This window comes from Vigna umbellata, chromosome 7 (genome assembly GCF_029865625.1).
Source record: "Vigna umbellata cultivar VRB3 chromosome 7, Vumbellata_1.0, whole genome shotgun sequence".
In the NCBI taxonomy this organism is placed as follows: domain Eukaryota; kingdom Viridiplantae; phylum Streptophyta; class Magnoliopsida; order Fabales; family Fabaceae; genus Vigna; species Vigna umbellata.
Window position 1 is genome coordinate 26,852,472 of NC_142171.1, and position 104,169 is coordinate 26,956,640.

Here is a 104,169-nt window from a genome sequence, read left to right on the forward strand (position 1 = left end):
TTCTCAAACTCAGGTGGTTGCCTTACATATACCTCTTCCTCTAAAGGACCATTTAGAAATACTGATTTCACATCCAGCTGTTTAATTTTCCAGTTATTAAAGATAGCTACTGCTATCACAAGTCTCACAGTCTCAAGCCTTGCAACTGGTGCAAAGACATCCGTGTAATCAACTCCTGGTTTCTGCAAAAACCCTTTGTACTTGGTTATGAAAACCCATTTTACCTCAATTGCCTATTTGTGTTGAGGTAGCTCTACCATTTCCCAAGTTATGTTCTTTTCAATAGCCTTCAGCTCTTCAATCATGGCTTCTTTCCACTCCTTTACATCAATAGCTTGTCTCCAAGTGATAGGTTCTGCATCATCCAGAAACACAAGATGAGCCAAATCTCCCGATCTGCTATATCACTATCTGCAAACACCTCGTGACCTGACAGCCTTGTGGAGGGAAACCTCACTCTTTGAGATCTTCTATTGTTGCCTTCACTATTAACAGAAACGTGTTTCACAGGAGTACTTCTATCTTCTAACAAACCAGGAATAGATACTGGTTTATCATCTGCCTTCTCCCAATCAAATGCAGCCCCTTCATCCACTATCACATCTTTATTGATGATCACCTATTTCTTCTTTGGATTGTAGAGTCTATACGCTCCTGTTGAGTGATACCCCCACGAGGATGAAGGTTTCACTTGTATCATCTAGCTTCTTTCTTCTTTCATTTGGAATGTGCTTGTAGCACACAGACCCAAAGATCCAGAGGTTATTAGCAGCTGGCTTGATTCCTGACCAAGCTTCTTTAGGAGTGCAATTTGGTAAGGATATGGTCGGGCTTATATTAAGCATATAGGCTGTAGTGGAAACGACTTCTCCCCATAAGTAGTGTGGCATCTTCTTGGCTTTGATCATGCACCTAGTCATGTCAAGAAGCATCATGTTCCTCTTTTCATCCAGACCATTGTGATGGGGTGTATATGGAGATACCACCTCATGCACAATTCCTTTATCAACACATAACTTGTTCATCTCGTGTGAGTTGAAATCTCCTCCATCGTCAGTCCTGAAGGTCTTGACCAGCAAACCGGATTGTCTCTCCACCATAGCACAAAATTTCACAAAGCATGAGTATACATCCTTCTTTTCTTTAATTAAGTAGATCCAAATCTTTCTAGTCCACTCATCTACAAAGAGTAAGAAATATTTGTTACCTCCAATCGAATTCACATCAAAAGGTCCGCACACATCTGAATAGACAACTTCAAGAGATTGTTTTGCTCTCTTGTATGCGTTTTTCTTAAATTCAGTTCTGGTTTGCTTCCCAACAACACAGCCTTCACACACTCTGTCAGGAATTTGTATCATTGGAACCCCTTTCACAAGGTCTTTGCTTCTCAACAGACTCAGACTTCTAAAATTAAGATGACCGAAACGATAGTGCCATAGCCATGCTTCCTCTTTAGTATCAACAACAGCTAAGCATTGTATAGCAGTGGCATTGAGGTTTACCTTAAACGTTATGTTCTTGGCAAGTGGAGCTTTGAGAACAAGTCGTTGCCTTTCATCAAACACCTTTATGTGTTTCTCATGCATTGTCATCGTGTAACCTTTCTCCAGAAGTTGTCCCAAACTCAACAAATTACTCTTCATGTTTGGAACATACAACACGTTGTTCATGTAAGCAGATCGACCATCCTTGCGTTTGATCAGGATTTTTCCAGCCCCTTCAGCCATGATCACATTGTTGTCTGCAAATCTCATGCTGCTTCTGATGCTTGTATCCAGGTCTATCAGTCATTCCTTCTTACCTGTCATATGGTTGAAGCACCCTGTATCTAAATACCAACAGGTTTTGTCTTCTGCATGGCTCGAATCGTGAGACATCAACACGTGGTCCATTTCTTGACACCTGTCTTGTGCAAAAACTTCATTCTTACACCTGTTCAACTCATGAACTTTACTCTTACGTCTGTCTTTGGTTATTCTCCAACGCAACTCATCTTTATCACGTCCAATTGTGCTCATTAAAAGAACATGATCAGAGTCGGAGTCACCCACGTCCTGTGCAAGATTGGCTTCATCACCTTTGCTTTTTGTTTCGGATGTGTAGGGCTGTGCGGTTCCAAGTCTTCCAAGTCCTCCCGCGGTCTTGTCTCCGTGACGGATATTCTCCTGGCGCCTTGGCTCTCCTCTTGATCCGGAGGGGTGGAGACCTACAAAAGATTCTCCGATGCCAAAGTCAGTTTCAGAGCAATGGCTATTTTCAGTAGTAGCAATAAATGTGCATTCAATGTAACCTATCTACCACTCACCGTGGACCTGTATTTATAGTTTTCGCTATGGGCTTGGGATTAGTGAAAAGTTAATCACGGCCCAAAACGGCCCGATAGCTCCTAATTTCTACTTACCTTTAAACCAGACTACTTTCCCTTAAATTATGTTGATTAGTGTTTCGGCGGGCGTGGACGTCCGCCCATGTGAAATGGGCGTCAGCCTCGCGCGCACAGAGATCCGCCCATGTAGGGTCCGCCCATGTGGGCTCTTTGGTACGGCGTCCGGTTTTGCTGGTCGTGTCCGCGGGGATCCGCCCATGTGGGATCCGCCCATGTGAGCTCTTCCGTACGGCGTCCGGTTTTGCTCGTCGTGTCCGCCCATGTGATATGGGCGTCCGCCTTGTCCGTATGGAGATCCGCCCAATTAGCTTGGGCGTCCGCTCACATGGATCCTTCCGTACGGCGTCCGGCCCTTGTAGATACACAAGCCCCCCAAGTCCTAGTGCTCGTAGTGAACGTGGGACTTTGGGTCACCTAACAGACAAGATTTGATGCAGTGGCTGTCGTGCCGGGCTGCTCTGTGATGGTAGGATTCCTTGTGAGTTCTTCAAAGTTTTTCTTATAAAGAGGTTCGGCCCGGTTGGTAGGTGTTCCTCCCTGCTCCAAGAGGGTTAGGAGAGTTTATACCGGGTCTAGGTTCAATCTTTGGCCGGCTCTTCAACGCATCAGCCTCCGGTGTGCCTTTTACGATTGCGTACAGGCATTGTCGTAAGTCGCCGTAGCCTCCGGAGTGGACTCCGGTATATCTTTGGGTAGGCGATCATTGGACCACCGGACGGTCTTTCCGCATTGGACAACCGGACGGTCCTTCCGTATGGCGCCCGGTATTCCGGGCGTCTTTCGTACGGCGCCTGGCACTTCGGCGCCCCTCGTACGGCGCCTGGTACTTCGGCGCCCTTCGTACGGCGCCTGGTACTTCGGCGCCCCTCGTACGGCGCCCGGTATTTTGGGCGTCTCGGTATTTCGGGCGTCCTTTGTACGGCGCCCGACACTCTCTGGTACACAAGCCCCCCAAGTCCTAGTACACGTAGTGAACGTAGGATTTTGAATACGGCGCGTGGGGATCGGGAACCCGTAATTGGGCTTTATCCAGTGGGCTTTTTGAATTCGGATTTCAGGCGGGAAAACACGTGGCGCGTCCCCAGTGAATAGAGCTGAAGCGTCGCCAAATCCGGAGCGTTGGTTGTACCAAATCTAGACGGCCATGATACATCCAGCGGTTACTAATTTTTCCCTATAAATAGTGTGTTTAAACGGGGTCATTTTCACTTATCTTCATTACTCAGGAGTTCGAGATTCTTTTTCCCTCAGGTAATAAATGGCATCTATGTCCATTGAGTCAGGTTCTGGGTCGTCGGGCGGAGTCCGGGAGGGGTCGGCGCAGGGCGACAGCGGCGATTCTCTAAGTTCGGCTTCTTCTCATTTTTTGGAGGAGGCGGTTGGGTCTTCCGGAGGGGACCCTGGGTCACCGGTCTCGATGAACGACCGGATATTTCATGGTGTGCCTCTGTTCTTGCTCAAAGGCGGTATTCGTGTAGTCGGGTCACCCTTCGAGCCGGATGGTGAAGGGACGGTGATATCGGAGTTGGCTCCCGTCGTTCCCAGCCGATATGCTTCCTGCTATGCTTACAGCAAGGATTTGGAATGGCGGATCCGCCATACCCATATCGTACGGGATATGGAGGATTCGAGGTTAATTCGTGCCGGGGTGACTTTGTTGAACGAAAGGGTCTTTCATGATGGGCGGTCTAGCCCTTATGATTTCTTCTTTATGTACGTGACCTTCTTCACCCATCTTTTCGTCCGGGTGCCCTTTACTAATTTTCAAATGGCCGTTCTTCGGGAAGCTAATGTGGCTCCGACGCAGCTGCATCCCAATTCGTGGGCGGCTGTACAGGCGTTTGTGGCGATGTGTTCAGCAGTGGGTGTCACTCCCACCATCCCGGTTTTCTTTTACTATTTCGAAGTCCGCCCTTCTTCTTCTGGCGGTTGGGTATCCTTTAACTCGGTGCGGGACAGGACCCTATTCCGCCCCTTCTCCGATTCCTTTAAAAATTTCAAGCAACATTATTTTAAAATAATCGTTGACAAGGACGGCCTCCATGAATTTTCTGATGGTGAAGGGAGGCCGCTGTTCCCCTTCTATTGGACGAAGGACCCTCGACGAATACGGGCGACTTCCGTCGGGGATTTGTCAGCACCCGACCGAGAGGCCGTGCGCACCATTAACACCCTCCCTCGCCGGATCTCCGCCCGCCACTTGGTTGAATGCCTTAGTCTTGAGGACTGTGGACCAAAGGCGTTCGGTATGGTCTTGTCACATTAGGTGTGCTCGTTTTTCGCATACTGACGTTAATTTTTCTGAATTTCTTTGTTTTTTGCAGAACTGATGACGACCCCGGGCCCCCGCAAATCCAACTTCCTCACCGTCAGGAAGAAGTCCGGTGCCAGCTCGTCGACGGCCCGGCCAACCGGTGCTCCAGCAGTGCCGCGCCCTCCTCCTGCCGGCGCTCCTACTGGACGGGTCCACCCCGCTGGTAAGGCCGGGGGTTCAGGCGTGAAGGTTAGAATCCGGGAGCGTCAACCTGAGTTGGCGGCCGTCCAAGTAGGTCCAACGTCTGGGGCGGCCATGACCTCCGCGGATCCTACTCGAAAGAGAAAAGATCCTACTGCTGAGGGACGCCAAGACAAAGAGGGCTCTTCGTCTCGGTCAGCTTCCAAGAAAGCCCGGAAGGACAAGGGCAAAGAGAAAGAGCGGGAGAGGGTATTGGCCGTCCCCCTACCTGGCGGCGTTTTCAGCCCGGAGTTCAGCATGAGCGACCGGGCGAAATTTCACATGAGCTCCTCTCAGCGGGCGCTCATCGAACCCTTGTCCGAGTTGGAGTTAACCAACGCCATGTTAGAGATGTCCACCCGGACCTCCGCTCTAGCCTGGTACCTAAGAAAGTTTGCTGACCGCCCTGGCGTGGCGGAGGTCCGGGCCGAGCTCGACAAGGAGAAGAAAAACGCAGCCTCCCTTCAGTTGACCTTGGAGCAGATGGTCCTTAACCAGGATGAATATGATAAGAAGATCGAGCAGTTAGAAGCCGATCTTGAGGAGGCCAAGAGGGAGGCCGCCGAAAGTTTGGCAACCGCCCAGGCCGAACAGGAGCGCTTGGCGGAGGAAGGTCGCCAGCTGAAGGCGGAGGTATCCCGCCTAAAGGAGGTCGAAACGGATCGTGCCAAGACCAATGAGGAGCTCACTGTTGAAGTTACTAAGGCCAAGGAGCAGATTGCCGAGTTGGAGTCGACCATTATGTTTGAACATGAGGAAGGGTTCAACAAAGCCCTTCGTCAGGTAACTCTGCTGGCGGGCATCCAGGATCCGTTTTCTCTGGGCGTGGATATAGAGAAGGACGTTTTCGACGGCGTCCTTGTGGATCTGAATACTATTGAAGAAGAAGACGGGCCGACTGTAGAGGCTGCAGCCGGGCAAAACGTTTAGAACTCTCTTTTAATTTTTTGGTGTATTTTGTGACCATCCGCCCAACATCTCGGATTGTCCAGAAGTTGGCCGGGCGGTCCTTTTGTAAATTGGCGCGTTTTAGCGTCATTGATTAATACACATTTGCTTTTTCCGGTTTCGTATATTTTGTGCGCCTTTTATTCCTATAAAGAACTTGCTTTAGTACCGGCCCGGCCGGGTGGGATGACGCCTCCTTTTCCCGGGCGGATGTCGACGTTTAGCTTTTAGATGTTTAACTCTCGCTTCATGGCCCGCCCCCAACCAAGTTGAGTCGTTCTCTTTGGAACGTTCTTGCATCAACTTGGGCTTGATAGGGCGGACGTCCTTTCGCTTCGTCGCCCAGCCAAGCTGAGGGTCGTTCTCTTTGGAACGCTCGTTCGCCAGCTTGGAGTTTAGTAGGACGGACGTCTCTTCACTTCGTCGCCCAACCAAGCTGAGAGTCGTTCTCTTTGGAACGCTCGTTCGCCAGCTTGGAGTTTGGTAGGGCGGACGTCTCTTCACTTCGTCGCCCAACCAAGCTGAGAGTCGTTCTCTTTGGAACGCTCGTTCGCCAGCTCGGAGTTTGGTAGGGCGGACGTCTCTTCACTTCGTCGCCCAACCAAGCTGAGAGTCGTTCTCTTTGGAACGCTCGTTCGCCAGCTTGGAGTTTGGTAGGGCGGACGTCTCTTCACTTCGTCGCCCAACCAAGCTGAGAGTCGTTCTCTTTGGAACGCTCGTTCGCCAGCTTGGAGTTTAGTAGGACGGACGTCTCTTCACTTCGTCGCCCAACCAAGCTGAGAGTCGTTCTCTTTGGAACGCTCGTTCGCCAGCTTGGAGTTTGGTAGGACGGACGATCCTTCGTTACTACGTTTCTACAAGATGACATTAGCTTTGTGGGAGGAAACAGATATCTTGATTCATTGATTGTGGGGGTACATCGAAACAAGTATTTGACATTAACTAAAGTAAAACTTTAAATGTGTGGCGTTCCAGGTGTTGGGGATGGGACGTCCGTCCATGCGTTCCAGCCTGTAGGCTCCGTTCCCCGGGGCTTCCACTATCCTGAACGGCCCCTCCCATTTGGCGGCGAGTTTTCCGTGCGCCGGGTTTCGGCGGGCATCCCCCGTTTTTCTCCATACTAAATCCCCCTCTTGGAAACTTCTTGGGCGGACCTTGGAGTTGTATTTTCTCTCGACCATTCGTTTGCAAGCTTCGGCCCTCAGCGCCGCTCGGTCACGCCGTTCGTCCAGGGAGTCCAATTCGATTCTCAACTCTTGATCGTTGAGGTTCAGGTCCTCGACTTCTCGCCTTAAGGACGGTTCGCCCAGCTCAACCGGCAACATGGCATCAGTACCATAAGTTAAGTTGAAAGGGGTTTCGCCTGTGGTTCCATGAGGTGTGCATCTATAGGCCCATAAGACCTCGGGCAGTTCGTCCACCCATGCCCCCTTCCTTTCTCCCAAACGCCGCTTGAGTTCCGAAACTATGGTTTTGTTCATTGCTTCGGCTTGACCGTTCGTCTGGGGATGTTCGACGGAGCTGGTAATGTGCTTGATCCCCAATCCTTTGAAGAATTCGGCGAGTTTTTTATCTATAAACTGCCGGCCGTTGTCTGTGATGATGGATCGGGGGAGGCCGAAGCGACATATCAACTTCCAACAGAATTTCTGGACCTGGGCGGCCGTGATGGTTGCCAGGGGCTCGGCCTCTACCCACTTGGTGAAATAATCCACCGCCACCAAAAGAAACTTCTTCTGCGCCCGCCCTATCGGAAACGGTCCCACGATGTCCATTCCCCATTGGGCGAACGGCCAAGGGGATGATATTGGATTCAGAGCGTGCGGTGGTCGGTGAGAGTGGTTGGCGTGCGCTTGGCAACTGAGGCACTTCTGGACGAACGCTTTCGTATCCGCCTCCATGGTAGACCAATAGTATCCGGCTCTTAGTAACCGGGCTTTCAACGTCCTCCAACCCGTGTGGAGGCCACAGACGCCATTGTGAAGCTCGTCCATGACATAGCGCGCCTCTTCGTTCCCCAGGCATTTAAGGAGGGGGGAGGAGAAGCCTCTTCGGTACAAGTCATCCCCTATAACCAGATAACGGGCCACTTTCTTGGCTTCGCCCGGACTTACCGTCCGCCCCTCATCTTGGCGGGTCATGATCTCCCTGATTTCGGCGCGCCAGTCTTGTCCTCCCCGGGATATCGCCGAGCATTCTACCGAGGGCTGGAGTAGGACCTGCCGTACGACCGTAGTCAACTGTCCCTTCTCCCTTCCCGAACTGAGTTTAGACAGTATGTCTGCCCTCGTGTTTTGTTCTCTGGGAATGTGCTGTATGTCGACTTTATCGAACGCTTTTGCGAGTTCCGTCGCTCGCTGGTAGTACCGCAAGAGGCGCTCCTCTCTGACTTGGAAGTTGCCGTTCATTTGGCCCACTACCAGCTCAGAGTCAGTCCGGCAGGTTATCCTTCTCGCCCCCATGTCCTTTGCCAATTCTAGGCCGGCCACCAGAGCCTCGTACTCAGCTTGATTATTGGATACTTTGAATTTGAATATTAATGAATGTTCAAGTAGGAATCCATTGGGGCCTTCAAGTACGATGCCGGCCCCGCTGATCGTACGGCCGGATGCTCCATCTACATACAAATTCCAGTTATCCTGGCCGGACGGGGGTAACTCGGCCGCGAAGTCTGCCAAATGTTGGCCTCTAATTGATCCCCTCGGTTCGTAGCGCAAACCGAACTCCGAGAGTTCTACCGCCCATCCTACCATCCGTCCCGCTAGGTCCGGCTTTCTGAGGATCTTGGAGATTGGGAAATCTGTCCGGACTATCACCTGATAGCTTTGAAAATAAGGACAAAGCCTTCGGGACGCGTGCAATAAAGCCACAGCTACCTTCTCCACCCGCTGGTACCGGGTTTCTGCATCCAAAAGCGTCCGGCTCACGAAGTAGATAAGCCTCGCCTGAGGGCGCTCTTGCATTAATACGGCGCTGACGGCCGTTTCGGACACTCCCAAGAAAATGTGCAAATCTCCCCCTGAGACCGGGCGGTTCATGACCGGTGGGTTGCTAAGGATGACCTTGACGTCCTTGAATGCTCGCTCACACTCGTCGTCCCATGACGGACCGGCCCCTTTCCTCAACTTGCGTAGTACCGGCCTCATCCGTTCCGCCAACTTGGGGATGAACCGGGACAAAGCAGTAAGGCGTCCGACTAATCTCTGCACTTCCTTAATGGTGGCAGGACTCTGCATCTGTAGTACCGCGTCGCACTTGTCCGGGTTGGCCTCGATTCCCCTGGATGTCAGCATGAAGCCCAAGAACTTTCCAGCTGCCACCCCGAACGTACACTTTGCGGGGTTTAGGCGCATGCCGAATTTCCTAACTTGGCGGAAAACCTCCTCGAGATCTTGGATGTGTCCTCCTCCGTCCGCCGACCGGACCACCATGTCATCAACATAAACATCCATGCACCGGCCTATCTGGTCCCAGAATATTCTGTCCATTAAGCGCTGATAGGTTGCCCCCGCATTCTTCAGGCCGAACGGCATAACCTCGTAACAGAAGTTAGCCTTCTCCGTGATAAATGCTGTCTTTTCAATGTCTGGCCCGTACATGGGTATTTGGTTATACCCAGAATATGCATCTAGGAAACTCAATATTCGGTGCCCGGAGGCACCGTCCACCAGGGCGTCTATGCTGGGTAAGGGGTGTGAATCCTTCGGGCAGGCTTTGTTCAGATCCGTGTAATCAGTGCACATGCGCCATTTGCCGTTGGTCTTCTTCACCATGACCACGTTAGCTAGCCAGGTGGTGTAAGTGACTGGCCGGACAAAGCCCGCTCTCCTCAACTTCTCCACCTCCTCTGCCACGGCTTTACGCTTCTCTTCACCCATTCTTCGCTTTTTCTGGGCCACGGGGCGAGCGTTCTGGAACAGCGAGAGTTTATGGCACATCACTGCAGGATGAATGCCCGGCATGTCTGCTGCCGTCCACGCAAAAAGATCACGGTTCTTCCAAAGGAGTGCCCTCAGCTCCTTTTCCGTTTCAGGGTCCAGCTCCCTTGCGATGAGTGTGGTCTGGGCGGGCTCCCTCCCTATCAAGATAGGTTGGGTTTCTCCCAAGGGTTCCAGGCGGTCCTCGGTATTGGTCCTCGGGTCGAGGTCCGCCATGGCTACCTCAGAACCTGTCGTCCGCCTCTTTACCCGTTGAACATGCAGCCTTAGTCCCGCGGCATAGCATTCCCGGGCCGTCTTCTGGTCCGCCCTGACGGTGCAGATAGTCCCCTTCTCGGAGGGGTATTTCATCGTGAGGTGGGGGGTGGAGACGATTGCTCCAAAAGCGTTTAAGCACGGCCTTCCGAGCAATACGTTGTATGAGGTGTTGGCCTGTACCAGCAGATACCGGACCCTCTTCTCCTCGCTAGACCGTCCGGTCCCCAACCTCGTCCTCAACTCCACATATCCCCTTGTGTCAACTCTTTCTCCTGCGAACCCTACTATCTGCCCATCGTAGGGAACGATCAGATCTTCTGAGATATCCATTTGCAGGAAAGTCTTCCAGTAAAGGATGTTGACCGAACTTCCTTGGTCAACCAGGACTTTGCTTATCCCGTACCGTGCTATTTCTGCCGTTATGACCATTGGGTCGTCCTGGTCGGGATCAGGGGCGTGAAAGTCCTCGTCCGAGAAGGTGATGGGCGGCATGGAGCGACGCGGCTTGTCAACCAGATGGACGGATTGGAGGGCCCGAACGTGGCGTTTACGGGCGGAAGAAGATGACCCTCCTCCCGCGAATCCTCCGGAAATGGTATTGATGTGTCCTCTCAAGGGGCGTTCCCGACTGCGGCTTCGACTTCGGCTCGGGCGCCTTTCGGAGCGAGGTCGTTCCGCTCGGGGATTCCGCGGCTTATCCTTTCGGTAGGCCGGTCTCTGGGCAGACCGTTCGGTTGACTGCGATGGGCGCTCGTCTCGGACGTACTTCTTAAGCTTTCCCGCTCGGATGAGTTCTTCTATTTTGTCCTTGAGGGTCCAGCATTCTTCGGTGCTGTGACCCATGTTTTTGTGGTAGGAGCAATGTTTGCTCCGGTCAGCGTTCTTTGAAGTTTGGAGCCCCTCATGCTCCACTATCAGTTCTGCACTTAGGGCCTCTCGGAGAATTTTCTCCCTTGAGGCGTTCAAAGGCGTATATTGTTGGAAGCGAGGTCCTTTCTTCTGCTCCCGGGGCCTAGGGCCGAACGTTTTTCCCGTAGAATTGGCGGGTTTATTACTGTCCGCCCTCTCTCCCCTGGCTTCTTGAGTTTCTTTTTTATAGGAGAGCTTCATCTCCTCTACCCTTATTTCATCAGCTGCTCTTTCCCTCAGCTCCTCCATTGTTTTGGGTGCTCGCCTGCAGACACTATTCTTGAACGGCCCCGGCTTAAGAGCCGGCAGGATGTAGTGAAGGGCGAGCTCCGGTGTCAGGCTTTTCACACGCCGGACGGTCTTCTGATATCTGTCCATGAACGTCCGCAAGGTCTCGTCCTTCTCCTGCTTGAGGGTCATTAATTCGAATACGGTCAGGTCTTGAGTGCTGCTGGCCGCAAATTGTTTGACGAACAGCTGTTTCAACCCGGCGAAATTTTCTATCGAATTAGGGGGGAGGGTGTTGAACCATTCCAACGCCTCGTCCTCCAATGAGAGCGAGAACGCTCGGCACCAGATGGCGTCATTGCCTGTTCGGAACGCCATCGCGTTCGAGAATGTCTGGATATGGGAGGCAGGGTCCGTCGTTCCGTTATACATTTTGAACTGCGGAGCCATGAATTGCTCCGAGATTTGGACATTCATTATGCTCTGGGTAAATGGGAGCAATAGGGTGGATGAAGGCTCCGGCTTGATAACCATCCGCCCGTCCTCAGCAGCGCTTTCCGCATGCACCGACTTAGCCTTGCTTTCTTCTGCCTCCGATTCGGAAGGCCTCCAAGTCCTATCGCCCTCGGTGTCCGGGGGCGGGCGTTCTCCTTCCACCCCCTTTCCTTTATCCCTCGTTCGTTCTCCCCCGTTCATCTGCCCGATCTCCCGAGCTATCCGGGCTTCGCAGTCGGCCTTCACGGCCGCCATCTCTTCTTCATGACGTTGCTGCATCTCGTCCATTTTTTGTTGTAGCACGCGCATCATCTCAGCGGGATCGTCTAAGCCCATGTTTCTCGTGGTCACCATTGGGTTTTTTGAATCACACGGCCCCACGGTGGGCGCCAAATGTTTCGGATGTGTAGGGCTGTGCGGTTCCAAGTCTTCCAAGTCCTCCCGCGGTCTTGTCTCCGTGACGGATATTCTCCTGGCGCCTTGGCTCTCCTCTTGATCCGGAGGGGTGGAGACCTACAAAAGATTCTCCGATGCCAAAGTCAGTTTCAGAGCAATGGCTATTTTCAGTAGTAGCAATAAATGTGCATTCAATGTAACCTATCTACCACTCACCGTGGACCTGTATTTATAGTTTTCGCTATGGGCTTGGGATTAGTGAAAAGTTAATCACGGCCCAAAACGGCCCGATAGCTCCTAATTTCTACTTACCTTTAAACCAGACTACTTTCCCTTAAATTATGTTGATTAGTGTTTCGGCGGGCGTGGACGTCCGCCCATGTGAAATGGGCGTCAGCCTCGCGCGCACAGAGATCCGCCCATGTAGGGTCCGCCCATGTGGGCTCTTTGGTACGGCGTCCGGTTTTGCTGGTCGTGTCCGCGGGGATCCGCCCATGTGGGATCCGCCCACGTGGGATCCGCCCATGTGAGCTCTTCCGTACGGCGTCCGGTTTTGCTCGTCGTGTCCGCCCATGTGATATGGGCGTCCGCCTTGTCCGTATGGAGATCCGCCCAATTAGCTTGGGCGTCCGCTCACATGGATCCTTCCGTACGGCGTCCGGCCCTTGTAGATACACTTTTCTTTGCAGCTTCGTTGTGTCAACATTCGGACGAATAATGCCCGAATTTACTACAGGTATAACACTGAAAATTTTTTTTGTCAACGTTCTTTCTTCCTCTTCCTCTCATTTGCCTCCCCCTCTCTTGTTATCCATTACTCTCTACATTACTTAGTTTCTCTACATTACAACATGATAGGCTGTGATGAACGCAATTCATGACAGTTATACCAGATATACTCTCAATGCTGGCACATTAAAATTGCGCCAAGCAATATGTCACAAGCTAAAAGGTTACTTCAAAATTAAGATGATATGCATGTTTGTGTGTTTTATTTATGATTATATTATGGGAGATTTTGAGTTTGACAATGTGACAGAACTATTTCTACAGAGGAGAATGGAATTATACATTCTCCTGATGAGATTGTGGTCAGTAATGGAGCCAAGCAAAATATTTTTCAAGTAGTGCTTGCATTTTTGTTCCTCAGGAGACGAGGTTTGAAACAACTTTATACTTACCACAAGCATCTAGAATTGGTTATGCTACTGAGTTATTTTAGAGTCAAAGGAAATTGTCTAATGCATTTAAAATTTGGGGACAAAATTGAGTTAAACAACATATGAAGCTTCAGAAGTCCTATCCTTTTGAGGCCTTATGCTTGAATTGTGCGCATATCTGAAACTTGTGTTAATATACACCAAATTTCTACAACTAACAAGTCCTAATAGACCCAATAACAGATTACATATAATTGCCTATAGCCAGAACTTCTAATTTGAAATCTCACTAGTTAAAACTCCAAAAATTGAACCTAAAGTCATACAAAACTCAACATTTCAACTACTAATTCATTTTACCTCATATTTCTCTTAACCAAGAGTCTAGACAAGGCATAATAATTTTCCTAATCAATTTCCAACTGTCCAAAACAGTACACACCTCTTACTCCCAAATACCGCTACTCCAAATCCTCTTTTTCACACTAAAAACACTTCAAAACCTCAACAAGAAACTACTTAAGTGTTACATATCACTTCTTAGTCAAAACACACTTGTCACAAGTCCCAAATAACCTCATAACAGTGCTAAACTACTTTCCTTCTCACTCCAATAGCTATTTCTTTAACTGACTCATCAAACCTCACTTTTTAAGCTTAAAACCAAGTAATTGACTTTTACTTATTCCAAATGCTTTAAAATCAAATTCAAACCACAATAACACTCCCAAACACACAATCATATCAGTGGAAGCATCACAATCACACCATTCCAATTATATTCCATATTATACTATCAAAATCACCAATTAAAGTTACATATTATACACCCAATCATACCAATTTGTCCAAAATCATCCATAATTCATAAAAATACCAAATTTATGATACAAACACAAACTTAAAGCATGAATTCTAGCTTCCTTTACCTCACAAGAAACAACCTAACTCTATGAACTTCCATTGATTGCTTGAAACGCAAGGAATTTCTGGATGAACTTACGAAACACCTAATTGGAAGCGAGCATGGTCCTTATAACTCTAGATTAACCAAGAATGAGTAGGAGAAGCATGATCATGCAACGACTCTTATTTCTTCTAAAAACAGATTAGGAACAAGAAAAGAAAATGAGTCAAAACTTACGTACTGTATAAAAGAAATTGATCAGCTAAAAATTTAGACAACGTCATTGTGATCAATTAGGCACCTCTTGATCTTCGAAGAGATGACTTAGGAGTTAGAACTGATAGAGAGAAGGTAGAAAACTCGTTTATAACAAAACTATTTATAATAAAATATTTAATATTAAAAAGTCGAGTCTCACTATTTTTAGATTACTACCACTCTTAAAATATCATTTTCTGGGGTTTTACAGTTATTAAGTATCAAATTATAATTGAAATCAAAAGCAAAATTTTAAATTATTTATGGATGAAAACTAAAGATAATTTTTATATCAATTAAATGAAACTTTAATTTATTAGAAATCAAATTATATTTAATGTTTAATTATTAATTCAACAAATAATAATAGTTATTAATGGTATTAATTATATTTATTAAATATAATACATGGTGAAAATTACCAATAATATTTATTAAATACAACGTAGTAAAAATTAATGACTAGTTATTAATTTATTAATATATATTAAACGTAATATATAGATAAAATTAGTAATATTGTATTAAATATAGTTTTTTCATCATAATTCTTAAGCTGAATTGAAATTATATACCTTTTTAATATAAATTATGTATGTAGTATTAAAATAATAGAAAATTTTGGTGTTCTTTATAAATTGTATATGAAAAAGGCATATTTAGCAGGTTTAATTTCCTATTTTTGTTTATAATCTCAAATCGGTCTCCTTCTTTTTCAACGTCTCAATTGGGTCTTTATTTTTGTAAAATTGAATCAAATAAAGGCTTTCCGTCAAATTGATCAAACGCCTTAATGAGAGTGTTACGTGACATGCTGACAGTATACATGTGTAAGGGAATTTGGCATGCTGACACCCTAGTGGTCGGCCACTCAGTCTGATGGTCCGCCTGATGGTCCGCGTGGTGGTCGGCCACTTGGTCCGGTGGTCGGCCTGATGGTTTTTTCCTTAACAAGACATTGATGACCGTTCGACTTGTTTTAAAAGACCGTTTGGTTTGTTCCTTAGCAAGACACTGATGACATTGATGACCGTTTGACTTGTGTTAAAGACTGTTCGGTTTGTTCCTTAGCAAGACATTGATGAACGTTCAGCTTGTGTTAAAGGTTGTTCGGTTTATGTTCGGTCAACAGTCCCAACCACTAGGCTGAGTGGTTGACCACCAGGCCGACCATCAATTCGACCACCAAACTGAGTGACCGACTACCAGACCGAGTGGCCAACCACCAGGCCGACCACCACGGTGTCAGCATGCAACGTTAGCATGCCAAAACTCGTTTTTAATGCCACGTGTGATTAATGAATACACTGACTATGCCACGTAACCCAAACTTAAACGACTATTTGTCCAATTTGAAAAAATGTTTATTTGATTCAATTTTTCAAAAATAAGAATCCAATTGAGACGCCGAAAAAGAAAGAGACTTATTTGAGATTCTAGTCTAAAATAAGGATAAAAGAGACATTAAACCTTAATTTTAAACTTTTATAACATCATCTCCATCTGTTCTTCCATTACATCCCAAATTAATGAGTTATACATCAGCATTAAATATTCTCGCATATGGAAACAATATTTGTGACATGTGTTCCTAAGTATTGCAATTCTATTTTCTCTTTATGTAAGTGAATTCTATTTTCTCTTTATGACTGTCGGTGAATAGATATGCATTTGTGTATTCACTTTTTTATATATTAATATAAAATAATAAAATTATAATTATAAAAATAAATATGAATAATGTTTATAATTTGATTATAAATATTTTTATTTATTTTATAGATTATTTTATTTATTAAATTTAAAAAATAGAAAAAATTAAAAGGGATGAATGAGTAAAAATCAATTAAATTTAAAAATCAGTTATTTGATCGATAAAGTTGAAATTAAATGTATACTCAAAGGATAAAACTAAAAAAAAAATTTGAACACGACAAATCTCTTTAATCTCTTTATATAATAATATAGAATAGTATCAGTATGGATATTAAACTCAAAGTGGTGATGCATATGATGATTGAAACTATAAATGTATTTACCTTTTTTATTCTCTTCTACTATTTATAAAAAAAGTTTAAAATAGAATTAAGCATAATAACACGGACTCATCCATGTAACCATCAATGCACGCATGCACACACGTACACAAGTACATGCACACGTACACACACGTGCACTTGCACACATACACACGCACCCACATACCCACGCACGCACACACATGTACACATACACGTACACACATACACATACACGTACACACATACGTAAGCGCGTGCACACACTCGCACACACAAAGGCACATGTGCACACATGCACACGTACGCACACGCACATACATGTACACACATACACGCACATACACATACACGTACATACACGCGCATACACACGCACGGATTCCTTTTTTTTCATAGTAATTTTTCATTTTATTGGTTTATTTAAATTTAATTTTTTTTATTGAACACTTTTTTTAAACTTAATTATTTTTTATATTAAAAATTACACACAAAGTAAATAAAAAATATTTATAATAAAATTCTAAATATTATTTATATTTAATCTATACTTCGATGAATATTTTTTTATACACATTCTTTTTCAAGTTTACCCTTTAATAAGTAATCGTTTATATCTTTTACCTTTAAGAGACTGTTCTTTTAAAATTTAATCGTTCTTTTTTTCAAATTCAACCATTTTTTATTTAATTTTTTAAGAACTAAAATAACTATTTTTAATAAAATATTATCTATAAAATAAAAGAAAAACTATCTTTAATAAAATTATAGAAACATATTTATATTTAAATTGTAATTTTATTATATTTTGTTATAATTAAAAAGAAAGAAACACGTTAGTGTATGCGTTTTCACTAGTATATATAAAAATAAAATGTTTATTGTACATTATTTAAATAAGTTATAATTTAATGTGAACTTTTATTTTAATTATTATTTAATGTGAACTTTTATTTTAATTAGTTTTTGAAAAAATATTCACTTAGCATTTATGAAATGTTGAAATAACGCATTATCATTTATTTAATTGTTCTCTAAATGAACAAGAAGGAAAGACATATTTCCTTAGATAAAAATATATACCTAATAAAAATATATTTGCTTAGAAAAAAAAAATAACTCTTTGAGAATAATTTCAGTAAAATATTTATTTTAACTATTGACCACGAAAAGATATAAGTTACAAGAAAATATTTAAATAATAACTTATTTTAAAAACAAAAAAATTAGTTAATATAGTGAATAGTTTAAATATTAATTAGTTTAAACAAAAAAATTATAATTAGTTTAAAAAAATTATAATTAGTTTTTGTTTTTATATTAATTTCTAACATTAATTTACTACCTTTTTTATTACTAAAACAATTAGTATCTAAATTGATCAATAATAAGTGTCCTATTTAAAGTTATTTTTACTTCTTAAAGAAAAACATGTTTAATTTAATTTTTACTAAAAACATGTTTATTTTTATTACTTCTTAAAGTACATTTAATTTATTTTTTCCAATTCCATATTTATTCATCACTGGTTATAATGAAGGATCAAGCTCCCTGTATAAATATTCTTTCACAAATAAGAATAAATAAGAACAGAAAAAAGAGTGTTATTCTAGAATTTGTTAAAAATGCAAACGTTAATGTGTGGAATCTTGATTCTAGGTTTTGTTTCAACCACATTCTGTCTGAACAGCAATACTGAAACCAAAATCAAATGTTTTAATGTGATGGACTATGGAGCTCATGCTGATGGCAAAACTGATGATTCAAATGTATATATCTGTTTTTTTTTTTTTTTTCACTCTTTATATAAATGTGTTATATACTTTCATCATTTCTTGGTTTTGGTTTTGGTTACCCTTAAATATTCAAATAAATAAATCACATTTCTTTATAATGAATGGCTTAATTTTTCAGATAAACAGATTTCACCTTGATTAAAATTTAATATCATCTTACAATATTTATTTGATTGTAATTATAAAACAACCTTTTAAAATGAATGCAAGATTTGAATTATTTTTACAATAATCATATGATTGTAATGTTATTTTAACTATTTGTGTTAATTGATTGTAGGCAATTTCAAATGCATGGGAAGGTATGTGTGGAGAGGAAGAACCAGCAACTCTGCTGATACCTCCAAACAAAATATTTTTGGTGAAAAGATTAAACCTTAATGGTCCATGCAAAGCTCCAAACGTTCACATTAAGGTATCCCTAACCAACATTTCATAACGTTATTGTAAGGTGTTTAATAAAAAAATGTTAAATCTTTTTCATGAATTGAAATACCTATTCTTGAATGTAATAATGTTATGGACAATCATATTTTTGGGGTAACCTTTCACTACTTTATTCCTTTTTTGTTTTTACAAGTACAAAAATTTACGTTTTTAATTAATATTTTACTTCCAATGTTTTACAAATACAAAACTTTTCCTTTTTTCTAATGTTTTACATCACAACTATAGTTAGACCCCACTTTGATGTTTTTTACATGGTTTGGTCCTAATTCTCGCGTCAAAAAATTCTAGCGTCAAAAAAATTTACAGGTCAAAAAATTCCTATAAAAAATGTCTATTAGATCAAAATATCTATAAAAATTATGTGAATTAGAGTCAAAGATTTTTTTTTAAGAAAAATTTAAATATTAAAAAATATAATTAACTCCTAATTTATTATAAATATAAGTGCTTTTAATTTATAAATACTTGCAAAAGTTTTTACATTTTGTTTTTGAAGTTACAAATGCTTTTGGGAATGACTTACAAGCTACAAAAATTGAGTTGTTTATACGTGGACAATTTTTAAGTTGGTAAAAAAATCACAACCATGACTTTAAGGTATGAGTCAGAATAAAACGTATCTGACCTTTGATCTAAGAAGTAAATTTAAATATATTATTAATTTAGATTGAATAATTGAATTTATATTTTAATATTTATAAATTTATAAATTTATAAATATATTTAAAATTTAAAATTGAATTTTTAATATAATATTGTTATGATAAAATTTAATAATAAGTAATATAAAATTATAATATATTATAATAATCATTACTAAAATTATTCATATTATTTATTTACCTAAAAGTTAAATATATTTATTTCATTTATCAAAAACAAAAATAATTTTTATGTTAAAATAATTTAATGTAAAATAAATTCATAACTTGAAAAACCTGACTTAATTATCTAGTCATCTAAATAATCTAAATTTGATTAATATGATAAATTAAATAATTGAATATAAATTTTAAATTATTAAATTTAGATTATAGTAAATTAGTTAGATTGGATATGAATGTAATCCAATGTAACGATGCTTATAACTCTACTAACATTCTAATAAAGACATTTATTAAATTTTGAGATAACTATATCAAATTTAGAAAGAAATGTCATAAAATTCATACGTTAAGACGGATCTTAAAAAAATTGTAAATCGAAATTAAATTTAAAAAATGATTTTTATTTATAGATTATTTATAAAGTGATTACATTTTTATAAAATATAAAATATATAATTTATTTAATATATGAAAACTCAAAAAGTATAAGATGTTACCATATATTTTATTTAATAACATAATAATAAGTATGGTATAAAATATTAATTTAAACATAATAAAATTATAATATATTACATTATCTAATAAAATATAGAATTTTATATTTATATATAAATGATATTGTTTATAAAAGTTTCATCATTTTCTTCTCCTTTTGTTTTCTTTTGCTCTAATTCTGTGGCAGTTTGAAGGAAAGATAGTTGCTCCATCTATGAACGAATGGGTTGGTGATTCGTCCACATGGATTCGGATATTCAATGTAAATGGTCTAACAGTTGATGGTGATGGAGGAATCATCGATGGCAACGGTTCCACTTGGTGGGAGAAATGCATAACATGCAGAAGGCCAACAGTATGATATATCACATTCTTTTTCTACAGATTCTAATATTTTTTCTTAATCTCAAAGCCTTTTAGCTGAAAATTTTGATATGAATGTGATGCAGTCGTTAGTTTTCCAATCTTGTAATGGTCTTACTGTGAAATCTCTGAGTATGAGTAACAGCCCCGAAGCTCACATAGCAGTAAATGGCTGCGACGGTGCATTATTCTCTCACATCAATATCAATTCTCCTCCCAAAAGTCCTAACACTGATGGCTTTGACATTGCCCATTCCAAATATATCGTAATCCAAGATTCTACTCTCGCAACAGGTGATGATTGCATTGCCATCAATGGTGGTTCTTCTTTCATCAATGCAACCAGGCTTTTATGCAAAGGAGGCCACGGGATAAGGTTTGTATAAACTGTATCATATAAATATATATATATATATATATATATATATATATATATATATATATATATATATATATAGTTCTGTAATGTTAAATTGTTCTTTATTATGAAAGTTGATGTAATAATGAAGTTAAATATCTGATTAACTGTGCATGACATGTAATGAAACATGTATGAATCAAACAGCATTGGAAGCCTTGGCAGAAACAAATCCTATGAAACAGTCGAAGAGGTACATGTACAAAATTGCAGCTTCATTGGCACCACAAATGGAGCAAGAATCAAGACATGGCCAGTGAGTAACTTATATATACATCTCTTAAGGATATTTTGGTTATTGTAAGAATTAATATATTGTAAACCATCTTGTTTCTTGCTAAGATCTCCACTATTCAATATCTCATGGTATCATCTTAATTATTATCTTTATTACATTCTCCAATTTTATGCAGGGTGGATCTGGCTATGCAAGAAAAATCACGTTTGAGGATATCATGTTGCAAGATGTTCAAAATTCAATTATTATAGACCAGTACTACAACATTAAAACTCTAAGCAAACTGGTATAAACTTGAATCTGCATTTACATTATTATGATATGTGATTTCAACGTTAGTTCAATTTTGATTTGAAATAATTTTGGTAACAGGAATATGATGCAGTGAGGGTGAGTGAAGTTATTTATAGAGGGTTCAATGGAACTTCTGCAAGTGAGAAAGCAATTAATTTGAACTGTAGCCCATCTGGTTGTTTCAACATTACATTGGATCAAATTTACATTGTCTCTTCAAAATCTTCCAAACTTGTCTATGCTTTTTGTAAGAATATTGCTAATGGGACGATTGGATCCACCGTTCCAAAAGTATCTTGTATATAAAATAAATTCCCATGCCAACCTTGGTGCTGGTAGATTTAATATAAGGGAAATTAAGCTTTGTTAGATATTTCCAATATTTATAGCATTTCTAAGGAACATGGAGATGTGAATTTAGTATATTTTCTCAATTTCCTTGTCTACTGATCTTCACTTTCAGAAACCCTACAATATCTATCACCCTAAAGCTTTTTTATTTATTATTAATAACAAATAAAATTAATAAAGATGACATTTGTGGTATCCTTTTCGGTATGTAAAGTGAAAGATACATTCATAAAAAAAAAAATTATAGATCCAAATATTGCTAGGGACTCAAACCAAAATTTATATAAAGTATTGTGTTTCACTGTTGCAGAAAAACCTTTTCATATTGGTTAGAAAAGATACAAAAGAAGAGTTATAGAAAGTATTGAACTTTGGATATTAATTCTAAAATTAATATAAAAAGTTGTTTTTTCTGTATAATTTTAAAATTGATATATAATATATTTTTTCTATAGTTCAAAAATCGATATAGAAGATCCTTTTTCTATACATGCCTCACCAACTATCACCACCACACCTTTTCAACATTGATACACTATAACACCATGCAACCATGATGCATTCACTACCAACCACCACAAGTGCATATATCTATGTTGGGAAAGAGCATGAGGAGTATGAAACTCAGAATGAGCATGAGTGTTAAGAATCATCGTGAGAAAGAAACTCATAAAAGATGCTGGGGAATATGGCAATTTAACATACTATATATCAATTGTAGTGACTAACCTATATAAAAATGTCACACTATTTACAAAATACTCACTATATTTCATTTTATACTTGGTGAATTTGAACCAGTATAATATATTTTATAAAGAGTCTATTTTACACTGGTACACCTACAAGATAGATGACACAATATAAGGGGATGATATTGTAATTTTGTAAAAGAGTTCAAGTATCTCAAATATTTTATTGTTATATTTATTTATTCATATTTTATTGATATAAAAAATTCCTCATAGATGATATACTATCCTTCTACGTTTTATACATTTATTGATATAAAATTGATGTTGGTTAGCTGTTTTTAGATATTTTAAATTTATTTAGAACTTCAAATAACCAATAATCTAATGTTAATTGGGAAGGATAAAATAGGTGAGTTATATGCTAGTTTTTATCTAAGAAATGAGTTTTGATAGGTGAAATAGATAGGGTGGAAAGGGAAAACCTAAAGTTTAAGGTTTATTTCTAAGATTTTTTAAACTTGTTGGACTCTTAGTACACAAAAAATAAGGTTGGTAAGGTGTCAAATTTCATATGTTATCTTTTAGAGTGTTGGAATGAATTAGTGCAACTAAATCTTGGCAAAAGATCAAAATAGTATCCATTTTTTAGTATAAACATGTTTGTGAATCAATTCTACGAGCAAGAGTATTGATTTTGGTCATTTGGACGAGTCTTAGGTGCAATCAAATACGAAAAATCATATTAATGTCAAAACTGATAAGAATAATCTATGATCATGTGTGATAATCGATTATTTCAATCAGAATGTTATCTTTTCTTCAAAATTTTCTGGAATAATCGATTATCAGGTGTGATAATAGATTATTTCAGTCAGAAAATCGTCTTTATATGAATTTTCTTTGGAATAATTGATAATTGATTATTAGGTCTTTATATGAATTTTCTCTTAACTTTTCTCTGGAATCACTAGTTCAAAAACATCGTATAACGTCATGCGTTTAATGTCCAACTACTGAATAGCAAACGTTAAAAATGACTGGTGACATTTTTGTAAATAAATGCAATTGTAGAACGTGGAAGCCTTATTCAATTCGACGTTCTATGATGATATTTATTTAAATCAGCGCGTCATTCCCTTTCTTCTTTCTTTTAAACCACCAATAGTTCGAATCCTATAGGGGTTCGACGTAATATTTGTCAGTCAGAAGCCAAATAGTCACCCTTTTTAATTTTCTTTTTCTTTTTTCTTTTAAACAACAAATAATACGTCGAATTCTGTAAGGGCTTCGACGTATTATTTGTCAGCCATAAGCCAAAAAGTAACCCGTTTTTAATTTTTTTTCTTTTTTCTTTTAAACCAAATATAATACGTCGAGTTTTGTATGAGCGTCGACGTATTATTTGTCAGCAAAAGTTTCCCCTTTTTAATTTGAGCGGGAGATTGAAAATTCATTCATTTTATCTTAACACGCGAAACCCTATTCTCTTCTCAAACTTTGCTCGAAAGAAGTTTGACGACCATCACATGTAATTTTTCTTTAATTTGATACAAATGCATGTTAATTAACTACTTTATGTATAATTTTTGTTTGTTTTGACGGATTATTTTGCGTGTTCTTGTCCTTCATACACTAGTACAAAAATCACGTACGTCTAATATTTTGGTCTTTTAACGGCGCATTAGCGAACGACGTAATACCAGGAGACGTTAAATTGACGTCGAATTTAAAAAATTCAACGTTACAAATTTTGTCAATATACAATGTTAATAATTTTTTTTTGTTTTTTAAAATTAATTGTGATCATTTTTTACAACTCTACGAGACCTGAAAAACAGAAAAATAACAAATTTCAGTTTTTGGTATTTTATAAAACAAGAACTATGAACGTAGTATCAACAACAATCAACAATAACCTACAACAAATACGTTCAATCAAACAACAACAACAAACAAGTTTAACCAAACAACAACAAACAAGTTCGACAAAAAAATCAACAAGCAAGTTCAACAAATAAGTTCTTCAAAACGAAAATGGAAACTAACCTTCGAAAGGTGGGTTGTCAAAATAAAGTGTCGTCACCGGTTACAGAGAAAGTATAATGCGCTATGAAGAACAAAAACACGAAAGTAATCGGTCAAAACAAACGAAAATCATACATAAAATGCATTTGTATCAAATGAAAGAAAGATTACATGTAATAGTCGTCAAACTTCGTTCAAGAAAAGTTTGAGAAGAGAAGAGAGTCTCGCGCAATAAGATAAAGTAAATGAATTTTCAATATCCCGCTCAAATTTTTATTGAATTCACTAACCTTTTAATGTCTAACACTGGGGCATTCGACGTTTTATATCCTTTTACGTCGAATTACAATTCTAAAAGACATTTAATAATTGCATTTATTTACAAAAATGTCACCGGTCATTTTTAACGTTGGCTATTCAGTGGTTGGACGTTAAACGCGTGACGTTATACGTTGATTTTTACTAGTGATAAGCGCATTCTGCTTTCTCTCTCACGGGTGGAAACACATTATTCCGATGAACCCACCTTTTGAATGTTAGTTTTAGTTTTGTTTTGAAGAACTTATTTGTTGAACTTGTTTGTTGTTGTTTTTTTGTTCAACTTGTTTTTTGTTGTTGTTAGTTGTTGTTGTTATTTGGTTGAACTTGTTTTTTTTTTTTGATTGAACTTATTTTTTGTTTGTTATTGTTGTTAGTTGTTGATACTATATTACACATTTATAGTTCATGCTTTATAAAATACAAAAAGCTGAAATGTGTTATTTTTCTACTTTTTCAGGTCTCGTAAAGTTATAAAAAGGGATTACAATTAATTAAAAAAAAATAAAAAAATTGTTTAACGTCGAATATTAACAAAATTCGATGTCAATTTGATTAGCGTCAAATTTTTTAAATTCGACATCGATATGACGTCAACTTCGAATTCGACATGAAAGACCAAAAAATAACGACATTATACGATATTTTTGTATTATTGAATAATCGATTATTAATGAGAAGGTTGCCTTTATAATCGATTATCATAAAATCGTCTTTATAATAAATATTTATAAAATGTCATTACTTATCTCTTTACTTCAAACTCAATTAATAAATTTTGAAATAAGTTCCAAATTAGCAACCACCTAATTATAACTCATTCTTTTATAATTACACCTAAGTTAATTAATATTAGATCTAATTATGTTGAAAGGTAACAATATAATTAGCTATAAATATTTGTTTTATTATATTTTTTATATTCGCATTAATGTATAATTTAAAGTTTGATAAGAATAATACGACATACAAATATTATAAATATCTATTTATTATTTTTTACTTAATTGCATGTGTATTGTAATATAAATAAGTATAAGCTAAACAGATCTTCAAATTTTATAATAATCAAGATTGCTTGTATATTTGATTTTTTATGAACTACAACTTGAACAATTCATACACATTGACACTTTACCACAAAATCTTTTTTTGATGAAATTAAAATTCTAATAAAGTAGGAAATCGTTGCAACTTTTTTTATGACCAAAAATATCACTACTATAAATATTGATGTCAAAACTATGGTCATCGAGACTTTCTTTTTTACCAAATACATAAAAATATTATATAGACATCTATTATAATAAGAAGGTTTATCATAAAATTGTTTGACCATGGAATTATGCAAGTTTCTGCGTGATAGGTAATTTCTTTAAGCATGACATTAAAATTGTTTGGAGTATATTCCCTGAATAATAATAATAATAATAATAATAATAATAATAATAATAATAATAATAAAAGAATAATAATAATAATAATAATGGTAATAATAATAATATAATAATAATATAATAAATATGTCTTTCATTATAATAGTTTTAGTAATAGAGTTATTCTTTTATTAAAAATATTACTTTATATATTATAAAAACATTAATAATGTAATTGGGTTCAAATTAGAAATAAATTAGAAATATTTTATTAAAATGGAGAACATCAGTCAGTTTAAAATCTTTTAGAACGATATTACAAATTATTTTTATTCAAAATATAAAATAATGTGTAAAATGATTGTCAACGTGTCAAAGCATATTTTCTCTTTAATTTAATTTGAAGGGTTTAATAAAAGAATTAAAGAACAGTTTATATTGAATATAATAAATATAATAAATAATATTTAATTACATCAACATATATGAAAGATAATATTTATTATGAACAAACATTATATAATTTTTGAAAATAAAACTAATCAACTCTATAATTAATATATAATCAATGATATTATTATTGATGCGTTAATTCCTTCCCTAATTAATAAAACATTGAATATACTTTTACGTTCTTTCTTTCTCTGATCAAATCTCTATTTAAGTATATTACAATATCTATTTAAATTCCAATCCCACTCTTCAACTCATGTCAATCTCATTCTTCTCAAACATGCAAAGATTAATAATAATTTTTCTTTTGATTCTTGGTTTTGTTTCACCATGTTTGTGTGTAAGGTCGACTGTTATAAAAGAGAAAAACACTTATAATGTGATAGATTATGGTGCTCATGGTGATGGCAAGTCAGATGATTCCAGGGTACTTTTTTTCCTTTCTTTCTTTCTTTTAATTTAGTTTAAATTATACTTCATGAGAAATATCACTTTTATTTGATAATTTTGAATTTAATCTTTCTAATTTAATATATTTTTTAGATTAATCTTTGTCTTTTTTTTATTAATGTAGGCTTTTGAGAGTGCATGGAAAGATACATGTGGAACAAAAGGAACACCAACTCTTATTATACCACAAAAAGGAGCATTCTTGCTGAAAGGCATAGCCCTCAATGGTCCTTGCATTGCCACAAAAGTTAATATTAAGGTATAACTTCTTTAATTTTGGATTGACCTTTTTTTTTTTATTTAAATTTTGGTGGTGTAAAATATTTTTCTTTGATTTTACTGAATTTTATTTTTAATGGTACCAATGTTTTTCTTATAACTATGTGAATTTTGATTCGGTGTGTAAATTATTTTAATTTTTTTTCCTAAATTATTTATTTCTCCAATACATTTTCAATAATAAACTTTCAATGTCTTTTCTACCCTTTTTAATATACTCTTACAAACAAATTCGAGTAGAAATTTTGTCTCTTTCTCAAACAGTGTTTCACTTTGCATCAAGCCAATAAAGAGTAGGCTTGAATTACATATATATTTAATTTAGCTTCAATTAAAATAAAATTTAAAATCAAATGAATAATATTCTTTGCCAATTGGGTTAAGTGGACTAAAATAACACCAGAAAAAGCTACGCAACACTTGTAATTTACTTGAATGAAATAAATTATGCAGACAAAATTGTATAGCATATGAGATATTAATTCTTATGTTAAATATACAATTTAGCTTATGTACTTGATTTCCTTGAAGTAAATTACAGTTGCAAAACATTGATTCTTGTTAATCTCAATTGAGTTGTAAGTTTCGTTTATTCATTCATCTAATTGGTTTAATTTTGGAGGAATCTATAAACCGTATCACTTGTTGAATAATTGCTTCTTTTTTCAGAATAAATTAATAAGTAATGCCAAATAGACTTTTTAAATAGTTTGTTTTAAAAATCAAATTAAAAAATTCATTTTTCTTTTCAATTTGTTACTGTGAAATCTGATTTAAAAAATAAAAATGGTTAAAATTATAAATTCTACATTGGATAGAGATTAAAAGATTAACACCGTAAATAAAAATTAACACCTTAAATTATAAATTCTACATTGTAGTATTCTCTGTTTCATAATCATTAGACCAAAATTTTCTTGTAACATTCTCAAAGAGGGTAATATTCTACTTATGCAAATGAAACCTATATCTAAAATTATCTTGCTACAAAATATCTTGCAGCTTCAAGGAAAAATTGTTGCACCTAGCAAAGATGAATGGGTAAAAGGTAGAAGTAATTTGATTGAAATCACAAACGTAACTAATCTCTCAATTGATGGGAGTGGAGGATCGATCGATGGTTATGGTTCTTCTTGGTGGCAATGCCAACCATGTGGAAGACCAACGGTTTGACTATTCTATCTAAACTATGTTTTTATGTCTTTACAATACAATATATTTGATTATAAATATATCGACCATGATATTTTAACAACTTTTTGATATATGTTGTCACTATTTTATTCGTCTGTATATTTGAAACGGACCAATTACAAGATAACACATAGATTGTTGTAAAATAGTTGTTAAAATGATATTTTCCTAAATCTAAATGTCGTCTGAATCTTCATATGGAATAAAATTGATAATTGTAAGACTTTAAACTCAACTCAATCCTACAAAATTGATTTATGATGTGAAGTTTGCACTCAATTATATATTATAAATTGACCTTATCTTTAGTAAATGTGAAACTTCCAACCCATCTTTATATATCTTTTGTAAAATTTAATAAATTGTCAAAACCGACTCATATCATACGAGTTAAACCATCATAACTGACTGTTTTTGAAGTAAATGTTTGTGGTTGATGCAGATTCTTAGATTCAAGTTTTGTAATGATCTTAGTGTTACTCACGTGACCATCACCAACAGCCCAAAAGCTCACATAAGGATAAATAATTGTGAGAATGCCACATTCTCTAATATCAGCATTGATTCTCCTGGTAACAGTTACAACACTGATGGAATTGACATTTTTGCTTCAAAACATATCTTGATTGAAGATTCCACCATACAATGTGGTAAATAGTGTTTACATATATTAAGTACATGTATCAGATTTCAATGTTGCATGCTGTTAAAATAACTGCTGTTTTTGCAATTGTCTTTCTGAAAAGGTGATGACTGCATAGCCATCAGCGATGGCTCCTCTTACATCAATGCTACTCGAATTGCTTGTGGACCAGGCCATGGAATAAGGTTTATTTATATACATTTTTTATGAAATTATCACCCTTGAACATTGCATCAAACAGTAAATTATTTTTGCTATTTTTCTTCCCATTTTAGTATATATTTCATGATTCAATTTTAGAAAAGTCAAAAGTTGATTGTAATATTTAATATAAGCTTTGAAAAAGAAAAACTTAATATGGTTTGTTACTCCCAAATTCAACAAACCCTAATCCATTAACATGAACAAATTAATCAGCATTGGCAGCCTGGGAAGAGACGGATCTTTTGAAACAGTGTCAGAAGTTTATGTAAAAAATTGCAACCTCACCAACACTACAAATGGAGCAAGAATCAAGACAGCACCAGTAAGTAATAACTGTTCAAAAAAACATATCAGAAAAAGAAAAAATGTATTTAAATTATTATTAATTTTGTTAACCATATAAGAATATATGTTTGACGTGATTAACAAAATATTTCATACATTGTTCAACTTTTTGCAGGGTGGATCAGGTTATGCAAGACAGATAACTTTTGAGGACATCAGATTAATGAACGTTATGAACCCAATTATTATAGACCAGACCTACGGCAGTAAAATTTCGAAGGTACTCTTAAACTTTGTGTTTGTGTTTATATCTTTGTGGTTTCAACTTATTTGTTATATGAATGTTGCATTGTTGAATTTGGTGCACTTAGGACAAAGGATTGAACGTGAGTGATGTGACATTTCGTGGATTCAGAGGAACATCAGCAAGTGACGAAGCTATTACTCTGAATTGTGGTCTACCTGGTTGTTCCAACATTGTTCTGGATGATATTGACATTGTCTCTTCTGAACCAGGAAAACGAGTTTCTTGTTCTTGCAACAATGCCCGTGGAAGAGTTACATCCACTGATCCAAAATGTTCTTTCTCGAATAAACGAATAAATGTGTAGTATCTTAGTAAGTGGGTGGTAGATCTCTTACTTTTAGGAAAACTACTACAAAATAAGCATGGGTTTATTTCCCCTTCATAGGATTTTTTTTCTTGTTTATCTTAGGAACACATGGGGTCAACTGACTAGGATGTTCTACAACTTGTTTCTTAAATTTGAATGATGTTCAGTTGTATTTCCCCTTCTCTCTTGTAAAATATACATGGAGTGTTCATTATAAAAGGATTGATAGAGTTGCTTCTCTTACTTTCTCTCATAAGGGTTTTTATTTGAAGATTGATTCTATTCACTTTATTGGAAGATATGTTTTTAATTGGAGGTTGGATGCGATTTATCTCAAGTTCTCGTATGGTAGAAATAATTTATAATTAAAAAATTATATTGAATGTAACTTGAAACTAGTGATCCATATTAATGGACTTTTGACAAATTTCTATCTCAACTTCTAGAGGTGGATGAAAAAATTCAAATATTCAAATTCAATTTATAATAATTACTTTATTTGGTTTATCTTAACTCAAAATCCATTCATTTTTTATTTCATGTCCAATTTAATTTAGAGTATATATAAATATATATTAAATAATTTTTAAAATTTGAAATTTTAAGTTTGGACAGGCAAATGTGTTCAGTTAAGTCCAACTCATACAAGTTGAGTCGGGTCAATTTTAAGTAATGCAAGATTGTATTAGACCATACACAGAGTACATCAAAGTTAATCTACATTAGATTTGGGTTAAATTAAGTGAAACTAGATCCAAATTAGATTGAGATTGGAGAGAATCGACCTAAATCAAATTAAGTTAACTCAAACTTAAATTAGTTTAATTCATGATAATTGGATTTGACGGAACAAAATTTAGGTCAAACAAAATGAGACAGATTAGACCGAATCATTTAAAATTTAGTTTATTGTTCAAAAGTAAAGCTTATCGAAATTAAATACTACTTTGTTTATTAAAACTCACCATTTGACTTGTGGTTTTGTAATTTAATCACGCACTCTCTCACTCGCTTTGTAGATTTAAAATATTTTCTTTCCTTCTTTATTTGTTGACCTAATTATTTTGTGTAATGCTTTAATATGAGCAGTACACACAGATGGTAACGTTATGAATGAATGTGAATAGTCAAATTGTTTTCCTTGTGGTCACACAGATGGTAACAATTATAATTTAGATTTGAATGAGCAGTACACACAGATGGTAACAATTATAATTTAGATCTCTATTAAACTTAAATGCATTTATTTATTTTCTAAATTTCATATCAACATTATAAATAAATAAATTTTAAGAATATAGAAATATTTTTGAAAGTACTAGTTTTAGTTTAATTAAACTTCTACCACTCTAAAAAATCACGAAATTATCGATAAAATTTTACCCAAATCAATAAATCAGTCAATAAATTTAATTATTGATGAATTTTATTAATAGATTTTAAAATTTTAATTACTAACAAATTTTATCAACAAATTTATCAACGAAATTTTTTTCTATAAATTCATCAGAGATACATATATCATTTATTGACAAATGTTTTTATTAGTATATCCGTCAGTAAAATGAGCAACAAATTTCTCACTCAAATCTCATGTTTAGTGTCACATATATCCAATTTTTATTAAAGATGAAGAAACAAAAACTTTCGTCATCTTCTCCCTCGAAACCCACCACCACAACAACCTACGACCTCGTCGTTGTTTCCCTTCACCAATGACCTTAGTCGTTGATCGAGCTCCTCACATCGAAGATTAAGTAGGCGACCAACACCATCGATGAGTTCTTTTTCTTTTCTTTGTGTTTGTGTTTCATTGTTTCCAGCAAGCTCTTGCTAACATTGCTTCTCCAACGACTAGGAACATCATTGGCGTTCTTCTTCCCCCCCCTCTCTCTCTCTTAGATTTGAGAATGTGAAAACAGGTTTAGTGATTGTTTCCTATGATTTTCATTAATTCTTTTTTGCATGATGGTTCCTAATGATTTTCATTCACCCAAATCAACTGGTTAAATGTGTTGGACTGATGGTTGTTTAGGGGCCGAGAGTGCTTTGTTGGTGGCGAAACTCATGAAAACAAATATAAATGAAGGAAGAAGAAGAAAGAGGGAAAAAAGAAAAAGATTAACCAAATCATGATATTTATCGACAATTTTATCAATTAATATTTTCGTCAGTGATTATTGACGAATATATTTGACTAATTTTTTGCCGACAACTTTCGATAGAATAAAAATTTTGTAAAAAAATTTATTGATAAAATTTTTTTGCTGTCAATAACTTAAATTTATCGACAAATTTTAAGTATTACCCATTTGACCCTTAGTGATAATAATATTTGTTATAATAGATTAAACACATAAGTCACCAATAAAATTTCCATTATCATATGAATTGAAAGAAAATTTCAACCCTTTTTAATGAATAAAAATAATATTAAATAAAATATTTATGAAATATAACCAATTTAAAAAAAAATAAAATTTTGCTAAATACTTTTATTTTCACTTAAATTATATATAAGAAAAATGTGTTATTAAATAAAATTTGATTATTACAAATCACACAAAAAGATAAACTCACTTTATTAATATATATATATATATATATATATATATATATATATATAAATAGAAAAATATATTTCAAAATAACATATAGTTATAATTAATATTATGAAATTATGATTATAATATAGTTGCCAAAATATTTTATTCAATGTATGAAGTACAATATAAGTTACACAATATAAACTTATATAAATTAAAAATAATATATATTTTTAATTAATATTATGAAATCACGATTACTCATTGTTAGTTATACATATTTAATAAAATATTTGTATTTAATTTATCAAGTACAATATAAGTTACACAATGTAAACTTATATAAATTAAAAATAATATATATTTTTGTAATAAATATTATGAAATCATGATTACTCATATTGTTAGTTATACATATTTAATAAAATATTTCTATTTAATTTATCAAGTACAATATAAGTTACACAATTTAAACTTATATAAATTTAAATAATATAATTTAATTTAATTTTATGCAATTTGTTTTTGTAAGTTACATAGATTTAATAAAACAATTTATCAACTAATAAAAACATTTAAAACAATTTGAACTTTGGCTTTCTTTCCCCCACATCGATAACACATAAATTTTTTAAATTGGTCCACTTGGACAAAAAATAAATTTTTTAAATTTGAATAAAGACCAGTATGTATTTATTTATTTGGTTCTAGTCTATGTATTAATCTCAATATATCTTTCTTTATTAAAATACTCGTAATTTAAAAAATTTATATCAATATTTATTAATTTTTGTCTTTAGTTTGTTAACTTGTTTCTTAGACACATTTTAATTATTATGTTTTCTAATAATTATTTAATATTTATCTAATTGTTATTTGATAATTTATTATTATTATTATTATTAAATATTTGATAATATCATTTTGTTTTCTATCATCTCCTATGTCCAAAGTTCTACTTATTTAAACTCGAACCTATCCTTCCCTCATCATCTATGAGCCCACTCTTGAACTTTCCTAAGGATCTTGCCATGCCAACTTCACTCTTCTCAAACATGCAAAGACTAATGACTTTTGTTTTGATTCTTGGTTTTGTTTCACCATGTTTGTGTGTGAGGTCGAGACTTAGTACCGAAACAAATACTTACAATGTGATAGACTATGGTGCTCATGGTGATGGCAAATCTGATGATTCTGGGGTACTTTCTATCTCCAAATTTAGTTTAGTGTATAGTTAATTAGTGAGTAATGCCACTTTAATTTAAGGAAAATACACATTTGATATTTGACAACATTGATATGATTTTTTTATTTGAATTTATATGTAGGCTTTTCTAAGTGCGTGGAAAGACACATGTGGAGCACAACAAACACCAACCCTAGTTATACCACCAAAAGGAGAATTCTTGCTAAATTACATAACCCTCAATGGTCCTTGCAATGCCCCAAGTGTTAATATTCAGGTAAACCTGCGCAGCAATTAAGGTTAAAGAAAATTATTATTTTTAATGATAGATTACATGCAAAGTTATATAATGTAAATGAAATGAAAGAAGAAAAAAATAAAAATATGTGACGACCTTAGCAATATACGTTAAACAAATCAAACAAAGTGAATTTTCAGTATAAGGTTTTTAACATTCTAAATTATTTTTAATAAATATGGGTATGATTTCTAGCAAAAGGTTTATCCATAAAACTAAAGTTAGTTGTTTCTATAAATGTGATGAAAGTTTTAAATTTCATTTTTTATGGAATGAGTAGGTTTCATGCATCAAATCCATTTTCATCTCAAATTCCATGACACACAATATTAAAGTTCTCTATAACCCAAACCAATACAAATGACAAATGCAAATATATATATATTCAAACCAATAACTTAATTTCATACCAATAACTTATTATTATGAATGCAAAACAAACATTTTATATAAAATATTTTTGACTTTTTATATCATATTATAATACAACGTATATGAGTGATCATAAGAATAAAAAAATTATTGACATATATTTATAGATAAAATCTACTACGGATACTAAATAAATATTTTAATGGATAGTCACAGATAATGAATATGGCTATTTAATTGGTAATGAAGCAAATATGAGTATCATGGCATCCAATATGAAAATATCTGTTACTTATTCATAATTACCTTTTTATTTCTTGCTTAATAATTATTAGTAAGTTTTATTTTAATATTTTTTGAAAAAATAAGTGATTAAAATAAAATTATTAGTGAAAGAAATATTATTTAATTAATAATTATTTAAAATATGACTTCATATACTTCAATTTAGGTTTGTAACATTAAAGTTATTTATAAAAAAAATAAATTAATATTTTTTTCTCAAATATCTCATAAGTAACATGAGGAGTAATAAGATAATATTTTAGATAAAAACAGGTATCCGATTTGATCCTTGTGGTTACAAAAATATTATTTCGTATTATTTTATGTCAAATGCCTTTCAGACAGACACATTAGATTAGTAACGTAACGTCTCTTTCTTTCACCTGTGCAAATAAAAAGCTTAACAATTATAAAAATATTGGTATCATTGCAAATAAAAAGCACCCTTAGACAGATTAAACTTCACTAAAAACAATTACTTGCATAGTTTTATTCTCAAATCTTCTACTTATCTTCCAAATGATTAGAAAAAAAAACAAAGTGAAAGCAGACAAAACTTTATCTTTGAACTTTTTGCTTCTTCAATGCACCAAATATGCTTATGCATATGAAACACATATATTCAAATTTATGTAACTAGAATTCATGTTCTTGCAGCTTCAAGGGAAAATAGTTGCAGCTGGGAAGAATGAGTGGATTAAAGTGTCAGAAATCAAAAACCCTAAAACAAAAGGTCTCACAAATGAAACGTCCAATTTGATTGTAATATCAAACGTAACTAATCTCTCAATTGATGGAAGTGGAGGTTCAATCGATGGCTACGGTTCTACTTGGTGGAATTGCCATGCTTGCGAACGACCAACGGTTTGACCATTCTATCTAAACTTTGTTCTCTCCTATATATTAAACCCTAGGGCAAATTATTATATTGTTTTTCTTTTTCTGTTTAAAGCAACGATACTGTGACATACTTTTACATTTATTTGACATACAGTACAATGATAAAATAGTCATAGAAGTGTAAAATTTTGAAAGTGTGAAATGAATTTAAGTAAGAAAATGTGAAATGAATGTAAAAAATTTAAGTAAGAATAGTTTTTCTTCTGTTTAACCTTCAAAATAGACTTATGAACAAGTGATTGTGATGTGTCGACCAATTTGAACTTTGTTGAGTTTTTCATCCTTCTAGTGAACATTCAAAATATACTGATGGATCCTGATTTTAAGTTATTCTGTATATATATGTTGAAAGTAGATTTTTCTTGTGGACGATGCAGATTCTGAGATTCAAATTTTGTAATGATCTTACTGTTAGCAATCTGACCATCACTAACAGCCCAAAAGCTCACATAAGAATAAATAGTTGTGAGAATGCCACATTCTCTGATATCAGCATTCGTGCTCCTGGTGACAGTCCCAACACTGATGGATTCGACATTTACACTTCCAAAAACATTTTGATTCAAAATTCCACTATACAATGTGGTAAACCATGTTTACATTTTATGTACTTGAATCATATTTCGATGTTCCATGGTTTTAAAATAATTGCTATCTGTTCAATTGTCAAGGTGATGATTGCATAGCCATCAGTGGTGGCTCTTCCAACATCAGTGCTACTGGAATTTCTTGTGGACCAGGCCATGGAATAAGGTTTATTTTTACAAATGTTTAATGAAATTATCATACACATTACATCAATCTGTAAAATGTTTCCTGTGATTGATTAATATCTTGTTGAGATCCAAATTCAACAAACCCTAATCCATTAATTAACATGAACAAATTAATAGCATTGGCAGCCTGGGGAGAAACAAAGCGTATGATACAGTGGAAGAAGTTCATGTAAAAAATTGCACTTTCACAAACACTGAAAATGGAGCAAGAATTAAGACAGTCCCGGTAAGTAATTTAAGGGTATAAAGTGTGAAAACTTTCATATACAGTAAAAATGAAAAAAATTTAGTATAATTTTTTGCAGGGTGGATCAGGTTATGCAAGAAAGATCACTTTTGAGAACATCACATTAATAGATTCTGACAACCCAATAATTATAGATCAGTACTATGGAAGTTATGGAAAAGCAGAGGTATTCAATTAACTATATGTGTGATTTCAACTTGTTTTTCCCTCAGTTTATGAAAGCTTATTAAGGTTGCATTTCATATTTGGTGTACTTAGAGTGGAGCATTGAATGTGAGCGATGTGATATTCCGTGGATTTAGTGGCACATCTGCAAAGGAGAAAGCTATCACGCTGAATTGCTCTCCATCAGGTTGTTTCGACATTGTATTGGATCATGTTGACATTGTCTCTTCTAAACCTGGAAAACCAGCTTCTTGTTCTTGCAATAATGCTCATGGGAAAGCTACAAACACTGTTCCAGAATGTTCTTTATCGTCATAAGTTGTGTTACCTTCATACATGCTTAAGCCAGAATATATATCTTTATTTTTTGCGAAAACTACTACAATATGTACGAGCTTCTTTTTATAAATGCCATTAGGAACACCAAATTTTGAGTTATTTGCTTTATTTTATTTTGTTATTTAGTTTGTTTTATGTTATGTCATTCCTCATTTTAAGATATTGGTCAATTCCTACTGACCATAGTGAAGTAAGGAAGTAAGGAGTTTTTATATGTGGACAATTTTTATAGGTTAAGAATTAGTGTTATGGTTCGATCTTTAAATGAAATAGAATGATTATTGTTTCATTGTTATTATTATTTTGATCGTCTTAGCTAGATGATTATTAGACCTTTAACAGCATTTTTATTGGAGTTCTTACGCGTATATAATGCAAAAAATTATGAGCATATACAGAAACACATATTAGAAATAAATTGAAATTAGGGTTAATCGGAATTTGAAACTTCAAAAGAAAAACAAATTTAAAAATGACTTGGGAGAAACTTAACGTACAAATAGAAGTTTAAGTATCATGTAATATAAAAAGCAAATATGTCATAACATACTTTTTATGTTATATAGAAGCTTTTTCCACAGAGTAATTCACCATAACCTAGTTGATGAGAAGTTATATATAGATCATGTTTTTTTTTTTTTTAATTTTAAGTGAGATGTCAAGAATAAAGAATATTAAATTTCAAAGTTAGTTGAAATTTAAGTAAGTTAGAAATTTAAATATATTTCATTACTCGTTTTGTAAAATCATAATTTACATAGAATTCTTTTCTTCAAATTATATTTACTTTCCCTTTAACTTTATGTGAATCTTACGCCTCGTTGGATAGAAAGTAGTCAAGAGAAGAAAAATACTGTCATTATAATGGTAAATCTTGGTGTTTAGTTGTTATAGAAATTGAGTAATTGGATCTAATAGAATTGAGACAAAGTTTTTTCTTTATTTTAGTTTAATTGGAAATCATATTATATACACTATTCAAAGTTTAGGTTATTTTTTAAGTTTATTTGTTCATGTTAGATTATATTTTTTATATTGAGGGAAAATAGTTTTTGTCTTACAATAGAGAACTTGAATGTGTAGTTAAAATATGTATTCTGTCATGTGAAATTTTCTGATGCATGCGAAAACTAATTTCAAAAAAGAAAACAAAAAAAAAACAAATTACATTAGGGTAAGCATTACTGACAAAATTTAACGTTAGAATTTACCTCGTCAACATTGACATCAAACATTTAAGAGACGTCAAAGACAAAAACAATAATAGATTGTAAAAAAAAATTGTGATAGATAAGTTGATGTTATAACTTTGTTTATTTTTAATATTTATTTTATTTAATACAAATATTTATTTTAAAAAATTAAAAATTGTGTTTTCTAAACTTTTTTGGTTTTAAGAAAATTTGTATTGACTAAGTTAATAGTTAATACTAATATGACCATAATATAAATATTTATTTATTAAAAAAGTTAAAATAATTTTATTCACTTTTATTTTTTTAAATAATTATTTGCATTGTATTAAAGTTGACTAAGTAATGTCTCTATTTGATCAAGATTAATATTTAGAAGCTAAATTAACTCGTTCTGTAGTCACATTATTAAATTATATTCAGCAAATATTTCAGAATATCAAAATAAATGTACAAAAATGTTTGGAATCTCATATAATATTAAAATTAAAAGAAATAATTTTTATTTAGATATTGATTTATACGTATGCAGATAACAATATTGATGATAAAATTGATAATTTAATTATCTGGCATATGGCATATAAAAGAATAAGAAAGAACTCATGGCAATAAGCAAGGACAATTTGGAACAGAAGATGTGGCTGTTCCGTGGGCATTTTTGCAAGAACAGGAAGCTGGTTTTCCTTGTTGAGAAGAGGCAATGTTAATTTGATCCAATGTAATGTTGAAACAACCTTGTGGACCACAATTTAAGGTAATAGCTTCACCAGTCATACTTGTTCCATGAAATCCACGAAATGTTATTCCTCTCACTTCAACTCCTCCATTCTAATTATGCCAAAAATCCAACTTTAATAACTAATAAATAAATTAACAATGTAATGAACTTAAGTGAATACCTTTAAAGATACGCCATTGTTAGTGTAGAATTGGTTTATGATTATTGGGTTTCGAGTTTGTATCAATGTAATTTCCTCAAATGTGATTCCTCTTGCATAACCTGATCCATCCTGAAAAAAGAAATGGATAACCAAAAAATATTTATTTTTTCCTTTTTTTTCTTTCCTACATAATTTTAATGTTTCATGGAAATTAATTGTCACTTTTCTCCATCACACCTCTTATACTTTGTGATATAGTAAAATGAACTTCATGATTATGTTATAACAATTAGCAAGAGAACTTCGTGTATTTTTGTTGAATCTTTATGTAAAAACTCTAAAAGACACATAAAAAGGGAGAAAATAAATCTTACCGCATATGTCTTAATTCTTGCTCCATTTTGTGTATTGGTGAAGTTACAATTTCGTACATGAACTTGTTCCACTGTGTTACTATTGCCATTTCCCAGGCTCCCAACACTGCTTCACAATAGTTAAACTTAAAACCATATAACAAAATATATTATCATTTAATCTATCTAAGTGTTTGATACCACATATGTCTTTCGAAAATAGATTTGACTAAAATGAAATATATGAATTAAATTCATCTAAAAATTTGATACAATTTTTAATTTAAAACTTTACATTTTAAATAGATCTCGCTTGATAATCTGACTGTAATACCATATTAAGAAGTGAACATTAAATCTAATTTAACTCTATAAAATTGGATTATAAGATGAGGTTTGCATTCCACTTATATATTATAATTTAGTTTTATCTCTAGTCGATATGAACTTTCAACAAAAAAAAATAACATATTTATAAATATTTTTATATGTTATTTAACAACTTTATATTTACTCAACATGCTAATGCTTGAATTTTCAACAATTTATATGTCAAGCAAAGCAGAGTTTATATATAAAAACCTTATTCCATGGCCTGGTCCACAAGCACTCCCAGTAACATTGACATAAGAGGAGCCACCACTGATAGCAATGCAATCATCACCTATTTAGAAAGACAAATTAAGTTAAAACTGCACATCTATTAATTATTTAAAAACACTATACTGAAACTTATATATATATATATATATATATATATATATATATATATATATATATATATATATATATATGCAAGTGATGAAGATTGATTTACCACATGCTATAGTAGAATCTTTGATCCAGATATTTTTTGAAGCATAAACATCAATTCCATCAGTGTTGTGAGTGTCACCGGGAGACTGAATACTGATAGCAGAGAATGTGGCTCCCACACAATTGTTTATGTTTATGTGAGCTTTTGGACTGTTAATGATGTTCAAGGAGCTAACACTAAGACCATTGCATGAATTGAAACTAATGACCTTCATCACATCACCCACATGAATCAGAATCTTAAACTTAATTAAAACTTAGTGAAAACTTTTAATATCAGAAAGAATATTCTCTCACCGACGGACGTGGACAGTTTCTGCATGACCACCATGAAGAACCGAAGCCATCCAGCGATCCTCCACTTCCATCCACTGTCAGACCATTTACATTTGAGATCAAAATCCAAGTATACTTATATGATGCCCATGCATTCTTCTCAGCTGCAATTACTTTCCCCCGGATCTGCAACAACATTCATCACACTCATAATTAGTGTAGTGGGTTCACCTAGACCAACTCGACTCAATTAATTACGGATTAGTCATTTAGTAAACCTATCCAATATGACTCATTTATTAATGAGTCGAAAAAATTCGAATCGAGTCGAACTCACAACAAATGAATACGTTAAACGGTTGACTCATTTACTTATTTAATGACAAGTTTTTTTTTCCTTCCAAAAAAAATAACAATTGTTTTCTAATTCAAATTTAAATAAATTTCAATTCAAAATGATATTAGATTCCAAAAACAATTCAAAATAAAAAAAAATATAATACAATTCAAAATCATCTTAAACTCCAAACATAATCCAAAAATAAGCTAAAAACAGAAAATTAAGTGGATTGACGAGTCAACCTGACTCATCACAGGTTCAACCTCAATGAATCGAATTCTTACTAGGTTAGACTCAAAATTAATCCGTACCAAAATTTCAATTTTTTTTCAAGCTAACCCCGTCTGAATCCGTAGTAACTTAGGTTGATTCATGAGTTTTAATCCATTTTGACATTAGTAATATTTTGTAAAGTGCTGTAATAACAATTTGTAATTGTTAATAAGGTGCAGTAAGGATACATTTGTAACTGTGTGCTTACATTTATAATTCAAATTGCAATTAAACTTTAATGTATATATATAATATTAAATAACATAGAAAATACGTTTTATTTTCTGATATTAATTGCGTTTACTTTTTTATTTTTATGGAAGAATAATTAGAAGAAAATTTGTTTTAAAATGAAATTTAAAAGTACCAAGAATTTAATAAAAGAAACCAACAGTTGAATAATGAATGAGGGTTACATTAGAAATACCTGAATTTGAATATTTGAGGCATGGCAAGGACCCTTTAGCATTAAGGGTGACAGAAGGAATCGATAGTTTGCAGGTATGACTAGAGTTGCCATACCTTGTGCTCCACAACTGCTTTGCCAAGCTTTCAAAAATGCCTGCCACCAATTCAGAACAAATATCCAATAAAAAAACTAAAAATTGTTGTCATCATGAAAATATTACTGTTTTATAAATTAAATACTTTATTAATAAATATCGATAAAGTATTATTGAGTGATCCAAATTGAAATATGGGTTATCATAATTTACAATAAGAAAGAATTGACAAATGAATTCCACAATAACAATTTTTTTTAAATAAAAATTTATTCATTTTATATATTGAAACCTCTTTTAAAAGTGTATTCCAATATTTTTATTGTTTAGTTTTGATCAATTTATTAACTTGGGCACTCAATGGAAATATTGACCTGATAAATTAGTATCAGAACATTGAAAACCTGACATTAGTTAACATATTGGTTAAATGTTGGATCTCAAGTCAAAGTATAAATATTACACAATATTGAGATTGTAAAAATTGAATTAACATATAGTAACATTAATAATTACAATTAAGCCTTAAAATTGTAAATAACAAAAACAAAAAGATACATACTTGTGCATCATCCGATATCCCATCTCCCTTAGCACCATAATTTATTACATTATAAAGGCCAGTTTTGGTGTCATTATAACATAGGCATGGGGAGATAAAAGCAAGAACCAAAACAAAAGAGATTAAGCTTTGCATGTTTTGGCAATTTTTTCTTATTTGGTTGAATTTTATCTGGTAGACTGCTGGAGAATTCAATACAGGTTCAGTATGTATTTATATATGTGTGTGTGCCATTTTCACTTATGAAAACGCACTCAATTTGTATGGTTTGACATGATTTATATATAAAAGGAATTTATATTTAATAAAGCTTTTGGGACAAAAACAATCACAATTTTATTATTAACCTTTTAATTCGTAGGTTGGGAAAAGCGTTGGCAGGAAAAATAATTAAGTAACGGTTTTCATGGTCTTTTCGTTTTCGTAAACTATAAGAAAACATTGAATTAATTTTGAAATGTTAATGTTGACTAAATTGTGACATTATTATTAGTTTTGAAATAATAATGTTGACTAAATTACGGTATTATTAGAGTGAGGTTGACTACATATAACTGTTATTGCATAATGTTATCTAATACAGTTTAAATGTTGGATAATTTATTATTTAAGTTTTGTTATAAGTGTTTTTTACTATGAGATTTCAAAACAAACTGATTTATTATGTGAAAAACACCTTGAACAAATTTAAAAAAAAAAAATCATCTAAATATATCAAATGATGTCGGATTAACATATAATTTGAGGTCCAAATATAATATGACATCGGATTAATAGCACAAAATCCAACGCATATACCGATTTAGAAAAGAAATCCATATCCATTAACTTTTTTTACTGGTTTCTATAGTACCTTCAAGCTTTACAAAAACATTTTATATTGACGTTGAATTAAAGGCAAAGAAATGTCTTGCTTTTATGAACTTGAAGGAGTTTATAGAAACTCAAAAACAAAAAGTTATCAAAATGAATTTGATTAAGAAAACCATGTAGGGAAGCAAAAGTTTGGTGAATGGAGGTGTAGGATTTTCAAAGGATCCGAAACTCTATTCGATGAGACGTCATTTGGTTTTAGACATCATATGGATGCTCTAAACGATATTGAACACGTGAATTTATTAACAACAATGTCACCGATCATTTTTAAAGTTGGTTGTTTTGTGATAGGATGTTGAACGCGTGATGTTATAGATTGTTTTTGTACTAGTAAAAAATGTTAATTTAAAAATATATAGTTAAAAGGTAGAAAAAAATTTAAATGATATAGTTAGTAAGTAGTTTCTATCTAATGTTAAACATCACTAAAGTGTGTGTAGATATTCTAAAGAATTATTTGTTACAAAGAATTTGGAAAGAAATTTTTAGAGACAGTATTATAAATAATATTAGTTACATTCTTCAGTCAAATTTGGAGTTTCATGTTAATTTTATGTGAACATTTAATACAAACTTTTAATAACGTAAATTAGAGAAGTGACACTTTAATTCTAATTTAAATTTGGTCCAAAAATAACTGATCCCTCAAAAGAGGTTTGTTTTGGTCAAAGGGGAAATAAAAAAATTAAGAGGTATAGGTGGAGAGTTAAATGACTTGTTAATATGAACATTTGAAAATGTAAAAAAATCATTTAAAATCATAAATAAGTTATCTAAAAATATATATTTTCAAATAACCTACCTTTTTTTTACCTATATTATGAATAATGAGGGAAAAAATATCCACAGTCATCTTTAAGAGAAATACAAATGAAAAATTAATTTGCTTCTGAATATATGGCAACAAAAAATTGACGCACTTATATTTTCTTTATGAATACCAGATAAAAATAAGAGAGCGTATTATAATATTAGAGTCAAAAATATAATTTCCTCTACGCTAACACTTAATCAAAATATACTTTTTTTAGAGCAAAACATTATCTCTTGAACTCTCCTGATTTTATTTTTAAATTGATAATATTAAGATATTGTTGTTTTTTACGTTAGTTATAGTTCTTAACTAATATATTTAATATTAATTTTACGGTGGTAATTATTTTTAATATTATAATGATTAATATGTAACGAATTCTTTTAAATATTATGTTTAAAAGTTTTAATCTTTTGACTTATAGAAAAAGAAAATATAAATTAAGAATAATTAAAGAAAAATAAATAAAAGGAGAGTGAATTTTTCTCTTAAAAAACATCATAATGTTTTCTATCTCTAGTATAGCATAAAAAGGCACAACATTAGTCGATCGAAGGATTAATGATAAACAAAATACAAATTACCAAAAAAACACGAAAATGATGCAATGTGCCCTAACCTCGGTTCTTCTTAACCTAATCTATATTAGCCTCTTGGTACATCCAAAAAGCAAAATTAATCACGAATTGAATACAAAGTTTAAACTGCCATTTTTGTTGGCTAAAAAGAGGACACTGCTAACAAAATATTAAGAAAATTGAAAAAATAAAATAAGGCAGCCAGAAGAATCCAAACAACAACATATCATGGACAGGTTTATTCTTTCTTTTCTTTGTTGGAAATGTTTGTCCCAATGAGCTGTTTAAGATCCCTAAGTATGGTAGGTCTTGATTGAACATCTTCATGATTTGTCATAGTTATCACAGTTTCTTTTGCCACAAAACACATTTCCTCTCTATATAACTTCTCTTGAACAAAGGAGGAAACAACTAGTGAGTGCAGCATTCCAGAAGGAGTTTCTGCGTTATCTTCCTGCCAAAACTAGCAAAATATTAGTTAAAATCACAGAAAATAAAGATAAAAATTCAAAGTATGTACTGATTTGATCATTTTTACATTAAAAATGTTTCTTTGACACACTTAAATTTTTTACATCCATTTGACACTATTCTTGCTTACTTTTCTTCTCTTCTTTTTTGAAAAAATATAAAACTTTACACTTTTATAACCATTTTATCCTTATATCTTGTGTTAGATGAATGTAAAAGTGTATCATAGTATATTTTTTTTCACATACATGTTTTGAAAATCATGAAATGAGTCTTTTTTTTTCTTTTTTAATTCATGGAGAAGTTGGGACCAGTTATTGTGAATGGCTTCTAAATTTATTTATCTATTTATTTTTACATTTATTCCATTCATTATTTTCATTTTTTCATTTTTCTACCATTTCAGTGCTTAGTTTTGTGCAGCTTATTACTTATGAGTTAGACACTTTTGTTTTTAAACAGAAAATTGGTCGTTGCATAATCAAAATTTGGGAAGAAATTCTTTTAAAAAATTATTGACTACCGTCATTCAAATTTACGTAGTATTTTTATTTTAATTACTTTACATATTCTTTTATTTCAAATTACTTTAAATTTTCTTCTAGTTTAAATTAACTATACTTCTATGAATTTCTTAATTTACCTACCATATAGAAGGACCATGTAGTTTACAAACTAATTAGGTAATTTAAGTCGTTCATTTATGCTTACTTTTAAATTTTGTTAAACATTTTTTTCAACTGTTTTAAGTAGTTAATTTTGCAATCAAACATTTTTTTTTTACTTTTATGCTTTAAATTATGTTATACATTCCAGGATTAATTAATATACATTTTTTAATTTAGTTTACATGTTATTTTCATGTAACAAATGTGCTAGAATGAATCTTTTCATATCTTTAATATACTTATATTAATTAACTTTACATAGTATTTAATTAAACATATTTACATAAATTTTAAATATGATTTGGTTGGATATCATCCAACCATATCAAATTTCCTCAATCAACCTAATAAATATTAGAAATATTAGAAGAGCAAAGTTTTAATTTAGTGAGTAAATATTCAGACAAAATTAACAACAAATTACAACTTTATTCTGTCAAAATAAAATATTTTAGTCAAGATTAATACAATCATCCATATATAATATCACAATATTTTCAAAAATAACATCATATGCATTCTTAGTATCATGCTAACGTAAACAAAGGCCAAAAAATGACGATCACAACCAAAAAAACATTACAGAACATCAATACATGATGCAGGAATCTATATCCCTACAAGTAAATAGCTACATGTTATTTCCAATACCAACCCAGTTAAATTTCATAAATAGCTACAGTAGAACAACAAGAAGCTTCTTTCCAACGAGAAGCTTCAGTAGAACAACTCCAAAAGCATATACATCACTTTTATCAGTTAATTTACCTGCAAAAAAAAATTCAAAATGAAACTTCCTCAATAGATAAAAGTTCAAGTTTTGCAATAAATCATGTAGAATCGTCTTGAACTTCTGAAAGGTATTAATGGTGCTTTTAGGCCAGGGGTGCTAACAGCTCTGATGGGTGTAAGTGGTGCTGGCAAGACTACTCTACTGGATGTTCTCTCTGGAAGGAAAACAAGTGGATACATCGAATGAAGCATCACAATATCTGGATACCCAAAGAAACAAGAAACATTTGCTCGCATATCAGGATATTGTTAACAACTTGATATCCACTCACCCAATGTTACAGTTTTTGAGTCCTTACTATACTCAGCATGGCTTCGTTTATCTTCAGAATTAAGTACTTTTTATTATCCACCTTGGCAGCTGTTACTTCTGAAATTGGGAGGGGAGCAAATATATTCTGGTCCAATTGGCAGCAACTCTTCCCATCTGATACAGTACTTTGAGGTGAGCCCATGTCAAAATTTCAATAATTAAACTTTTAAAGACAAAACTTTGAAAATTTTCACATTATAAAGATATGAGAGATTTAATAAAAACATTCTCAATAAGACATATATTATTTAACATATCTGTGATTATATAGGATTTGTTTTTTATTTCTATAATCATAATAGAAACTTATAATATAAATTTATGAGCTTATAGAAAATCAATGTAATTATCCTTATTAAGGAGTAGTATACCTTTTAGTGTCCGTTACATATCAGACACATGAACGAGTAGTATACCTTTTAGTGTAAATGAGATTGAGCATACTAGTTACTTCTATAACATTAACATATTCACAAATTGATTAATATAGGTTGTTCAAGGAGTGCCTCATATCAAAGATGGTTATAATCCAACAACTTGGATGTTGGAAGTCACATCAGTACTAAAAAAACTCACGTAGAAGTTAGAAAGATTTTCTAGGAATAATGAATTTTTAAATATTTTTTTAAAAAAGTTTGAATATAAATTATAATAATGATAGTTATCACAATAAATATAAACACTAATGCAATATGAACGTTATTCTTAATGCATGTAAACATCACTCCAGAAAGTGATTCCAAACTTTATAGAAAGGATAATACATGTTTAAAATTCACTATTTTTAATAAATTTAATGAATTAAAAGCATAACTTACCATGTACAGAGTTCGTAATTTCATCCACCTCATTGGATGATGAGGCATGTGAAGCAGCAACAGGAGGAGGAGTTTGATCATGCCTTTCACCATCTCCTGATATCTGGCATCTTAATCTTAATGTTGGGTACATCTGAAGTAGCAGCCACATCGGGATTCATGCTGTTGCTTCCTTCTTTCCTAGCCCTCTAACCTTCAACATAATAATAATAATGTAAAACCTTCTTTTCTAATTATGTTTGAAAGTTTAAGTGTCATACTTTATATATATATATATATATATATATATATATATATATATATATATATATATATATATATATATATATATATATATATATATATTGTTGACACAGCTAGCTTTTTTAGTCTTACATGTTTGGAATATCAGTAATTGTAACTGTAACCATTTTTTCAGTATTAATAAGTGAACCAGGAGACATATTAGAGGCCAAAAGTATAGAGAAGAAAGAAGATAGAGTGAAAGTGAGAATTGAGTTTACCTGGGAAATTGAAGTGGCAAGTTCATGTAGACAGAGGCTAAATCAACTTAGTTTCTGAAATATAATGTCATATTGTAAAGTGGAAATTACAGGCTTCACCACATTGTTAAGTCTCACTATTTTGTTGAAAGAACTGGAGGTCTTTCATTTATATTTCAACAGCTTCTTTTGATAGAGGTTTGAGTTCTAAAATAAAATCATCATCAACACCAGCTACTACTTTCTCTGACTTGTTTTCACAAAGCGCTTGATCACATCACGATGAACGGTTGGAAATTCATATGAACGTAAATGATTTATAACAAACAAAATGAGAAACATTAACAAATAATTTCTTAATGATTTGCATTAAACATCATCATCTTAAATCAAGTAAAATACTAATTCTGATTCCGTAAGGCCTCTGCATGATGAACCATAATGAAGGTACTCCTGCTTATTAGTTATACTAAACAGAATGGGAAAAATCATAGCTGTAAACATCTTGAACCTACCTCTTCAGTAAGAGCCAAGTTAGCATCACAAAAGGATTTTATTGTTCCAATGTCTTCCCAATAATCTCTGAAAAAATACGACTGCAAAAACAACAAACATATAACTCTTTTAGTTTCATCATAGCTGTAATTAGAACTCTAATGTAGAAGATCATTTGAAAGGAGATATATTAATGGAATTTTCTCTTACTTGGCAAGCAGAGTTTACGCATGAAAAGAATTTACAACTATTTTCTCAATATGTTGCCACGAAGTTACACTTACAGCAACAATACATTTGGTATAGAGTATAAATCACCAATCAACACTGGAAATAAGACATCTGAAGAGATTAGCAACGAATATGTTTGAAGTTAAACGAAATTAACCATAAGATAACTAATATGATTCAATATATATGGTACGGAAGAAGCTCATAGACATTAGATCCCTACAATACCCATCTTTATATCATTGGAAAGAGGGTCTGAGAAAGAAAAAAGTGAAGAGATTCATTGTGGTGGTTAATGGGAGTTCCCTGATTGTAGTTGAAGAACAGGGCATGAAGAAGTTGTTCTTGGATTTGCCACAAACTTGGAAGAGAAAGCGTAGAACTTGTAGTAATCTTCATCCATTAAGCTGCCACATCCAGTGGAATCAAAGTTCAAGGAATAACTCAACGGATCATAGCGGCATTGGAACGAACCTTGTCAACTCACATTTTTCGGTCGTAGTGTGCGCCCACGTCGCTTCAGTTTCCTCATCAGTTTCGTCACCAAACAACAATAGTGGCATGCTGACACCATGGATTTCGTTGCCATGGCAGTGTTGGTGGTGGCGCTTGTGGTGCTGCCAGATTCATTTTGAACCTTGGCACGCCCTCGAAGGTGCTGCCAACGAAGAACGAGAATGTCGTTGGAAACAAGTTTCTTCTCAAATCCCCAACCTCCTTCTCTGGTTTCCCTCCCAACCGGTTGGATAACCGGATAACGTCCTTCATGTAGGTCTCCACATCGGTGGCCAGCCTGTCCAGATCGAGGTCGGTGGAGGGAGATGGTCGGTCCTCGAGCCACGTCACCTGCGCGACCAGGTAGGGTTTCGTGCGCACCACACTGTTCACTCAGAACCATTCCTGGCCCTTACAGATGAGGAAAAAGCGGTCATCCACGAGGCTCTCATGCTTTATGACTTCGTCGACGCAGCCAACGGCAGCGGTTCCAGAGACGACATCCGTGTAGATGACGCCGAAGCGGAGGTTTGCTTGGAGGAGTGTGTGCATCATGATGCAGTAGGGGAACTCGAAGATCTGCAAGGGGAGGATGGCGCCGGGGAAGAGCACCAGAGGGAGAGGGAAGAGAGGAAGCTCGACGACGTCATCGGAGTTGGGGGAGTTTGTGTGGTGCTTCTCAGAGAAGGAAGAGAAGCAGCAGAGAGTAGAATTAAGCTTTCGGTAGCGGTGGGGGAGAGGTGTAGCGAAATGAAGATTGTGGTTTGGGAGAAAATGAAGGCAGCAGGGAAAAGAAGATAGCGGTTTGCGGGAAAAAAAAGCAGAAAGAATGAAGGCACAGAAACATTATTTTAAAAATTAAAAATTATAAATGTTACAGGCGGTTTATTTTAAACCGCCGGAAATTTTCCGAAGTTCTGAAATTCCTCAATCAACCTAATAAATATTAGAAATATTAGAAGAGCAAAGTTTTAATTCAGTGAGTAAATATTCAGACAAAATTAACAACAAATTACAACTTTATTATGTCAAAATAAAAGATTTTAGTTAAGATTAATACAATCATCCATATATAATATCACAATATTTTCAAGAATAACATCATATGCATTCTTAATATCATGCTAAATTGACAGATTTAAATAACATGTATTTATGATACTTACACTTAAGAAATTGAGTACAAATGAGTTCACTCTAAGTCATTTGGTCATCAACAAACTCTCAAGCTAAACATACATATAGACTTTGTTCTTCAACTGAATATTAGTAACCTACAAAATAACCATTCACATTAGAACCATATAAAATAGACCATTTAATAGTGAACAATCTCTATTTTTGTGTATTTCCAGTCCAAATAAAATTTTGAATCCATTGTTTCACTTCAAAAAAAAGTTTAATAAACCATTTGTAAACCTTAAGCTATAAGACAATAATCTAACAATTACAAAATTTACTTTGATTAATTAGCTTTTAATTTGGTTAGGTGATTTAGGAATAGACGTGGTTAAACACAATAGGATTTAATTGAGAATGTACTTTGGTTGAATTCGTTATGAATAATCTAGAAAGATCTTGCATTTGATTGAGAATCTACTTTGATTGATTGTATGATCGCCCTCAAGTTAATTGAAAATGTACTTTAATTAATTTGAAACTCTTACAATAATCAACTGAACAATGATATGTGAATAACCGATGATAAATCTATATTGGAAAAGTAATGAAATTAGCCTATTTCATTATAATTGTTTCTAAGTTTTCTACTAGTTCTTCACTTAAACTCGAAAATTCTTCAAACATTAATTCCATTAGCATAATTTCTCACTTTTATTCTTAAGCATTGCATAACATTCATAAGAGTCAAATATTGAAAAATAATTACGTATTCGTCGGGAGATGCCTCAGGTTACTTAGTAATACTGAAGTTGTCTTGAAAAGTAATAATATTAATTTGATAGCTTCAGCGATAGTGTATGAGTCTTATGATAGTTATTTTCAACACATAGCAAGTTGTACTAATAACATCAGCTCAAAAGTGTTTAGGCAAGGATCTCTCATTGAGCATGGTTCTAGTTAGTTCCTTTAGAGACCTATTTCTTCCTTCAACTACATCATTCTGTGGTGATGTTCTAGGTGCAGGGAAATTGTGTGAGATTCCATGTTCTTCACAAAAATCCTCAAAAGTCTCATTTTGAAACTCCCTCCCGTGATCACTCCTAATAGCTTTTATTTTAAGTTCCTTCTCATTCTGAACTATGAAGGCAAATTTCTTAAAAACTCTAAATGTATCACTCTTGGATGCAAGGAAGAAGGTCCAAGTGAACCTAGAATAGTCATCTACAAGAACAAGTCCATAATTATTTCTTCCTAGACTTTTTACTCAAGATGGTCCAAATAAATCTATTTGTATCAACTCTAGTGGTCAAGTAGTGGATATAACCCGTTTGGATTTGAAGGAAGTTTTCACTTGTTTTCCCTTTTGGCAGACATCACAAAGTCTATCAGATTCAAAATTTATATTTAGTAATCCTAATACAAGACCTTTAGACACTAGCTTATTCAAATGATGCATGTGTATGTGTGCAAGTCTCTTATTCCATAACCAAGGTTCTCTTTTGATAGTAACACTAGTAAAAAAACAACATTTAAACTCGCATAATAGGTTTCGGTTTAAGAGAAACCGAAACCTATATTAACGCGATGGCATTTTAGAAGTTTTGTCGAATTTATATGACTCGGTTCTTCTAGAACCACAGTGAAAAATCGTTTCTGTCTCGGTTAAAATATAAATCGATGCCTAACATCATAAAATTTCCCTCCAAAACGGACCTTTTTGTCTGAGAGGATTCTGAACATGATCTACGGTTTCGGTTCGTTCAGAATCGAGGCATATGGGTCATAAGTATCTTTCGACATGCTTGATTGTTGTACGTTCAAATTATTTTTTTCTAATCCTACGACTTCGGTTGGCTCAGAACCGGTTTTGAAAGTTGTTACTCCTTCGAGTGCTGGTGGAACCGAAGCCTATAGTCATTTCATATTTTGGCATCGGGTAAAGGTAAGAAGCGAGGCATATAGGAGCTTTACTGCCTCGGGTAGATGATGAATAGAGGTTGTATTGTCTTACATAGGTTAAAAATTTTACCATACAAAAGTCTTCTTCTTCCTCGCAGTTTTCGAAAGGGTTCCTCTTCCTTGCAAGTTTCGAAAGCGCAACCTCTGCAACTCTTCTTCCCTGGCGCAACATTCTCTGTCGCGGCGAAGCTTTTCTCTCACCGGTGGTCCAAGGTGCGTCCTGCATTGGTGCCTCTGCCTCCGTTGCTGTCGTGTTGGTGCCTCCATTTGACTCGTCGACGCCACCGCTACACCAGCCCCGCCACACCATCCCCGCTGCTCCGCTCCCGCTGCACCACTTGCCTTGGACGCTTCCTCCAGGCGGTTCATCTTTCTCTTTGCGGCGACTTCTTCTTCTTCGAGGTAAGTATTTTGAAAACATGCAGTATCGCTGGTATGACCTCATTTGCTTCTCCTCTCTTGGGCATTGTCTTTATTCAACAGTTCCTATAACTGATACTTAGTCTAAACTAAGTTTATTTTATGTTCTGTATAATGCTTCTAGTTTTGTATCTGAAACCCACCTATTAGTGTTCGGATACTCTAAGTTTGGTGTGGCCTTACAGACATATAAAAATGTGAACTCTGTTTTCAAATTTAAATTTTAGTCTTTTTAACTCATTCCCATGTAGATATGCATGCTCAATTGCATCTTTGGCATTTTGACTGAAATAAGTGTCTGTAGTGCGCTAGTGTTTGATGACTGTAAAGTTATTAGCTGTTCTATGACAATATCTTAATTGTTTATTTTTATATGTTCTTTGCTGTTATTGGAATTGAAGCTAAAACTGGGTATATTGAATCTTGGACTTTTAGTATAACAGTGGAAATTTAAACGGGTATGAAAGGAAAACATGTCAAGGATATCTAGTGATTATTCGTTTAACCAAACAAATGAGTATCTACAATGTTGGATGACTTATTTGCTGTTCTATTACTGTATTGTAGTTGTTTAATTCTTTTAATGTTCTTTTCTGACATTGAAATTGAAGCTAGAGAAAATTAACGATGTTGGATCTTGGACTTTCAATGTTAATGGTGGAAATGTAAAGGGTTGTGAAGGAGAACATGACAAGGATAGCTATTGATTTTTTATTAGCGAGAACATATTTGAGACTTACCATTTAGGAGTTAATTCAGTAATTTACCTTGGATTGATTAAAGGAAAATGATACTTGAACAACCATTTTTGACAACATGTAGACACGCGCACACGTGTCAAAATCTGAGTGGTCCATTTTCATTTAATTTTTCCAACTGGACCACTCAGATTTTGACACGTGTGCGCGTGTCTAAATGTTGTCAAAAATGGTTGTTCAAGTGTCATTTTCCTTGATTAAAAGATAACTTTTGCTCTGTCTTTTGCATTTCTAGCTCTAGGGAAAATATATCCGTTAATCTGATTATGTGATCATATAAATAGAACTGGGAAAAAAATATATCCGTCAATTTGATTATGTAATCATAGAAATAGAACTGCTGCTTGAACAAAATTCACTTACTCAAAGCCGAAAGTGAAATTTGAGAGGTGAAAGGGGAGATCCTGTTTTCATTCACCAAACGCGAGGGTTTTTTTTTCGTTTATCTTCTTTGAAACCTAGGGACTTGAGAGAGAAAAGTAAACTTCTTTTCTAATTTGGAACCAAATTCAATGTTATCCAAAATTTCAGAAAATTAAAGCATAATTAAAGATTTAAAGAATATTATAAAAGATTGAAAAACCTGAGAAATAGTCAATGTGGATCAAAAGAGGATAAAAGTCAAGACGTGGTTTTCGAAACTAGGTGGTTTTAATTCTTTTCATGTGTTAATATATATAAGAACAAAGATCTCGGTATTAAAATATTTAAAGTATTTTTAAATAATTTAAAGCATTTAAATATGTACTCGTATAAAATATCATGTAAAGCATTTTTAAATAATTTAAAATATTTAAATAGAAGACAAATTAAGTAATTTAATTATATATCTAAAATTACAAATCTCAACACATAAACTTTAAGGTTAGAAATCATGAAACTAATTAATGTGTTGTTTATTTTTGTCTAGATATTGTATTTTTGTGATGAGGTTTTATACGCGGACATTCTCGATAGTTGACTGACCTTCAAGCTGGAAATGTATATGATTCCACCATGAATATGAAAGATCGATCGGAAGAAGACAATTTAGAGGACATGATCCACGATGTTGGTGCAGAAGCTTTTGTCTAAGCGCATGTGTATGAAACGATGTCCAGATAAGACACTTAAACTCGTGAGGAAAACACTGACTAAACATGTAATTCAATTATATAATAGTATGTAGTAGATATTAGGATATAGTAAATTCTAACTTTATGCTTCTAAGTTGTTTTATGCTTTTGTACATTATTATTAGTTTAACTTTGTACATTGGATTGATTTATGTTTCAAAGTTGATTTATGATTACATTGGATTGATTTATGTTTTAAGAAGTTGATTTATGATTACATTGAATGTATTTATGTTTTAATATAATTTTTATTCAAAATATATGCTTCTGGATTGTTCTGAACTGTTTTGTCTGTAAAATTATATGCAGGTCTATTTCTGCAGTTGGGAATGTTGTAGAAACATACTTGTTTATAAAAAAAACAGGGGAATATGCCTCGGTTGTGGCCATAACCGAGGCAGAAAACCCACATACGGTATCAGTTCAGGTCCCAACCGAGACATAAAGGCTGGCGAAAAAAAAAGACCCTACTACCTCGGTTCAGGTCCCAACCGAGGCAGTAGAGGTGGACATACTGCCTCGGTTCAGAAGGAACCGAGGCATAAAGTCCTGCGAAAAAAAAATAAAAAAAAATACATACTGCTTCGGTTGACTTTGAACCGAGGCGAAATCGTCCACCTCTTTGCCTCGGTTAAGAACCGAGGCATAAAAGTCTAAACTTTTTGTCTCGCCTGTATATGCCTCGGTTCAAGAACCGCTGCCAAAGGGCGAAAATAATCGTTATCGTTTCCCCTGATTGCACTAGTGTAAGCATATGACAGATTTGAAGGAAGTATTTTTGAAATCAACCATGTATATGTTGTTATGTCTCTTGCCTACTAGCTCATGTGATGATGCATGACATATTAAATAGTGATTTAATTCAAAAGTGACCTTTAACCTTTTATCACACAGTTGGCTAATACTTACCAAAGTATGCTTAAGACCCTCAACAAGTAAAACATTTTCAATATTATAGGAGGAAGGAATTTGTATTTTACCAACACCAATGATTTTACCCTTGTTATTGTCCCCATATGTGACATGTCCATTGGTTTTGGAAGATAAGTTGCTGAATTGTTTAGCCTCTCCGATCATGTGCCTCAAACAACCGCTGTCCAGATACCACATATGTTCCTTTTCTGTTATCTTCACTGCTTCCAAATGATGTAGGTCTATCCATCAAGTCGAGATTTGTTTCATCTTTAAGATCCTTGCTGGATTCACTGATGTTGTTTCTTTCCTCTTCCAATTTTTGCTTCAATTTGATGTCCTTCTTTCTCTTCTTCAAAATAGTTGGAAACAACATATTTGTCTTGCTTCCTAGTAGACTCTCTGTTTCCTGCAACATTTATGTTAGCTTTTGTTTTATACCTTAAGAATTTTGAGAACCTTTTTGCCATTAGATTTCGTCCTTCATTGTCAGAGTTTTCTGCAGATTGATCATCTCCGTAATTGTCTTTCTTTGAGTCGGATTTTGTAGTAGTTTTGACGGCAAACTTCACGACTTTGTGTGTCTTTTCAACCGTCTTTTGTGATTTTTTGTGTTCATTACTCAAGAAACCTAACACTTTAGCAATTAAAAGTCATAAAAACAAGAAGGAAACTTTGAATAGAAGTTTATTGTTGAGAAAATTGCATTAAATCTTAACTTACAATAATAAAAAAAATATAATTAATCAACTACCGTATAAAAGAATATATAACTAAAACTAACAATGTCAAAATGATGAATTTGAAAATTCTTACTTTTTATATAAATTTTGTGGTTCTATCATTTTAAGTAAAAATTTATTGTTATATGTTTAAATTTAAATTGTTATAAAACATCTATTGCTTTATAAAAAAAATCGTTTCGAACTAAAAACTTCTCATTCAAACAACTTATTACACTTTATGAATAAATTCAATTATATAAATATGTTAAAATAAAATAATCGTACTAGTGTTTTAAATTTTAGGTTTAATAGGTTCGGAGGTCCCTATATTTGCAGGTTCGTTTCAATTGGATCCTCCAATTTTGGAAGTGATCAATTGGGTACCTAATTTGGTCAATTTGATTCAATGATAGCATTTTCGTTAAATGTAGTTAACGACGTTAACCTTTTTAAATGTGGCAAGCTGAGGCATCCAGGTGGCACTGTTTGAGCTGTATAAGTGTATTTTTAACATTTTTAATTGTTAAATATATTAATAAATGAAAATATAATTATATTAAAGACACAAGCTCAAACATTTTAACATCGTCTCTCTCTCTTTCTCTCTTTCAACTCACCCTAGTGAGAGAAACAAAGAAACAAACATAGGCACAGTTGAAAATGGTCTGCACATCTTCTCTTACCAACCATGAAGAACTTCTTTCTTTGAAGAGAATGGCTCTCGGTGACGATGCACAGTACCACTCTCCCTCCATCCTCGATGCACTTCTCTGCGAAGAGCGTGACACCTTCGACGAAGATTTCGATGCGAACGGCGCTGAGTGTGAGATCAACGACGATGACCCATCTGGGAGAAAGTTGCTTCAAAATGATCTGTTCTGGGAAGATGAAGAGCTTGTGTCTTTAATCTCGAAAGAGGGAGAGACCCATTCGTGTTCTCTTAGTGCCATTGCCGATTTTAAATTATATTTTCATTTATTAATATATTTAACAATTAAAAATGTTAAAAATACACCTATTAAGCTCAAACGGTGCCACCTGGATGCCTCAGCTTGCCACCTGTTAAAAAAGTTAACGTCGTTAACTGCATTTAACGAAAATGTTATCATTGAATCAAATTGACCAAATTAGAGACCTAATTAATCACTTTCAAAATTGAAGGACTCAATTGAAACGAACCCACAAATATAGAGACCCCCGAACCTATTAAACCTAAATTTTATCCTTCCGTCATTTTTTGAATATAAATTTATGTATAACAATAAGGAATTTTTATTTTAGTATATCTAAGATATTCCTTGATTTATTATGTTAATTGCTTAAACTTTTTAAATAAATTTGAGGTAGCTCGAGAAATATAAAAATGTAAAACAGGTATTGAAACTTCAATTTGTGTGGTCAACAACAACAGATATATTGAAGTAAAGGCATTGCCAAGAAAATAGATCTCACCCTAATTCTGCATTACCTTCACTCCAATTTTCACAATCCCTTCTTTTCGTGTAAGATATAAGTACCTCGGCTTTCTTTATTTAATAAAGCAAGCCACCGAAATAGACTGAAAGTTGGTAGAAATTTCGTTAAAATATGTTCCACATGTTACCAAACCCACGTTGTGCTGTCGGAAATAATTAACAGCTGTTGCTTCCAATTTTCACAATATTCACTCGTTATCTTTTGTCAGTCCTTCATTCACGTAACTTAGCTGCACTTCCAATTTTCTCAATCCTTTCTTCTCCTCAATTTGGCCACTTCCTTCCCAACCATGCCTGTCCTTGAAACACTTGGTGGTGCTCTTTTTGGTGCTGTTCTTCAGGTGCTATTTGACAAGCTCGATTCTCATCAAGTTCTCGGCTTCTTTCGTGGGAGAAATCTTGATGAGAAGCTACTGAAAAAGTTAAAGAGGAAGCTGATGGACGTCAATTCTGTGATAGATGATGCAGAACAAAAGCAGTTCACTAATTCATTGGTCAAAGAATGGCTTGATGAGGTTAGAGACGTCTTGTATGATGCAGAGGATCTGCTCGAGCAAATAGACTATGAATTCTCCAAGACAAAATTGGAAGCTGAATTCCAAACCAGCTCTAGCAAGGTACACAATTTTGAATCCAAGATCATAGCACTCCTAGATGATGTAGAATCTCTTTTTAACCAAAACATTGTTAAAGATTTCAAAATTTATACTGGCGTTAGATCTGGGTTGGGTAATAAGGTGGCGGAGAAAAAAGTTGAGTCAACGTCGTTGGTGGCTGAAGAGGTTATTTATGGCAGAAATGAGGACAAAGAAATTATCTTTACTTGGCTGAGATCTGACACTAATGATAATAAGCTGTCTATACTTTCTATTGTGGGTATGGGTGGGATGGGTAAGACCACACTTGCTCAACATGTATACAATGATCCAAAGACAGAGGAAGCTAAATTTGAAGAAAAGGCTTGGGTTTGCGTTTCTGATGCATTTGATGCTTTGAGAGTATCCAAAACAATTATTGGAGCTTTCACTAACTCAAGAGATGACAGTGGAGACCTAGAAATGGTTCATGGAAAATTGAAAACAAGGTTGTCTGAAAAGAAGTTTCTTCTGGTTCTGGATGATGTTTGGAACGAAGACCGAAATCAATGGAAAGCATTACAAACTCCTCTTACGTTTGGAGCTAAAGGAAGTAAAATTCTAGTCACAACACGCAGTCACAAAGTTGCTTCTATCATGCAGTCAACCTACATACACCAATTAAAGCAATTAGATGAAGATCACAGCTGGCAAACTTTTGCTAAACATGCATTCCATGATCAAGACTCCGAGTTGAAGTCTGAGTTAAAGGAGATTGGTATGAAGATAGTTAAAAAGTGCCAAGGATTGCCTCTGGCCCTTGAAACAATAGGATGTCTTTTACAGTCAAAGTCATCCGTTTCAGAGTGGGAAGGTGTATTGACAAGCGAGATATGGGACTTACCAATAGAAGATAGTAAAATCGTCCCTACCTTGTTGTTGAGCTATTACCATCTTCCTTCTCATCTCAAGAGATGTTTTGCTTATTGTGCATTATTCCCCAAAGACCATAGGTTTGACAAAGAGAGCTTAATTTTGTTATGGATGGCTCAAAATTTTCTACATTGCTCTCAACAAAGCAAGTCTCCAGAAGAAGTAGGTGAAGACTACTTCAATGATCTAGTATCAAGGTCATTCTTTAAACAAATAACTTGGGACCAGGAAATATATTTTGTCATGCACGACCTTCTGAATGATTTAGCAAAATATGTTTCAGGTGAAATCTGCCACAGGTTAGGTGTTGATGATGAAAAAAGAGTATCAAGGAAAACCCGTCATATATCATATGTAAGCGATCCTATTCAAGATTATACGAGTTTACGTGATGCTACACGGTTACGAACATTTATAACTTTTGGGTGGCGTCGTGAGCTGCCAATAGAAGAGTTAATCCCCAACTTTAAGTTCATACGGGTCTTATCATTGAGGTTGTGTTTTGAGGTGCCTGACACAATAGGCGATCTTATACATCTCCGTTCGTTGGATTTTTCGGGTAGCGCCATACGCAGACTTCCTGACTCAATCTGTTCACTCTATAACTTGCAAGAATTGAAACTAAATAATTGTATCGAATTGAAGGAGTTGCCCTTGACTTTGCATGAGCTTACCAATTTGCGCCGCCTAGAACTTATGGGAACTACTTTAACGAAGGGTCCAATCGGTTTAGGAAAGTTGAAGAATCTTCACGTGTGGATAAACAATTTTGCGGTTGGAAAAAGTAGTGAGTTCAGTATTCAACAGTTAGGAGAACTTCATTTTCATGGAGAGCAGCTGTCAATTCAAAATCTTGAAAATATCTCAAATCCGTATGAGACGAATTTGAAGAATGAAACACATATTGTGACGCTGAGCTTACAATGGAATTTAGCGCGGAACAATGACGATTCGGTAAAAGAAAGAGAAGTACTTGAGAATCTGCAACCTTCCATACATTTGAAGCACTTATCAATCGATGGCTATGGTGGCACACAATTTCCCCGTTGGTTATCCAATAATTCTCTATCGAATGTGGTGTCCTTAACCTTGAATAACTGTAAACATTGCCTATGGTTGCCTTGCCTTGGACTTTTGACATTTCTGAAGGACTTGAGAATTGATGGCCTTGATTGGATAGGAAGGATAGATGCTGATTTCTACGGGGATAGCTCTTCTGCATTTGCATCCTTGAAAAGGTTGAGCTTTATTGATATGAAGGAATGGGAAGAATGGCAGTGCGTGACGGGTGCTTTTCCAAGTCTTAAAAGTCTTTTTCTGGCGAATTGTCCCAAGCTGAAAGAATTGCCAAACATACTTTGTCATTTAAAGAAATTTATTATACACGAATGCGGCCAACTTGGGGCTCCGATCACCAGGGCCGTCGAGATTCAATGTGTGAATACGAGGCCAAACATATTTGATACCCTTGAATACTTGCCTTTTTCTTTTGGTCCAGGCATCAGTATTCCCATTAGCAATTGGTACCATTCCCTTGTAGAATTGCGTATCAGAGATGATTGTGACTCTCTCACTACCTTTCCTTTAGATTTGTTCCCAAAACTCCGCGACCTTTGTTTATCCGGGTGTCGCAATCTACAGATGATATCGCAGGGGCACCCTCACAATCGTTTGGAGAATTTGTTCATTGATCAATGCTCTGAATTTGAATCATTTCCCAATGAAGGATTATTTGCACCTCAGCTAGTGTCATTGATTATTGCAGGATTGGAGAAATTGAAGTCAATGCCTAAATGCATGTCTGCCCTTCTTCCATCTCTTAATAATCTGTACATAAGCAATTGTCCAGCGCTGGAGTTGTCCGAGGAATGTTTGCCATCAAATGTAAAAGAAATGTTTGTCGAGAATTGCTCCAAAGTTCTGGCCTCCCTAAAGGGCGCTTGGGGAACCAACCCTTCCTTAATAGTCTTGAGAATTGGCAAGGTGGATTTGGAGTGTTTTCCGGGTGAAGGTTTGCTCCCACTTTCTCTTGGTCGTCTAGAAATATATGATTGTCCAAATCTTAAGAAACTGGACTACAGGGGTCTCTGTCACCTCTCCTCTCTTCGGATATTGATTCTTCGTAACTGTCCTGTACTCCAATGCTTGCCAGAGGAGGGTCTACCAAAATCCATTTCAGACCTCGCAATTTGTGATTGTTTATTGCTCAAACAGCGGTGCCAGAAACAAGAAAGTGAAGATTGGGAAAAGATTGCTCACATTAAATCCATATCGATTGATGATTACTAAGTACAAAAGATATAAGTGGAAAGACAAGTATACCAATGCACCAGTTCTCATATGCCTACATTTGTCGTCTGCTTCCTCAGGTTCTCCTCACTATCTTTGAAACATTTCACTCTTATTTAGTGCAAATATTTTAATATCGAATACACCATTTTCTTCTCACATCAATTTTTTGTCTTTTTAAGGTCGTATTATCGCTGTTTTCCTTTGAAGAATGTTTATATTTAAGAAACAGAGTTATGGTTAAAAAACAGTCCGGGATACCCTGTGCGTACTATTTTCTGCTTAAAATGTTTCACGAATTACATAAAATACAATGGATTACATAAAAAATAGATGAAAAATTAAACAAAATAAACGAGATATTTTATGTACAAATAAAAAGAAAGGAAAAGAAGAAATACAAACTATATTAACCTTTTTAAAATCAATATTTCTGTTAGAAAATCTTTTTAAAAGGTACTACTATCAATAAATATTAGATAGAATAAATAACCAAGCAGTAATAATAGACTTCAGAGCAATTCTTAAAGTTAAATACGTGTTCCTTGTAAAAAAAACCTGACAACCAATGATTCCCCGTTAAGTGGATGATTGTTCATTTTTTTTAATATATTACTTAGAAATAAAATGGAATGAGCTTACACGACGTTAGTGTTGAAATTTGAAAAACAGGTTTCTCTGATCATACTGTTTTAGGAGGATTTAGAACCCTAATCCAAAACATCCAAAGTTGTCTGCTCGATTTCCAATTATGATGTCTTCACTCTTCTCCTTGTCCGAGCCGCGAGAGAGGGTGTCTGCAAAAGACACTCCCACGCTCAATTCAGTGACTTTGTGTAATAATCTTGTAATCAAGATTTTGTTATCAGACCTCTGAGTCTCAGTTCAAGTTCAAGTTACCTGTATCATTTGCCAGACAAATATTTATAAATTATAATGAGCTGACCGTTAGGTCTGACTCATTAACCACCAATGAATGACAATATTAATTGTCAATAAATAACAATTATTTTCATTAACTCCCGACAGTTATTACTATTAATTACCTTAATGGCTGACTTAACCGATCGGTTCACTGACCTGAGAGGTATCATCAGTCGGGCTGATTTTACCGATCAGTTCATTGACCTAAGATGTATCATCGGTCAGACTGATTTTACCGATCGGTTCATTGACCTGAGAGGTATCATCGGTCGGGCTGACTCTTCTGCACTTTTACCGTTCGGTCGGCTATGAACCCATAATAACACATACCATTCTTTTTCTTTTGACCCTCAATTGAATTATTAGGAAAGAAAACTCATCTTAACAGAAATCGACCCTTTTTTTCAACTTTCTACTCTTAAAACTCGTATGTTTTATATTTAAAACATATCTAAAAATGTATAATGTTGACGCCGGTTGCTTACACTTAGCTAAGTATGGTGAAGAGTACCACAATTAACTTATTGCTACGATGGATTTGCCTGGCATAACATATTTAAGAGTCAACCATGGGCAGTGGAAATGAAAAATAGACATTGCAACTTAAACATTCCTATACTCCATATTTCTTATATACATCATTCTTCTCACAATAATGTAATAGTAGAGGTGAGATGTTTTCCCAACGCCGCAACATCACAATTCAAATGATCTTGAATATACAATGTCATGTTTTCTATCATTAAATGTTATTATTTTAGTGCTTTTAGTGGACAAAGCATATTGAGTGGTAGAATAAGTTTCACAAAAAATCACATTTAAACTGTGAATAGATGAATACTGTGAATAGATGAATGGAAAACTGGATTCAAATATTTATATTTGAATAAATATAAATATTTATTCAAATATTAGACGTCCATTCTCTGCTACTCGACGTGTATATCAACAAAACATGACGTCATTCGGCTAACTTCGACGTCCAAGTTACGTCAGCTTTACGTCGTTCCATTCCAATTGATGCCAAAGTTTGTTGTAAGTATAAATATTTATTCAAATATTAAACGTCATGCACTTTAATATCCGACATGTCTATAAGCAACAAGTAACGTCGACCTATGTAAATGGACGTCAACTTTACGTCATACATCTTAGTCCTTGACGTCAACTTTATGTCTCTCCCCTTGCATTTGACGTCAAATTTTCCCTTAAATATAACTAGTTATTCATATATTAAACGTCGAACTCTATAGAGTAAACGTGGATATAAAGGCATAACGTCGAGCTGTAGGTGTTCGACGTCAAAATTACGTCTCGCGATATGACGTCGAACGCGAATACATTGTTAAAAGTCAAAAATATTTAACGTTGTATGCTATTTTTGTAGCAATGTCTATATTTAAAAGAGAAAAAAAAACATTTTCAACGATGGTTGTGGTGCCAATTCATTCATTTTTAACAACAGTTGTGATGCCAATTGTTATATATCTTTGTGATTTTTTTTTCATCTATATTAACTATAACGATGGCATTTAGAACTCGTCGTCATTCGAAAATATAACAACAATTTAGTGATGGTATTGGTTTTAGGTAAACTTTTCACGATGTTGCATTTAATGATTGTTTGAAAACCGTAATAGAAAGACTCTTTAACCATCGTCAAAATCATTTTCTAATATAGTGACATTAACTAGTCTACAGGGAAAAAAATTATTAACCCCTAAATTGAAAGACTTGTTTTGGTGTTCAATAGTCTCACATCGGTAAAAAAAAATATTTTGAACACTAATAATTTCTAATAAAAAAATATAAATCAAAACGTTATTCAAAACAAACATTTCCTATAGATAAAACCCATGTCAGAATTTATCTAATTAAAAAACCGTAGAAAATAAAAATAATTAACCAAAAGAACAATGCATATTAATTGTTTGCATTAATTAATATTTATTGAACCAATTGCGCTCATTTAACTTTTACACATAAGAAAAGAAATTCATGGCAATAAACAAGAACAATTTGGAACAGTAGATGTAACTGTTCCATGGGCATTATTGCAAGAACAACAGGCTGGCTTTTCTGGTAGAGAAGAAACAATGTCTATTTGATCCAATACGATGTTGTAGCAACCTGATTGTCCACAGTCGAAGGTTATAGCTTTGCCATCAAAGGATGTTCCTTGAAACCCTCTGAATGTCACCCCACTCACTTCTACTTCTTCATCCTGTTTTGTATACAATTCAAAATCCAACTTTAATAATAAACAACTTTTTTTATATAAAAAGAAAAAAAATTAAAAAAGAAAGAAGTTGAATAATTAAGTGAATACCGTTGAAGGATAACTGCCATAGTTTTTATCAATAAATATTGGGTAACGGGTTTCTACTAACGTTATTTCCTCAAAAGTGATTTGCTTTGCACAACCAATTCCAACCTGCAAAAAAATGGACAATGAGTCAAACATACATAAACATTTTCTAATTATTATTGAAACCACATTAAATAAAAAAAACATTAAATAACTTTTTTATAAATATTGTATTAAGTAAAATATTTAAATTTTTATAATATATTATGCTTGCATATTTTAGTTGAAGGAAATGATAGAAAATATATACTTAAGGTGGTAAAATAGTTGTTGGTGGAAAAATGTTTGAACCCTAATATTACTTACCGGAAACGTTTTGATTCTTGCTCCATATTTAGTTTTTGTCAAGCTGCAATTTCGTACATGTACTCCTTCCACTGTGTCATTCCTTTTTCCTAGGCTACCAATGCTGATTTATTCATTCATGTTAAAGTTACATTGCTAAATAAATAAAGATAAAAAAATATACAATATCAACCAGTTGAGGATATATAAATAGAAAACCTTATTCCATGGCCTGGTCCACAAGCAATCCCAGTAACATTGACTAAAGAGGAGCCACCACTAATGGCAATACAATCATCACCTGTTTGGAAAGACAATGCAAGTTAAAATTTCAAAACACTACATTGAAAATTGATATTTTCATGAGAAGAAAACCTTAAACTTTGGTTTACCAGTTTGCATAGAGGAATCCTGAATCAAGACGTTTTTGGAAAAAGTAACGTCAATTCCATCGGTGTTAGGGCTGTCAGCAGGAGCAGTGACATTGATACGAGAAAACGTAGCATCCTCACAGCCATGAACGTGTATGTGAGATTTTGGACTGTTGGTGACGGTGAAGTCATGAACAGTAAGATTATTGCAATATTTGAAAGTAAGAATCTGCATAATGAAAAACTTTAGTGTGAATTGTTTGATTTGTGGTTTTGTAGGAAAAGAGAGTTTAGAGTGTTGTAACTGATGGTCGTGGACAACTTTTGCATGGCCACCAAGAAGAACCAAACCCGTCTATCAATCCTCCGGTTCCGTCCACTGTCAGTCTGTCCACCTTTGTGATGGCGATCAAACTGTCCTTATTATCACCTACCCATGAATACTTCGTAGGTGCAACTATTTTCCCTTCAAGCTGCAACAAATGTGGGGAAAATTAAGCAAAGAAATTGAGAAAAATACAGAAGTCAATAAATATATATATATATTTCTTAATGAAACTAGATACAAGTTATGTTTCATGTTCGTTCGAAGTAATTTTGTATTTTTTTTCATGAATTTGTTAATGATAAATGAATTCTGATGTAAAATATAACTACTGAAGTGATATTCAACATGAGGTTTTCCTTTTTAGATTAGGTTTAGTGCATCCAATTGGGAGTAGCTTTATTGCTGAATTTTTTTTTAAAAAAAGGGAAAAAATGATTATAAAGTTCAAAAATAAAAATGTATAAATTAGAAGTTTTAATAAATGCCCATTGTATATATATATATATATATATATATATATATGTGTGTGTGTGTGTGATGTGGAACTAGTAACGTTAGTACGTATTAAATCACAAAAACATGGTATTTAAAAAAGTTGAAACTGCGTTTAACAGAAAAATTAAAAATTTATAAACAAAAATATTTTGTGAAAAACTATTTAAAATAAAAATTACATGAAAAATAAAAAGATTTAATTTAAAGTATAATATAAATAAAAAAATTGAATCTTTTAAGTTATTTTAATTTTAATTTTTAATTAAAAATAAATCATTAACTCAGGAGTCAACTATTAAAAATAGATCAATTTGATGAATTAGACAAGCAAACCAACCGGCAGGACCAATCTGTACGTGGGTGTTGATATTTGTGATCCTGTACTGAAAGACAACAATAATGTTAGAAATACCTTAATTAGAATAGTCGTGGCCTTGCAAGGACCCTTTAGAATTAGGGCAGACAACAAGAATACATAGTTTGTTGGAATTAGTAACGTTGGCGTCCCTTCTGCTCCACAACTACTTTCCCATGCTTTCGAAAATGCCTAACACCAAATATCTTATTTTAGGCCAAATCAAATGCTACTATACATCAAAATCACGTAAATAAAACTACAATTATATATGCTTTAAAATTAGAAAAAAAAAAAAAAGAGAAACAGAAACAGACTTACTGCTGAATCATCTGTTTTGCCATCTCCCACAGCACTAAAATTCATCACATTATAAGATGCGTCATTGCTTCCAAAACATGGTGAAATTAAAGCAAGAATCAAAGTGCAACTGATTAGGATTTGCATAATTTTTCTTACTTTTTTTTTTGTGAATTTTCTTTGGAAGATTAACACTTGGAGATATGACTATGGTGATTTGTTTTCTGTGAACCAAACGTGATGGGTTCATTATATATATACAAGGCGTCCATGAGAGATGTATAGGAACCTAGAGCAAGTACCCAATTAAAACTGTATTTTTTTAAAGCATACAAATTATTAAACATACGTCATAAAGCAATACCATTAATAAGAAATTAAATTCTTTATTAATATCTTTATTAATACTATTAAGTTATTAACTAGTTTAATTTAATTAAATTTAAAATAGTTTATTTTAGTAGTTTAAATGTGGGTGGACCATGGCTGATTCGTACGTCTGTAAGTGCCATGAACATTTTAGCACATTGTTTTGATTAAGCTTGTTATGGATAACCTGTTGTTTCGGGCAGACATTAATTTTCAGTTTTGTTTGACAATTATTTGAAATTTAGTCGTTATTTTTTAATTATATACATTATTTCTAAAAGAATAATATTTACAAAGTTAAAAATTATAAAATTAAAATATTATTTATTTTAAGTAAAGTAATTTAATTAAAAATAAGTTATTAAATACGATATTTTATATATTATAATTGAAAAAAAATTACAAAATAAATAATTTTTTATATGGGTGTCAAAGAGATTAACTCACTTTTTTATGTGTTTGAGTCGAGTTTACGTTTTACCGGTCAAATGTAAGATAGATCATAGATCGTCCTGCATTATTATTCTTTGCAAAAAAATGTTTCTTTTTTTAATATTTGTTTGATTTTCTATCATGGTTTTGTTTTGTTTTAACATGGTTGTGATGATAAATGATAAATTAACTATAACGAATATGCATAATTGAGATATTAAAATTTACAGTGATGTACAACGTAAAGTTTTTTTAATAATTTATTTTATGATTTTTAACTTATTATAAACTATTTGATATAATTTCTAATTTTTAGATTATTATTTCTAATTCGTAAAACTTATTTAACATTTTGCGTGTGTGTGAGATTGCCTCTTATATTTTAATTTCTTATTATCTATAATTTTTTTATCTATATTGTTACTTATTTTAATCTTTTAGACAATTCAGATTAAAAATATTTAACAAATTGATATAAATAACGTTTCTCAATAATATATATTTTGTCAACTCATTAAATAAAATGACTTGTCTAGTAAACCTAAACAACTATTAGAAAAACAGAAGTACTAAAACATTTATTAAAAATTTGATGATTTAAAAAAAATATAAAATTATAATTATAGAATGATATATTTGTCTATAAAAATATAAAATTTTAGTTTATCAGGTAAAAACTTATAGAGCTCATTTAATTTATGAAGCTCATTTATTAACAATTAGTTAATTAATTTATGAGTTACTTTTATTAAATTATTAAACACACTTGTTGTGATTTTCTTCATTAATATTAAATAATTAATTAAGTTATGTTGTTTATTTTCTTTATTCTACTTTTAGCATGAGTGCAAGGATTCTATAATAAACATTACAAGAAAACTTTGTAATCAATTTGAAAGATGATAAATAATTATTTATTATAATGACTAATTTAAATATTAATTTATGAACACTAAAAATACTGTTTAGTAAATGTTTTCCTTTTTTTATTACGTTATTCTAAAATTATTAATTTTCTTTGTTTAACGTATTTACATCATATAGGTATTGAGAAGAAGAATAATCACATATGAATTTATTGTCTCTCTTTTCATTCAAAGAGTTGGTAAAGAGGTGTAATATATATCTATTAGAGACCTTTGAAAAGGAAAAGAAACACCTTCCTTACAATAATATGTTTTTTTATAAATTAAATTCTATTGATGTAAATCTTATTTGACATTAATATTGTTTGAATCTACATCGGTCATTAGCAATTCAAAATACATTTCCTCAATAATTTCTTGTGTTCATTGAATAAGAAACTTAGCACTTTGACAATCAAAAGTACACTTCAAGCGTAAGTTTATTAATAATTTAAATTTTTGTGTACACAATTTAAATTTACTAAGTTCCATACTAGACACAAATTTCATTTTACATTTTAACTTTTAAGGAGTGGTTGAGACTTATTTGAGGTTGCATGGAACACATATTGCTTTAGAAAAGAATTTGCACTTCATTGAGCCAATTATAAGTAGTTAATCTTTCACACTCTTGAAATACAATTATAAAGTTTATGATATTTTGTGAATTTAACGTGTAGTGTTCACGTCAACCAGAGAGCTTTGACTGCATATATTATGTGATGATGCATACACAGAAAATCATATCCACAAATGTTGTTGACTCATAAAATTTGATAATTTCAACATTTTATAACCAACCTCCTAAGTATTTACGAGTATAAGTTTACTCAAAGTGTTCATTATTTGTTGCCTGTTTGAATTTTATGTTGGCCTATATGTGGTAGTTATTACATACAAACCTGCTATTTAAAAAATCATGACTTTTTATAATTCTAGCATTAATCAATATAAAATTAAATTTTTATATCGATTTGAATACTAGTTGGTATAAAAAGTCATGTTTTTATGTTGGTTAAAGTTGTAACCTCTATAAAAAGTGGTTCTTTCTATACCACTAAAAATGTTAACCAATATAAAGTGTCATACTTTTATACTAGTTGGTTAGCAAACTAATATAAAAAGTATGAATTATATACAAATTTATCAATCTCCTTATTTTTATACTAATTACAAAATCGGTACAAAAAATTGAATATTTTCTGTATTCAATATTTTTGTATCGATTTAAAAATCGACATAAAAGTCATTTTTTAACTAATATAATGCATAATTAGATTCTCATGAGCAATTCAGAGTGCATGAAACATGGTATTAGTTTTTTCATTTATTTAAAAAATACATGGTAATATTAAAATGCCTCGTCACTAAAGCCATTTTAATCTGTACTTTGGTATCAAATAGATGAATGCCTTCTTGAGATGTCTCTATTAGCTCTATGGCAAAAAAAATGTAATCAAAGTGTTTGAAAGTAAAAGATTTATTGAGAGAAGAGATGAGAGGGGTGATAGCAATAGAGATGATAATATCATCTATTAATGTGAAAATGGTAATATCGTTTGTAAATTTAGTAAAAAAAAAAGGATCGTTCTTTATTGTTCAAAATAATATTAATTTTTTATAACAATTCGAATACTAATTGATATAAAAAGTCATTTTTTATATCGATTAAAGTCTTAATCACCGTAAAAAGTGTTACTTTTTATATTAGTTGGAGTGCTAATTTGTATTTTTTATACTAGTTGGTTAGCAACCGATATAAAAATATGAATTATATACAAAATTATCATTATCTTGACAAATAAAAAAGATGTCAAGGAAAAGAAAAAAATATATAGCTATTTTCAAAAGTACTAATTAGTATAAAAAGTCATGTTTTTATGTAGGTTAAAGTTTTAACCTCTATAAAAAGCATTACTTTCTATACTAGTAAGAATGTTAACCAGTATAAAGTGTCATACTTTTTATACTAGTTGGTTAGCAAACCGATATAAATGAATAATATACAAATTTATTACTCTCCTTATTTTTATACTAGTTGCAAAATCAGTGTAAAAAGTTAAATATTTTCTATATTCAATATTATACTAGTTGCAAAATCAGTGTAAAAAGTTAAATATTTTCTATATTCAATATTTTTTACCGATTTAAAACCGACATAAAAGTCTTTTTTTTAACTAATATAATGCATAATTAGATCCTCGTGAGCAATTCAGAACGCATGAAACATTGCATTAGTTTTTCATTTATTTAAAAAATACATGGTAATATTAAAATATCTCGTCACTAAAGCCATTTTAATCTGTACTTTGGTATCAAATAGATGAATGCCTTCTTGAGATGTCTCTATTAGCTCTATGACAAAAAAAATGTAACCAAAGTGTTTGAAAGTAAAAGATTTATTGAGAGAAGAGATGAGAGGGGTGATAGCAATAGAGATGATAATATCATCTATTAATGTGAAAATGGTATAATATCATTTGTAAATGTAGTAAAAAAAAGAAGGATCATTCTTTATTGTTCAATATAATATTAATTTTTTATAGCAATTCGAATACTAATTGGTATAGAAACTCATTTTTTATACCGGTTGAAATCTTAGTCACAATAAAAATATGTTACTTTTTTATACTAGTTGGAGTGTTAATTCTTACTTTTTATATTAGTTGGTTAGTAAACTGATATAAAAAATTATCATTATTTTTACAAATAAAAAATATATCAGTAAAAGAAAAATATATATAAATATTTTCAAAAGTTAATATTTATGTTAAACTATTAATTTAAAAGGAAAACTATTAATGAACGAGGATGAATAAATAACCAATAATTAAAAATTGACTTAAGAAACAATTCTTTAACGTGTAAAAGGACCTATATAACCTAGCATTTGTATGAATGGATGATAGTACAATTTTTATAAATTAGTAAAAAAAGAGGGAAAAATTACCAAAAATTCCCTCACATTGTTGTCTCGTTCTAGATTCAGTTTGTTTTGTTTTTTAATGTTTTACTATATTCTTCGTGTTTTTTTAGAGTTAATATTATCAACTTTTTAACCCTCGGATTTCACGGTTGATTCATTTTAAGTTTGTTTGGTTTGTCATTGAAATAATGAAATAGAAAATCATAAAAGCAAGAAGGAAACTCTGAATAGAAGTTTATTGTGACAAAATGGCATTAAATCTTAACTTACAACAAGAAAAAAAATATAATTATTCAACTAGAGTCTAAAAGAAGATTTAACATGATTAATACTAAGAATGTCAAAATGATGAATTATTAAAATTTTAAAATTCTTGCTTATATATTTAAATTTAAATTGTTATATAAAATATTCGATTCGAACTAAAAACTTCTCATTCGAACAACTTATTACACTTTATGAATAAATTAAATTATAAAAATATATTAAAATAAAATAATTGATGTTGATGTGGTTTGTAGGTTGTATCTCTTAGTATGTTTTATTGTTTTTTTTTTCCTAGAAAGTTTGTGTATGTCATGCCTTGTGCAGTGTTAGATGACTTGGACAATGTTAGATGACTTGGACAGTTTATGTGTATATGATTGAGCAACTATCGTACATAAAAATATTGTACATAATTTAAATAAATGTACTAAGAAAATAATGCCGGGAGCTATCCATCATGCGTTGAGTCTGAGTGGCAATGTCGTCGAGTTAGAATTTATTATGTTAATGTGGTGGAGTTCATTGTAATTTTGGCTAACTATTGTTTGTAATGTTGTAGCTTTGGGCTTTTGAAGGACTTTCTTTGCATGATCATTCTTCTCAAAGGAGATTCCCGCACATATGGACATGGTGTCCGTTTAAGTCAAGGACCAAAAAAATATCAGTTTTGTTTCAAGTAGGAGATGTAAGTGTTTGAACCAGTTTTATATCGTTTTTTGAACTATTGATGTTCTTAATTGTTTAAGATTTATGTGTTTGATTGTGATAGGTAAATTTGAACTGGTACGTACATAAACTTGATCGTGGAGTCCAGGCCGTCCGTGCTGCTTTCCATTTGGATCGGGAAGTGAAGGCTGAAGGATCGAGGCTTGAAGGATGTAATGTTGAAGAAAAAGAAAATGAAAATTCAGATGATGACATTAGGGAAGCAACTGTTGAGGAGAGAATGAGGACAAAAAATATAAGAATAAGAAATGTGAATGCGAAGATTGCAGCTCTTACTCAGGAAATATATGACATTCGTCAAAATGCAAATGTACGAGATGGTCGTCGTGAAGAAACTACAAGTGCATGTGATGAAGAAGGTTGCAGTGGAGCTGGCGAGGAAGTTGTAGTTGCATGTGATGAAGAAGTTGTTGTTGGTGTTGATGAAGAACCTGCAGGTACATATAATGAAGAACTTGTAGGTGCATATCATGAAGAAGTAGCGGTTGAAGGAGCTGGAGGTTCTGGCATTGAACGAGTGGTCATTGAAATTGCTGATGATGAAGGGGATGATTACGATAAACCATTGGCGATCCCCCTTTGCGCAATTATGTTGGTGATCCAACCAGTACTGTGGATGTTGAGAAGTTGTACTACGTAATCAGCGTAAGAGACAGACCACATAGGTAATTGATGAGAATTTTATTTGTCATTGGTGAAAGGTGATGGTTTTTGATTAAATATTCTTGTTTTTTCAGGATTGTATCCGAAATAATTGGCCAGACCTTGAGCAAAACTTCATCTTACACATTAAGGCCAACCCAATACGTTGATAACATTGTAACTATATATTATGTGACATGGTTTTATGTTAAATGTTCATAGTTATGTTATTGATTTGTACAATTTTCATTGTGTTAATGATAATTTATCAACATTCATTATGTAGGTGGTGTTATTTGTTACTACTATTTTTATGTACTTTGAGAAAATGTCGTACGGTATTGTTAAGAGGATTATATTTAGTCCATTATACGCAGTAAATAATATTTTTTATGATAACATATATTTTATGGTACAAATTATGTGTAAGGCATTGTGGATTGATGAATTTGAAAATTTTCACAACACCATATTCTTTCTGATTATAGGAGACGTCCCAAGAATCAACATGTGCTTTTCACTTCATAATTACAACTCCTATTTGTGTTCTGATAATTTTGGACTTGGAGACATTGTCACAACTGACTTTGTGAGTTAGCTTTAGTTTGTAAAGATAATGTTTTCCCAATTTTTTGTGTTCATGTATTGACATTTGGTTTTCTTTGTTTGTAGTTGTTTATGCCATTTGTACATGATGATCATTGGTAGTGCTATTCAGTGAAACTTAGCACATTACAAATACTTGTGATTGACTCATTGGACAAGGATATCAAAGACTGAAAAAGGATTGTGTATGAAACTTAGCACGTTACGAACACGCAACTGCAGTACGGGCGACCGAGAACGACCCAGCAAGATATAATGAAGGTGAGCAGAGAAAGGAAAGTAAAACTCAAACAAAATGAAATTGTATTATGAAATGATCTCAAAAATCAACACCCTCTTACACACAGAAGTTCAGTATTTAAAATGAAAGCAACTGCCAAGAACAATTAATCAACAGTTGTCCTGTCCAACTAACTAACAGACTCGGCTTACAAACTAACATGGTTCTTGATGTCTCTATTGGAATTTTTATGTTGTTATAAAAAAAATTCTTTGAAATCATTTTTGCCACTGATTTAAGTGAAATAATCATAAAAAAAATTATTTATAAAAAAAAGTTAAAAATAATACAAGATAATATTAAATAAATGTAAAATAATTTTGGATGCCAAAATATCATTGTTTATGTATTAATATGCTAACGAGTCAAAAGAGGAAATTCCTCTTAATAATGTATAACTAAATTAATGACAATGAGTCACTGTAACATTCATAAAGAAACTCTTATTCCTCCTTTTCCAGAAAAACAACAATACTTATTGTTTATTACCAAAAAAGAAAAAAAAAACAAAAACCCTGCTCCTGATACATCATTTCCCGTACACATGTGTGAGGTAACATTGTTACTTCATTGAGATAAGGAGTCACAATTTGGAACTGTGGATGTAGCTGTTCCATGGGCATTACTGCTAGAACAAGCTGCTGGTTTTTCTGCTCTGGAAGATGTAATGTCAACTTGATCCAACACAATGTCGAAACAACCTTTTGAACTGCAAGCTAAGGTAATAGCTCTGTCATCCGCTGATGTTCCATGAAACCCTCGAAATGTCACCCCACTCACTTCAACTCCTCCTTCACTCTAATCACGCCAAATTCAATGCAACATTAATATATATGTGCAATCAAGTGAATTTTAGTGAAATACGATACAAATATGATATTAGAAATATATATAGTAATATGAAAGTAAAGTGAATACCTCTACACCGACGTAGTTTTGATCTATAAGTATTGGGTTGTAAGCTTGTGTTAATGTAATTTTCTCATAAGTGATGTTTCTGGCATAACCTGATCCATCCTGTAAGAAAATGACAACATATAAAATATTCTTTGTTGCATTCATCTCAATCATTACTCTTTTATCAGAAAACATATATTATAGCATGGTTTGATTTGAAGAACAATGTTACTGCCACCCTTAAATACCTCAACTGTCTTGATTCTTGCTCCATTTTTAGTATTCGTGAAGCTGCAATTATATACATAAACTTGTTCCACTTTGTCATGGCCATTGTTTTTACCCAAGCTTCCAATGCTGATTAATTCAATGAAGGAAAAGTTTTATAGATCAATGTCATGTTCATGTATCATTTTCATATAATTTCATCAAATATTTAGCTTTGAAGATATGGTTGATAATATATATAAACCTTATTCCATGGCCTGGTCCACAAGCAATTCCAGTGGCATTGATGTCAGAAGAGTCACCTATGATTGCAATACAATCATCACCTGTGTAGAAAGACAACATAAATCAAAGTTGCAAATGTAATAATAGTTAGAAATGAAATTTAAGCCTAACTCAATTTCATAAAACCGATTTGTATGGTAAAATTTGCATCCATTTATAAACTATAAATTGGTCTTAATAGACGTGGACTTCTAACAGTAATTCTAATAAAATTCTACTGAAATTTGAATAAGTAGATAAGCTGAAAACTTGGTTTACCACAAGCTATGTTGGAATCTTTTATCAAGATGCTTTTGGAAGAAGAAATGTCGATTCCATCGGTATTAGGGCTATTAGCAGGAGATTTAATGTTAATATTGGAAAATGTGGCACCCTCACAACCATTTATGGTTATGTGAGCTTGTGGACTATTTGTGATGCTCAAGGAACTAACAATGAGACCATTGCATGAATTGAAACCAAGGACCTGCACCATCCAAATCGCTAAACACATCATAAGATATTAAAAATTACTTAAAAGTGGTATGTGGATTAAGGAAAAGATCAATATATATGTAAATCATTATAAATTTTATTGTAAATTGTAGAATGCATTTAAAATTAAAATCTACTTCTTAAGATTGTATCTAAGTGCGAGTAACTCAACCCATGATAATAAGAATTGGATGGTTCGATAACGGTCCAATAACAAGTGGAATAGAAGAATTGAATGTCCACTTAAAACTCGTTAGGATAAACTTTAACCATGACTCTGATACCATGTTAGTAAGTGGATTTTAAACCTAACTCAACCCCACAAAACCAGTTTGTAAGGTGAGGTTTGCACCTCACTTATATATTATAAATTGACCTTATCTCTAATCAATGGGATTTCCAACGTGATAATTGATGTTTTTTGTAAAATTGAGTTAAATTTAAAATTTAAAAACATACTAGGTCAACAAGAATATGGAGCATGTTTTTATTTGCAAACCCAGTTATGGAAAATTGAAGTGTATAATGATCTAACCGATGGTCGTCGACAGTTGCATGACCACCAAGAAGAACCGAGGCCATCGATTAATCCTCCAGTTCCATCGATCCTGAGACCATTCACGTTTGAGATCCAAATTATCGGAGATTTATCACCTAGCCATGCATCCTGGGTTGGTACAATTATTTTTCCTTGAAGCTGCAAGTGATGAAAATTTAATAAACAAAATAAGAAATGTATTTAGTTTATTGTAAGAAATTCTTGAAAAAAAAATGGCCATGTACTTTTATAATATATAGATCTTTAATATTAACAAGAAAAAAAAAAGGAAGGAAAGACATTTGTATATGTAATAGGATCTTGTATTATAAGCTATGTACTATCTAAGTAAATTACTTGCAAAAGAAAAGTAAAGAATTTTTAAAACATATTGTATTTCATTAGTCTGTTTTCAATTTATATACTTTTATGCATTTTTTTAATATTTAAAAATTTTGGTTTTAAACTAATATTATAAAAAAATTAATTTTTTTTGTTTGCGATATCACTAAAATGATTTAATTGTGTAAAATTTGAAATTTTAAGATCATTATAATTTCTTACCTGAAAAGTATTAAAATGCCGGGACCAAAATAGTACTCATTTCAGCATTTATTATCACTAATATACTTTTATACAACTAAAAATATAGTTTTATGTTATATATTATATATAGTTATATGACATATTTATGCGTATCTAATTATTTAATGTATTCTATAGATTGAGAGTTATTTTAAGTTGTGAGTCTATATACACATTATTCATCTCAATTATTTGAAATCAATAATATTTTATTTTTATTTAAATTTAAATTTTATATACTTTAATTTATTCCATGTATTGTTAATAAATTTTATAACATGAAAATAAATGTTCATGTTTTTTTGAAATATAATTTAAAAATAGTTTAATTATTTTCTTGTTTTACCTTTATATATTAGTTTAACATTAAATTATATTAACATCATTATATATCCCTACTGGGAAAATTAATAAAATCATTGACTATAACATTTAAGTATTTATAAAACCTACTAAGAAACCACAACTCATCTTTCAAATGGACTATTTTTATTTTATTACTCTTCTGAGCATCTGTTAACATTAATATATATATAATAGTTACTATAAATTAAAATAGAAAGTAATTAATTATTTTAAGTAGTTTGTTTTTTCAACAGTTTCCATTTAATTTAATTCATTTACATAGTTTAAATTATGGATTATAACTATTGATGGACTTTACATAACATCGCATCATAGATTAGGGTTTGATTTAAATCTGAAGAAATCAGAGTGTGATTAAAACTTTACATAACATCGCATCATATTTAATTTTTATAATAAACCAAAGTTTATTTAGTCCAGCAAAAGTTATATAATAGATAAATATGCTTTAAACATTTAAATTGTATAATAAACCAAATCATAATAAATGAATACTTTAATATTAAATTAATTATTTTGGACTTATAATAATTATAAAATGATGGATTTCTTTTTTCAAAACATTGACTTAGGAAAATATTTAATTTTTATAATAAACCAAAGTTTATTTAGTCCAGCAAAAGTTATATAATAGATAAATATGCTTTAAACATTTAAATTGTACAATAAACCAAATCATAATAAATGAATACTTTAATATTTAATTTATTTGGGACTTATAATAATTATAAACTGATGGATTTCTTTTGTCAAAAACATTGACTTCTGAAAACATTTAATTTTTCTTTTTTAACTTTTAATACATATATCATTTCTTCGTTTTTAGCGTTTCACCATTTACTTTTTGCAAACGGTATTTTTATTACCAAAATAGAACCTTTTAATGTCAATTCCAAATTTAATCTAAAGTAAAAGTGATAGAGAGCAACATAAAATAAAAATGTTATGAAGTAAAATCAATAAAATACAAGTAAATTTGGAAGACGAAATTACAAATTTGACACTAAAATGAAAAGAAACATGTACATGTTTAATTGGTTATGTGATTATCGTCTTAATTTCTCTACCATTTATATATAATTGTATGCTTGGAATTTATAGGTATCATTTTTTTATAGTAATGATTATTCTCTTTGAAGTTGTGATACACGAAATTCCTTCACTACAATAAGTAAACATTTAGTGTCAACCAAATAGTTGATTTTAAAATCATAAACATTAATTTGTTACCATTAATTTTAAAAAGTCAACTCTAAATAATATTGACTAAATTGATATTAATTTGTTATTAATTTTTAAATTAAATTTTAAATGAAACATGTAAGGATGAATCAATATATTATTGAAAATGTTTCATACACATAAAACTGAGCGTTTTTTGTCTGTTAGTTTGTTATATTTGTTGGCTTTGTTATTTCGCACCTCGTTTGCCACTTATACCATTTTTGCGTTGTTGACAAAAAAAATGATGGACACAATAGAGTTGATTTAATCGATTATAACTTGAAACTAGAATGTAAAAAATTAATAAAGTTATATTGAGGTTAAAGTAACATTAATCTTATTAATTTTATTTTTCATATTTATTTCAGCTAGGACTAAAGTATATTTTTAAACAATCATTTAACCTTTTTTAATTAATTGTTTCTCTCATATTAACACATCAATGGGTAATATGTAAGAGTCTATAAAATTTGTTTTAGAATTGAGTGTATTTTAAATAAAGAGACTCAATTATTTTAATATTAAAATATTAAAGTATAAATATTTTTTTATAAACGAGTTTCATTATCTTAAATAACATTATTTTTCTAAAATTATTTTCTGAATAGCTCTTTCATTTCTTTCTAGAGTTTCTAATTACATGTTCATTTGTTTGAAAATCGGAAACCGTTAGGATGATCCTTGAGGTGAACATTCCACTTTCATATGATCGGTTTTCTCAATAGAGTGAGTTAACTTTTAGCTCCTGTTCTTGATATGTTTAGTCTACCAATGCATGTGAACCATCTAGGATCACATGTGGTCTTTGAGTCTTCTTTAAGATTCTTTGTTGTCAGTGGTCCTAATAGTATGTCATGATCGTCTCTGTGTTATTCATAGGGACAGATAAAGCTTTTGAGCTTTTAATGGTGTTTTCAAGGTTCTAGAATTGTTTGGTCATCTTTCAGGTAAGGGAAGCTAACCTTATTTTAAAGTTATAGATGTGATGAATATATATGGTAAATTGTATGTCTTGTTGAATTGAGTTTGTTGAATTGATGATTTTGTGTTTGAGTTGTTAAAATATGAATATGTTGCAACTTTTGTGTGTTGTTTGCTATGCCTAAATAATTGATGTAGAGTTGAGGAACTTAAGATCTGATTATTTTAGCAAGTTGGCATATATTCTAACATTGAAAACTGTTTTTGAACCAAGCACTAATTAGGAATACCAATTTGATCATCTGAAGAGCTCCATTTTCCCAAATCACAGTTTTGAATATGTTGTTTTCAGTTATGGCGTTGAGTAGTAACAAATTGGCATTGAGCACCATTTCCTTGTGCAAGTCTGAGAGTATTTTAGCTCCAGACCGTTGAGCATGTATATTTGTGAATATTTTGACATTGAGTTGTGGCAAGGCATTGAGTGTCACTTTTCACTACAGGCTTGGTACAATTTAATTCTAGGTTGTTGAGTGATAAAAGGGTGTCGTTGAGAACAACATTTTGCAAGAAGAATAACGTTGAGTGCCAAGATATCGTTGAATGCCACCTTTTGCAAAAGGTTTGGTGTTGAATGCCAAGACTATCACTGAGCATCAAGATTGTTGCTGAGCTTTCTCTTTTGTGAAAGGTGTTGCACTAAGCGCCATTTTAGAGCACCGTGGGATATGTTGTATTTTTCTAATGCTTTGTTGAGACGATTTATTATGGATGTGATGGATGTTTAATATGTATTATGGATTGAGAACATACTTGTGAATGTATATAATGAATGTTATGGAGAGGAATTTCAATAAGAAATTTCTTGTAAGTGATTTCAATAGTGTATATATAATTGTATGGATTCCGTATTGGGAGTTCTCATGTCCCTCTAATAACACTCTAATATCAAGTAAAAAAGGGTAGGGTATGTGGTGAGAGGTAGGAGATCCTAATCCAGGGGCTTTAAATTAGCCAAAAGAGTTAATGTACTAACCTTGTATGTGGTAGAGTGAAACCCATTAGTAATGACTTTATAGAGTAGCAGAGGTCATCACAAGTGCATAACTCGCTAGAGTCTAAAATCAATACATGGAACATTAACCCAAAGCAACCTCTGCCATCAACGTGTATGGAGAAATGTGGGGAGGTGTAGGGAGAAACATTCAAATGCACAACATCACTTAAGCCCAATGTGCAAAGCGACTCAAAATGCTTTCTCTTGACCAAATTCAGCTCAGTTGACCAGTGATCTATTTGCGAATTAAGAACAATTAAGAACAATGATCGATCAACAAAAGAAAAAGGGTTGTCTAGCAATTAAAAGAAAAGTAAAACCTTTTTAAACAAAACTAAAGAAAAATATTTTTATTAAAATTTTCTTAAAAGAAATTAATTTCCTAAACACTTAAAAATACATCTAAAAGTCTATTTTTAACTACAATTTTACAAAACTAAAGATTTAAAGAAAAATCCTAAAACTAACCTAATTCTAAACTATTAAAAACTAAAATGATCTATCCTAGACTCTAAACACATAAAAAGGTGTAAAATTAAGGAGTTATCAGATATTTTTCGTGAAGTGTATCTAGCATGAGGGATATTGTATTTCGGTTCTCATTATTTTTGTATTTTCTATTAGTGCTGATGAGAAACTTCATCAAGATCATATACAACCAACTTTTTCTATCTTTAAACTATTTGGATAAGCAGCTATTAATACAAGAAAAGGTAGTTTAGTGAAAGAAAATGTTAGTAGTCTAATTGCATGTTCTCTTGAATAGTATCGAGGTTAAACAATATATTAAGCATCAAACACTACACATATGTTAATTTTATTTCATTTAACAATAGTTTGTATTATGTTTTGTAGTACATATGTATAATCTGTGAAAGATATCTACGAGAATCTCAACAATTATATCATAAATAAACAATTCGACACTTATTTCCCACGGTAGTTTCAAGAATATCTAAGAATTGAGTTAAACAACTAAAAATGATGCCACTTTACATCAATTTCAATAGCTCAAACGTTATAAAGTATTTGAATAGCAACAAAGGGACATCTGAAACTAGTAAAGTCACGGCCAATTGATTTTGTGAATGCATACAAATTTCATACAACAACGATATTAGTAAACAAAAATACAAGTTTCCTACAACGATATTAATAAACAAAAAGCACCATTTAATAAGTGATTGCCATGGTGTTCTTACATATAAGTGAATCACACACAAAAAAGTCATGGCCAATTGATTTTGTTTCATTTATTTTTTTAAAAATTGAAATTCAAGTTTACTATTTATCTCATCATGGACAACAAAAGTGTAAGATGGATTAGTTGATAGTTATCAAGACAAAGTTAGTGGGAGTTTTTGATGACAGAAATACCTTGGATTTAATGTAAGAGGAAATGAAATATTTCATGTAAGAGGAAAAGCAAAAGAAAGATTAATATAGTGGCCAATTGATGACCGCTTATATTAAAACCAGTCTCAATACTAAAAGAACAAATGTTAATATGTAAATGTTGAACAAGTCTTTTGCCATGCACTTAAAAAATGCCTGTTATCAATTCAAAAGAAAAAGTTTATAATTGACCAAAACCTACTTAAAATTGTTAAGTTTATCGATGAAGATCACGAAAAGACATAATACTAATAAAACTGAAGTCCAATCACATGAAAATTAATATATTCATTACAATACAAAACTTTAAAACAATGAATTAATAAGTCTCATATTTTACTTTCTGAAACTTAAACTACTTAGATTTTCGACTTACTAGTGTTGTGAAATTTTAGTGTTCTTATTTTAATATCTTAAATTATTTACCTGCAAACTGGTATAGATAAGGGTTTATAAAATAGTTAGAAATTATATCCTAAAAGTCACGTATTACGTACGAAAGAATATTAATATATAAATTTAAAAAAAAACATTGAATTTTAAGATTTTATATTAAAACTAGTCTCAATTAATTAGAAAATTCCAACAAAAACATGTGACAATGCAGAATAATTTATATTATTTTGTATTAATCTATGTATCACATATGAGAGACCATATGGATTAAATCATCTCAAATATTTCTGTATTTATATACTTTCTATTGATAAAAAAAAAGAAAGAGAGAGAGAGAGAACAAAATAATACCTTGGAGTCATCTGTTTTACCATCTCCTTTGGCACCATAATTAATCACATTGTGTGTGTTGGAAGTTGGCATCAAGAACCTCTTACAAAAACATGGTGAAACAAAGAAAACAATCAAAACACAAATGATTATTAATGTCTGCATGTTTAGGAATAATGAAGTTGACAGAACAAGATCTTTCTTCTTGTCTTTGGTGACTGATGATCCTGCAGAATATGCACATACTGTGACAAAACAAAGCATAGGTTATGGGGTTTAAATAGCAAAATTTTGTTACTCACAAACTGATGCAAACTGCATAATAAATGTTTATTTAATGTAAATCATAAATATTTATTTAGAAACTATTAATGTAGGATGCAATGCTTATTGTGTAACAAAGTTTTATAATGTATTAATATTAATTTATACAACAAATAAAAATCATAATAAATTAATATATTAATCTTAATTTATATTTGGGATTTATAAAAACTATGAAATGATGGATTTTGTTTTTAAAAACATTGACTTCTGAAAACATTTTTTTTTAATTTTAACAACATATATATTTTTTTTTCGTGTTTAGCGTTTCACCATTTAGTTTATCAAAACCTTATTTTGATCACCAAAAACACCCTTTTAGTGTCAATTCGAAGTGGAATCTAAAGTAAAAATGATAGAGAGCAACATAAAATAAAATGGTTAATTATAAAGTAAAATCAATAAAAACAAGTAAATTGGGAAGACGAAATTACAAATTTGACACAAAAATTAAAAGAAAAATGCAGATGTTTAATTGGTTATGTGATTATCAACTTATAATCTCTACCCTTTATATATAATTGTATGCTTTGTATTTATAGTTATCGTTTTTTAATTATTATTCTCACTGAGCTCGTCATACACACAATTTCTTCACTGTAACAAATAAACATTTAGTGTCAACAAAAATAAAACTAACAAGTAAAAGCTACAAATAATTTAGTCAAAATATTAAATTTGAATTGTTCAAATAGTTGATTAAATTCATAAACACTAATCTATTAACATCAATTTTTAAAAGTCCACTCTAAATAATATTGACTAAATAGATATTAATTTGTCATTAATTTTAAATTAATTTTTAATTAAGTTTTAATTAAAGCATATTAGGATGAGTCAATTGTTGAAAATATTTAAAATCCGTGATAAGTTAACAAAATCTAAATTTTAGTAGTCCAAGTCAATTCTAAAGACTTTCTGACTATTATAATAGGTCAAACTTTCAAAGCAACCAAAATTGTTCTCAGAATCAATTCTTAAATTAAATGTTATAATATAATTTTTGTTTATTATTTTAAAAGTTGAATAACTACATAAATACTTATTTAACCCATTAATTTATTATATAAAAAAATCTACAATTAATAACCACAATAATTAATTTTTTCATATTCTTAATAAGTGTCTAATTTAAGTAAATTTTAAGATAATTTTGATACTTATTTTGTTTTTTATTTATTTAGATTATGCTTAATTTACTTTTATTTAGTTTGTTTTGCACAAGACAAAATAGAAACCAAAGGAAAATCTAGAACACTAAACCTGAGACTAAGTCATGAAAACTCCTTAAAAACATTATATCAAGAGATGAAAGAAGTAATAAAGCATGAAGTTTATCCCACAATAACAAATCTCTAGGAGGAGTAACCTCAAGCATCACCTTTAGAAAGATCTAAAATGTAACTTTATAACTTGAGTCCAAAATATGGAGCTTAAACCCTTGGTTGTTCTAGAATAAAACCTCTATTGCTCAAGCACTAAAGCTAGTGTTGAGGACTCCCCTAGACAGCTTATAAAACAAACCTTATGTTATCATTTTAGGCATTAGGTGATATCAAATATGTAGAGTAGGAATGATTTTGAGAGGCTTGAGAGAGATGTTTTCATTATAAATCTTATGGCTAGATGCTCTAAGATTTCATTGCTATATTCTATGAATAATAAATTCTAACTCTGTGTGTTTCTTCTTCTTGGATATTTATTTATGCTTCCATTCAATTTGTTTGTAAATTAGTTTGCATGTCTTTTGTCATATATAATGATCAGAATCGAGACTATAGGTGAGATTATCTAATAGGAATCATCACATACTCAACATTTCTTTTTAATTTTAAATTTTAGAATTGAGATTATATGTGAGACTATCTAATAGGAATCATCACATACTCAAAATTTCTTTTTAATTTTAAATTTTATTTTCCCTTGCTCAATAACCAAAATCATGGCTGTACTTTATTTCTTTTGAGACCAGCAGTATTATACGTGAAAGAAAATGATGGTGCTCATCTGTTGTAGATAAAATCATGCAAAATTATCACACATATATTCATGGATTTTGAAGTTACTTGCGGACAAGACTTCTTATTCTTAATAAATAGATTCTGATTGCTGAACTAAGAAACTACTTGTGTTTTTTTCTCATTTCATTACTTTTAGTATCACATTATATTGCCAAAAGTCATTATAATTAGAATGATGCTTTCTCAAATGGGACGCCGCCCAAAACACATCGTATTCCCAAATTTAACCAATTTCTAAAAAAACACAAATTAGAAATGTAATTTCACCAAAGACTAGAAAAATCTAACTAAATCATAGATGTTTAACACGTAAGAATCTTATGGCAATTTTTTTTTCAGAGATAAAAATAAAAGGCTAAAAAACCCTTACTACAATTTTTTTTTCGCAACACTTTTTTCAAATTTCTTTTCAAAATCACAACACTTTGGTTAAAATGGTACCATGTTTTGTTTAAATTCAAATAGTTGCTGGTTAAAGTACATACAAAAGGTGTGAAGTTGGTTGATACGGTAAAACAAAACTCCTAACGGTTTTAACTGTTTGTTGTTACAGTTAAACGTTCCTTCTATTGTTGATATATATGTTGCATTGTACTTTCATTCTTGGTTAATGAGAAATAACTATATTCGTTTCTCTCCCTCTCTGTTATTCTTTACTTCTTCTGCATAATATAGTAGATTGCTCTCAAGAGATAACAAAGTTGATGTATACAACTATTCTGATGTATGTCTCTCAACACTCTTCAACCTTGACATGTATCTTAATCTTCACCTATATTTTGATCCTCGAGCAAAACCAGACTTTGTTTTCTTGCTCCAGTTGGATATGAAGCACAAAGCTCATTTTTGGGTGATGACCATAGGAACCATCGTTTGATGGGGATTAGGTTCACCTTCATTATACATTATTTATCTTTTATTTAATTTTTATAGAAAAAAATGTCACATTTTGTTTTGATTATTGTTTTATTTATCATTAAGAAAAGAGAATCACAGAATGAAAAAAGTTAAAATAATATAAAAGTAAAATATATTAGAGAGAGAAAACAAAATGTGTGAAAGAGAAGTCGAGAATCAGAGAGAGAAAGGAGCGTTCAAAGCTCTGCTAGGGTTTCGACCCTCTTCAACAGTCAGCCACCACCACACACGACGGAGGACCACTACACTCAGTTTCAGACTGATCAGAAGGTTGCAAAAGCTCTCAGGTAACTGTATAACTCTAAAAAATTTTATTAACCTTGAAATGAATGATACAAAGTCTATTTATACACAAAGCACACACAGTAACAGAATACACTTCTGTTTTGTTTATTTTCAACACTCCTCCTAAACAAAACGGTAAAGATAACATGATTCTGAAGAAAAACCAAAATTTTCAACCCTTTTCACCGATTGATCGGTGAAAGCTTCAATTTTTCCACTCCGATCTGCTTTCTAAGTTTTAGAAAGCGTTCCCCTTTCAGTGCTTTGGAGAGAATGTCTGCAATTTGGTCTTCAGATCTGCAGAACACCACCTCTAGCTTCTTCTTGCTGACTTGTTCTCTAATAAAATGAAATCGTGTCTCAATGTGCTTGCTCCTACCGTGTGATGTAGGATGCTTAGTCAGGTCGATGGCTGACTTGTTGTCAACAAGCAGTCTGACTTTTCCTCTCCCTTCAATCTTTAACTCCTTCATCAGTGAGTCAAGCCAGGCTGCCTGACAAGTGGCTTCACATGCCGCAATGTACTCTGCTTCACATGAAGACAGAGCTACAACAGGTTCCTCTGTAGAGCTCCAGGAGATAGGTGCCCCATCAAAGTAGAACACATACCCTACTGTACTCTTCCTGTCACCCTTGTCTCCACACCAATCAAAATCAGAGTAAGCAATTACTCTTACCTCTCCTCCTGATCCATATTTAGGCAGTCCAATTCCATACTCAATGGTACCTTTTAGATACCTTAAGATCCTCTTTACAACATTCAGATAAGACACTCTGGGGTTTTGCAATAATCTGCTGACCAAACCCACACTATAGCTAATATCAGGCCTTGTATTGCACAAGTACCTTAGGCTCCCAACCATTCTTCTATACTCAGTAGGGTCAACAGCTTCTTCCTCAGGATCTTTCTCAAGTTTTATGCCAACCTCTGCTAGAGTAATAGCAGAGTTGCATTGATACATGTTAAACTTAGTTAACATGTCTTTAACATATCTAGACTGATGCATCATCATACCTGTATCAGTTGTAGTGAACTCAATCCCAAGAAAGTAACTAAGTTTACCCAAGTCACTCATCTCAAAACTCCTGTAGCATCTGGGCTTTGAACTTGTCAATTTTTTCAACACTGTTGCCCGTAACCAGCATATCGTCTACATACAGGCACACAATTACCATATCCTTCCTGTCATTCTTCTCATAACACTGAACATATACTCCATGTTCAGACACACATTTTTCAAAGCCAATGCTGCTCATGAATCCATCTATCTTCTGGTTCCAGGCCCTTGGAGCCTGCTTAAGCCCATATAAGGCCTTCTTTAACTTGTACACCTTGTCAATGTGCTTTTTAACTTCAAATCCTTGAGGTTGAACCACATAAACTTCCTCTTCTAGGTCTCCATTCAAAAAGGCAGACTTTACATCTAATTGATGTAAAGTCCAGTTGTTTTGTACAGCAACTGAAACTACCAGTCTCACTGTTTCCAATCTGGCTACAGGTGCAAACACCTCTCCATAATCAATTCCAGCTTGCTGTAAAAACCCTTTAGCCACCAACCTGGCTTTGTATCTAGTCACAACCCCTTGAGGATTTATTTTAGACTTATAAATCCATTTTAGAGCTATGGGTCTCTTGTTAGGAGGCAATTCTGTCAGCTCCCAGGACTGATTCTTCACAATTGACCCAATTTCTTCCTACATAGCCTTGTTCCGTCTCTCATCCTTCACTGCCTGCTCAAAGTTAACTGGTTCTGCTTCTGCTATTAAGGCAAAGTGAACAAAATTACCTTCTGATGAGATAGTTGCCTCATATGCTAGGTCATAGTCTCTCAAATGAGTTGGCAATTGTGTCACCCGAGAGGACCTCCTAACATTCTCCTCTCTCCTGCATACCTCTGTATCTGCTGCAGGTTCACTTTTCAACACAATGGTTGGTTTTTCTTCTCTTTCAACCTCCCACTGCCACTCTCCTGTTTCATCAACTTTTACATCCCTGCTGACTGAAGCAGTACCTGTTACAGGGTCATTCAATTTGTATCCTCCTGTAACATGATACCCAATCATCACTAATGGAATTCCTCTATCATCCAGCTTTTTCCTCAACTGTTCTGGAACATGTTTGTAGCATAGGGACCCAAACACTTTCAGATGCTTAACATCTGGCTTTACTCCTGACCAAGCTTCCTCTGGTGTGACTTCATTCAGTCTCTTTGTTGGAGACAAGTTCATTACATAAGTGGCTGTCAACACAGCCTCACCCCATAAGAAACTAGGTAGCCCCTTACTTTTCAACATGCACCTTACCATGTTTAGAATTGTTCTATTTTTCCTCTCTGCTGCCCCATTGTGTTGAGGTGTGTAGGGAGGAGTAACCTCATGAACAATTCCTTCTTTTCCACAATAATCTCTGAAATCAGTGGAGATATATTCTCCTCCTCCATCTGTTCTCAGTATCTTCAGTTTATTCCCACTCTGCCTTTCAACCATATTTTTGAATTGCTGAAAATGTTGCAGCACTTCCCCTTTTCTCTTTAAGAGATAAACCCAACATTTTCTGGTCCAGTCATCTAAAAATAGTAGAAAGTACCTGCTGCCACCAGGTGTCTCTACTTGCATAGGGCCACAAACATCCGAGTATACTACTCCTATTTTCTCTGCAGATTTCTGAGGTAGAAACCTTTGAAAACTGCCACGGGTCTGCTTGCATTGGACACATTCCCTGCAAACAGTTCTTGGAATATCCACCTTTGATAAGCCAGTCACCAAATTCTTCTGGCTTAACATTGATAGATCTTTGAAATTCAGATGTCCAAATCTGAGATGCCACAGCCACTCATTTTCCTCTTCTGTTGCAGTAAAACAGTGATGGTTTACTGCCTCCATCACCAATTTAAATGTTCTGTTCTGGGAAAGTTCAGCCTGTATGACCTCTTTTCCCTCTTGATTGAAGATGCTCAGGCCATTGTTTTTCATCTTCATCACATACCCTTTTTGAAGTAGTTGTCCAAGACTAAGTAAATTAGTCTTTAATCCAGGTACATACAGTACCTCTTCAATGACCACTTCTCTACCATCTTCACCCCTCAAAGCTACTCTGCCAGAGCATTCTGCCTCCAAACTACTGTTATCAGCAAATTTGATCTTCCTATTCTTCACTTTCTGCACTCTCACAAACCAGTCTTTTCTCCCAGTCATGTGAGTTGAACAGTCAGAGTCAAGATACCATACAGTGCTTTCTGGTTGCTTCTCATCATCATAGGCCATCAAAATTACTGCCTCTGAATCTGATTCTTCTTGGACCAGATTAGCCCTCTTAGGTTTATTCTTGGCCCCTTCACCTTTCCAGCACTCCTTTGCATAGTGCCCCAGCTTCTGGCAGTTATAACATTTCACCTTTTTCTTATCAAACTTCCATTCTCCATCCACATTCTTGGTTTTCTTTTCTTTTCCAGATTCAGTGAACTCTTCTCCTTGCTGGTCCAGTGAATCTTTTCCTTTCTTTCCTCCTTTTTTGCCTTTCTTGAAACCCTTTTTACCCCTCCATTGTGATCTGGCCTGCAGGGCCTGCTCCTGACATTGCCTGCGTTCATTGAGACGTAACTCATGAGCCTCCAATGAATGCAACAGCTCCTCACTGTCAATATCCTCTCTTCTCCGAGTTTCTTCAATGGCAGTACCACATAGTCAAATCTAGGAGTTAGGGTTCTCAGAATTTTATCTACAATGTACTCATCTGTTACCTTTTCACCACAAGCTCTCATTTTATTCACTAACTCCTGGACCTTATCGAAATACTCAGCCACGGTTTCACTTTCTTCCATGATCAGAGTTTCAAATTTCCTCCTTAAAGCTTGCAGTTTAACCTTTGCATTTCTGTCTCCATCACCGTAGGTTTTCATCAGCATTCCCCAAATCTCCTTTGCAGTGGCTGCATTAGAGATTTTGTTGAAAATTTTCTGACTTACACATTGATACATCAAGAACCTGGCCTTGCTGTCCAGTTTCTCCAGCATCTTGTGTTCTTTCTTCTGTTCTTGGGTTGCCTTTTCACTCAACACAGGCACTCCATCTTCAATGATTTCCAACACATCCTGAAAGCCAAATACATCCCACATCTTGATCCGCCAATCTGCAAAATGCTTGCCATCAAACACGGGTAGTGTCTCCTGAATTCCTCCTATTCCAGCCATCCTTTCTTGCTACTCTCTTTCTGAATCTTTGATCTATACCCAGTCAAAGAAACCACCTTTTTTTGCACTTCTGGATACACACACCTCCAGATTACAGTCCTCTCTTTTCACACACCTCAGGATAGCAACCTTGCTCTTGATACCATATTAGAATAAAAGGGGTAGAAACGTAAAAAAACTCACACCCAGATATTATTTCCCTTAAAACGTATGTTGTGCACGTGTTAGAGAGAGAAAACAAAATGTGTGAAAGAGAAGTCGAGAATCAGAGAGTGAAAGGAGTGCTCAAAGTTCTGCTAGAGTTTCGACCCTCTTCAACAGTCAGTCACCACCACACACGACGAAGGACCACCACACTCAGTTTCAGACCGATCAGAAGGTTGCAAAAGCTCTCAGGTAACTGTATAACTCTCAAAAATTTTATTAACCTTGAAATGAATGATACAAAGTCTATTTATACACAAAGCACACACTATAACAGAATACACTTCTGTTTTGTTTATTTTCAACAAAATAAGCTATAGAGTTCACCATAAAATTTCTCGCATAACTTATATATTCTATTAGCTAGAAAAACGAAACAACTTTCGTTTGTTTGTTGATACATCATTTCACATATAGTGTATGAGGGCTTAGTTCATCTCAACGAGTAATTACAATTTGGAATAGTAGATGTGGATCTTCCATGAACATTAGTACAAGAACAAGAAGCTGGTTTTCCTGGTTGAGAAGAAACAATTTTGATTTCATCCAACACAATGTTGAAGCAACCTGGTGAACCACAAGCTAAATTAATAGCTCTGTCGTTTGAAGATGTTCCTCGAAACCCACGAAATGTCACCTCACTCAGTTGGACTCCTCCTCCTCCATTCTAATCATGCCATATTCAAAAAGTAACTTTAGTAAACAATAAATGATCAGCAGAAGCAAGTTGAGCATCACAAGTTATAATATGAATGTTAAGTGAATACCATTATTATGTCATTATAGTGTTGATCTATAATTATTGGGTTGTAAACTTGGTTTAATGTGATTTTCTCAAATGTGATTCTTTTCGCATAACCTGATCCACCCTGTAAGAAATCGAAATTACATATCATCCAAGTCATAAGAGGATATGAAATGAAAAAAAAAGTTTCAAAATTTCATTCTCAATTTTATCAATCACTCCTCCAAATTACGTTAAATGATTTAAAAAATAAGTCATACCGAAAATGTCTTGATTCTTGCTCCATTTGTAGTTTTCGTGAAGCTGCTATTATACACACGAACTTGTTCCACGTTGTCATTGTTTCTACCCAGGCTACCAATGCTGATTGATTTGTTCATGTCAAGTTAGAAATAACACAGATATTAATTCAATAAAGGAAAAATTTCATAGATTAATGTAATGTTTATGTATTATTTTCATAAACAAAAGATACTTTCATCAAATATTTAGATGTTTTTCTGTTCAAATTAGGTGTGTCATTTGAAGATATAGTTAATAATATATATTTATATTTATAAACCTTATTCCATGGCCTGGTCCACAAGCAATTCCAGTGGCATTAATGTAAGACGAGTCACCTATGATTGCAATGCAGTCATCACCTGTATAGAAAGACAACATAAATCAAAGTTGTAAATGTAGTAATTCTCTCACAATTACTGAAAATTTGGTTTACCAGAAGCTATGTTGGAATCTTTTATGAAGATATTTTTGGAAGAAGAAATGTCAATTCCATCAGTGTTAGGACTATCAGCAGGAGAGCGAATGCTAATATGTGAGAATATGGCACCGTCACATACATTTATGGTTATGTGAGCTTGTGGACTATTTGTGATTCTCAGATAACTAACACTGAGACCATTGCATGCATTGAAACCAAGGACCTGCAACAGTCAAATTACAAATTTCAACATATGATATTGATATAATAATGAAAAACAAAAAGTTTAGGATGATCTAACCGCTGGTCTTTGACAGTTTTTGCATGGCCACCAAGAGGAACCAAAACCATCGATTAATCCTCCTTTTCCAACAATTCTAAGACCGTTTATGTTTGTGAAATAAATCACCGTAGATTTATCACCTTGCCATGCATTCTTCTGTGATGCCACTATTTTTCCTTGAAGCTGCAAGAGAGAGAACTTAATAATTAAATTAAGAAATATATTTACTCATATTGTGAGGAAGTTTAGAAAGAAATGACGTTGTATATTTTCCAGTGATGATTTTAGATGTGGTGAAGGTTTCATTGGTGAGAAAAATAGTTTCTTTTTTATTTTTAGATGGTTTCTCCTGTGGAACGGTTATATCTAATTATATATATATATATATATATATATATATATATATATATATATATATATATATATATATATTATTGAGGTTATTAGTTATATATATAAATTTGTACTTATGATTGTGTTTGGAAAATTCAATAATGTTTTTCTTTCTTGTTGATAGATTTTTAGTGATGATTGTGGGTGTTTCATAATGGTTATTTTAATTATATTGAAGTTTTTTGGGATTTTAATCACAGAAATTCATAAAAGTTTCTATTTTAACTCTCTCTCTTATATATTCTTATATATTGTTATAATTCGTTTTTCTAGAATAAAGTTATTTCAACTGTTATTTTTCTGTATTTCAGGTTTTACTTTTAAGTAAAAACATCCTTAAATACACTATATAAATTTACGTTAAGTATTATAAGATTTGATGTAAATCTACATTTAAGTATTAAAAATTCTGCATAATAAGTAAAAATGAAATTAAAAATATACAAAATAAATTATATTGGTTTAATTTCATTTTTTTAATAAAAAACTTAAATTATCTAATTTATGTAAATAAAACAAGAAATACAAATCACAAACCATTTCTTAAAACCTCCTTCAAGAATAAATTTAATAGTTACCAAAATGAAAATCCACTTTTAAGTTGGATATGCTATACCTGAATATTAATATTTGTGGCCTTGCATGGACCTTTCATGATTATGTTCCTCTTCACCAAGAACACTCTATTTTGTGGTATCAAGAGAGTTGGTGTCCCTTGTCTTCCACATATGTCATTCCATGCATCCATTAAAGCCTATACATAATTTCAAATCAGAAAAAAAAATATTAAAATATTTTTTTATCAACAATAAAATATATACATAATAAGAACATTTAAGATAAAATCACAACACAACTGAAAAAAAATACAAATAGAAAAAGAAGCAGAAACAAATTATACCTTAGAATCATCAGATTTTCCATTGCCATTGGCACCATAGTTTCTCACATCATAAATTGTATTTTTGAATTCAACCATAGACATGTCACATAAACATTGTGAAATGAAGGAAACAATCAAAACCCTAGTAATTAGCCTTTGCATGTTGGAGAAGAGTGAAACACAGACAGGGCAATATTTTGTTTAGTATCTTTGGTAACAAATGTATCAAAAGATGAAGAGTTCGTCGTATAAACAATGAAGGAAAACATAGGTTTTGGGGGGTTTAAATAATTGGAAGAAGTTTACAATTACATTTTTGGAATTATGCAATGCACATGATATCGATGTTTTTTACTTTATGTAACCAGAATATTATAATAGGTAAATACTATTTAAATAGGCTTAAAATCAATGTAATTTTATGAAATTAATACAAGATCCTTTTAAAAGTTGAATGACTTGGGGTTTTCCATAATTATATAATTTTTTTTATTGTTATATTATTTAATTATTGAACTATTTATTAAAATAATAACTATTAAAATTTGTTGTTAAATAATATCTTAATGAATGAGTAATTAATATCGGAATCTCTTACAAATATAACATTTGTAATTAATAATTAGATAATGGAAATTAATTCATATATAACAAATTGTTTGTACTTATTATGTTATAGTCGGTTTTTCTCAGGTAAACTAACATGGAAATTAATTCAAATTCAAAAGTTAATCCTAACGAATTAGCGTTGTAAATCTAACATTACTAGTTAAATAACGTTGATTTTTTATTGTTAACGCCAGTTAAAAGTCAATTCTTGTAGTAAAATTGATAGTCTTAAAAGTTTTTAGTAAAACAAAAAAATAAATTAGTTAGCTGATAAAAATAATATAATCACATAATTTTTATCATATAAATACAATTTTTATTCTCAATATAAAAAAATGTGTAATTATATAATTATCTTTTTAAATTTTTTAAACATAATAAAATTCATGTTAATTTTTGTATGCTATTTATTTTTCTTCAAGTTGCACTTTTTTATTTATTTAAACAAATCATTTTACTTTAAACTGGATGATCTAATAAGTATTAACCAAAATTTAATCTTTATTTATTTTCATAATTCTTTAATTTCTTCATTTAATCTACTGTTATACTAAGTTTCTTTTTTATAATTTTTGTTATTTCTAATTTTCATATAGCAATGGAAAAAAAATTAATTCAACTTGTGGTGTTAAATCTTTTTAATTTGAATTACATAGAACATAAAAATAAAAGGTTTAGTTTCTGAAAACTGAAAATAGAATATAATGTACTGGCAAGAAAAAGTTAAGAATAATAATAAAAAAATGTATTAAAATATAAGATAACAATGAGAGAAAATTAAATAAACTATAAAGCTATAAGTTAGAAACTAGGTGAAATAATTTGTAACTTACAAGTTAGAAACCGCTAAAATAAATTACTTTCGATGTTTTACCAAATATTTTTAAGATAATAACTTATAAGTTAATCGAATATACTAGTAATTAACTTATTGGTCACACCAAGCATATCCTTAATTTTTGTTAAAAGAATGATAAAAGTAATAATTATCAAACGAGGGATAATTCATAATTAATTATAATAATTATCAAATAATAATTTTGCTATGTTTACACATTTTCCCATCTATTTCATTTTATTTGTTCTTCAAGTTTTTTCCACATGTACTAGCGGTGCAATGATGGGTATTGTTAGATATATTATGTTTATCTAATCTTTATCTTTTATCTTTAGTTAGTCATTGTTTCTTATTTGTATTTTGGGCTCAGCCCATATTTGTTATATTATAAATAAGGACCCTATTTGTATATTCAACACAAGAAAGATTAATCTCATACATAGTTTTCAGTATATTAATTTCAACATGGTATAGATACAGGTTTTTTTGAGGAAAAAAAATTGTGTTGCCTCTGTCACTACACCCGCCACTGCCGGCGGCGGCGCCATCATTTACTATCATCGTCTACCGCTGTCATTATCAGAGTTTTAGTTTCGATCGATGATCACACAATTTTTATCGTCTTGGCTAGGCGACCACCGTGTCGTCAACGAAGCCTTCGTCGGAGCTCCTATGCGCTCTCAACACCTTTTGAAGTTGTGGATCTACTCCTTTTTTTTGTCGTGCACGATGACAAGTCTCGTCTCCTCTTAGGCAACGATTTAGAGCATCGAGGTTGCACTTTTTCTCTTTTAGGTTCTTCGTGCATTGTCGCATGTCGCGTCTCCTTTCAGGTAGTTATTCAGAGCATCGAAGTTGTTATTTTTCCTTTTTCACGTGTCTTGATAATGTTGGATTTTTAAGGTTTCTCTCTCCTATTCATCCTTGACTTCTTATGCAGTTGTTTCTTCTAACCTCTTTTTGGTCACCATTACGTTTGACTCGTCCATATATGCTTTTTCTCCTAAAGAAAATATGATTTTTGTTAGTTTATTTATAGTCGTGGTGACTCTTCAATAATGACATCTTTATCCACTAGATGTCAACAATGCATTCCTCAACGACGATTTGTAAGAAGAGATTTACATGGAACAACCTCTCATATTTGTTGGTCAAAGGTATTTTGTCTTGTATGTTTTTTTTACAAATCATTAACAATTTGGTGTCACTTGAGTGCAAAAGAAAATATTTTCACTAAGTCTTCATAGATTATATTAGTAACAAGCTTTGTACATACAACTTGTATGTACTAGCTCGAGGGGAGTGTTAGATATATTATGTTTATCTTATCTTTATCTTTAATCTTTAGTTAGTTTATTATTATTTCTTATTTGTATTTTGGGCTTAGTCCATATTTCTTCTATTATAAATAAAGGATCCTATGTGTATATTCAATACAAGGGAAATTAATCTGCATAATTTTCACTATATTCAACAGGTATGAAATTTCAGTTTTCTTCCTTGTGTAATACATATAAATTATGATGACAAATTGTTATTGTTATTAAATGATATTATGTTTGAACTCATTATGGACTTCTCATTCTAAAGTCATATTAAGGAGAAATAGATGATACAATAGTACATCAAAGGAAACACGTCGACTAAATGATGAGCAACTGTCATGACTCTTGTTATTTTTATATCTTTGATTATGAATAATGATGGAACCAATTTATCTAAGGATCAGGGTTTTACTTTTGGTTATAAGGTTCTTTCACAACAAATTATTAAGAAAGTGTGAAAGGAAAAAGAAAAACAAAAGGATAGATTGAAGAAAAGAGGTTGAAGAATATTATATTCTCATTGAATTTAGGTGTATGAATGTTTGATAATCATGAATCGTAAGATCTTAGTATAGTTTTCTGGAATGAATTAGTAATATAGAAAAACTAGAAATTAATTTTACAACATTTTCATCTATAAATTACAAATTAAGAAGAAAATAATAATATAATGTTTTTTAAATTAATTAATACATTAAAAGAGTTTTAATATATAATTTAAAATAGGAATGGATCGACATGTTATTACGATAAGGATGAGAATACTATGTTTTTAATCACTTTCAAGTAAAAATTAACATGTTGAAGCAAGGAATTACTTTTGTCATAACTTGTATGCTATGCTGTTTTTGTATTTTGTTACGGCTCATGGTTGTCATCACAAAAGGCATCCTTAGTTCTATTGTAGTTATTTTTAGACATGATACATAATTTAGTCATAGACATAATATTTATCACCATGTGACTACTTGTGTGGTGAAATTTTTAGGGTAACATTTTTCATCAAAAAATTTTCTTCCAAATATGTACTCATTTTGCTTTTGATATAAGTCTTTTTTTTTTTAATTTTACAAGAATTTGTCATGCTTGCAATTGTGATGAATATTATTATAAGAAATTTGTTTAATCATTTAAAAAAGTTAGTGCTGTCAAAATGGATTATAACCCGCGAGCCAACTTGATTCATCACGGGTTTGAGCCGGGTTGAGTTTGAAAAAATGTAATTTTTTTATGCGGGCTAGTTTTCAACCCAGCTCACTTAAAACCTGGCTCACCGGGTTGAACCCGTGATGAACCGGGTTAGCTCACCAACCCACCTAATTTAATTTAATTATTTATTATTTTGTGTTTCAATATTATTAATTAGCATTTTTTTTTATTATATTGTAGATGGTGATAAAGAAGAAGATGTTTCAAGAAAGAAAAATATTATGGATTTATCTATTCAAGATTCTAATATTATAAATGGACAAGTTATACAAAAATGTACATGTTTTTGGATGACACTTGGATTGTATGATATTTTTTTTATTTTGAATTGTTTTGGAGTTTAACATTATTTTAGTGTGACGTTTATTTATATTTGAATTAAAAAAACTTATAACTTTTTTATTTAAAAAAACTTATAATCAAATGAGCTAGTGAGTCAACCCGTTTAACCCATCAATACGTGGTGGGTCGAACCAGGTTCAAATTTTTTCAGTTCACTAATAAATAAGTCGGGTTGGACTGACTCACTAAGTGACCCCGCGTCGAGCCGAGTTACCCAGTTTAAGAGCTCTAAAAAAAGTTACCTTACTAAATACCTCGCCAAAACACAAAAATAATTTTATTAAAACTTAGTCAACTAATCTTATTTACAAGCTAAATAAAATGTTTTAGAAAATCTGTATCAATTATTACTTGTGTGATGCAATGGTGTACACAATAGAAACAAAATAAATAATAGATTGTTTTATCGAATTTGAATAATATAATATAATTTTATTCTTTTATTAATATTCACATAATTATATCATTAATAGATTTAAATAATATTCTTCTAATAATTACTTACATTCTATTTGTGCATGTGGTGGGTATCATATTGGAGAAAGAAAATTTATATCTACAATTGATTTGCACACCAAAATAAGCATATAACACATGATGAATTCATTTTATGAACACCCATATATTATAGCATATTACATATTCAATTTATACTTTCTCACCAAAAAGTTTTATTAAAGATTAAAATATATTTTCCATAAATAATATATATTTAGTAATACGCCAAAAATTAAATCAAATTAAATATATTTAATCATCGGGAGACAAAATAAATGTCTGAGTTTAATATTTAGTCATTCATATATCATTACTTAACTAAATTATCCAAGATATTTCTTTGATCTGTGCAAGTTTTAGTTTTCTTTTGTGAATTGACATTATGTAAATTCAATAATATTCCATTTTTGTTAGATAAATCGTTTTCTTACCATTAAAAATATATTGTGTATCTTCTTCTTCGTACTCTTCATCAATTTGTAGTTCTCTCCCATTGATTCTTGCTGGTCCAAACTTCTATATAACTAAACCCTCAGAACTATATTTTCCTCCATTTTTCTCCCACTCTTAATCTTCCTAATCCATATTCACAAAAAAGAAAAACAAAATATACTCTTGCTAAACATGCAAATTCTATTAAGTTGTTTTTTTATTTTAGGTTTCCTTGCACCATGTATGTTTGGGAGGTCAATAACATTTCATAATGTGGTCAACTATGGTGCTCGTGGCGATGGAAAATCTGATGATTCCCATGTATGTATTTGTTTGCTTTATTCACCAATTTTATTTATAATTTCAATGTTTTATTTTTCTTTATATTTTTCATTTGCAACAATATATATATATATATATATATATATATATATATATATATATATATATATAATAGTTTTAAACAAAATAGACTTTATCGAATTATATCAAACTTAAATTTCATTGTAATGTCGGTTAATTTTGTGATGAAACTATTAAAACAGATTTATATGATTATATGATATTCTCCTCAATAATCTCATATCTTGACATAGTATTATGTGGAACATAAATATTTATTCAATCTTCTATTTAATTAGGGGATTTTATTTATGATTGCTATCTTAATTAATACTCATTTAGAGATTTATATTTTGAATTTATGGTAGGCCTTTTTAAGTGCATGGAAAGACACGTGTCGAACGGCAGGGACGCCGATTCTAGTTATACCAAAAAATGGAGTATTCAAGGTGAAGAACATAAACTTGAGTGGTCCTTGCAAGGCCAAAAGTATTCATATTCAGGTATATCATGCCCTAATTACTCATAAACATTTTTTAAGACATCTTTTACATCATTATTTCAGCTTAAATTGGACATGCAATTGCTTTAAATTTTCAAAGGAAAGCTTGGCTTTGTTGTCTTTATACAAAATAGTCAAACACATTGAATAAAAATATTTTTTCTTTTCATCTTTTGTTGCATAAAAAAATAAATTTGTGTAATTTTGGTCGTTTTCTTAAATATTTTATAATTTTACTTGTCAAAGTTGAAAAAAAGATGTCACAAGTGCAATTTTTTTTCATTTGATCTAGGTTTTTTTTTATTTGGATGGACATTTCATAGATTTACTTTTATTAATATATTTTACGTTCAACTTTATATTTTTTATGGACAATAAATAATTTATATTGAATAAGCACTTTAAGAAATCGGGGATGTTTAAGGAGACTTATGTACAAATAACAAGAAAAGAAAATTACATAACATTTTGTATCCTTTTCGACTATCCACCTATTTTGCCCTAACCGAGAAAAAAGTATCCCAAGTGTACTTATTCACAAAGCAAATATCCATATAATTTTATTTTATACTAATACTAATAAGTTATATTGATATATGTGTGAATAGGAATTATATATAAGTATATAATTTTACTTATATTGATATTTAAAAAATATTTAGTAGAGGTATTTGTATATCTTGTAAAGGAAATATGGTATTACATTCGTATATATAAAATTAATTTAAAAATATTTTTATTATAATACTTATAACTAAAGTATAACTATAGGAAAGATTTATTTATTAATACTTACTATAATTATATGATATTTCTCCGCTTACATAAGTATATTTATAAGCATTTATACAATAATAATTATTATTGTTAATGCACTATTATTTCTATATATATATATATATATACTATCTCTGTATACAGTATAGTAGTATATACTCATCTATATCAATATTTCTTAATTTACATTTATGTTTATTTACTTGTAGTAAATATGAAATAGCCAAATTGATCTCAACTTAATAATAATAATAATAATAATAATAATAATAATAATAATATTTTATTTATAAATAAAGAACTGTTAAAACCTAGTTGTTAAGTATAAGTGCTGCTTCTTATTTTCTTCATATATTTTGTCCTCTTTTCTTGAAGCTTCAAGGGAAAATAGTTGCACCTCAGAGGAATGAATGGGCAAAAGGTCTGCAAGTTGATGATAAGTCCTCTTTAATTTTAATCTCACAAGTCAACAGTCTCAGAATTCATGGAAGTGGACAAATCAATGGCTTTGGTTCTTCTTGGTGGAATTGCCCTTCTTGTCAAAGACCAAAGGTTCGAATATAACCTAATTACTTCATTGTTCATACACCATTAATTGGACCAATTTCACATAATTTCTAAAATATGCATGAAACACATTATCAACTTAATAAAATTAAATATAATTCAACAATATTAATATTACTCAATAGAGAAGGTATTTAATTATCAATTGACATGATATCTTCTACAAATAATGATAGAATCACACACACTTATTAGATTCATTTGATACATATTATAAAAATAAAATAGTTATGAAAACAAATTGTAATTTTATTTAAAAGAAAGTAAAAATGTGTATATCAAAATATCATTTCTCATCTTCAATACATTCATTCATACAGAAGATATCAAAGAAGAGATTGATAACAAGTATCACTCACTATACACGATTTTATTTAATTTAAGATACATTTTAAATGAATCTTATATCATATTAATTATATTGTGATATCATTTTAAGTTATTAGAATTAAACCTAAATCAACTTTGTTATACCAACTGAGTAATAGAAGATTCATTCCCACTTATATAATATAATTTTTACTTGGTATAATGTAATTTTAACTTTATTTTTAAGTAATTTTGGTATGATCTGACTTATGCAGGTTATTAGTTTTGAACAATGCAATGATCTTAGAGTTAGTTATCTGAGCATAATTGACAGTCCACGAGCTCACGTAACAGTAGATGGTTGTAACAATGCTGTGTTCTCTCATATCAATATTCATGCTCCTGGTGACAGCCCCAACACCGATGGATTTGACATTTCTGCTTCAAAATATATAACCATTCAAGATTCCATTATAGGAACAGGTAAGTTAATTTTCATCTTAATCATATACGTGTCAAATTTCATAGCACCAGTTCTTAAAATAATTACTGTATTTATGTGTAATTTTAACTCATTATCATTGTAAACAGGTGATGATTGTATTGCCATTAATGGTGGCTCCTCGTTCATCAATGCTACTAGAATTGCATGCGGACCAGGCCATGGAATAAGGTTTTTATATATAAAGAGTGTATCGGTCTATTTATGTTCATATATATTAAAAATTTAAGTAGGATTTTAAAAGTTATAATATATTTTAACATAAATAGTTTTATTGGTAAATAAAAAAAATATTTTTAAGTTTGTTTTAAATCTTTCAAACTTTATAACCTTTGGTTGGCATAAGTTCGAACTGGTTGTCTGCATTGACCTAATGGTCCAAAACTGGTTTCTGATGGCATATTAATAACATGATATCTGCATTATGTGTTCAAAAATATATTAAGATTCTGTCCTTGTTAATCTTTATGTTAAAAAATAAACAATTCATATGAATATCACGGTTAAAAAAATTATATTGTAAGTGACATTATATTATGGTGAAAATTCATGAATTAATCAGTGTTGGGAGCTTGGGAAGAAACAGGCAGCATGATACAGTTGAAGAAGTTTATGTGAGGAATTGCAGCTTCACAAACACCCAAAATGGAGCAAGAATCAAGACATGGAAGGTAAAACATAAAGATGTTGTATATTTTCATTTTGTACCAAATAGCATTACTCATTTTATATGTTGTTGAATTTTGACAGGGTGGATCAGGTTTTGCAAGAAAAATCACTTATGAGAAAATCACATTAAGAAAGGCTTTCAACCCTATAATCATAGACCAACACTATGACTATGATGGTTTGAAGGTACTCACAACTTTAGATTGATGTTTTGTGATTTCAAGTGGTTTATTATAAGAATAATGATACTTTGACAATATTGTTTTGACAACATTTTAACATTGTTTACGTGTCAGTCTGTGATTGGTCTATATTAGTGTTTATGATTATTATTATTGATTATGGAATAATTTTGGACCAAACACAGAATGACACGTAAACAGTATTAAAATATTATCAAAAAAATATTGTCAAAGTATCGTTGTCCTTGTTATAACCTATTAAAGTTGCATTTTGAATTTGACATAATTAGGGTGGAGCAGTCAAAGTGAGTGATGTGACATTCAGAGGGTTTGAAGGAACAAGTGGAGATGAGAAAACTATTGACATAGATTGCGACTCTTCAGGTTGTTTCAACATCGTATTGGAAGATATTAACATTGCCTCTTCTGAACAAGGAAAACCAGCTTCCTGTTCTTGCAGTAATGCTCATGCAATAACTAAATCTACCACGCCAAATTGTAATTGCTTAATGAAATGAATTCTTTCTTTCCCATGTACATATGTTTAAGTGAAATGATGAACAAATAATAGGTACTTCTTTGGTAAATGCTACCCTCGATCTTCAAATTTACTTTTTCTTTTTAAATGTTCTTTCATTTTCTATGTACTGTAATAGGATGTACAACACTAAGGAAAAATAAAAGGTAGATATGGGACCAAATAATTAAATCTTTATGATAGGAAATTTCAATGCAATAATAATCTGGAAATATATTTTCTGAAGCCACTCATCCCATCCTTATTTCAGATCAAAATTTCTGGAAACCTATGATGGGTAGTAAAAATTTTGATGGGTGCAGAAAGAAACACCTAATTACATTGATGGAAACTCCCAACCCATTAATTGTTTACCCATTCTACGGTAACGGTAGCCATTCGACTTTATATTAATACACTATACTTCGATTAGCTGTATATGATGTATAAAGTTTTGATATAAATATTAAACAATGTACTTAATGTTTTAAACTTTATAAAAACTATCAAGTACTACATTACAATA

General features: G+C 32.2%; 9 protein-coding genes and 1 long non-coding RNA gene across 12 annotated transcripts; 6 read left to right on the plus strand and 4 right to left on the minus strand.

Moving 5' to 3' along the window:
• The first annotated feature begins 17,989 nt into the window (after window positions 1–17,989).
• LOC124847965 (putative polygalacturonase At3g15720) lies at window positions 17,990–21,664 on the plus strand. The gene is made up of 7 exons (XM_088094914.1): window positions 17,990–18,167; window positions 18,475–18,609; window positions 20,157–20,324; window positions 20,419–20,708; window positions 20,898–21,006; window positions 21,164–21,274; window positions 21,361–21,664. Exons 1-7 carry the CDS (start codon window positions 18,024–18,026, stop codon window positions 21,586–21,588), a joined length of 1,185 nt encoding a protein of 394 aa, XP_087951040.1. The 5' UTR covers window positions 17,990–18,023; the 3' UTR covers window positions 21,589–21,664.
• Window positions 21,665–26,759: 5,095 nt separating this feature from the next.
• On the plus strand, window positions 26,760–30,343 carry LOC124847966 (putative polygalacturonase At3g15720). Its single transcript, XM_047325560.2, has 8 exons — window positions 26,760–26,927; window positions 27,075–27,209; window positions 28,232–28,396; window positions 28,866–29,073; window positions 29,170–29,251; window positions 29,484–29,592; window positions 29,731–29,835; window positions 29,927–30,343. Exons 1-8 carry the CDS (start codon window positions 26,781–26,783, stop codon window positions 30,164–30,166), a joined length of 1,191 nt encoding a protein of 396 aa, XP_047181516.1. The 5' UTR covers window positions 26,760–26,780; the 3' UTR covers window positions 30,167–30,343.
• A 3,427-nt stretch (window positions 30,344–33,770) lies between these two features.
• Window positions 33,771–37,262, plus strand: LOC124847967 (putative polygalacturonase At3g15720). Of its 2 annotated transcripts, none has more exons than XM_047325561.2 (8): window positions 33,771–33,914; window positions 34,044–34,178; window positions 35,514–35,720; window positions 36,134–36,341; window positions 36,428–36,509; window positions 36,650–36,758; window positions 36,838–36,945; window positions 37,038–37,262. In XM_047325561.2, the coding sequence occupies exons 1-8, from the start codon at window positions 33,771–33,773 to the stop codon at window positions 37,260–37,262; spliced, it is 1,218 nt and encodes a 405-aa protein (XP_047181517.2). The 2 variants fall into 2 exon arrangements, with proteins under 2 accessions (XP_047181517.2, XP_087950803.1); XM_088094677.1 differs by having other exon boundaries at window positions 36,838–36,939.
• Window positions 37,263–39,053: 1,791 nt separating this feature from the next.
• On the minus strand, window positions 39,054–42,708 carry LOC148195607 (putative polygalacturonase At3g15720). The gene is made up of 8 exons (XM_088094507.1): window positions 42,484–42,708; window positions 41,846–41,980; window positions 40,827–40,991; window positions 40,531–40,738; window positions 40,296–40,377; window positions 39,735–39,840; window positions 39,379–39,489; window positions 39,054–39,307 (listed from the first exon to the last, which is right to left on the minus strand). Exons 1-8 carry the CDS (start codon window positions 42,616–42,618, stop codon window positions 39,080–39,082), a joined length of 1,170 nt encoding a protein of 389 aa, XP_087950633.1. The 5' UTR covers window positions 42,619–42,708; the 3' UTR covers window positions 39,054–39,079.
• A 15,490-nt stretch (window positions 42,709–58,198) lies between these two features.
• LOC124820252 (putative disease resistance RPP13-like protein 1) lies at window positions 58,199–62,003 on the plus strand. Its single transcript, XM_088094506.1, has one exon. The coding sequence runs from the start codon at window positions 58,293–58,295 to the stop codon at window positions 61,797–61,799; it is 3,507 nt and encodes a 1,168-aa protein (XP_087950632.1). The 5' UTR covers window positions 58,199–58,292; the 3' UTR covers window positions 61,800–62,003.
• Window positions 62,004–64,719: 2,716 nt separating this feature from the next.
• LOC124841361 (putative polygalacturonase At3g15720) lies at window positions 64,720–67,372 on the minus strand. Of its 2 annotated transcripts, none has more exons than XM_088094509.1 (8): window positions 67,247–67,372; window positions 66,983–67,117; window positions 66,053–66,220; window positions 65,769–65,976; window positions 65,596–65,677; window positions 65,398–65,500; window positions 65,053–65,157; window positions 64,720–64,947 (listed from the first exon to the last, which is right to left on the minus strand). In XM_088094509.1, the coding sequence occupies exons 1-8, from the start codon at window positions 67,370–67,372 to the stop codon at window positions 64,720–64,722; spliced, it is 1,155 nt and encodes a 384-aa protein (XP_087950635.1). The 2 variants fall into 2 exon arrangements, with proteins under 2 accessions (XP_087950635.1, XP_087950634.1); XM_088094508.1 differs by having other exon boundaries at window positions 64,720–64,974.
• A 5,092-nt stretch (window positions 67,373–72,464) lies between these two features.
• Window positions 72,465–73,709, plus strand: LOC148195608 (uncharacterized). Its single transcript, XR_015781042.1, has 2 exons — window positions 72,465–73,515; window positions 73,588–73,709. It is a non-coding gene; the product is annotated as an uncharacterized LOC148195608 (long non-coding RNA).
• An 868-nt stretch (window positions 73,710–74,577) lies between these two features.
• LOC148195609 (putative polygalacturonase At3g15720) lies at window positions 74,578–76,968 on the minus strand (the record flags this gene model as incomplete). Its single annotated transcript, XM_088095256.1, has 6 exons — window positions 74,578–75,176; window positions 75,297–75,395; window positions 75,524–75,632; window positions 75,748–75,829; window positions 76,047–76,254; window positions 76,798–76,968. Coding segments are annotated over 6 exons (900 nt in total), but the record flags the coding sequence as incomplete, so codon positions are not given.
• A 14,481-nt stretch (window positions 76,969–91,449) lies between these two features.
• Window positions 91,450–94,185, minus strand: LOC124839706 (putative polygalacturonase At3g15720). The gene is made up of 8 exons (XM_088095536.1): window positions 94,042–94,185; window positions 93,757–93,894; window positions 92,766–92,930; window positions 92,480–92,687; window positions 92,324–92,405; window positions 92,022–92,124; window positions 91,784–91,885; window positions 91,450–91,683 (listed from the first exon to the last, which is right to left on the minus strand). Exons 1-8 carry the CDS (start codon window positions 94,183–94,185, stop codon window positions 91,450–91,452), a joined length of 1,176 nt encoding a protein of 391 aa, XP_087951662.1.
• Window positions 94,186–99,468: 5,283 nt separating this feature from the next.
• On the plus strand, window positions 99,469–103,644 carry LOC124840363 (putative polygalacturonase At3g15720). The gene is made up of 8 exons (XM_047316401.2): window positions 99,469–99,597; window positions 99,987–100,121; window positions 101,273–101,449; window positions 102,049–102,256; window positions 102,365–102,446; window positions 102,838–102,946; window positions 103,026–103,130; window positions 103,417–103,644. Exons 1-8 carry the CDS (start codon window positions 99,469–99,471, stop codon window positions 103,642–103,644), a joined length of 1,173 nt encoding a protein of 390 aa, XP_047172357.2.
• Window positions 103,645–104,169: the final 525 nt, after the last annotated feature.

Excerpts from the sequence above, each read along its gene's own strand:
- LOC148195607 (XM_088094507.1), bottom strand. The coding sequence starts at position 42,618 with ATGCAAAGCTTAATCTCTTTTGTTTTGGTTCTTGCTTTTATCTCCCCA. Across the intron at positions 39,841-40,295 it reads GGACCAGGCCATGGAATAAG|TGTTGGGAGCCTGGGAAATG; the intron begins GTTTTTATATAT and ends ATTGTGAAGCAG. Across the intron at positions 39,490-39,734 it reads CAAGAATTAAGACATATGCG|GATGGATCAGGTTATGCAAG; the intron begins GTAAGATTTATT and ends TTCTTTTTTCAG.
- LOC124841361 (XM_088094508.1), bottom strand. The coding sequence starts at position 67,372 with ATGCAAATCCTAATCAGTTGCACTTTGATTCTTGCTTTAATTTCACCA. Across the intron at positions 67,118-67,246 it reads GCAAAACAGATGATTCAGCA|GCATTTTCGAAAGCATGGGA; the intron begins GTAAGTCTGTTT and ends ATTTGGTGTTAG. Across the intron at positions 65,678-65,768 it reads GGATTCCTCTATGCAAACTG|GTGATGATTGTATTGCCATT; the intron begins GTAAACCAAAGT and ends CTTTCCAAACAG.
- LOC124847966 (XM_047325560.2), top strand. The coding sequence starts at position 26,781 with ATGCAAAGATTAATAATAATTTTTCTTTTGATTCTTGGTTTTGTTTCA. Across the intron at positions 26,928-27,074 it reads GCAAGTCAGATGATTCCAGG|GCTTTTGAGAGTGCATGGAA; the intron begins GTACTTTTTTTC and ends TTATTAATGTAG. Across the intron at positions 28,397-28,865 it reads AACCATGTGGAAGACCAACG|ATTCTTAGATTCAAGTTTTG; the intron begins GTTTGACTATTC and ends TGGTTGATGCAG.
- LOC124847965 (XM_088094914.1), top strand. The coding sequence starts at position 18,024 with ATGCAAACGTTAATGTGTGGAATCTTGATTCTAGGTTTTGTTTCAACC. Across the intron at positions 18,168-18,474 it reads GCAAAACTGATGATTCAAAT|GCAATTTCAAATGCATGGGA; the intron begins GTATATATCTGT and ends AATTGATTGTAG. Across the intron at positions 20,325-20,418 it reads TAACATGCAGAAGGCCAACA|TCGTTAGTTTTCCAATCTTG; the intron begins GTATGATATATC and ends AATGTGATGCAG.
- LOC124839706 (XM_088095536.1), bottom strand. The coding sequence starts at position 94,185 with ATGCAAAGGCTAATTACTAGGGTTTTGATTGTTTCCTTCATTTCACAA. Across the intron at positions 92,931-93,756 it reads CCACAAATATTAATATTCAG|CTTCAAGGAAAAATAGTGGC; the intron begins GTATAGCATATC and ends TCTCTCTTGCAG. Across the intron at positions 91,684-91,783 it reads ACTATAATGACATAATAATG|AATGGAGGAGGAGGAGTCCA; the intron begins GTATTCACTTAA and ends TGGCATGATTAG.
- LOC124820252 (XM_088094506.1), top strand. The coding sequence starts at position 58,293 with ATGCCTGTCCTTGAAACACTTGGTGGTGCTCTTTTTGGTGCTGTTCTT.
- LOC124840363 (XM_047316401.2), top strand. The coding sequence starts at position 99,469 with ATGCAAATTCTATTAAGTTGTTTTTTTATTTTAGGTTTCCTTGCACCA. Across the intron at positions 101,450-102,048 it reads CTTCTTGTCAAAGACCAAAG|GTTATTAGTTTTGAACAATG; the intron begins GTTCGAATATAA and ends TGACTTATGCAG. Across the intron at positions 102,947-103,025 it reads CAAGAATCAAGACATGGAAG|GGTGGATCAGGTTTTGCAAG; the intron begins GTAAAACATAAA and ends GAATTTTGACAG.
- LOC124847967 (XM_047325561.2), top strand. The coding sequence starts at position 33,771 with ATGCAAAGACTAATGACTTTTGTTTTGATTCTTGGTTTTGTTTCACCA. Across the intron at positions 36,510-36,649 it reads GGACCAGGCCATGGAATAAG|CATTGGCAGCCTGGGGAGAA; the intron begins GTTTATTTTTAC and ends ACAAATTAATAG. Across the intron at positions 36,946-37,037 it reads GAAGTTATGGAAAAGCAGAG|AGTGGAGCATTGAATGTGAG; the intron begins GTATTCAATTAA and ends TGGTGTACTTAG.